This window comes from Protomyctophum parallelum (genome assembly GCF_964188405.1).
Source record: "Protomyctophum parallelum genome assembly, chromosome: 19".
NCBI classification, from domain to species: Eukaryota; Metazoa; Chordata; class Actinopteri; order Myctophiformes; family Myctophidae; genus Protomyctophum; species Protomyctophum parallelum.
This window is the reverse complement of record NC_139717.1, coordinates 16,961,293-17,105,471: the sequence shown is the minus strand read 5'-3', so window position 1 is coordinate 17,105,471 and position 144,179 is coordinate 16,961,293. Positions and strand designations below refer to the sequence as shown.

Here is a 144,179-nt window from a genome sequence, read left to right as displayed (position 1 = left end):
GTGGGCAGGGGTGAGGTGGGTTCGGGGGGTGAGGCCAAGTAGGAGCCTGACCAGTTTGTTTTGGGAGGTCTGGAGCCTTGTTTTGAGGGCGTTTGAGGTGCTGTGGTACCAAGAGGTGGATGCATAGTCAAAGAAACCTTGTACGAGGGCTCCTGTTAAGGTCTTCAAGGTGTTTTTGCTGACCAGTGAGGAGATCCTGTAAAGGAATCTTGTTCTTTGATTGACTTTTTTGATTACGTTGGTGGCCATTTTATCACCGGAAAGATTGGCCTCCAGGATGGAACCTAGGTAGGTAATTTGATCTTTTCGTGTGATAATATTGTCACCCACTCTAACCAAGAAGCCATCTGCCTTGTTGAGTTTACTATTTGATCCGAAGAGGATGGATTCAGTTTTTCCCAGGTGTAAGGATAGTTTGTTATCAGCGAGCCAGGTGCAGATTCTACCGAGTTCAGAGCTGAGGGTCTTTTCAACCTGCAGTTTGTTCCTGTCCGAGACCAGCAATGCTGAGTCATCTGCGAACAGTCACAAGCTGAAGTCATGTCGTTAACATAAATTAGGAACAGTAAAGGCCCTAGTATGCTTCCTTGTGGGACGCCACAGCTCACTGGGAGGGGAGGGGACAGTGTTCCGTTCACCTCCACCATCTGTTCTCTCCCCTCCAGGTAGGATTGCATCCAGCTCACTGATGTGCTATCAAAACCAATAGCTTTAAGCTTGTTAACCAGTATGGAGTGGTTCACGGTGTCAAAAGCCTTTTGGAGGTCCAGCATGACCATGCCGCAGTATTTTCCGGCATCCACCTTGTGTTTGATGTGATCGCTCAAATAGAGGAGGCATGTGTCAGTGGAGTGGGATGTTCTGAAACCAGATTGGAACTCGTACAGCAATTTATTAGTGGCAAGATACTTTTCAACCTGTTCATAGACTATTTTTTCCATCACTTTCGAGATGGAGCTTAGAATAGAAATAGGGCGGTAGTTGCCGGGTTCTAATTTACTCCCTTTTTTGTACAAGGGGGTTACTTTGGCCAGTTTAAAATCTTGGGGGACCTGTCCCTGTTTGATGGAGAGGTTAACTATGTGGGTGATGACTGGAGCTATGGAAAAGGCTGAGTCTCTGAGAAAGTTGGAGGGAATATTGTCATGGCCAGTGGCCTTGTGGGGTTGGAGGGCACTCAGTTTTTTAAGTACCTCCTCGGTTGTTACCATTGCCATTTTAAAATCATCTTTACAAACACCAAGGTTTTTGTAGAAGGCTTTGATGTGCTCTACACCAAAACGCCCAATTTGTACGACACAGGGACCCAAGGAATAAAGGTTATATATATTATCATCTATTCTGATCATCTATCGATACAGTTGACAGACAGACATGATTTCCAAAGTGCCTATATAGGGACTCTGCAAGGCAGGGGCGTCCTACTCCCTGAGCCAGGCTTGCAATTGACCGCATATACCTAAGGATGGAAGACTTGAGCACTGTGATGTGGAGACAGCTGGACAGACACTTCACAGGGGTTGTCAAGTGGGGTCCTACTTTCACCCCTTTTGGTGTTAGCATTATGTTATGCTTTAGCTATTGAAAAATAGCAGATCTATAAGCTCACTCGGTGGCGCGCTACGAGCTTGTAGATCTGCTATTTTTGAAAAATCAAAGAACGACTGACATAGAAACATAGCTTTTTCCGAAAACTGTCGGAATGTAGAAGACATTTTTAGAATCTGATCCCAGGTCAAAATGGGTTAACCAATTCTTCGCTGATTCAACCCCACGACGTCTCCAGTAGGCTCAGCAGTGCATTCTGGTGTCCCAGAAGCACATCGGCAAGTGCCAAAAATGGTCCCCGAAAGCATAATCGGAGCAAATATCGTTTAGTGTGTACGAGCCATAAGGTAGGTAGTAGCCTGGTACTACCCCTGGAAAATATGAAACTAAATGTGTAAGAGCCACATGATGTCATTGTAATTGATGACGTCACAATGTAGGGCATGTTCAAGGCCAATTAAGTTGCCATGGTATTTGATGGGTCCCTAATCAACTGCAGGTGTTGCTGATAGGCAGAGGCACACTGTTTTCACCGTTTTCTACTGTGCAGCCATTTATTTAAGTATTTATTGTATATGCTGAGGTGACCGATCGGCTATGATAATAAATATAGTTTATTTTATGAACTCAAGTAACAGTTTGGACTTCAGTTTTTCAAGCACACGTCAGAAGTTCTGAACACCTCCTTGCCTTTAGTATAGGACTTTGGGCACTACAAAATGTTGTCAGGTGAAAAGAAGCGGCTTGGACTCCTTGTGCTTTGAAGGAAGCCTGAGATATCCGTTTGGAGCTCCCAGGCTGGCAGAGGGAGACCTTACAAGAATTGTGTGATGAAAACATTATAGTTCAAAACAAAATGCACGTCTATGCAGTATGCACTAATATTTCACTGCATTCAGGATGCACACACACACACACACACACACACACACACACACACACACACACACACACACACACACACACACACACACACACACACACACACACACACACACACACACACACACAGTTAATGAGTGTATTAACACCTCTCAGCTTTATGCTCACACATTGACCACAGTTTGTTTCCTTAATTCTAGATAACAAACTAACAAACTTACCCCCCCCCCCCCCACCACCAAGGCACCAACTAGTTTAACCCCACCTACACTAATAAGTGTTGACCTGGCAGATATATTCGTGCATGATAAAAGGCACCGTTAGCAGAGAGACAGATCACTCGACTTGGCAGGTATATCTAAACTGACAGACGTCAACCATATCCATAATCATAGAGTATGCTGAAGACAATGAGGATGAAGAACGTAGCGGTTATAGTGGCCTGCATGCTGCTCATCTTCTCATCTCTGGATGTTCTGGTCCAAGCGAGTAAGTGTCTTATTTCCCTGTCTTATTATTGTCTCCACCAGGCCGAAGGCATGGGGGGAGAGTATGTTTTACACTCCGTCCGTCCGTCCGTGTGTCCGTCCGTCCGTGTGTGTGTCCGTGAGCAGCTAATCTCCGGCACCGTTAACCCGGTCGATGCCAAAATTTCCAGAACGGCCTGTTATAGCGCCACCAGGAGGCCGCTTTGTGCAAAACAAGTTTTTGCACAGTACACCTACAGATTTTGTCCAAACATCGCGCAAATTGGTACACAGTCTCTCTAGAGCCATTCAACGAAACGGGTCTTTCAGATTTCTCAGATTCCATCCTGATTGGTTAAGATTGGCTTCCAAAGTTCACAGGAGTGCTCAGTTTCAAACAAAATGCTGCAAATCATGAACACATCGCGTGATTTCCGTGAAATTGTGCACGCACATTCCCACTAGTTTACTTTTGTTGCCCTTTTATCCAACCACCAGATGAAGGCAAGCTGCAATGTCCTACATTCCTATCCTGGTGGAGACCTGTGCCCAGAAGGGCACTTTTTCTAGTTGTTGAAATGTGTTTTTCTTTATTCCACAAATTGGCATGGCTGTCACGATTACACATTTTTCTTGACTATTCATTTTTACACAAATAATTGCGATCAACGATTAAATTGTGTTTTTGGCAACATATGAATACATTTTTTAAATTTCCGTTTGGCTTTTAGGCTTCGTAAACAAATGGTGCATGACACATAACTGTGATAATTGGATGACTTTAGACTTCATATATGAATGGTGGAAACAGACGATCTACAAGCTCACGCTTGTAGCTTCCACAGTTTTCGAAAGTCCAACATGGAAAGGATTATGACGATTGTGCAAAAACAATTGCGATTATCTCAAATAATTGCCAATAGACAATGATTTAATAATTGTGACAGGCCTATAGGCTACTAATTGAGTGACTGTGTCTCTTTTTCACTCTGCCTCGCTCCCCCAGACAATGCTGACAGCGTTGGTCCAGCACAGTGCTGCTTCACCTACCGCGACGCACGGCTGCCTAAGAACAAAGTGAAGGCATTCCAGCGCACACACCTTCACTGTGCTAGGGACGGCGTTGTGTGAGTATTACGTTACACTTATACTGTATTGTACTAATTCATAACATAAACACTGAACACATTCTAGCGTGAGCTTGTAGATCAGCATTTTTTTTAAATAGGAAAAAAAATAGAAAAAAACGTTTAGGGATAATAAGGGAAGAGGCAGCGCACAAGAGAGGGCCCATATACTCAAATTCAGAATAGTACTGTCTTCACACAAGCAAGGGTCAAGATACCAAGTTTTCAAGATATAAATAGAATAAAAAACGAAAAATAAAAACTAAAGTCAAACGATTAGTCACACACGTTACCGCAGTGAAATGTGTTCTCTGCATTTGACCCATCTCTTGGAGCGGTGAGCCCCAGTGTGTGCCGCGCTCGGGAATCATTAGTTGACCTCCCAGTTTCAGTGCGGACACTCTAACCACCAAGGCCACTGTCTGGTAGACTATGCTATGTGGAAGGCTAAATATACTGACAATTTCAACATACACAGATTCTCTGCATTAATAGTTACAGTATATGTGACAAGTATAAAGCAATTAGATTATGAATTGAGTCACCTGTATTTATGACTTAAAGTCGGGGTGATGTGACAGCTTATCGATACTGTGCATAAGAATGCTACACACACCAAAGTCCTTACAGTGGTGCTAGCCCCGTACGACAAAATAATCTAAATAGTAGGTCTTTCAAGAGACAAGAAGGTGGCCGCGCAAAGTGCAGATATTGAATTTTAGGGGAGATACTAACATCTATTAATCATGATACATAATAGTGCAGTGTCTTGTGATCCAGTGAGGAAGGATGAAACAATGTAAAATACTTGAACAGGGTATAACCACAATGTGTGTTATCCTTTTTAGCCTTAATGACCGACTGTACCATGGGCTGTTTACATTTTTGACTAATTCAATCAATAAATCATTCGATCAAAACAAACTTAAATATTAAAATATTCTCTCTATGTCTGTCTGTTCTAGGTTTACAATGCAGAGTGGTACCAAGATCTGCGTTGACCCAGCTCAGGCATGGGTCCAAGCTATCGTCAAACTTTTGGAGTAAAACATTGAACACCTGCATGGTACAAGAAAGTTCCAGACAACCAGTTGGTTTTATGGCAATGTTTTGAGATGAATTTCAGGCTTTATTGCTTCATGGCAAATACAACAGGTCACCCAGTTAGTGGTAACTATATACTTAATATGCCAGGCTTATTTAGTTTTGTTTGTTTTCTGCTTTTTTTTTAACGATTTGTATTAATCAAATGTAGTGCTTTAAACATGCATTTTAATGATCAGTTGTTGATATTAACCGTTGTTTTCTTCAACAATAAAACAAGAAATGTCGGTAGCAGACAAAAAAACATGTTTGGTTCCATAATTAATACACACATTGGTTTGGTGTTTGCATGGTAGCCTATAAGTCAAGTCAAATTAATTTATGAAGCAAAACAAATATTCACCGAAGTTCTGTATACAGACCATATAGCAGTTAATTATACAAATGACATAAACATAAAGAAAAACACACTTAGGCACAAATAAAGCTTACACGGACATAAAGGCACAAGATGAAAATCTGTCATGTCAGAGTATTCAGACAAACACTAGTGAATAAAAGTGAGTTTTGAGCCTGGACTTAAACCATTCTGGGCGGGAACCCCTTTTGGTGTTTTAAGCATTATGTTATACTTTAGCTATTGAAAAATAGCAGACCTACAAGCTCATAGAGCTATGAGCTTGTAGGTGTGCTATTTTTGAAATATCGTGAAAATGTGGCGCAAATCTTTGAATATAATATTCTTTCAGAGCGAACATGTTTAACTCAAATCTTTGCACCTGGAAGGTCCCTGGAACAACATATTTTCAGTTAGGGGTCGGCAGCCAATTGCATATGATATCGGGGGTCCTTGAAATGAAATAGTTTGAGCACCACTAACATAGAAACGTAGGATTTTCAGAAAAAACTGTCTGCTGTTTTTGTACATTTGTAGAATTGAACTGAGGTCTAACTGAGTGAAAAGAGCTGGCAGATCTGATCAGGAGGGTGATGCTGTCATTTAGATGTTGGTTGTCGTCATGATAATCAGTATTAAGTATAGCTCTAAATGACCACAGCAATCATTGTTATACAGAGTGATTGCTCCGTAACCAGGGGCTCTCCCCATCAATTCAGCTATTTGGTTAAAAAAAGAAAAAAAAAGAAAAAGAAGTTCGCTCTGAAAGGAAAAAGAAAAGCAGACCTACAAGCTCGTAGGTCTGCTATTTTTCAATAGCTAAAGTATAACATAATGCTTAGTTAAAACCGGGAAAGCAGCTGTGTGAATTGAGATTTTTAGACATGTCATGGTTATTCAAAAATAGCAGATACTTTATACAATCTGTGGCCAAATTAGTATACATATCATTTTGGGGGTCCTTCTTGACATGAAAACGTTTGAGAACCACTGATATAGCAACTTTAAAAAAAGAACAATTTCATCCAATCAGGAGAGAGAACTCATACAGGATAAACAAATTAAATCGGAATGAATAAATTATTATTATGATTACACCTGTTATATCATAAAGTCAATATTTTCATTATTATGTAATATAAAGACATGTCTGTTGCTAATTGACAACATTTTACGGTTCAATATTGTACGTTAAATTCCTCATAGACATGTTTTGCCTATACTTATTTCTATCTTTCTTTCACATACATTACTATGACTAAGTATTTGGAATGCATACACAGGAAATGTGGAGATGTCAGAGATACCACTAGAAAGAGAGGATATAGAGGAAAATATGTAATGACAAATATAATGATGGTAAAAAATAAGAACTAAGCCCAGCCTGCAGTGCAAAGCCATGCAAGAGCATATCTACAGTATGCATCAGTGCATTCAGGGTGCACACACAGTGTGCCTGATAAGAGTACACAGATTACTGATAAGTGTATTAACACCTCTCAGTTTTCAGTTCTCAAAAGAAACACTGGCCACAGTTTCCATCCTACCTGCACTAATATGTGGCAGTATTAAGACTCACACGCCACAGCACAGCATATTATACAGTGGTGACCTAATCTTTTCTGCAACAGGACACTCTCTGTAACCAATAGTCAAACATGACACACACTTTCTGTAATTGGTACATGTCTGTAAATATCCAGTATATTTCACGTTGCATATATGCTACCATAAAGAAATTAAGAAAAATAAACTTTGGCTAAACTTTAAAAGAAGAATACTATTGATTTGATTAAGTTGACATATTGTGGTCGAACATAGGTTGTGGTACACCAAAGAGAGATATGACAGTACAGTAAAATATGAAATGTGCTGACAGAATGTGAGAAGAAGGGGGTTATAGTGAAACTGAGTATGTTATGTAAATTGGTATCTTAATGTTGTCACTGTCAGCGTTGTTTTACTGGAAAGCATATGGTTGGAGTTTTACCACACGCTCACAAAGCGAAAGCGTTGCATGGTGATATGCTCTGAAGTAGCCTACTATGTCCACTGTGCTGTACTCTACCACTCTGTGCTATATTGTTAATCATTAATCATTCCAGCGCACACACCTTTACTGTCATAAGGATGGTATTGTGCGAGTATTACGTTACATTTATACTGTATTGTAGACAGTATACATGAACATCGAATACATGGTGCAGTAGCAGTTAGTTAGTTAACTAACTAACTAACTTAGTTAACTAAGTTAAAAGAAAACCCTGTTCATTTTATTCAAGTATTTATTTAAAGACGTTTACGCCACGGACAAAGCCAACTCTTGTCGTGACAAATCATGACAATAAACACAATGTTTTGGGCCAAACAAAGAATTAGAAGAATAAGTAGAAAAAAACGGCAGGTTTACACTTTCTTTGTTGTTTTTCTTCTTTATTATTATTTATTATTATTTCCTGGGCCTGGCGTCGTCATGAAGGGGGGCGGGACTGCGACGCTAGACTCACATAATAGTGTTTTCACACAAGGGTGCATCCCGGACAGGGCTGAGGTTCTAGCCTGCCCCATTGGGGCAGAAATTATAAATATTTTTTATATTGGCTAAAAATAGAATGATGCATGCACGCACGCACACACACACACACGCCAGGGGCGCTGTTGCGCAGTTGCAATAAAGGAAAAATCCAAGATGGATGACAGATTCCGAGACAGAGTGGATTAAAACACGTTTTTTTTAATTGAGAACTACGGACCTACGGGTTTAAACGCTGGACGGAAGCCAGGAGGACAAGTGGGGCAGCAGGGTAAGCACCGGGTGCCGTGTTCAAAACCATGGGGCGAGTTCCCTCGAAAATGTCAGAATCGATGAATACGTCTACGAGAGTCTAAATCTTAGGCTAATCTATTCATCCATAATATTAAGCAAAACCAGCGTAGAAAGGTAAACGTCCAATTTCTTACCCTTGTCGTCTTCATCTTTGACCTTGTAACTTCCGTCGCCAAGATTTGCAGTGTGACACATGGATGGCTTGTACTGTAGGTCTGAAGTTTTGGCACCTGCCCGCTCGAGATGACCCTCACATCATTTGAGAATTCCCTCTACAGCCGGCTAGAATCTGATTGGACAATAAAGCATAGCCTATCATGAGGTCTCAGATTAGTCTTTCAAACTTGCCTCTTTGCTATTCTTATTCATATGTTGTGCATTTATGTCATGTGATGTGATAGTGTCACGATAGCAGAGTGACTTGAGGTGAGTTTGAAATATGGTGATAGAGTCCATGTTTCTGATGTCAGGTGGGAGGGAGTTCCAGAGGTGAGGGGCAGAGCGGCTGAAGGCTCTTGAGCCCATGGTGGAGAGACGGGCTGGGAGGACTTTCAGGGTGAGGGAGGAGGCAGACCTGAGAGACCGGGTGGGGATGTTGACATGGACAAGGTCAGACAGGTAATGGGGGGCGAGGTTATGAATGGCCTTGAATATATGTATATGTATATGTATATATATATATATATATATATATGTGTGTGTCTGTGAAGTCAAATCCAAAATGGCAGGTCTAATTTTCAAACCACTGTAGAAGAAACACATTTGAGGTGTTGTCTCCAACTAAATTGCAGGGCTGTCCGTTCCTTTGGCGATACTACTACTGAAATCACCAGAATTCATGTAAATGCTTAGCAGCATGCATGTGTATAGTATTGTAGCCTATGCTATATGTATGTGCAATTTATCGTGAATGTTTTTCTGTCTCAAGCTGTAACATAAATACCAGACCATCTTGAGGTCAATATGTCATTATTTATGCATCTTCATATCCTTTCTTTCATCATCATCATCATCATAATTTTTTATCTGACCTTGTACAGCACTTTGGTTGACCACTGGTCTTAAATAAATGTGCTCTAGAAATAAAGTTTGATTTGATTTGATCATCATCATCTGGGGGTGTGTTCTCTCTGTGTCTTCATGCAGCACTCATACCCAGATGGGGTCATTGGTGAAAGGGCCTTCTGTGTGGAGTTTGCATGTTCTCCCCCGTGTCCCCTAATTGGCTCCTACACATTGTAGGAGTTGTCGGCGAGTCATCAGATCGTTATGTATTTCACACTACAGGAGTCTTTTTTAAATTCTATTCTACTGTTATTATGGCTTTAGTGGCTTTCACACTAAACTATTGATCGTCGACTATAAGCATCACACACTGAAAGAGTTCACCAAGATGCGATCCAGACCTGATACATAGGCCTATAGGCTACATCACTTTTTATTGTCTCCACCAGGCCGAAGGCATGTGGGGAGAGTATGTTTTGCACTCTGTCCGTCCGTGTGTCCGTCCGTCCGTCCGTCCGTCCGTGTGTGTGTCCGTCCGTCCGTGTGTCCGTGAGCAGCTAATCTCGGCCACCGTTAACCCGCTCGATGCCAAATTTTGCACACACACTCCCTGGATGCCAACGATTAACCTCTGCCCCAAACTTTCCAGAACGGCCTGTTATAGCGCCACCAGGAGGCCGCTTTGTGCAAAACAAGTTTTTGCACAGTACACCTACAGATTTTGTCCAAACATCACGCAGATTGGTACACAGTCTCTCTAGAGCCATTCAACGAAAGCGGTCTTTCAGATTTCTCACACTCCATCCTGATTGGTTAAGATTGGCTTCCAAAGTTCACAGGAGTGCTCAGTTTCAAACAAAATGCTGCAAATCATGAACACATCGCGTGATTTCCGTGAAATTGTGCACCCACATTCCCACTAGGCCGAGGACAAAATGCCACATCAACAATTTCAACTCAGCCTCAAGGTGGCGCTATAACTGGCCGAAAAGTGTTTTTACCTCTAACTGCACGGATCTGTGGATAACTTTGTATGCCAACTCCCTAGAGGCCAAGGAAAAACCTTTGCCTGGAATTTTTCACATCTGCTCTTTATAGCGCCACCAGGAGGCCGACATATGTAAAACACATTTTCTATTATTACTCCTTCAGATTTTATCCAAATTTCACGCAAATCGGTACACATGATCTCCATAGTCATGTGATCAAGGCAGGTTTGTTTGATTTCTCATATTCCATCCTGATTGGCCACGATTGGCTCCTACAGTTTTCAGGAGTAGCCCGCTTTGTACAAATCGCAAAAACTCCTCAACGCAGCGTCCGATTGCGATGAAACTGTGCACGCATATTCCCACTAGGCTGAGGAAGAAATCCTGGTGGAGACCTGTGCCCAGAAGGGCACTTTTTCTAGTTCCAATTCATTTTGACATCTCACACACGCGTGCAGGATCCCTTGATACAAGTGCGGGACAGACACAGGACACGGATGCCTAGCTCTCTCTCCTGCGACACAGCCTGGAATAGCGAGGCTACACAGGGCAAAATGTTTGTGATACCGTGTAGCCTACGCGCACTACATTAAATAGCACATTAAAGAACTCTCTGTCTCTCTCCGTATGTGTGCGCACGCACACATGCGCGCACACACACACACACACACACACACACACACACACACACAAGCAGGCAGCGCACGAGGTCCAAAAGTTTGCTCTGCACTGTTGATTCCGATGCAGATGTATCAACATTATTCAAGTGAAATGCGTTGGTTTTATAGACAGCAACATTGGACTATAATACCAATTTGTACGACACAGGGACCCAAGGAATAAAGGTTATATATTTATTATCATCTATTCTGATCATCTATCGATACAGTTGACAGACAGACATGATTTCCAAAGTGCCTATATAGGGACTCTGCAAGGCAGGGGCGTCCTACTCCCTGAGCCAGGCTTGCAATTGACCGCATATACCTAAGGATGGAAGACTTGAGCACTGTGATGTGGAGACAGCTGGACAGACACTTCACAGGGGTTGTCAAGTGGGGTCCTACTTTCACCCCTTTTGGGCGGGAACCCCTTTTGGTGTTAGCATTATGTTATGCTTCATTTCTACTGTGCAGCCATTTATTTAAGTATTTATTGTATATGCTGAGGTGACCGATCGGCTATGATAATAAATATTGTTTATTTTATGAACTCAAGTAACAGTTTGGACTTCAGTTTTTCAAGCACACGTCTGAAGTTCTGAACACCTCCTTGCCTTTAGTATAGGACTTTGGGCACTACAAAATGTTGTCAGGTGAAAAGAAGCGGCTTGGACTCCTTGTGCTTTGAAGGAAGCCTGAGATATCCGTTTGGAGCTCCCAGGCTGGCAGAGGGAGTCAAAATGCACGTCTATGCAGTATGCACTAATATGTCACTGCATTCAGGACGCACACTCACACCCACACCCACACCCACACCCACACCCCCACACACACACACACCCACACACACACACACACACACACACACACACACACACACACACACACACACACACACACACACACACACACACACACACACACAGTTAATGAGTGTATTAGCACCTCTCAGCTTTATGCTCACACATTGACCACAGTTTGTTTCCTTAATTCTAGATAACAAACTAACAAACTTACCCCCCCCCCCCCCCCCCCCCCACACACACCACCAAGGCACCAACTAGTTTAACCCCACCTACACTAATAAGTGTTGACCTGGCAGATATATATTCGTGCATGATAAAAGGCACCGTTAGCAGAGAGACAGATCACTTGACTTGGCAGGTATATCTAAACTGACAGACGTCAACCATATCCATCCATAATCATAGAGTATGCTGATGACAATGAGGATGAAGAACGTAGCGGTTATAGTGGCCTGCATGCTGCTCATCTTCTCATCTCTGGATGTTCTGGTCCAAGCGAGTAAGTGTCATTTCTTGTCTGTCCTTAATAGTTAAAATAAGGATGATTAAGTTTTTATTGTTTAAAATAAGGAGGACTAAGTTTTTGTTGTTCAAATTAGTTTTTCTTTATTCCACTAATTGGGTCTCTGTGCCTCTTTTTCACTCTGCCTCACTCCCCCAGACAATGCTGACAGCATTGGCCCAGTGGAGTGCTGCTTCACCTACCGCGCCGCACAGCTGCCTAAGGCAGGCGTGAAGACGTTCCAGCACACACACTTTAACTGTGCTACGGACGGCGTTGTGTGAGTATTACGTTACACTTGTACAGTATTGTACAAATGACATAACATAAACACTGAACACATTCTACACTACTAGAAAAATGATCTGAATAAATATTACACTACTACTGTTTTGACCGCGACGGAGGCGTGGCTTTCACCCCATTATCTCAGTCGCTGCAAATGTGCTCCCCACGACATTATATACTGTACGTTCCTGTGCCTATCGGGTTGCAACTCGGGCGGCGCTGAGTCGGCTCAATCAAAGTTCGCAACGTTCACCACGACAACTCGCTCGCTTTAGCGCGCTCGGTGGTGGCTCAGGGTTCGCTCGAGACGCCGCCCTTCCATCACGGTCTAATTTTTTTTTTTTCTATGTAGAGCTGTACAAATGTTATAGACACAATAGCCTTTTGTTATTTTTATTGCTAGAGAAGAACTATATGATCGACTTCACAATCAACGAAATGTATTGAATGTATTGAATATTGAAATGTTCTCTCTATGTCTGTCTGTTCTAGGTTTACAATGCGGAATGATGCCAAGATCTGCGCCGACCCAGCTCAGAAATGGGTCCAGGGAATCATCACCCATGTGGAGTCCAACAGGGTTCGCTCGAGACGCCGCCCTTCCCTCACGGTCTAAAACATTCTTTTTTTCTATGTAGAGCTGTACAAATGTTATAGACACAATAGCCTTTTGTTATTTTTATTGCTAGAGAAGAACTATATGATCAACTTCACAATAAACAAAATGTATTGAATGTATTGAATATTGAAATGTTCTCTCTATGTCTGTCTGTTCTAGTTTTACAATGCGGAATGATGCCAAGATCTGCGCAGACCCAGCTCAGAAATGGGTCCAGATACTCATCACCCATGTGGAGGCCAACAGACCTTAACACCTTGTACAAGAAAGTTCCAGACAACCAGTCGGTTTTAGGACAAAATGCTTTGAGATGAATTCCAAGCTTTGCTTCAGTCAGTGGTTACTATAATCTACCAGACTTTTCTAGTTTTGTTTGTGTTCTATATCCTGCTTTAAACATCAATTTAGAAAGCAAAAAAATGCATTTTCCTTTAGTTATTTTTTTATTTTACAATTTGTATGTATCAAATGTAGTGCTTTAATTGTGCATCTTAATGATCAGTTGTTGATATTAACCGTTGTTTTCTTCAACAATAAAACAAGCAATTCCGGTAACAAACAAAAAAAAAACATTTTTGGCTCCTAATTAATACACACATTGCATGGTTGTGTTTGCATGGTAGACTATAAGTCAAGTTAAGTCAAATGAATCAAACAAATTCACCAAAGTGATGCACAGACCATATAGCAGCTAATTATACAACTGACATAAACATCAAGACAGGCACAAGTAAAGCTTACACGGACATAGAGGCATGTCTGTTCTGTTTGTTTTCATGGACTGTTGAAGGACTATATAATAATAATAATAATAATAATAATAATAATAATAATAATACATTTTATTTATACAGCGCCTTTCAGGGCACTCAAGGTCGCCGTACAGGATAAAAACAGTACAACACAGTTAAAAGCAGAAAAATAAACTAAGGCATGCACAGCTTGCAGCAGAGGACACAGGTCACACAAAGTCAAACAGGTGGGTTTTGAGGTGAGTTTGAAATATGGTGATAGAGTCCATGTTTCTGATGTCAGGGGGAAGGGCGTTCCAGAGGTGAGGGGCAGAGCGGCTGAAGGCTCTTGAGCCCATGGTGTAGAGACGGGCTGGGAGGACTTTCAGGGTGAGGGAGGAGGCAGACCTGAGAGACCGGGTGGGGATGTTGACATGGACAAGGTCACACAGGTAATGGGGGGCGAGGTTATGAATGGCCTTGAATATATGTATATGTATATATATATATATGTGTGTGTGTCTGTGAAGTCAAATCCAAAATGGCAGGTATAATTTTCAAACCACTGTAGAAGAAACACATTTGAGGTGTTGTCTCCAACTAAATTGCAGGGCTGTCCGTTCCTTTGGCGATACTACTGAAATCACCAGAATTCATGTAAATTATAGATTCAAGATTATATTGGGCAAGAATATTGATTACCATACAAAATAATTAATCTAAATAAGGGAAATTATGATTATGCTCTGAGATTACTACATTGATCAAAATGGTTACTAAATAGCACACACTAAGATTCAGTATAGACACAGAGTAAAGCAGATTTTAACAAGTTCTCTTCAAGAATAATTTCTACAAGAATGCTGGTCCTGAATGGCCGTTGAGTGTATAAATGAGGGTCCATTTGGATCCATTTGTATACTATATATACACTAGTATACACATTCGTACAGGGGTGTTTCCAGTGAGCCAGCATGCACAATAGCAGCACCCTGACTCTGTTTGACCAGAATGGAACAGAGCCTTCATTAGTATCAGCGGTAACACCACAGGAAGTAAGTAGGGAAGGGGCCCAGAAGCAGATACGGCACCGTCTCCACTTACAATGTACGTTTATGAAACACATCGATGATGGAAAATCTTCTCTCTATCTCTGTCTGTTCTATAGGTTCACAATGAAGAATGGTAGGCGGTTATGTGTTGAACCAACTCAGAAATGGGTTCAGGACATCATCCCCACTCTGTCCAGACAGGTCTAACAACACGCCAAAGTAGAGGGTTCTGCAGAGAGACTCTGGGCGGTCTTGCTACAAAGCAGTTCCAGACAATTTTGTGACAATGCTTTGAGATGAACAGCAAGCTTTGCTTCATGACAAATGTAAACGGATGTAAAATATGGTCTTGTTAATTGCGTTTGTTTTTTTCTCAATCTTGTCAATATTGTACTTTAAACAACAAGAGTTGTTGTCCTTTAGGTATGATGAATTGGATCGAGTGATTTAAACATGTACATTATGGTCAATTGCTGATATTGCTTTCACATACAATAAAATAAAGCATTGTATGTCCTCCTAAGTAATGGATTTTGGTTGCGTTTGCACAGTAGCCTTTTTTCAAGTCATGTCAAATCTCAAATTATAAATATTTATTATATAAATTATATTTAACAAACACATTAGCCAAAGTAGTAGAAATATATTGTGAGCTACTGTAGAAGGGGGAAGTAGGCTACATTTCTGGTCTGGTCTTAAAATCAATTCTCAAGCATTCTAGCAGTCAGTGAAGAGGCCAATAAACTGTAGGGGTAATATAGTATTGTCTTGCCCATGGAAAAAAGGAAGTGTACATATCCACACGGATATATTTAAGCTCCATGCGTGCGATATCACACATCTGTGACAGCTAAAAATATGTTATCATGTTGAAGTCTAGTCATGGGCAGTGCACCCCAGCGGCCAGCAGAGGACAGTGTCTCTAGAATACTAGAGATGGGACAAAAGAATACAATACTATTATTATTATTATAATATTGGTTAAATTAAGAATGTCTAAAGTATATGACATTAAAGTATTACACTAAGTATAGATATTTGATACAGTAAAGACAGCAAGACAGAATGTGTGTGTGTGTGTGTGTGTGTGTGTGTGTGTGTGTGTGTGTGTGTGTGTGTGTGTGTGTGTGTGTGTGTGTGTGTGTGTGTGTGTGTGTGTGTGTGTGTGTGTGTGTGTGTGTGTGTGTTGTGTGTGTGTGTGTGTGTGTGTGTGTGTGTGTGTGTGTGTGTGTGTGTGTGTGTGTGTGTGTGTGTGTGTGCGTATGCATGATTAAGAGGAAGCAAGTGGAACAGTGGGGTTAGACATAAAGAAGGTGGAGGTCTGGAGGACTTTAAGTATACCCCATAGGCCCTTTCTGAAACCAGTCCCTTGACTTGAAGTGCTCTCGGGAGGTTCCCTCGTCAGGAAGTGCCCCTCCAGCTGAATCAAGTTCCCTTGATTAGGGTGCTGGGTATAAAAAACTGTTTGGTAATACACTCACCCTCCTTGTGAAGAAACAGGAAACAGACACCATTCGTTGCCATGGTTACCATCATGCAATTGTGTTACCTGTTATTTTGTTTGTACAGTTATATTGCATTGCATCGTGTATGTTTGTGTGACATGTGGATTTCATTAATATGGAAAAAGGAAATACAGCATGACTGTCAAAAATGACATGTCATATACATCCATGGTGTTCATAAATCATTGTGTTAAAAGTTGTTTTGTTTGTGTGGTTTCATTTATAGTTTTTCACGGTGGGGTAAATAAAGAGCCCTTGTGAACATCAGTTGGAGCGTTGTCTATTCTGCATCAGATGAAGATTGTTTAGGAGGAGTTTATTTATAATTTATTTGTGGTGGTACTTCCATTTGTAGTGGCGAGGAGCTGGTTTCAGAAAGGGGGTTTCTAGAGCAATGGAGACTAGAGTGTGGAAAAGAGTGAATAATGAAAGGGAAGATGCACAAGACGGTGCTGAGACCAGCTATGTTTTATGGTTTAGAGACCAGCTGTGTTTTATGGTTTAGAGACCAGCTGTGTTTTATGGTTTAGAGACACACTGAGGAAAACACAGGAAGCAGAGCTCGAGTTAGCAGAGACTAAAATGCTGAGGTTCTCTCTGGGAGTAACATGGATGGATAGGATCAGGAACGAGTAGGCTACATCAGAGGGACAGCGCATGTCAGATGTTTTGGCGATAAAGCCAGAGAGGCCAGACTGAGATGGTTTGGACATGTACAGAGGAGGGATAGTGAGTATATCGGTAGAAGGATACTCGAGGTTAGGACTGCCAGCTAGGCAGGAGGCCTAGAAGAAGACCAAAGAGAAGATTTATGGCATGTAGTGAACGAGGAAATGATGTTAGTTGGTGTGAAAGAAGAGGAGGGAGAGGACAGGGTGAGATGGAGGCCGATGATTCCCTAGGCTGTGGCGACCCCTGAAGGGAAAAGAAGATTTCATACAGTAATGCCTATGAATCTCACCCCTGACAAAAACTCCATATTCTAATTTAAAAAAGGAAACTCACTTAACACACTTAACTATAACTAGAAATGTTTGCTCCTCGGCCCTGCACCTTATTTAACCTCCCGGCGGCCATCGTGGAAATGATGCCTTTCCAGAACTTAGATTTTCCTAAAGGTTTAGTATATTTAACATACCCAATTATTTGGGGCTTCAACCTGACTTATCTAATATTGGATTAATTGCAAGCAGACCACTAGGGGGCAAGCCCAACTCGATGGTTTTTGAAAACCTTACATATGTGCATACCCAACACCAATGATGACCATGCCAAAAGTAAAAAACGTGTCACCAAAGTGCACAATCTTGATAATTTTGGCACAATTGCCTCTCACCATCCATTCACACTATCCAAAGATCTAGTTTATAACGCCATCATAGATAATACTATAATGTTTGGGGTTTTCGGTTTTGGTTTAGTTTTTATACAATAGGACACAATCATTAATTGCCCCTATCCTTGTCTCTCTCCAGCTGCCAGTACGGTTCAGAGTTGATTCTTTGTTTTGGTTAAGACCTACATGGTGGTTTTCCCCCTCCTATATTAACATAGACCTTCATACACGGTCATAATCAAGGGTGGGTTACTGCACAGGCCTACCGGGCCAAGGCCCTAGGGGCCAAAGAGCTTAGGAGGGCCCTAAGACATGACAAGAGCAGTGGAACCTCTGAAATCCTGTTGGGATGTATGGTGTGTCTGTGTTTTGTGCATCTATGAATGTGGACTGCAGTAGTTCTCAAACATTTTAATGTCAAGGACCCCCCATTTGAAAAGATATACCAGGGACCCCCATAAGAGAGGATTTGTACGGCTTTAGCAGTGATTCTCAACCATTTTAAATCAAGGACCCCCATAATAGCATAATAGTTCAATGTATATTGTAAAATCAATGTTCATTTAACAATTCCACATTTTGTTCATAACTGTTATAATCTGATCGCCCATGGCTGTGTACTTGTACGTGAGACACAGTGTATTTGATATTTATTGTGTCACAGTGTACTTGTTATATATTGTGTACTGCCTGAACTGTAATAGTTAGGCTACGAGAGACATCTCGGTGACAGCAAGGTCAGCCTTGCTGCAGTAGGCACGGTCTGATGTCTTGTGGTCACGTCATTATGATCCAGCTCTATATATGTTCCTGTATGCGTAATAAACTTTGTGAACCTTTAGCGTGATACTGTCTCGTGTCGCGTTATTGTTCTACCGGGCCCGCCACCGCTCTCGCCGTACCAAAGGTATACTTCAACCGGATTGTCACACACCACCCAGCCGGCACACAATAACTGTCTGTCAAACCAGACGAGGGTCCAGTACTTAGAGTTTACAACAATAACTATCCATCATTTAGCTGGGGACAAGCTTCACTTCAACTGCTCACTCTTAACGTGTTGCTCAAGCCACTAAACCTCCACTCAGGAAACACCAACCACCTCCTCCTCCGGAGTCCCCCCACCAAGCTCCGCACCATGCACAGGCCTTCTATTCAGCTGCCCATACCAGTACTCACTAGTGCACTTTTGCAAGCAGGTTTGACCGTCCGATAGGAGTTTTCATATAGCTCAGGTGTGGCTTATTGTCGGCATCAGCTGGTAACACCCGGGAGTCTGTCCCATTACAATGCACTGACTGGACCTCTGGGAGATGGATTGCTGAGGTGGAGCACCACAACTACCATCAGCTCCCAGCACATATCGCATGACTCGCTGCACCCATTCCGAGCTATACTCATACGCCGAGTTGGCGGTGACCGGGATCGAACCCATGGACTTGTGGTCCAAAGGCGAGAGCTCTACCCGACTGAGCTGTGCATGTGTTCAACAACACAGCCATGCAAAATAACATTGACAGGTGTCGAGAGATTGCCATCCGATAGCAACGGTTTCTAAACTATTTGGATTGACTCCTGTTATGAAGCCAGAAATGTACTTCTCCCTCCTACAGTAGATCACAATACATTTCTAACTACTTTGGCTAATGTGGGTTGTTGTAAAATATGTACATAATTTATATAATAGATATTTAAAATATAAATTATGACTTGTATAGTCAAACACAAACGCAACCAAAATAAATCGATTAATTAGGAGGACATACAATGCTTTAGTTAGGAGTAATTACAGGGCACAAGTGTGCCAAAAAACACATTAGAGCCCAATGTGCTTTTACGGAATAAATCTTTGTCCCACATGCACATGCTTGCAAGTAATAATGTGTTACAGGTCTTGTATGTGCGTGTGCATGGCATGATATGCCTAAATAAATGAAATACAACAATACACATAAGAATGGCTATGTAGCATTGAAACGCCACAGCGTGCACAATAAGCATATTGTGCAGTATAGACAAATTGATAGTGCACGTCTATGTGCATCAGCTCGGCACATCCTGGAAGCTCGCACATTGTTAAGATGTGGTATACTAACTAACTTTAAACCTCTGAGCCTTCCGTTCTGGATATGTGAACATTGACCACAGCTTGTTTCCACACACACACACACACACACACACACACACACACACACACACACACACTAGCAGGCAGCGCACAAGGTCCAAAAGTTTTCTCTGCACTGTTGATTCCGATGCAGATGTATAAACATTATTCAAGTGAAATGCGTTGGTTTTATAGACAGCAACATTGGACTATAATACCACACAGGGACCCAAGGAATAAAGGTTATATATATTATCATCTATTCTGATCATCTATCGATACAGTTGACAGACAGACATGATTTCCAAAGTGCCTATATAGGGACTCTGCAAGGCAGGGGCGTCCTACTCCCTGAGCCAGGCTTGCAATTGACCGCATATACCTAAGGATGGAAGACTTGAGCACTGTGATGTGGAGACAGCTGGACAGACACTTCACAGGGGTTGTCAAGTGGGGTCCTACTTTCACCCCTTTTGGGCGGGAACCCCTTTTGGTGTTAGCATTATGTTATGCTTCATTTCTACTGTGCAGCCATTTATTTAAGTATTCATTGTATATGCTGAGGTGACCGATCGGCTATGATAATAAATATCGTTTATTTTATGAACTCAAGTAACAGTTTGGACTTCAGTTTTTCAAGCACACGTCTGAAGTTCTGAACACCTCCTTGCCTTTAGTATAGGACTTTGGGCACTACAAAATGTTGTCAGGTGAAAAGAAGCGGCTTGGACTCCTTAATTGTGCTTTGAAGGAAGCCTGAGATATCCGTTTGGAGCTCCCAGGCTGGCAGAGGGAGACAAAATGCACATCTATGCAGTATGCACTAATATGTCACTGCATTCAGGACGCACACTCACACCCACACCCACACCCACACCCACACCCCCACACACACACACACCCACACACACACACACACACACACACACACACACACACACACACACACACACACACACACACACACACACACACACACACACACACACACACACTCACTGTTAATGAGTGTATTAACACCTCTCAGCTTTATGCTCACACATTGACCACAGTTTGTTTCCTTAATTCTAGATAACAAACTAACAAACTTACCCCCCCCCCCCCCCCACACACACCACCAAGGCACCAACTAGTTTAACCCCACCTACACTAATACGTGTTGACCTGGCAGATATATTCGTGCATGATAAAAGGCACCGTTAGCAGAGAGACAGATCACTTGACTTGGCAGGTATATCTAAACTGTAGGACGTCAACCATATCCATCCATAATCATAGAGTATGCTGATGACAATGAGGATGAAGAACGTAGCGGTTATAGTGGCCTGCATGCTGCTCATCTTCTCATCTCTGGATGTTCTGGTCCAAGCGAGTAAGTGTCATTTCTTGTCTGTCCTTAATAGTTAAAATAAGAATGATTACGTTTTTATTGTTTAAAATAAGGATGACTAAGTTTTTGTTGTTCAAATTATTTTTTCTTTATTCCACTAATTGGGTCCCTGTGCCTCTTTTTCACTCTGCCTCGCTCCCCCAGACAATGCTGACAGCGTTGGCCCAGTGGAGTGCTGCTTCACCTACCGCGCCGCACAGCTGCCTAAGGCAGGCGTGAAGACGTTCCAGCACACACACTTTAACTGTGCTAGGGACGGCGTTGTGTGAGTATTACGTTACACTTGTACAGTATTGTACAAATGACATAACATAAACACTGAACACATTCTACACTACTAGAAAAATGATCTGAATAAATATTACACTACTACTGTTTTGACCGCGACGGAGGCGTGGCTTTCACCCCATTATCTCAGTCGCTGCAAATGTGCTCCCCACGACCAGGGACAAATTAGCCATTGGGCCAGTGGGGCCGTGGCCCAGGGGCCCTTGGCTCTCAGGGGCCCTTCAGGGAAATTGGACCGTAAGGTACTAGGTTTGACGCCCTGAAAAGGGCTCCTGAGGCCCTTCATTGGCCATTGATTTTGTTAAATTTAGGTCAAAAAGATGATAAAAACACGGAAAAACACAAAAAATGTGCGCGCACGCGCGCTATGGGGGCCCTGCAAAAATTACCGGCCCAGGGGCCCTCGGGGGGTTAATCCGTCCCTGCCCACGACATTATATACTGTACGTTCCTGTGCCTATCGGGTTGCAACTCGGGCGGCGCTGAGTCGGCTCAATCGAAGTTCGCAACGTTCGCCACGACAACTCGCTCGCTTTAGCACGCTCGGTGGTGGCTCAGGGTTCGCTCGAGACGCCGCCCTTCCATCACAGTCTAAAACATTTTTTTTTCCATGTAGAGCTGTACAAATGTTATAGACACAATAGCCTTTTGTTATTTTTATTGCTAGAGAAGAACTATATGATCGACTTCACAATCAACGAAATGTATTGAATGTATTGAATATTGAAATGTTCTCTCTATGTCTGTCTGTTCTAGGTTTACAATGCGGAATGATGCCAAGATCTGCGCCGACCCAGCTCAGAAATGGGTCCAGGGAATCATCACCCATTTGGAGTCCAACAGGGTTCGCTCGAGACGCCGCCCTTCCCTCACGGTCTAAATTTTTTTTTTTTCTATGTAGAGCTGTACAAATGTTATAGACACAATAGCCTTTTGTTATTTTTATTGCTAGAGAAGAACTATATGATCGACTTCACAATCAACGAAATGTATTGAATGTATTGAATATTGAAATGTTCTCTCTATGTCTGTCTGTTCTAGTTTTACAATGCGGAATGATGCCAAGATCTGCGCAGACCCAGCTCAGAAATGGGTCCAGATACCTTAACACCTCGTACAAGAAAGTTCCAGACAACCAGTCGGTTTTAGGACAAAATGCTTTGAGATGAATTCCAAGCTTTGCTTCAGTCAGTGGTTACTATAATCTACCAGACTTTTCTAGTTTTGTTTGTGTTCTATATCCTGCTTTAAACATCAATTTAGAAAGCAAAAAAAATGCATTTTCCTTTAGTTAATTTTTTATTTTTATTTTTTAACAATTTGTATGTATCAAATGTAGTGCTTTAATTGTGCATCTTAATGATCAGTTGTTGATATTAACCGTTGTTTTCTTCAACAATAAAGCAAGAAATTCCGGTAACAAACAAAAAAATAAATTTTTGGCTCCTAATTAATACACACATTGCATGGTTGTGTTTGCATGGTAGCCTATAAGTCAAGTTAAGTCAAATAAATCAAACAAATTCACCAAAGTGATGCACAGACCATATAGCAGCTAATTATACAATTGACATAAACATCAAGACAGGCACAAGTAAAGCTTACATGGACATAGAGGCATGTCTGTTCTGTTTGTTTTCATGGACTGTTGATGGACTATATAATAATAATAATTATTATAAAAATACATTTTATTTATAAGGCGCCTTTCAGGGCACTCAAGGTCGCCGTACAGGATAAAAACAGTACAACAGTTAAAAGCATAAAAAAGAACTAAGGCACAGCTTGCAGCAGAGGACACAGGTCACACAGAGTCATAGGCCTGCCTAAACAGGTGGGTTTTGAGGCGAGTTTGAGTCCATGTTTCTGATGTCAGGGGGGAGGGAGTTCCAGAGGTGAGGGGCAGAGCGGCTGAAGACTCTTGAGCGGCTTGAGCCCATGATGATGGTGGAGAGACGGGCTGGGAGGACTTTCAGGGTGAGGGAGGAGGCAGACCTGAGAGACCGGGTGGGGATGTTTAGGTGTTAGGTGTTTGTAAAAATGATTTTAAAATGTCAATGGTAACAACTGAGGAGGTACTTAAAAAACTGAGTGCCCTCCAACCCCACAAGGCCACTGGCCATGACAATATTCCCTCCAAATTTCTCAGAGACTCAGCCATTTCCATTGCTCCCGTCATCACCCACATAGTAAACCTCTCCATCAAACAGGGACAGGTCCCCCAAGATTTTAAACTGGCCAAAGTAACCCCCCTGTACAAAAAAGGGAGTAAATTAGAACCCGGCAACTACCGCCCTATTTCTATTATAAGCTCCATCTCGAAAGTGATGGAAAAATAGCCTATGAACAGGTTGAAAAGTATCTTGCCACTAATAAATTGCCGTACGAGTTCCAATCTGGGTTCAGAACATCCCACTCCACTGACACATGCCTCCTCTATTTGAGCGACCACATCAAACACGAGGTGGACGATGGAAAATACTGCGGCATGGTCATGCTGGACCTCCAAAAGGCTTTTGACACCGTGAACCACTCCATACTGGTTAACAAGCTTAAAGCTATTGGTTTTGATAGCACATCAGTGAGCTGGATGCAATCCTACCTGGAGGGGAGAGAACAGATGGTGGAGGTGAACGGAACACTGTCCCCTCCCCTCCCAGTGAGCTGTGGCGTCCCACAAGGAAGCATACTAGGGCCTTTACTGTTCCTAATATATGTTAACGACATGACTTCAGCTTGTGACTGCAACTTGTTCCTGTTCGCAGATGACTCAGCACTGCTGGTCTCGGACAGGAACAAACTGCAGGTTGAAAAGACCCTCAGCTCTGAACTCGGTAGAATCTGCACCTGGCTCGCTGATAACAAACTATCCTTACACCTGGGAAAAACTGAATCCATCCTCTTCGGATCAAATAGTAATCTCAGCAAGGCAGATGGCTTCTTGCCATTCTTGGTTAGAGTGGGTGACAATATTATCACACGAAAAGATCAAATTACCTACCTAGGTTCCATCCTGGAGGCCAAACTTTCCGGTGATAAAATGACCACCAACGTAATCAAAAAAGGTCAATCAAAGAACAAGATTCCTTTACAGGATCTCCTCACTGGTCAGCAAAAACACCTTGAATACCTTAACAGGAGCCCTCGTACAAGGTTTCTTTGACTACGCATCCACCTCTTGGTACCACAGCACCTCAAAGGCCCTTAAAACAAGGCTCCAGACCTCCCAAAACAAACTGGTCAGGCTCCTACTTGCCTGCCTCACCCCCCGAAACCACCTCACCCCTGCCCACTTTGACAGGCTGGGATGGCTTAGGGTCGACGACAGAGTACAGCATCTTGCAATGGGTCTGGTCCACAAGATTCGATACACCACCAAGATACCCATGTACCTGTCTAAATACTTCCTTAATGTAAACGAAGTCCACACCCACAACACCAGAGGGAGTGCAACAAACCATGTACAACCCAGATTCGGCACAAACAAGGGACTAAATTATTTTCGCTCCTATGCCACAAAAATGTGGAACGCCCTACCAACAGTCATTAAGACATGTGAATCCCTTGACTCCTTCAAAACCGCTCTCAAAGGGCACCTACGGATGGCTGCAATTCGAAACTGGCCTCTGTCTTTGTATTGAGTTTGTGCTTAAAATGTACTGTAAATTCTACAAACTGTTAATAAATATTTCAATCAATCAATCAATGTTGACATGGACAAGGTCAGACAGGTATGGGGGGGCGAGGTTATGAATGGCCTTGAATATATGTATATGTATATATATATATATATATATATATATATATATGTGTGTGTGTGTGTCTGTGAAGTCAAATCCAAAATGGCAGGTCTAATTTTCAAACCACTGTAGAAGAAACACATTTGAGGTGTTGTCTCCAACTAAATTGCAGGGCTGTCCGTTCCTTTGGCGATACTACTGAAATCACCAGAATTCATGTAAATTATATATTCAAGATTATATTGGGCAAGAATATTGATTACCATACAAAATAATTAATCTAAATAAGGGAAATTATGATTATGCTCTGAGATTACTACATTGATCAAAATGGTTACTAAATAGCACACACTAAGATTCAGTATAGACACAGAGTAAAGCAGATTTTAACAAGTTCTCTTCAAGAATAATTTCTACAAGAATGCAGGTCCTGAATGGCCGTTGAGTGTATAAATGAGGGTCCATTTGGATCCATTTGTATACTATATATACACTAGTATACACACTCGTACAGGGGTGTTTCCAGTGAGCCAGCATGCACAATAGCAGCACCCTGACTCTGTTTGACCAGAATGGAACAGAGCCTTCATTAGTATCAGCGGTAACACCACAGGAAGTAAGTAGGGAAGGGGCCCAGAAGCAGATACGGCACCGTCTCCACTTACAATGTACGTTTATGAAACACATCGATGATGGAAAATCTTCTCTCTATCTCTGTCTGTTCTATAGGTTCACAATGAAGAATGGTAGGCGGTTATGTGTTGAACCAACTCAGAAATGGGTTCAGGACATCATCCCCACTCTGTCCAGACAGGTCTAACAACACGCCAAAGTAGAGGGTTCTGCAGAGAGACTCTGGGCGGTCTTGCTACAAAGCAGTTCCAGACAATTTTGTGACAATGCTTTGAGATGAACAGCAAGCTTTGCTTCATGACAAATGTAAACGGATATAAAATATGGTCTTGTTAATTGCGTTTGTTTTTTTCTCAATCTTGTCAATATTGTACTTTAAACAACAAGAGTTGTTGTCCTTTAGGTATGATGAATTGGATCGAGTGATTTAAACATGTACATTAATTGCTGATATTGCTTTCACATACAATAAAATAAAGCATTGTATGTCCTCCTAAGTAATGGATTTTGGTTGCGTTTGCACAGTAGCCTTTTTTCAAGTCATGTCAAATCTCAAATTATAAATATTTATTATATAAATTATATTTAACAAACACATTAGCCAAAGTAGTAGAAATATATTGTGAGCTACTGTAGAAGGGGGAAGTAGGCTACATTTCTGGTCTGGTCTTAAAATCAATTCTCAAGCATTCTAGCAGTCAGTGAAGAGGCCAATAAACTGTAGGGGTAATATAGTATTGTCTTGCCCATGGAAAAAAGGAAGCGTACATATCCACACGGATATATTTAAGCTCCATGCGTGCGATATCACACATCTGTGACAGCTAAAAATATTATGTTATCATGTTGAAGTCTAGTCATGGGCAGTGCACCCCAGCGGCCAGCAGAGGACAGTGTCTCTAGAATACTAGAGATGGGACAAAATAATACAATACTATTATTATTATTATAATATTGGTTAAATTAAGAATGTCTAAAGTATATGACATTAAAGTATTACACTAAGCATGTATAGATATTTGATACAGTAAAGACAGCAAGACAGAATGTGTGTGTGTGTGTGTGTGTGTGTGTGTGTGTGTGTGTGTGTGTGTGTGTGTGTGTGTGTGTGTGTGTGTGTGTGTGTGTGTGTGTGTGTGTGTGTGTGTGTGTGTGTGTGTGTGTGTGTGTGTATGCATGATTAAGAGGAAGCAAGTGGAACAGTGGGGTTAGACATAAAGAAGGTGGAGGTCTGGAGGACTTTAAGTATACCCCATAGGCCCTTTCTGAAACCAGTCCCTTGACTTGAAGTGCTCTCGGGAGGTTCCCTCGTCAGAAAGTGCCCCTCCAGCTGAATCAAGTTCCCTTGATTAGGGTGCTGGGTATAAAAAACTGTTTGGTAATACACTCACCCTCCTTGTGAAGAAACAGGAAACCGACACCATTCGTTGCCATGGTTACCATCATGCAATTGTGTTACGAGTGAACGAGGAAATGATGTTAGTTGGTGTGAAGAAGAGGAGGGAGAGGACAGGGTGAGATGGAGGCCGATGATTCCCTAGGCTGTGGCGACCCCTGAAGGGAAAAGAAGATTTCATACAGTAATGCCTATGAATCTCACCCCTGACAAAAACTCCATATTCTAATTTAAAAAAGGAAACTCACTTAACACACTTAACTATAACTAGAAATGTTTGCTCCTCGGCCCTGCACCTTATTTAACCTCCCGGCGGCCATCGTGGAAATGATGCCTTTCCAGAACTTAGATTTTCCTAAAGGTTTAGTATATTTAACATACCCAATTATTTGGGGCTTCAACCTGACTTATCTAATATTGGATTCATTGCAAGCAGACCACTAGGGGGCAAGCCCAACTCGATGGTTTTTGAAAACCTTACATATGTGCATACCCAACACCAATGATGACCATGCCAAAAGTAAAAAACGTGTCACCAAAGTGCACAATCTTGATAATTTTGGCCCAATTGCCTCTCACTATCCATTCACACTATCCAAAGATCTGGTTTATAACGCTGTCATAGATAATACTATAATGTTTGGGGTTTTCGGTTTTGGTTTAGTTTTTATACAATAGGACACAATCATTAATTGCCCCTATCCTTGTCTCTCTCCAGCTGCCAGTACGGTTCAGAGTTGATTCTTTGTTTTGGTTAAGACCTACATGGTGGTTTTCCCCCTCCTATATTAACATAGACCTTCATACACGGTCATAATCAAGGGTGGGTTACTGCACAGGCCTACCGGGCCAAGGCCCTAGGGGCCAAAGAGCTTAGGAGGGCCCTAAGACATGACAAAAGCAGTGGAACCTCTGAAATCCTGTTGGGATGTATGGTGTGTCTGTGTTTTGTGCATCTATGAATGTGGACTGCAGTAGTTCTCAAACATTTTAATGTCAAGGACCCCCAAATTGACACATATTAGCCTGCGGACCCCCCATTTGAAAAGATATACCAGGGACCCCCATAAGAGAGGATTTGTACGGCTCTAGCAGTGATTCTCAACCATTTTAAATCAAGGACCCCCATAATAGCATAATAGTTCAATGTATATTGTAAAATCAATGTTCATTTAACAATTCCACATTTTGTTCATAACTGTTATAATCTGATCGCCCATGGCTGTGTACTTGTACGTGAGACACAGTGTATTTGATATGTATTGTGTCACAGTGTACTTGTTATATATTGTGTACTGCCTGAACTGTAGCATACTTTAATAGTTAGGCTACGAGAGACATCTCGGTGACAGCAAGGTCAGCCTTGCTGCAGTAGGCACGGTCTGATGTCTTGTGGTCACGTCATTATGATCCAGCTCTATATGTTCCTGTATGCGTAATAAACTTTGTGAACCTTTAGCGTGATACTGTCTCGTGTCGCGTTATTGTTCTACCGGGCCCGCCACCGCTCTCGCCGTACCAAAGGTATACTTCAACCGGATTGTCACACACCACCCAGCCGGCACACACTACCTGTCTGTCAAACCAGACGAGGGTCCAGTACTTAGAGTTTACAACAATAACTATCCATCATTTAGCTGGGGACAAGCTTCACTTCAACTGCTCACTCTTAACGTGTTGCTCAAGCCACTAAACCTCCACTCAGGAAACACCAACCACCTCCTCCTCCGGAGTCCCCCCACCAAGCTCCGCACCATGCACAGGCCTTCTATTCAGCTGCCCATACCAGTACTCACTAGTGCACTTTTGCAAGCAGGTTTGACCGTCCGATAGGAGTTTTCATATAGCTCAGGAGTGGCTTATTGTCGGCATCAGCTGGTAACACCTGGGAGTCTGTCCCATTACAATGCACTGACTGGACCTCTGGGAGATGGATTGCTGAGGTGGAGCACCACAACTACCATCAGCTCCCAGCACATATCGCATGACTCGCTGCACCCATTCCGAGCTATACTCATACGCCGAGTTGGCGGTGACCGGGATCGAACCCATGGACTTGTGGTCCAAAGGCGAGAGCTCTACCCGACTGAGCTGTGCATGTGTTCAACAACACAGCCATGCAAAATAACATTGACAGGTGTCGAGAGATTGCCATCCGATAGCAACGGTTTCTAAACTATTTGGATTGACTCCTGTTATGAAGCCAGAAATGTACTTCCCCCTCCTACAGTAGATCACAATACATTTCTAACTACTTTGGCTAGTGTGGGTTGTTGTAAAATATGTACATAATTTATATAATAGATATTTAAAATATAAATTATGACTTGATTTGACATGACTTGAAAAAAGTCAAACACAAACGCAACCAAAATCGATTAATTAGGAGGACATACAATGCTTTAGTTTAGTTAGGAGTAATTATAGGGCACAAGTGTGCCAAAAAACACATTAGAGCCCAATGTGCTTTTACGGAATAAATCTTTGTCTTTGTTGTATGTGCGTGTGCATGGCATGATATGCCTAAATAAATGAAATACAACAATACACATAAGAATGGCTATGTAGCATTGAAACGCCACAGCGTGCACAATAAGCATATTGTGCAGTATAGACAAATTGATAGTGCACGTCTATGTGCATCAGCTCGGCACATCCTGGAAGCTCGCACATTGTTAAGATGTGGTATACTAACTAACTTTAAACCTCTGAGCCTTCCGTTCTGGATATGTGAACATTGACCACAGCTTGTTTCCACACACACACACACACACACACACACACACCACACACACACACACGCAAATAAAAGGGCTGATAGAACAGAGAGAGCATCATAGATGTAGTGAAGCAGATAACGCTACAAGTTCAGACTACAACCATATTCAATAATAATCATAGTAATAATGATGACCATGGGGATGAAGAAGATGCCAGTTATTCTAGTGGTCTGCGTGCTGCTGTTCTCATCTCTGGATGTCCAGGCAGCAGAGAGTAAGTCTATTTGGCTCATCTGGTTTTAATGATGATATAGAATGACGTAATTTTTTTTCTTGTTATTCCATAAACCTGCCTGTGTATTTCTGTCTCTTTCTAACTCTGTCTGTCTGTCTCTTCCAGACAGCTTTGGTCCAGCCGAGTGCTGCTTCAAGTATCGCGCCGCACGCCTGGATAAGGTCAAAGTGGTGACGTTTGAACGCACAAATATTCACTGTGCTAGCTATGCTGTTGTGTGAGTATTAAGCTATTCTTACACACACACACACACACACACACACACACACACACACACACACACACACACACACACACGCTGCACACGCACGCACACACACACAGACAAATAAATATAAGCAGTAACTCACGACAGTACCATACTATTGTGAATGTATCATACCAATGGGGTTGTTTGCATAGTTTGCAGATTGAACCATTTTATCTAGAAATAAAGTCATGTACACTGGTTAAAAAGGTGCTGCTGTGTGTATATTGAAATTGGCTAATGGGTGGGTCACTTTGACTCAGACATAACCATATTGTTCACAATATGACTCAGACAACCATATAGCCTACACTAGAGTTCCCACTTCAGACCCGCATATGGTGTGAGTCATCATACGGACTGTCATGACAGGTTCAGGTTTATTTGTCATAATAATAATAATAATAATTTCCATTGTATTTATACTCTGTATCTATTATTATGTATAGATACAGAGTATAAATACAATGGAAATTATTTTGCTCAGAACACTCTCATTCTTATATACACAGGACATAAACAAACATCTATAGTGCAAAGAAAAAGACAAAAACACAAAACAAAGTGCAAGTGAAGTGACAATACAGTGCAATACAGTTATGACAGCATAACGTCAGGTCCGAATCGGATTGGCGGTTGAGGTGTGAGGGCTGAGGAGGGCAGTGTGTAGTGGCCTGAACCTCTAATCAGGAAAAGTTCCTGGCGGAGACAGATTGATCGAAACAACCAACAAAGTCTGCTCTCAAAGGAACACACTATTATAGCTGACCAAATGAAACACCTTTCTGATGAAAATGTTCTCTCCGTCTCGGTCTGTTCTATAGGTTCACAATGAAGAATGGAGCCAAGATCTGTGCTGACCCGACTCAAGAGTGGGTCCAGAAACTCGTCACCCATCTGGAGTCCACCGCACCATTTGAGGGTTCTGTGTGACAACGTGGGCCACCCGATACAAAAAGGCTCCCGCCAACCAGGTGTTTTTGTGACGATGCTTTGACATGCCACGCCGAGCTTTGCTTTATGAGAAAAGGAACAGACGGGTCACCCATACCAGTTGACTATAGTGGCAACTGCAATTTCCCAGGTTTCTCAATGGTTTTAATGTCCTTTACACACCGGGAGTGAGACGAATAAACAAATGGTTCATGCATATTTCACATCAAACTGTTAAAAAAAAAACACTTATCTTCTGTCTATCGACAAATTTCTTCTATTGTATTCTATGCCTTTTTGATCCATGATCCACGTTTTTTTTTTTTTGTATTTTTCTGTTAAGCACTATATGTGACTTGTTCTTAAAAGGTGCTATATAAATAAAGCTTTATTATTATTATAATTTGTCGTCGTTTTATTTGCAGATGCTTTTATTCACGGTGAAAAACTGACCGTGTAAAGGAGAATTATTAGATCACTTTATCGCCACGTAATATTTGCGTTCTGTGTGTGTATATATATAGCCTATACTTACCGGTATAACATACTATAAACAACAGTTAACAATTAAAGTAATCGCATGAGATAAATGATCCAGTGTGTAAAGACCTTTATTTGCTACAGTACCTAATATCTACTGTATTAAGTTAGGATTACTGTACAGTGTACACTTTTGCATTCACGGTGTACTCAGTATAGGCCTATACATACAAACATACTCATCTGTAACTACATGCTCTGAACAATGTGTTTTCAGTTTTCTTGCTGTTGTGTCATGTCTGATCATGCTCTGCAGTGTTTATATATTGACTGGCTGTGTGTCTAAAATCTGAAAGTGTTGTTACTTGTTTCATCTTGACTTAACCCATTAAGAGCTGAGGCCATTCTACAAAATGCCTTCTAAACCAGTCAGAGACGTGCAGAGGTAATTTGATGTGCAGGGACTGGAATTCAGGTCCATTTTAGGTCTTGTAACAGGGACACACCCATACTGCACACAACACCTCAAACATGGACACTAGAAATGTGGTCCTCCAAAAGGTTTATGTCTAGGACCCCCAGATTGATGTATATGGCCACAGACCCGTAGCTGTAAAGATGTACCAGGGGCAGGGACCCCCACGATTGAAGGAAGTTATGTGACACATTGTGAGTCGATTGTCCATTTTTTGTAGCCGATATAAGAGCTACGACCTCATAGCACGTCACTTAACGCACTATGAGCTTGTATATCTGCTGTAATATTTTAAGTCCAATATATCCCCCCCACTTTGAGAACCACTGCTCCAGAAAGTAACTGGACCCGACAGAACATATGCCACATCAACTCAAACTCAAGGAAAGACATAAAGCAGTCACACAAGACAACCCAGTATTTATAGTGTCTTGAGCTCGTTAGCAAACCTAGTTCATCTGGTCCTCACAGGTGATGACACTCAGGCTCATCAAGGCTTCAGGGAGACGAGCATGGAGATAAGAGAGGCAGTGGGTAGCAGAGAATTAGGTGACAACTGTTAGGGATTTTGTACAGGGGTTTGTACATCAATATGTCCCTATACACCTGCCATTTATCCGTGGCAAGACTTGGACTTGTCTGTGGCAAATTAAAGTTTTTGTTTTGATCATAATTAAGTCCCAATTAGGCTACTGCATGAATGTTAGTCTGCAGGTTTTCTTCAGCACATGTAGGCTATGCCACTGATATACTATGACACTTTATAATAACTAGAAAATACTGTTCCTGAAGAAACAATGAGGGCTTGAGAAGCTCCCTACTCAATGATGACCCACATGACGTCCCTCTGTTTTCCTATTCTTATTGATTGAGATTGATAGTGAGCTCGCTACCCGAGCCCACAATTAGCCGTTATTAACACACATCCTATCAAATAAAACCGTGGAGTGCCTGGGACGTGTGGACACATCTTAAGGTCTTTTTTTATTGATATAAAAATGGGATGTGCTACTTTTGAATATCCTATATCCAAGCAAAAATCTACCACACGGATGCTTTCCCGGTTTGCAGAGTTGCAGCAGTACTGCAGCTTTCTGGGAGCTTATTGTTGCAGATATGTGGTGCATATAAAAACCGAACACTGTCTCTCAAACATTTTCGCTTTGATTCTAGATACAGAAAGCAGAACCTTCCCTACAGATATCCAGAGAAGAAGTCAGACAGTAGTCTTTTCCAATTGATTCTAGTGCCATAGGCCAGTGATTATTTATTGTATTTTTTACAATTATATTCCACCATTTTGCAGAGACACAACACAAACGATAACCAGCAATGTCATATTACAGGTCAGTGCTTTCTTGTGGGTAATTCCAGTTATTTTAGACATCCCCTCCAACCTTTCCCCTGCTCCCCAGTACGACCCTTTCCACTCACAGGAACCAAATAGCCTATAAAATACAGAAGAAAATAAGTATGTAGCCAGCCAGTTATTCTCTGTCAACACTGTCACCGTATTGCTATGGATCTATTCTAGGTTGTCCTCAACCTCAACACAGCATCTTATGCGTGACCTCATGTATGTGGTTTATAGAACTTTGTTAAAATATAGTTGTATCTAAAGACAAACATTGGCTTATTTTATTTTATTTTTATTTATATATTTTTTGTCAATTATGCCATTGCCTACACGGTTTACCGCTAATCATTCTTTTGTCTCCAAATCACAACAGAAGCAGCCATGGGGAATGGGGATATGGATGTTTCTTCACAAGTCTCACAAAAACATGTTTTCAAAATTATCTCATAGGCCTATGCCATGAAGCCGTGGAGCCATTCAAACAGTTAACCCCTCTGTCACATCATGGAACTATATGGTTTTAGCTGTTGCAGCGAGTATACCGGACATAAAAATAGTTCCATGATAATGTGACAGGGGTCAAAGTTGAACGAAGAAGTTACTATTGCTATGGTTAAAATAGGTTAACGACGCTAGTTGCAGTGGATTAATTTATTTCCAATTCACAGACAACAGGAGTCAGGACCAGAACTCCCACCACGGGACTCAGGCAATCAGTAAATACCTTTGCAACTACTACCGGTATAATTAATGGCAAGTATTTCATACAGCTTTAAATCCAAATATCTGAACTAACCCTTCAAGGGATTAATGATGACAGCTTTGTTGTTCTTCAAAGGTAATAAGAATACAAATACCATTATGCTAGCCAAAGTTATCTTGTCAATGCCATTTCCCTTTGAATGTGGATGAAGATGGCTCTTGCCTCTTAACACGCCCTTTATCCCAAAGTTATCCAGATGTTTGATAATCACAAGGACGATAGATCAGTTCAAGTTTTCTTTACTTGGGTTTAATGAAGGAATCGAACAGAAGACATCCTGACATGTATGGTGGTGTGAATTGTGCAACTAGTAGTGCAGAAGTGTGCAGGCTCAAGAATCAAATGTAGGCTGCACTGCACTGCCATCTATTGGCAAGAATGGCCACTGATATGGTGCACCCACTTTAGCTAGTCAGTTCAGTTGGATTGGATTCACATCAGTTAGTTACTGATGTGAATCTAGTTCCAGTGAGACCTTCTTCCATCACTGTGTAATGTACTGATGATCAGTGATGGACGAAGTACTCACATTGTTTACTTAAGGACTACTTCAACACTTTTCAACCAATCTTCATATAATTGGTCCTCACATAATGTTCATGATAAAATGCCACTATTCTTTTCTACACAATCTGTCTCATGGGAGGGCTGTGTACAGTGAAAAGCCAGTGCAGTTTAAGGCCGGCAGTGTCGGTAGGCCAATCAGAGGCAGGCGGGGCGTTACCATGTCTATGCTCGGACGTAGAATAGAATCAGGCGTCAAGCCTTATCTTGATTATAGATAACAGAACAGTTTAACTCTGTCCAAGCAGACATTGACATTCTAGGTTTTTTTAATTTTTTTTATTTTTTGGTACATTAACAGTAATTTAGCCAGGAAACCCCCTGTAACAGTTTGAGAAACATCAAGTGGTCCCCATGCGTGTGTGCACGCACGCACTCAGTAATAGATAGGACCCTTTTCCACCAAAATAATTAACTTTAGTTCTAGAACTGGTTCCGTTCTGAGGGGCGCAAGCTTGATAAAACATGCACAGAGACATGATCATCATCATCCCCTCTATCCCAGTGGTTCTCAAACTTCAAAACGAGCTTGGTCCAACGTCTGGTTTACGATGTATAGTATACAATGTTTGTTTAACCCATTTTGCGCGGGAACCCATTTTGGTGTTAGCATCATGTTATGCTTTAGCTATTGAAAAATAGCAGATCTACAAGCTCATAGCGCGCCACCGAGTGGCCCGCTACGAGCTTGTAGGTCTGCTGTTTTTGAAAAATCGAAGAACGACTGACTTTTTTTTTAGAATCTGATCTCAGGTCAGAATGGGTTCATCAGACCAGTGTGTGTCCAGTGGAAACCTCGCATGAATCTGATCTCAGGTCAGAATGGGTTAAAGGACTGAGGCACCCCTCACTTCACATGAGTGTGATTTTCTTTAATACAGTTTATATCACATCTGCATCTTCAAACCTGTGACACGCCCACTTTGGTTCCCACTTCAGGGGCAAGAAGTATGTTTCGAGGGACGCTAGCCCCTCCTATATACAGCTATAGAGATTGGTCCGACTCCTAACACAAACATTAAAAGCCATCGACAATGAATGGAGCAACACCGCCGGGTAATCTGAGATTACAGATTATCAGTGTGGAGATTACTAATCTCCACACTGATTTGAGACTTGACAAACAGAGCCATCTCAGCCAAAATATCCCAAAACAATGTCCGGGGAACAGAACTATTCATTTTCCTCAGACTACTTTTACTTTAATTAAAGGGTAAGATGCAGTGGCTGTAATAGGCCCACCCACCCACTGCCGTTATAAGAACCTTCCTATTCCTGCAATATTATAATATATCAATATCAAGGCAGGCAGAAACATGTGTAACAAAATATACAAAAGTCAAGCAATAGAAATAGATTTATCCAATAAGGTTAAAAGTGCTGGTGACTTAAGTGCATATAGCTACAGGGATATCATCCAAATATAGGCCGGTACTGTGGGGAGAAGGGGAGCAGGACAGGCCCAAGCACCGGTCCTGTAATGAGATTAATCTATTAGATCAGCACTTCAGTGAAAGGTAGTTAAAAGGACAGTATTCGCTCTCTTTAAATCAGCCGGTTATTGGCCTACCGTTGTAACCAAACTACAATGATATAGAATGCAATACATATCGGTATATATTATATGGTATATAAATATATATAAGCCAAATTTAATGAGGGAATACAATGATATAACAGAATCAAATTAATGAACCCCAATACTAGAGGTTTACAATAAACCAGGGCTCTCAGGCAACAGGCAACCCAAAACCAAGGACAAGTCGTGGCCGACTGGCCGTGTGGGTGCTCTTTCAAACATGGCGGTAGTACATGGAGTGTGTGGAAGGGTAAACTCCAGCAAAGCAGCAGGTGTGGTGCTGGCCCTAAAAGCACAAACGGACGTATTAACATAGTAGGCCTACTTAGCTACTACAATTCGCTGAGGCACGAACAGAGAGACGCACTTACCGGCTTTAATGAGGCCAACGCAGGGAGGCATACTATGGTCCAACGGAGCATTGGTTCGAGGGAGCATTGGTCCTAACCAATGACTAGTCTAAACCAAAAACTGTCTAAACTAAGTAGCCTACTGCACCTGGTAAACAACTGTAAACAACAAGAGCCCATGTTTATATTCCCATGGCATCAAAGACACCAAATGAATATGCTGCGGAGGACCACCACCAACCACATTATACCTGGGTGGCGTGGAGTCGTGTCACCCTCACCACACGCCAAACAGGACTCCGGAAGGAGCGAGTCAGGTGTAGCCCCGAGGCTAAAACACAACAAGCGATCACGGTCAAGTTCAAACTATTAAGTGCAGGCGATCGTATAAACAGCAATGGGGACAGACGTACCTGCACCGATGTGCAAACCAAGTGCTGTATTCTGTGGACACACCAACTGACCAAGCATGGTGTGGCAGCCACACGAGCAGAAGAGACAACCAGCTGACGAGCAACAGGGAAACACACTGCTTTTATACTGCCATCAATCAGCCACAGATGAGTGTGTGGAGGATGGGCTGTGACAGCGTGGGAACTAACGCCACACTTGCATGGTGGAAAGGGGCCTTAGACGAGTGGTTCTCTACCTTTCCAGGCCCCAACCCTACGAAATAATCATATTTGAACTGGGACCCCATCTGAAAAGGTTGTGTCAGGGACCCATCCCCCAGAAAAGACAATTTATGTTATTAAAAAATCACAACCGTGTGAAGTGAGGGGTGCTCTCCTCCTCCTCTCCTATAGCTGCTATTTTTTTTAAATAGCCACAGACCACTGTAACAAATTTAGCTGGGGACCCCCTGGAACCCCTCCAAGGACCCCTGGGGATCCCCAGAACCCCACATCGTGAACCGCTGCTCCATCCTATCACCATGGTTGTACTTTTTTGTCTGAGACAAATTTCCCATGAGGCTGTGTGGCCCCGGGGGGCAGTAGCACTAGGTAGACCGGAGTTACAGCTCCCTCGTCCGGCGACTTCGGAGCTTTAGGACCGGCCATGTCCGTTCGCACCCAGCCTGGACAGCAGGCGTTCAAGAGTATCCGATCATCCGGTCTCTCCTTGGACAGCCGACGGGCCAGGACCATGGACAAAGCCGTCAGCCCGGCCTTAGACACTCTGTACGCCGTTTTGGGCCAGCCTCCGGCCTTGTGTTCACCCTTCTTGGTCAGGCAACCGAGCCCAGGAGGCTGGAGACGTTCACCACGCGACCCCCGGGCTTGACGAGAGGAATGAAGCGAGCCAACATGTCTCGGGTGCCAAAGAAGTTGGTCTTCAGGGTCACCTCAGCCTGGACGTCGAACGGAGTGGTGTCCGCGACTTTGAACGCTATCCCGGCGTTATTGACGAATGACGAGTACGTCCACGCCTCCGTATTTTTCCGTGAAGTAATCCGCCGCGGCGGTAACGCTGTTTGGGTCGTCGATGTCCAGCTGGTGAAACATGGGCTCGAGTCCCTCTGAGGCCAGAGTCTCAACTGCCACGCGGCCACGTCCACTGTCTCTGGCAGTGACATATACATGTCCTTGGAACTGCTGACAGAGGGCTCTGACTATGGCCAGACCTATGCCCTTGGGCAGCGTCTAGTGAGCTAATCTAGTGAGCTAATTTAAGACTTCCGGTGGACGATCTCTTCAAAATAAGAGTACCCTCTAGAGTATTGAAAAAAAGTTTAATTTGCACATTAAAACTACAAATTAAGCATTTAAATGATGCTATATGATGCTATAAGACACACATTATGTTTCTGTGTAAGAATAAGTAATTAAATCCTTATAATAATAATAATAAAGTTATCTAAATGGATAAATGCTATTCACTGGAGTGCATGGACTTTATAAAGTGGACACTGGACAAAAGACGGCTCCGCAAGGCAACTATCTGGACATACCCACGCGTTCGGGGAGATGTCCTATACCACACCCCACTCTCCGCTAAGCGGGAGAGGTGTAAAATTCACAGCAGCAGACCTTCTACTGGGGTCAAGGCTGACAAAAAGTACCGTTTCCGGACCCAGAATGGACACTGGACAAAAGACGGCTCCGCGAGGCAACTATCTGGACATACCCACGCGTTCGGGGAGATGTCCTGTACCACACCCCACTCTCCGCTAAGCGGGAGAGGTGTAAAATTCACAGCAGCAGACCTTCTACTGTGGTCAACGCTGAAAAAAGTACCGTTTCCGGACCCAGAATGGACACTGGACAAAGAGGCCTCCGCGAGGCAACTATCTGGACATACCCACACGTTCGGGGAGATGTCCTCTACCACACCACACTCTCCGCTAAGCGGGAGAGGTGTAAAATTCACAGCAGCAGACCTTCTACTGGGGTCAATGCTGACAAAAAGTACCGTTTCCGGACCCAGAATGGACACTGGACAAAGAGGCCTCCGTGAGGCAACTATCTGGACATACCCACACGTTCGGGGAGATGTCCTCTACCACACCACACTCTCCGCTAAGCGGGAGAGGTGTAAAATTCACAGCAGCAGACCTTCTACTGGGGTCAAGGCTGACAAAAAGTACCGTTTCCGGACCCAGAATGGACACTGGACAAAAGACGGCTCCGCGAGGCAACTATCTGGACATACCCACGCGTTCGGGGAGATGTCCTGTACCACAACCCACTCTCCGCTAAGCGGGAGAGGTGTAAAATGCACAGCAGCAGACCTTCTACTGGGGTCAATGCTGACAAAAAGTACCGTTTCCGGACCCAGAATGGACACTGGACAAAGAGGCCTCCGCGAGGCAACTATCTGGACATACCCACACGTTCGGGGAGATGTCCTCTACCACACCACACTCTCCGCTAAGCGGGAGAGGTGTAAAATTCACAGCAGCAGACCTTCTACTGGGGTCAAGGCTGACAAAAAGTACCGTTTCCGGACCCAGAATGGACACTGGACAAAAGACGGCTCCGCGAGGCAACTATCTGGACATACCCACGCGTTCGGGGAGATGTCCTGTACCACACCCCACTCTCCGCTAAGCGGGAGAGGTGTAAAATTCACAGCAGCAGACCTTCTACTGTGGTCAACGCTGAAAAAAGTACAGTTTCCGGACCCAGAATGGACACTGGACAAAGAGGCCTCCGCGAGGCAACTATCTGGACATACCCACACGTTCGGGGAGATGTCCTCTACCACACCACACTCTCCGCTAAGCGGGAGAGGTGTAAAATTCACAGCAGCAGACCTTCTACTGGGGTCAATGCTGACAAAAAGTACCGTTTCCGGACCCAGAATGGACACTGGACAAAGAGGCCTCCGCGAGGCAACTATCTGGACATACCCACACGTTCGGGGAGATGTCCTCTACCACACCACACTCTCCGCTAAGCGGGAGAGGTGTAAAATTCACAGCAGCAGACCTTCTACTGGGGTCAAGGCTGACAAAAAGTACCGTTTCCGGACCCAGAATGGACACTGGACAAAAGACGGCTCCGCGAGGCAACTATCTGGACATACCCACGCGTTCGGGGAGATGTCCTGTACCACACCCCACTCTCCGCTAAGCGGAAGAGGTGTAAAATTCACAGCAGCAGACCTTCTACTGTGGTCAACGCTGAAAAAAGTACCGTTTCCGGACCCAGAATGGACACTGGACAAAGAGGCCTCCGCGAGGCAACTATCTGGACATACCCACGCGTTCGGGGAGATGTCCTCTACCACACCACACTCTCCGCTAAGCGGGAGAGGTGTAAAATTCACAGCAGCAGACCTTCTACTGGGGTCAATGCTGACAAAAAGTACCGTTTCCGGACCCAGAATGGACACTGGACAAAGAGGCCTCCGCGAGGCAACTATCTGGACATACCCACGTGTTCGGGGAGATGTCCTCTACCACACCCCACTCTCCGCTAAGCGAGAGAGGTGTAAAATTCACAGCAGCAGACCTTCTACTGGGATCAACGCTCAAAAAAGTGCTGTGCCTTGGGGCATTGACATGAAATCACTTTCTCTACGCAAGCTAAGTCAGGTCAAGGAGTTACCTCTAGCTTTGGAATGGGTGTCACTTGTGTGCGTTGATTGCATCTGTCTGTGCATTTATGCATTTGTTTGTCCTGACGAAACTTGATTATTTCTCGACTGTTTATTTTCTCGTATGACACGACATAGAAACTACTTGTGACTACTGTCTTTGTGTGCTGTCGAGCGGATGTTCTTTGCATCAGCTCAAAGGTATAGCCTGCTGTGTCATTCGATTCATTTGTCCAGATATGCCATTTATGATCTTTAAGGATGTACAATGACGCATATGGTGGCCTGTCGAAAAATACACACATACTGGTCAAAGCATACTCATTTTGGTGGTACAGACAGGATAAATTGAACGTTTTTGGAATTTTTGTGCCAGCTCTTAACAGGAGAAGTAAGGTCTGTGGGCTGTTAATTACTTCATATGTTGATAAGCTCTTTTCCTGCTGACATGTTTCACATTGTTCAGATTGAGCAGGTAATATTTGTGCAATAGTGTCTAAGATGCCTTTTTGTGACACGTCAAGTGGCTGCACTATGAATTGTGACATGTTCTTTGTAGATGGTAAGGCCTTGTCACCACATTGAGTACAACTATACAGACTAAGACTTTTCAGGCAAAGCAGGTCATCTCCAAGGAAAGGAGACCGAAGTGTGTATTCTACAAAGCTGTTTAATATGGTGCATACTTCTGTCCTAGAACATTTCTGAGACACTAATGACACTGATGTGTTGGCTAGATTGAATTTCTCAAGTTTCCGTCTAAATGTTGAGTCCTGCGCTGCTGCTTCTTCAAGCCGTGTGTGACATTTTTTGATAGCAGATGTCTGTTGTAGAAATGTTAGAATTGGTAATGGTATAGCTTCACACATATTGTCATTTAGACTTTCATTGCATAAAACCACATCATCATCATCTTCTTCCAAATTGTCCTCCGTTATTGTTCTGTTAATTGCTTTCAACTGTCCAGGCACAGAATGTACAGATGTCTGTATGTTTTGCTTGAACAACTGTGTGGACACCACACATACTCAACCAAACTACTAGTTTGTGTATAAAATCTAATGGGTCATTGTGCATTCCTAAGGCCAAGTAAGATGCTATTCACTAGTTGTTGAGTGACACCACAGATTGTTTTGCAATCAAATGTGTGACCTGGATTTTGAAAAAACACTTGAATGAGAGCTGCTAAATTCCCCGGCATAGATGACAACTGAACCATCGAAGTAGGTGTCAATGGTTTCAATTTATCTTGTACTACTTGTAGATGCAGTATACCCACGCGTTCGGGGAGATGTCCTGTACCACACCCCACTCTCCGCTAAGTGGGAGAGGTGTAAAATTCACGGCAGCAGACCTTCTACTGAGGTCAACGCTCAAAAAAGTGCTGTGCCTTGGGGCATTGACAATTATTTAATTAACGAATTAAATAACCTTATTTTATTCTGAAGGCAACCGGATGTCTTAAATTAGCTAGCTCTCAGACAGGAAGTTCTAAATTAGCTCATAAGACGGAGCCAAATATCTGTCTGAGAGTGGAGCCTGCCTGGCAAATGACATGGGGGGTCCTTTTTGTGGGCTTGGCCGAAAGTGGGCGTTACCAAAAGGTGGGCGTGGCCATGGCCGCCAGAAGTCTGTCAGATTTTGACATTTTTTGACAGCTTCAAATTAGTGTTAAACATAATATAACCCAATTGACTCCAGTCCTCTCTGTTTAATATATCTATAATGAAACTATATAAACTATGCATATACCATGAAGTGCTATGACTACTAGCTCTGGTCCATAGCTCTAATGCGTTTCATTTAGAGCTATGTTACTCTAAACTTCCCCGCTCGCATGAATGCAGACCAGCCTCTACTCTTTGGCGTAAATAAAAAGAACGTTTTTGCTACACATAAAAACAAAGGCGAGTTGTGTCATTAGAAAGCCTACTTTGGTAATTGGTTCTAGTTCTAGTGAACAGAAATAATAAATAAATAGACTTGGTAACCTAACTGTAGGGAGTGCAAACACATTAAAGAACCTGGGGGTTATCATCTATGAAAAGGCAACACAATGAGCAGAAAATAAAAATGAACCATGTAAATACAACAAATTGAGCAGAGCACTGCAGGGAGTTGAACCCCATTCCGGTAAACCAGAAGTACCACAACCAGTGCCTTGGTTTTTGTTTTGTTTTACGAGGTCCATTCGTTGAAATGTAAATTTTGCATTGCAACGGTAAAGTAATTTCACAATTGACATTGTAGGCAATAATTAATAACGGTATGGCACCAGGCCAAAGCCATGGGGATAGAGTATGTTTTGCACTCTGAGTGAGTGTGTGTGTGTGTGTGTGTCCGTCAGTTTGTTAACAGCTAATCTCCAGCACCATTAACCCGGTCGATGCCAAATTTTGCACACACACTCCCTGGATGCCAACGATGAACCTCTGTCCCAAATTTTCCAGAACGGCCTGTATAGCACCACACATTTTTGTATGCCCTCCGAGACTATGGACTATGCTTTTCCGCGATTTAACCTTTTTTCAAATCGTGAACAATGATGAAGAATCACGCACTATAGCATGCCACTTAATGACCTTGGGGTCATCAAGGTCATTGATATTGATCAATAACCTTGAGCAGTATAAATGACCTTCAATAAGACTAGTAAATGACCTTGACCAGTATAAATGACCTTGACAAGTACAAATGACCTTGACCAGTATAAATGACCGTGACCAGTATATGACTGACCAGTATAAATTACCTTCATGAGACTAGTAAATGACCTTGACCAGTATAAATGACCTTCATAAGACTAGTAAATGATCTTCACCAGTATGAATTACCTTGACCAGTATGCGGTCCGTGACCATGGACTATAGCCTTTCGCTTTTCCTTGATTTTCACCTTTTTTTTTAATCCTCAACAATGATGAAGAATCGCACACAATAGCGCGCCGCTCAATGACCTGAGACCATGGACCAATGAACCATGTAAATATAACACATTGAGCAGGGCACTGCAGGGAGTTGAACCCCGTTCCGGTAAACCAGAAGTCCGACACCAGTGCCTTAGTTTTTGTGTTGTTGTTCATTTACAGGTCCAGGTGTGCATACGCATGTGCGCCTGTGCGTGTGTAGGTGCATTTGTGCATGTCTGTGCACGCTTCAATGACCACTGTTGGACCCCATGGGGATCAAGGACCTCAGGGAGCCACCCATAATTCACAACGGTCACAGCGAACTCTGTTGCATCACAACTGGTGGCCAACAGTCGTAACCAACACCGCCACCGACCCACAGGAGAATACCATCGCACAGTGGTATCAGACCAACCACAATCAGCCAGCCCTCAAACCAAACCCTTCGACCTAGAAGAACTCGAAACTGCAATGGGAAAGTTGAAACCCGGAAAAGCAGCAGGGATTGATGACATACTGGCAGAAATTATACAGCACCTGGAACCTAACGCAAAGACCTGGCTCGTAGGGATGCTGAATACATGCATGGCACAGAAAACCATCCCTTCTGTCTGGAGAACGGCCAAAGTGGTTGCAATCCCTAAACCTGGCAAAGACCCATCATCCCCAAAGAGCTACCGACCCATTTCCCTCCTCTGCATCACCTACAAGAGAGGCTGCTACTCCAACGCCTCATGCCACTCATAGACACCAAGCTGACTAAAGACCAAGCTGGTTTCCGTCCTGTCCGCTCCTGTGCTGGACAGAGCTCAACCTCACCCAACACATTGAGGATGGGTTTGAGGGAAAACAAATAACTGGAGCAGCAACTGGAGGGCGAAGCAAGCACGCAGGCAGCTTGTGCCTGCCTGCGTGCCTGCCTGCCTTCCTCATGTGGAAGCTGCATAGTTGAGTTTGTGTGTGTGTTTCTTTTTCTGTCTTTCTTTCTTAGGACGAAGATCAAGGTAGACGCCGTTGGAAGGCTCAACACAAGCCGATGCCCCTAGAGATCCATCCCAAAGCTTCCCTCAGGGAGTCCAGCAAGCCAGCTAGCCAGCAAGCCCGCCCAGTCAGCCAACGCAGCCAGCCAGCTCCGCCAGTCAGCCAGTGTAGAAAGTCAGGCTGCCAAGCCAGCGCACATCAGCCCTTGCAGTCAACCATTGTAGCCATACCAGCCTTGCTCAGTCAGCTCAGCCAGGCCTCTCTCGAGGCCTGGCTCTCTGTCTGCCTGGCCTGGTCTGCCCCGCCCTGCCTTGCAGCAACAGAACCAGCCTTGCTGGCAAGCCAGCCAGCTCAGAATACGAGCTCAGCAAGCCAGCGCAGCTGGCAAGCACGCAGTTAGTCTAAACCAGTTTCAGACTGGCAGGCCAAGGCAGACAGACAGGAAGACCGAGGCGCCTAGGCAGGCAGACAGGCCAGGAAGGCAACAAAGTGCAGGCAGGGGGACTATCCGGCCTACGGCTGCGCTGCAAGGGTTGGAGCCTGGCCAGCTCCTGCTGGTCTAGACTGAGTGGCTGTGGCTGCACAGTAAGGCTGCGGTAACCTAGTCTGGGCTTGCTGCTGCACTGGCTTGCTCAGCTCGCATTCTGAGCTGGCTGGCTTTCCAGAAAGGCTGGTTCTGTTGCTGCAAGGCAGGGCAGGGCAGACCGGGCCAGGCAGACAGAGAGCCAGGCCTCAAGAGAGGCCTGGCTGAGCTTACTGAGCAAGGCTGGTATGGCTGCAATGGCTGACTGCAAGGGCTGATATGCTCTGGCTTGGCAGCCTGACTTTCTACACTGGCTGACTGGCGGAGCTGACTGGCTGCGTTGGCTGACTGGGCAGGCTTGCTGGCTAGCTGGCTTGCTGTGCTCCCTGAGGGAAGCTTTGGGATGGATCTCTAGGGGCATCGGCTAGTGTTGAGCCTTCCTATGGCGTCTACCTTGATCTCCGTCCTAAGAAAGAAAGACAGAAAAAGAAAGACACACACAAACCCAACTATGCAGCTTCCACCTGAGGAACCGAGACGCGAGAAAAGAACTGAGCGTCACTTGGGATGGTCACAAACTCTCCAACCATACCCACCCCATGTATCTTGGAGTTACACTGGACAGGACACTCTTCTTCAAAAAAACACCTGGAGAACACAAAAGCCACGGTCAACACCCACAATAACATCCTGTGAAAACTAGTGAACTCCCAAGTGGGGCGCAGACCCACAAACAATCCGTGCAACTGCCATGGCCCTGTCTTTCTCTACAGCAGAGTATTCCTGCTCAAGCTGGAGCCGATCACGTCACACCAAATTGGTCGACACAGCCCTAAATGACACCTGTCGCATCATCACGGGATGGGTCAAGAAAACACCTGTCCCGTCCGTGCCTTTATGCGCTAGCCGGCACCTCCCCCCGCACATCAGACGACTGTGTAACGCTCAAGATGAATGGAAAACACAGGAGATAGACAGTGAAGTCTGGAATGAAATGATAGAGAACACCTCACACACACAGTTTCCTTTCGTGGCTGTTTACATTCGAGGGTCGCCGGTCCTCTCAAACGGAACAGTTTAACGTCATGCCCAGGACGAAAAGATATAGAGAACACCATAATGACAAATGACAAATAACAGCAGGAAGGCATGGGCCACAATCCACCGTCTTGGCAAAGACCACACCACCCATAATTCACAACGGTCACAGCAAATTCTGTTGCATCACAACTAGTGTAGGTATTGGATGGAGCCCGCACACCACAGGTATAAGAAAGACGTGATGCAGAGGAGGGAAATGGGTCGGTAGCTCTTCGGGGATAATGGGTCTTTGCCAGGTTTAGGGAATGCAACCACTTTGGCCTTTTTCCAGACAGAAGGGGTGGTTTTCTGTGCTGTGCATGTGTTCAGCATCCCCACAAGCCAGGGCCTTGAGTTAGGTCCCAGGTGCTGTATCATTTCTGCCAGTAGGTCATCAATCCCTGCTGCTTTTCCGGGTTTCAACTTTCCCATTGCAGTTTCAAGTTCTTCTAGGTCGAAGGGTTTGGTTTGAGTGATGGCTGATTATGGTTGGTCTGATACCACTGTGCGATGGTATTCTATGTGGGTCGGTGGCGGTGTTGGTTACAACTGTTGGCCACCAGTTGTGACCAAGACCGCCACCAACCCACAGGAGAATACCATCGCACAGTGGTATCAGACCAACCACAATCAGCCAGCCTTCAAACCAAACCCTTCGACCTAGAAGAACGTGAAACTGCAATGGGAAAGTTGAAACCCGGAAAAGCAGCAGGGATTGATGACCTACTAGCAGAAATGATACAGCACCTGGGACCTAACGGAAAGACCTGGCTTGTGGGGATGCTGAACACATGCATAGCACAGAAAACCATCCCTTCTGTCTGGAAAAAGGCCAAAGTGGTTGCAATCCCTAAACCTGGCAAAGACCCATTATCCCCAAAGAGCTACCGACCCATTTCCCTCCTCTGCATCACCTACAAGCCTATCCCGTCACACCAAATTGGTCGACACAGCCCTAAATGACACCTGTGGCATCATCATAGGATGCATCAAGACAACACCTGACCCTGTCCCAACACCTGTTTACATTCGAGGGTCGCCGGTCCTCTCGAACGGAACAGTTTAACGTCATGCCCAGGACGAAAAGATATAGAGAACACCAACATGACAAATAACAGCAGGAAGGCATGGGCCACAATCCACCGTCTTGGCAAAGACCACACCACCCATAATTCACAACGGTCACAGCAAACTCTATTGCATCACAACTGGTGTAGTTATTGGATGGAGCCCGCACACCACCAAAAAAAAGAAAAACAACATACTATAGTATGCCCTCCGTGACCATGGACTTTAGCCTTTCGCTTTTCTGCAATTTAACCTTTTTTCAAATCCTCAACAATGATGAAGAATCGCGCACTATAGTGTGCCACTTAATGACCTTGACCAATATCAATGACCTTGAGCAGTATAAATTACCTTCAATAAGACTAGTAAATGACCTTGACCAGTATAAATGACCTTGACAAGTACAAATGACCTTGACCAGTATAAATGACCTTCACCAGTAGAAATGACCGTGACCAGTATATGACTGTGACCAGTATAAATTACCTTCATGAGACTAGTAATTGACCTTGACCAGTATAAATGACCTTTAGAAGACTAGTAAATGATCTTCACCAGTATAAATGACCTTTAGAAGACTAGTAAATGATCTTCACCAGTATAAATGACCTTGACCAGTATGCGGTCCGTGACCATGGACTATAGCCTTTTGCTTTTCCTTGATTTTCACCTTTAAAAAATCCTCAACAATGATGAAGAATCGCACACTATAGCGCGCCGCTCAATGACCTGAGACCATGGACCAATGAATGAAATACAACACATTGAGCAGGGCACTGCAGGGAGTTGAACCCCGTTCCGGTAAACCAGAAGTCCGACACCAGTGCCTTAGTTTTTGTGTTGTTGTTCATTTAAAGGTCCAGGTGTGCATACGCATGTGCCCCTGTGTGTGTAGGTGCATGTGTGCATGTGTGTGCACGCTTCAATGACCACTGTTGGACCCAATGGCGATCAAGGACCTCAGGGAGCCACCCATAATTCACAACGGTCACAGCGAACTCTGTTGCATCACAACTGGTGGCCAACAGTCGTAACCAACACCGCCACGACCCACAGGAGAATACCATCGCACAGTGGTATCAGACCAACCACAATCAGCCAGCCCTCAAACCAAACCCTTCGACCTAGAAGAACTCAAAACTGCAATGGGAAAGTTGAAACCCGGAAAAGCAGCAGGGATTGATGACATACTGGCAGAAATTATACAGCACCTGGAACCTAACGCAAAGACCTGGCTCGTGGGGATGCTGAACACATGCATGGCACAGAAAACCATCCCTTCTGTCTGGAGAAAAGCCAAAGTGGTTGCAATCCCCAAACCTGGCAAAGACCCATCATCCTCAAAGAGCTACCGACCCATTTCCCTCCTCTGCATCACCTACAAGAGAGGCTGCTACTCCAACGCCTCATACCACTCATAGACACCAAGCTGACTAAAGACCAAGCTGGTTTCCGTCCCGTCCTGTGCTGGACAGAGCTCAACCTCACCCAACACATTGAGGATGGGTTTGAGGGAAAAGAAATAACTGGAGCAGCAACTGGAGGGCGAAGCAAGCACGCAGGCAGCTTGTGCCTGCCTGCGTGCCTGCCTGCCTTCCTCATGTGGAAGCTGCATAGTTGAGTTTGTGTGTGTGTTTCTTTTTCTGTCTTTCTTTCTTAGGACGAAGATCAAGGTAGACACCGTTGGAAGGCTCAACACAAGCCGATGCCCCTAGAGATCCATCCCAAAGCTTCCCTCAGGGAGTCCAGCAAGCCAGCTAGCCAGCAAGCCCGCCCAGTCAGCCAACGCAGCCAGCCAGCTCCGCCAGTCAGCCAGTGTAGAAAGTCAGGCTGCCAAGCCAGCGCACATCAGCCCTTGCAGTCAACCATTGTAGCCATACCAGCCTTGCTCAGTCAGCTCAGCCAGGCCTCTCTCGAGGCCTGGCTCTCTGTCTGCCTGGCCCGGTCTGCCCCGCCCTGCCTTGCAGCAACAGAACCAGCCTTGCTGGCAAGCCAGCCAGCTCAGAATACGAGCTCAGCAAGCCAGCGCAGCTGGCAAGCACGCAGTTAGTCTAAACCAGTTTCAGACTGGCAGGCCAAGGCAGACAGACAGGAAGACCGAGGCGCCTAGGCAGGCAGACAGGCCAGGAAGGCAACAAAGTGCAGGCAGGGGGACTGTCCGGCCTAAGGCTGCGCTGCAAGGGTTGGAGCCTGGCCAGCTCCTGCTGGTCTAGACTGAGTGGCTGTGGCTGCACAGTAAGGCTGCGGTAACCTAGTCTGGGCTTGCTGCTGCACTGGCTTGCTCAGCTCGCATTCTGAGCTGGCTGGCTTTCCAGAAAGGCTGGTTCTGTTGCTGCAAGGCAGGGCAGGGCAGACCGGGCCAGGCAGACAGAGAGCCAGGCCTCAAGAGAGGCCTGGCTGAGCTGACTGAGCAAGGCTGGTATGGCTGCAATGGCTGACTGCAAGGGCTGATATGCTCTGGCTTGGCAGCCTGACTTTCTACACTGGCTGACTGGCGGAGCTGACTGGCTGCGTTGGCTGACTGGGCAGGCTTGCTGGCTAGCTGGCTTGCTGTGCTCCCTGAGGGAAGCTTTGGGATGGATCTCTAGGGGCATCGGCTAGTGTTGAGCCTTCCTATGGCGTCTACCTTGATCTCCGTCCTAAGAAAGAAAGACAGAAAAAGAAAGACACACAAACCCAACTATGCAGCTTCCACCTGAGGAACCGAGACGCGAGAAAAGAACTGAGCGTCACTTGGGATGGTCACAAACTCTCCAACCATAACCACCCCATGTATCTTGGAGTTACACTGGACAGGACACTCTTCTTCAAAAAAACACCCGGAGAACACAAAAGCCACGGTCAACACCCACAATAACATCCTGTGAAAACTAGTGAACTCCCAAGTGGGGCGCAGACCCACAAACAATCCGTGCAACTGCCATGGCCCTGTCTTTCTCTACAGCAGAGTATGCCTGCTCAAGCTGGAGCCGATCACGTCACACCAAATTGGTCGACACAGCCCTAAATGACACCTGTCGCATCATCACGGGATGGGTCAAGACAACACCTGTCCCGTCCGTGCCTTTATGCGCTAGCCGGCACCTCCCCCCGCACATCAGACGACTGTGTAACGCTCAAGATGAATGGAAAACACAGGAGATAGACAGTGAAGTCTGGAATGAAATGATAGAGAACACCTCACACACACAGTTTCCTTTCGTGGCCGTTTACATTCGAGGGTCGCCGGTCCTCTCGAACGGAACAGTTTAACGTCATGCCCAGGACGAAAAGATATAGAGAACACCATAATGACAAATAACAGCAGGAAGGCATGGGCCACAATCCACCGTCTTGGCAAAGACCACACCACCCATAATTCACAACGGTCACAGCAAACTCTGTTGCATCACAACTGGTGTAGGTATTGGATGGAGCCCGCACACCACAGGTATAAGAAAGACGTGATGCAGAGGAGGGAAATGGGTCTGTAGCTCTTCGGGGATAATGGGTCTTTGCCAGGTTTAGGGATTGCAACTACTCCAGCCTTTTTCCAAACAGAAGGGATGGTTTTCTGTGCTATGCATGTGTTCAGCATCCCCACAAGCCAGGTCCTTGCGATAGGTCCCAGGTGCTGTATCATTTCTGCCAGTAGGTCATCAATCCCTGCTGCTTTTCCGGGTTTCAACTTTCCCATTGCAGTTTCAAGTTCTTCTAGGTCGAAGGGTTTGGTTTGAGTGATGGCTGATTATGGTTGGTCTGATACCACTGTGCGATGGTATTCTATGTGGGTCGGTGGCGGTGTTGGTTACAACTGTTGGCCACCAGTTGTGACCAAGACCGCCACCAACCCACAGGAGAATACCATCGCACAGTGGTATCAGACCAACCACAATCAGCCAGCCTTCAAACCAAACCCTTCGACCTAGAAGAACGTGAAACTGCAATGGGAAAGTTGAAACCCGGAAAAGCAGCAGGGATTGATGACCTACTAGCAGAAATGATACAGCACCTGGGACCTAACGGAAAGACCTGGCTTGTGGGGATGCTGAACACATGCATAGCACAGAAAACCATCCCTTCTGTCTGGAAAAAGGCCAAAGTGGTTGCAATCCCTAAACCTGGCAAAGACCCATTATCCCCAAAGAGCTACCGACCCATTTCCCTCCTCTGCATCACCTACAAGCCTATCCCGTCACACCAAATTGGTCGACACAGCCCTAAATGACACCTGTGGCATCATCATAGGATGCATCAAGACAACACCTGACCCTGTCCCAACACCTGTTTACATTCGAGGGTCGCCGGTCCTCTCGAACGGAACAGTTTAACGTCATGCCCAGGACGAAAAGATATAGAGAACACCAACATGACAAATAACAGCAGGAAGGCATGGGCCACAATCCACCGTCTTGGCAAAGACCACACCACCCATAATTCACAACGGTCACAGCAAACTCTATTGCATCACAACTGGTGTAGTTATTGGATGGAGCCCGCACACCACCAAAAAAAAGAAAAACAACATACTATAGTATGCCCTCCGTGACCATGGACTTTAGCCTTTCGCTTTTCTGCAATTTAACCTTTTTTCAAATCCTCAACAATGATGAAGAATCGCGCACTATAGCGTGCCACTTAATGACCTTGACCAATATCAATGACCTTGAGCAGTATAAATTACCTTCAATAAGACTAGTAAATGACCTTGACCAGTATAAATGACCTTGACAAGTACAAATGACCTTGACCAGTATAAATGACCTTCACCAGTAGAAATGACCGTGACCAGTATATGACTGTGACCAGTATAAATTACCTTCATGAGACTAGTAATTGACCTTGACCAGTATAAATGACCTTTAGAAGACTAGTAAATGATCTTCACCAGTATAAATGACCTTTAGAAGACTAGTAAATGATCTTCACCAGTATAAATTACCTTGACCAGTATGCGGTCCGTGACCATGGACTATAGCCTTTTGCTTTTCCTTGATTTTCACCTTTAAAAAATCCTCAACAATGATGAAGAATCGCACACTATAGCGCGCCGCTCAATGACCTGAGACCATGGACCAATGAATGAAATACAACACATTGAGCAGGGCACTGCAGGGAGTTGAACCCCGTTCCGGTAAACCAGAAGTCCGACACCAGTGCCTTAGTTTTTGTGTTGTTGTTCATTTAAAGGTCCAGGTGTGCATACGCATGTGCCCCTGTGTGTGTAGGTGCATGTGTGCATGTGTGTGCACGCTTCAATGACCACTGTTGGACCCAATGGCGATCAAGGACCTCAGGGAGCCACCCATAATTCACAACGGTCACAGCGAACTCTGTTGCATCACAACTGGTGGCCAACAGTCGTAACCAACACCGCCACGACCCACAGGAGAATACCATCGCACAGTGGTATCAGACCAACCACAATCAGCCAGCCCTCAAACCAAACCCTTCGACCTAGAAGAACTCAAAACTGCAATGGGAAAGTTGAAACCCGGAAAAGCAGCAGGGATTGATGACATACTGGCAGAAATTATACAGCACCTGGAACCTAACGCAAAGACCTGGCTCGTGGGGATGCTGAACACATGCATGGCACAGAAAACCATCCCTTCTGTCTGGAGAAAAGCCAAAGTGGTTGCAATCCCCAAACCTGGCAAAGACCCATCATCCTCAAAGAGCTACCGACCCATTTCCCTCCTCTGCATCACCTACAAGAGAGGCTGCTACTCCAACGCCTCATACCACTCATAGACACCAAGCTGACTAAAGACCAAGCTGGTTTCCGTCCCGTCCTGTGCTGGACAGAGCTCAACCTCACCCAACACATTGAGGATGTGTTTGAGGGAAAAGAAATAACTGGAGCAGCAACTGGAGGGCGAAGCAAGCACGCAGGCAGCTTGTGCCTGCCTGCGTGCCTGCCTGCCTTCCTCATGTGGAAGCTGCATAGTTGAGTTTGTGTGTGTGTTTCTTTTTCTGTCTTTCTTTCTTAGGACGAAGATCAAGGTAGACACCGTTGGAAGGCTCAACACAAGCCGATGCCCCTAGAGATCCATCCCAAAGCTTCCCTCAGGGAGTCCAGCAAGCCAGCTAGCCAGCAAGCCCGCCCAGTCAGCCAACGCAGCCAGCCAGCTCCGCCAGTCAGCCAGTGTAGAAAGTCAGGCTGCCAAGCCAGCGCACATCAGCCCTTGCAGTCAACCATTGTAGCCATACCAGCCTTGCTCAGTCAGCTCAGCCAGGCCTCTCTCGAGGCCTGGCTCTCTGTCTGCCTGGCCCGGTCTGCCCCGCCCTGCCTTGCAGCAACAGAACCAGCCTTGCTGGCAAGCCAGCCAGCTCAGAATACGAGCTCAGCAAGCCAGCGCAGCTGGCAAGCACGCAGTTAGTCTAAACCAGTTTCAGACTGGCAGGCCAAGGCAGACAGACAGGAAGACCGAGGCGCCTAGGCAGGCAGACAGGCCAGGAAGGCAACAAAGTGCAGGCAGGGGGACTGTCCGGCCTAAGGCTGCGCTGCAAGGGTTGGAGCCTGGCCAGCTCCTGCTGGTCTAGACTGAGTGGCTGTGGCTGCACAGTAAGGCTGCGGTAACCTAGTCTGGGCTTGCTGCTGCACTGGCTTGCTCAGCTCGCATTCTGAGCTGGCTGGCTTTCCAGAAAGGCTGGTTCTGTTGCTGCAAGGCAGGGCAGGGCAGACCGGGCCAGGCAGACAGAGAGCCAGGCCTCAAGAGAGGCCTGGCTGAGCTGACTGAGCAAGGCTGGTATGGCTGCAATGGCTGACTGCAAGGGCTGATATGCTCTGGCTTGGCAGCCTGACTTTCTACACTGGCTGACTGGCGGAGCTGACTGGCTGCGTTGGCTGACTGGGCAGGCTTGCTGGCTAGCTGGCTTGCTGTGCTCCCTGAGGGAAGCTTTGGGATGGATCTCTAGGGGCATCGGCTAGTGTTGAGCCTTCCTATGGCGTCTACCTTGATCTCCGTCCTAAGAAAGAAAGACAGAAAAAGAAAGACACACAAACCCAACTATGCAGCTTCCACCTGAGGAACCGAGACGCGAGAAAAGAACTGAGCGTCACTTGGGATGGTCACAAACTCTCCAACCATAACCACCCCATGTATCTTGGAGTTACACTGGACAGGACACTCTTCTTCAAAAAAACACCTGGAGAACACAAAAGCCACGGTCAACACCCACAATAACATCCTGTGAAAACTAGTGAACTCCCAAGTGGGGCGCAGACCCACAAACAATCCGTGCAACTGCCATGGCCCTGTCTTTCTCTACAGCAGAGTATGCCTGCTCAAGCTGGAGCCGATCACGTCACACCAAATTGGTCGACACAGCCCTAAATGACACCTGTCGCATCATCACGGGATGGGTCAAGACAACACCTGTCCCGTCCATGCCTTTATGCGCTAGCCGGCACCTCCCCCCGCACATCACACGACTGTGTAACGCTCAAGATGAATGGAAAACACAGGAGATAGACAGTGAAGTCTGGAATGAAATGATAGAGAACACCTCACACACACAGTTTCCTTTCGTGGCCGTTTACATTCGAGGGTCGCCGGTCCTCTCGAACGGAACAGTTTAACGTCATGCCCAGGACGAAAAGATATAGAGAACACCAACATGTCAAATAACAGCAGGAAGGCATGGGCCACAATCCACCGTCTTGGCAAAAACCACACCACCCATAATTCACAACGGTCACAGCAAACTCTGTTGCATCACAACTGGTGTAGGTATTGGATGGAGCCCGCACACCACAGGTATAAGAAAGACGTTCTTTGTTGAAATACTGACAGCGTTTCGATCCATTTGATCTTCATCAGGTCATGTGTACACAAAACATACACTTTTATACTAAGGGAGTGCCCCCATTAATCAAAATACCACATTTTGGTGCCCCTCCCATCACTGCAGGTGTGACACGTCAACCCTGAGTGAGTAGGTGGGGACCCAGACATATTGATGTAAATATAGTCTGTTCAGAAATTGTAGTGCCTCTCATAGAGCTTGTAGGTGATGCAGAGGAGGGAAATGGGTCGGTAGCTCTTCGGGGATAATGGGTCTTTGCCAGGTTTAGGGATTGCAACTACTCCAGCCTTTTTCCAAACAGAAGGGATGGTTTTCTGTGCTATGCATGTGTTCAGCATCCCCACAAGCCAGGTCCTTGCGGTAGGTCCCAGGTGCTGTATCATTTCTGCCAGTATGCCATCAATCCCTGCTGCTTTTCCGGGTTTCAACTTTCCCATTGCAGTTTCACGTTCTTCTAAGTCGAAGGGTTTGGTTTGAGGGCTGGCTGATTGTGGTTGGTCTGATACCACTGTGCGATGGTATTCTATGTGGGTCGGTGGCGGTGTTGGTTACAACTGTTGGCCACCAGTTGTGACCAAGACCGCCACCGACCCACAGGAGAATACCATCGCACAGTGGTATCAGACCAACCACAATCAGCCAGCCCTCAAACCAAACCCTTCGACCTAGATGAACTTGAAACTGCAATGGGAAAGTTGAAACCCGGAAAAGCAGCAGGGATTGATGACCTACTGGCAGAAATGTTACAGCACCTGGGACCCAACGCAAAGACCTGGCTTGTGGGGATGCTGAACACATGCATAGCACAGAAAACCATCCCTTCTGTCTGGGAAAAGGCCAAAGTGGTTGCAATCCCTAAACCTGGCAAAGACCCATTATCCACAAAGAGCTACCGACCCATTTCCCTCTGCATCACCTACAAGGCTATATGAGAAGCTGCTACTCCAACGCCTTGTTGCCACTCATAGATACCAAGCTGACTAAAGACCAAGCTGGTTTCCGTCCCAGCCGCTCCTGTGCTGGACAGAGCTCAACCTCACCCAACACATTGAGGATGGGTTTGAGGGGAAACAAATAACTGGAGCAGCATTCAGAGATCTCTCTGCTGCCTACGACACTGTCCAACACCGCACAATGGTCAGGAAAAGCCTCCTCAACAACAGGCGCTTTTATGTCCAGTTAAATGACCAGAGGAGTAAATGGAAAGCCCAAAAGAACGGCCTCCAACAAGGTAGCGTGCTCGCCCCCCTCCTTTTCAATATCTACACAAACGACCAGCCACTACCCAATGCCTAATGCCAGCGTTTCATCTACGCCGACAACCTCTGCATTACGACCCAACAAGCAGACTTCCAGAAGATTGAGTCTGTCCTTGAAAGTGCCCTCCAAGAAATGTCAAGCTACTACAATACAACCACCTGAAACCCAACCTATAGAGAACACCTCACACACACATAATTTCCTTTCGTGGCCGTTTACATTCGAGGGTCGCTGGTCCTCTCGAACGGAACAGTTTAACGTCATGCCCAGGACGAAAAGATATAGAGAACACCAACATGTCAAATAACAGCAGGAAGGCATGGGCCACAATCCACCGTCTTGGCAAAACCACACCACCCATAATTCACAACGGTCACAGCAAACTCTGTTGCATCACAACTGGTGTAGGTATTGGATGGAGCCCGCACACCACAGGTATAAGAAAGACGTTCTTTGTTGAAATACTGACAGCGTTTCGATCCATTTGATCTTCATCAGGTCATGTGTACACAAAACATACACTTTTATACTAAGGGAGTGCCCCCATTAAACAATCAAAATACCACATTTTGGTGCCCCTCCCATCACTGCAGGTGTGACACGTCAACCCTGAGTGAGTAGGTGGGGACCCAGACATATTGATGTAAATATAGTCTGTTCAGAAATTGTAGTGCCTCTCATAGAGCTTGTAGGTGATGCAGAGGAGGGAAATGGGTCGGTAGCTCTTCGGGGATAATGGGTCTTTGCCAGGTTTAGGGATTGCAACTACTCCAGCCTTTTTCCAAACAGAAGGGATGGTTTTCTGTGCTATGCATGTGTTCAGCATCCCCACAAGCCAGGTCTTTGCGTTGGGTCCCAGGTGCTGTAACATTTCTGCCAGTAGGTCATCAATCCCTGCTGCTTTTCCGGGTTTCAACTTTCCCATTGCAGTTTCACGTTCTTCTAAGTCGAAGGGTTTGGTTTGAGGGCTGGCTGATTGTGGTTGGTCTGATACCACTGTGCGATGGTATTCTATGTGGGTCGGTGGCGGTGTTGGTTACAACTGTTGGCCACCAGTTGTGACCAAGACCGCCACCGACCCACAGGAGAATACCATCGCACAGTGGTATCAGACCAACCACAATCAGCCAGCCCTCAAACCAAACCCTTCGACCTAGAAGAACTTGAAACTGCAATGGGAAAGTTGAAACCCGGAAAAGCAGCAGGGATTGATGACCTACTGGCAGAAATGTTACAGCACCTGGGACCCAACGCAAAGACCTGGCTTGTGGGGATGCTGAACACATGCATAGCACAGAAAACCATCCCTTCTGTCTGGGAAAAGGCCAAAGTGGTTGCAATCCCTAAACCTGGCAAAGACCCATTATCCACAAAGAGCTACCGACCCATTTCCCTCTGCATCACCTACAAGGCTATATGAGAAGCTGCTACTCCAACGCCTTGTTGCTAGGGATGCACCGATCCGATACTCGTATCGGAGATCGGCGCCGATCCAGGCTAAAATTCTAGATCGGGTATCGGATCGGTGGCCGATCCATTATCCGATCCGATAATTATGTGTAATTACAGTATGAAAACAACTCTACCTCCTCTGTGACACAGCAGTGTAGTATTGACAGTATAACATGTGGAATGCAGCCAGGCTAGCCTGCTCACACATTAACCTGGTCCAATTGTTGCACAGTTATTTAATAAATAATTCAGTGCATTTATATCTGTGTTTGTTACATTTTGTTTTACAAAGTTGGGAAAGTAATGTTTAACTCAAGCCTTGATGTTGCCTTACACAAAATAATGATTCCAGACTCCACACAGTGAGGCATACAGCTTAATAGGTTATTACGTTTCTTTGTGGGGGGTATCGGATCGGTACTCTGTATCGGCAGATACTGGACCCCCATGTATCGAAATCGGTATCGAATGCCAAAAAGCCGGATCGGTGCATCCCTACTTGTTGCCACTCATAGATACCAAGCTGACTAAAGACCAAGCTGGTTTCCGTCCCAGCCGCTCCTGTGCTGGACAGAGCTCAACCTCACCCAACACATTGAGGATGGGTTTGAGGGGAAACAAATAACTGGAGCAGCATTCAGAGATCTCTCTGCTGCCTACGACACTGTCCAACACCGCACAATGGTCAGGAAAAGCCTCCTCAACAACAGGCGCTTCTATGTCCAGTTAAATGACCAGAGGAGTAAATGGAAAGCCCAAAAGAACGGCCTCCAACAAGGTAGCGTGCTCGCCCCCCTCCTTTTCAATATCTACACAAACGACCAGCCACTACCCAATGCCTAATGCCAGCGTTTCATCTACGCCGACAACCTCTGCATTACGACCCAACAAGCAGACTTCCAGAAGATTGAGTCTGTCCTTGAAAGTGCCCTCCAAGAAATGTCAAGCTACTACAATACAACCACCTGAAACCCAACCTATAGAGAACACCTCACACACACATAATTTCCTTTCGTGGCCGTTTACATTCGAGGGTCGCTGGTCCTCTCGAACGGAACAGTTTAACGTCATGCCCAGGACGAAAAGATATAGAGAACACCAACATGTCAAATAACAGCAGGAAGGCATGGGCCACAATCCACCGTCTTGGCAAAAACCACACCACCCATAATTCACAACGGTCACAGCAAACTCTGTTGCATCACAACTGGTGTAGGTATTGGATGGAGCCCGCACACCACAGGTATAAGAAAGACGTTCTTTGTTGAAATACTGACAGCGTTTCGATCCATTTGATCTTCATCAGGTCATGTGTACACAAAACATACACTTTTATACTAAGGGAGTGCCCCCATTAAACAATCAAAATACCACATTTTGGTGCCCCTCCCATCACTGCAGGTGTGACACGTCAACCCTGAGTGAGTAGGTGGGGACCCAGACATATTGATGTAAATATAGTCTGTTCAGAAATTGTAGTGCCTCTCATAGAGCTTGTAGGTGATGCAGAGGAGGGAAATGGGTCGGTAGCTCTTCGGGGATAATGGGTCTTTGCCAGGTTTAGGGATTGCAACTACTCCAGCCTTTTTCCAAACAGAAGGGATGGTTTTCTGTGCTATGCATGTGTTCAGCATCCCCACAAGCCAGGTCCTTGCGATAGGTCCCAGGTGCTGTATCATTTCTGCCAGTATGCCATCAATCCCTGCTGCTTTTCCGGGTTTCAACTTTCCCATTGCAGTTTCACGTTCTTCTAAGTCGAAGGGTTTGGTTTGAGGGCTGGCTGATTGTGGTTGGTCTGATACCACTGTGCGATGGTATTCTATGTGGGTCGGTGGCGGTGTTGGTTACAACTGTTGGCCACCAGTTGTGACCAAGACCGCCACCGACCCACAGGAGAATACCATCGCACAGTGGTATCAGACCAACCACAATCAGCCAGCCCTCAAACCAAACCCTTCGACCTAGAAGAACTTGAAACTGCAATGGGAAAGTTGAAACCCGGAAAAGCAGCAGGGATTGATGACCTACTGGCAGAAATGTTACAGCACCTGGGACCCAACGCAAAGACCTGGCTTGTGGGGATGCTGAACACATGCATAGCACAGAAAACCATCCCTTCTGTCTGGGAAAAGGCCAACGTTGTTGCAATCCCTAAACCTGGCATAGACCCATTATCCACAAAGAGCTACCGACCCATTTCCCTCTGCATCACCTACAAGGCTATATGAGAAGCTGCTACTCCAACGCCTTGTTGCCACTCATAGATACCAAGCTGACTAAAGACCAAGCTGGTTTCCGTCCCAGCCGCTCCTGTGCTGGACAGAGCTCAACCTCACCCAACACATTGAGGATGGGTTTGAGGGGAAACAAATAACTGGAGCAGCATTCAGAGATCTCTCTGCTGCCTACGACACTGTCCAACACCGCACAATGGTCAGGAAAAGCCTCCTCAACAACAGGCGCTTCTATGTTCAGTTAAATGACCAGAGGAGTAAATGGAAAGCCGAAAAGAACGGCCTCCCACAAGGTAGCGCGCTCGCCCCCCTCCTTTTCAATATCTAAACAAACGACCAGCCACTTGAAACCCAACCCATCAAAAACCCAACTATGCAGCTTCCACCTGAGGAACCGAGACGCAAAAAAAGAACTGAGCATCACAAACTCTCAAACCATACCCACCCCATGTAACTTGGAGTTACACTGGACAGTTTAACGTCATGCCCAGGACGAAAAGTTATAGAGAACACCAACATGACAAACCCTACACTTAAACCCTCTATATTTAATAAAAAACAATTCTGGACAGGAATCCTGTATTGCAGGGGTGCCCAAAAGGTACATCGTGATCTACCAGTAATCACAAAGGCTGTGCAGGTAGACCATATGGCATGCCCCTGTATATAATCTATCACTTGAATTAAGGTGACTTGACACCAGCTCAAATGTTGCACACAAACATCAGTAGCAAAAGTACAAAGTTATTGTGACAGTAATAATTGCTATAGTGTGTGTTCAGTAACAGGAATATTCCTGTCTCTCCAGCTCTTTAATAAATAGAAAAGGGTTTAATCAGGAGTTGTAGTAGCCACAGGATAATCAAAGCGGTGGATATTGCTCTTGTCTTCATGTCTTTATGTATGTAAATTGTCTTGTTGTTTGTGTTATGTCAAATGCGTGTATACGTGTTCTGCATATACTTGGCTGCTGTGTTGCAAGATAATGGGAGTTACTGATACTATGGGACTGAATGGGAGTGAAAGGGAGGTACTGTTACTATGGGACTGATACTATGGGAGTGCATGGGAGTGGATGGGAGTGAATGGGAGGTATTGTTACTATGGGACTGATACTATGGGAGTGAATGGGACTGAATGGGATGTACTGTTACTATGTGACTGAATGGGAGTGAATAAAAGTGAATGGGAGTGAATGGGACTGAGTGGGAGTGAATGGGAGGTACTGTGACTATGGGACTGTGTTTAACAAAAAGCTGGAGAGACCGGGAGACCTCTGTTACTGAACAAACACTATAGCAATGATTACTGTCACAATATAGAGCTATTTAACACTGTTACTGAACACACACTATAGCAATGATTACTGTCACAATATCTATTTAACACTGTTACTGAACACACACTATAGCAATGATTTCTGTCACACTATAGAGCTATTTAACACTGTTACTGAACACACACTCTATAGCAATGATTACTGTCACAATACAGAGCAATTTAATTTAGGTAACCAAATTGACCCTAGCCTCGATACCCAGGCTTTCATTTCGTCTGCGCGAAAGATGAAAGCCTGGAAAAAGCCGTGGGCTGAACCAGTCTAAAAGTGGGAGTCAACCCTTCCGCGTAGGCGTCGCTCTAAATGATGTGACGTAGCGCTGCACTAGGGGGGAGAGGAGGGGCCGGGGGTGACGGACAGATCGATGAGATCCAATCAGGGTGCGCGCTTTTCTGAGACGCGACCCTCCCATCTAGGCCAGAAATGTCTCTGCTTAGGTCAGGCTAAATTGACCCCAATAGTAGATCTTTACACTCTCAATAGTTCAATTGTTGTTAAGCATCTGCTTAATTTCCAAAAAACTACACAATTAGAGAATGTAGAAGATTGCTACTTTTGATCCTTTAATTATATAATGCTGATTGTAGCATCGTGGTTAGTGACTGAGCTTTGTTAACATGAGTGCCCGGGATCGTTTCCCACCAATTTCAAAGAATGTTTGTTGCTTCGCGCCAATTTTCACAGAATGTGTGTCCTTTACCTACCAAACAATACTCTTCTCACCTCTAGTCGATTATTTATTCAGCGTTTGAACCACGGACCAACATTTGACGCCATCTAGTCTCTCAGACCCATTTGAGCCACTGACCACCATTGTGAGAGTCTATTAATGTGAAATGGTGGTCCGTGGCTCAAACATGTTATCACTTTTTAAGTTACTTGTTGTGTTTAGAATCTGTGACCAGTGCCAGCAGAATATGCCTCAACTCGATTTTTACAGATTACAGTAAATTATTAAAGTACAGAATGTAAGCTTTCATATGATGTATCATTCAATGAAATTGGACAATAATTGAAGGAGATATGACCATCTAAAACTTGTTGAAACAGAAACCCCAAAGCAGAGAATAAGCCATGCAAAGAATCCTGAAATTTTAGCACCACTTGAATGGGTGTGACAATAGATACTTGTCCACAACCCTAATTTCTTGCATAATCACTCCCCCACCCACTAACCACTCCCCCACTAGGTTAAAGTAAAAGTAAGTTAAAGTAAAGAAATATAGGACTGAAGTTGTTTAGTGTATATTTTGTAATAATACAATCTAAAAAGTAACTAGTAGGCTAACAGAGTTTTCAATGGATATAGGCTATGTAGTTTTAGACCAATGCTTTAACATGTGTGCAATGAAACAAAGGGCAGAAGAATGATATCTAACACCTTAGGTGCCCCAATAAACCCTTTTGAAAGTACAACAATTCAATTTAACTTATACACTACCTGGTTGTAAATAGCTGCAGTACTGAATTTTATGCAGGTCTACTTTAAGCAATCAAAGTCAGACAATTGACCCAGTATTTTGCTATTAAAAAAAAAAACAGATACAGCAAACAGCAAGTCATAATGATCATTAGTCAATTGATACCGTTTCATAGAGACGGCCTACACAAACGTTCTATATACCAAATGAAAGCCTGCATTTCATAGTTTACATAGTATATAACCTTTTTTTAAATGAGCAAGAAATGAGCGACACAGACGGCTAGCTAACTAGGCTAGCTAGCTTCTAGCCTGTTGTTTGTTGGTGAAAGACTCCAAGTTGGGAAGTGTATTTCAGCGAGTAACTATACGTGGTTTTGTTTATTTACTCCAAGCTGGGAAGTGTATTTCAGCGAGTAGCAGCGAGGGTTATACTTTACAGAAAATAAACAAAACCACGTATAGCTACTCGCTGAAATACACTTCCCAGCTTGGAGTCTTTCACCAACAAACAACAGGCTAGAAGCTAGCTAGCCGTCTGTGTCGTGTGTTAAAGAGCAAAGAGCCAAGATCATAGGTCTTATACGTTCTTTTAATCATAACTCGCTCATTTCTAATGTGAGTCTATAAATGTAACATGGTGGTCCGTGGCTCAAATACTTAATGAATAATGGACCTCGACTAGATGGAAAAACAATTGTGTTTGTTTTGGTAAGAAGGAAAAACACTCGACGGGCCCGTTGTTTATAAACCTTCAACAGTAACCATTGGCTACTGAAACACTGTTTTACGGTTTCGTACAAACATCATATATAAACATCATAACAAGTAACTTCAAGTGATAGACGTTTGAACACAAAAACAACAACAGCGTTAAGTATTAAATAACATTTAATCACTTACTTGCTCCGAAGACGGACCCGGAAGATGGTGACGTGGCACTTCCAAACAAACACTGACCAAGCCGACCTCCACGCGTCTCTTCCGTATTTGAGGACGGCGGCACTTCCTTCCGGTGTGAGGCCACGCCCGCGAGATTTAACAGTGAATTTATTGTAGTCATGTAGTCCTTCTACGTTACATCCGGGTCCCTTGGTCCCACCCGCTTCTCATAAAAATGTAAATGCAAAATAGCTACATATGAACGCGTGAATCTTTTACAATAACGTTATTTGTCAGAAAGGAAGCCATTGGGGGTTAAAATGGGTCTTAATGCTTCCAACTCATATAACTGTCAGTCTGTCACAAACAACACTTTTAATGATATTACATGAAGCAGACAGCCCTGTGATGAAACCTTTAGCATTACACTGTGGTTAATACGTTTTTATTCACAATGGAATGTTATTGTACTCTTAATATATCATGGTGTAGCACAGCACAGTAGATTCATATTTCAATCGATCTGGGATGTTAAAATTGTGCAAAACTCTGTTAAATGAATGGCCTCTTCTGCTACATTAAAAATTACTAAACATTAAACGTTACTTATACCTGTTATTGAGACTCCTATAGAGCATGTTGACATGGATAGCTTGGTTAGTAGTATCTCTGTTAGTTAATGCAGTTTGATTGATTAAATTAATAGCCTATTTTATTAGACAAAAATGTAGAACAGTAGTGTCATAGAGTGGAAAATGCCATTTGGTTTAATGTCACAGAATGCAGTGCCACGTAGAGCAGCTTGATAAATGGTTAACTTTATAGTGTGTTCAAAAATGGCAGATCTGCAAGTTCAGTGTATTGAAGTCTATGATTGAATGAGATGTGCTGTGAGTTTGCATATCTGCTATTGTCCAGCATAGGACCGTTGCACAGTGAAGTATAAACAAGGCTTTAGGATTTATAAGTAGTTTTTAGAATATAATAGAATATTCACTCCAGTGAATAGCATTTATCCATTTAGATAACTTTTTGATGTTATTTAATTTACTTATTTTTACAAAGAAACATAATGTGTGTCTTTACAATAACTGTAATGTAATAATAATACTAATAATGTAATGTAATAATTATTAATTAAATAACCTTATTTTATTCTGAAGGCAACCGGATGTCTTAAATTAGCTAGCTCTCAGACAGGAAGTTCTAAATTAGCTCAAAAGACGGAGCCATGCCCTTGTTACTGCCTGTTACCACAGCCACCCTGACACTGCTAGACATGGTTTAGAATGGTCTCCTTGTGCTCAACGTGTGTGTGGTGTATGTCTGAGTGAGTTCAACGGGCAGGTGGCGCCATCTTGAGGGGTTTTCGCCATTACTCTTTCTGCATAGGGGATGCCAAAACATAATTTTGACGTATAGTGACAGTCTCTGTCAATGTTGTCAATAGCGGTGCAACAGTTAACTGAAGTAATCAACTGAATCAATGATCCTATTTATACTACAATAGCCACGCGGGTAGTGGTGAGATATAATGTGATGTCCATAACGGGTGTAATAATGTCACATCCCTGACATGTCTTCTCTCCATCTGCAGGTTTCCGTTGGCTGCGTGCCCATATGAGCACATACTTGACACTGGACACTTTCTGAATATCTGGTGAAAAACATTGCTTTTAATTTAATAAAATAAAATAAAAATGTTATTACCATATATATTATAATATAATGTTGTTCCCTCTTCACAATTAGGTGTTCAAATTATTGCGTGAATGAATGGTGACATTGTTAATGAGGATTTTGGTTTACAACCTTCCTCTGTCAAAAATTGGCAAAAATCCATCCATCCAATCCACACGAGTACAGCAGCAAGGAGCTGAAGCAAAAGCAACATTGTGTAAGATATGAACTAAATTGCAATTTGTTGGATGTTGAAATGACACAGTCCATTAATAACAAATGTAACTCTGTCCTGTCACTGTCACATAGGTCAACCTTGGTGTGTTGTCATCCAACCATGAGTGGAGTAATAGAAATGATGAGTTTCCTCTATGTCTGTTCCCGTAGTGGACGGTTCACCATTTGCCCATACTGTGTTGTGGGGATAGGCTGAGTGTGGAACGTATGATCTACTGCAAGAGAAGCAGGAATGGTGGTGGTGGTGAGACACCTATAGTGATCGAATGGACGGAATGATCCCTACACCACAAAAGAGTTTCACAAATAAAAGCTTTTTCTGCAGGTTAGTTCATTTTCTTAGAAGCTTTAAATGTGAAATCTACCATAAGTCTCAAAGTTTTAATTGCTATACTCTACACTATACTATTTGCTTATACTGCACTCTACACAATGTCAGTGTCCCATCCCAAATATTAATTTATTGCATCAGTCAATTTGTTTAAATCACTGGGAATAAATAAAGTTTACCGTGCTAATTGTGTTGTTTTGATTGTCACCACTCTCCAACCATGCAGGGGCCTATTTCACGAAACTTGGATTAGAGATTAAACCGGGGTTTAACAGATATCCTGGTTTAATATATCCTGGATCAGCGATTAACTGGTTTCATGAAAGCTGGTTAATCTTGCCAGATTAATTTAGCCAGTTAACCTGGATATGGCTTGATTCGGTTTCATGAAAGCAATGCCACACTAGTTACCATGGAAACTAATGCTGTGGATTTAGCCTGCTCCGGACCAGGCTAACACAACAGCCAGGTTTAACCTAATCCTGATGTCTTTACTGTTCATTAAGCAGTCAATCTGATCACAAACCAATGATCTTTTCCACACTTATTCAATTATTTATGAGTTTATGTTGCCTTGTTATCGGTCTGCATTAAAACATTATAGGTACACGTTACCATTAAAGGACTAATTTAAGCCCTATATACACAATCAAAGAACCAAAATATATAGGCTGCACAACCTCATCATGACAGCTTGTGAGATTGTAGATCAGCTACTTTTGGTGAATGTTCCCCCAGAATAGGTTTGCTGTGGACTGGTGCAAGTTGTTAAGAATCATCAAATAGATGCCATTATTTTATGTATTTTATTTTTTAAGTTAAAACAGTACTGAATATTACGATAACTCATTGTTATACACCATTGTGTATTGGGGCGGCGGTGGCTCAGGGGTAGAGTGCCTGGATGGTAACCGTAAGGTTGCCAGTTCGAACCCGGGCTCCCCCAGAGTTACTGTTGAAGTGTCCTTGAGCAAGACACTGAACCCCTAATTGCTCCCGATGTGCTAGTTGGTGCCTTGCATGGTTTCCGCTGCCATCGGTGTATGAATGGGTGAATGTAATGCACATTCTCTGTAAAGCGCCTTGGATAAAGGCGCTATATAAATGCACCATTTACCATTTACCATTGTAATATTTCACACACCAACTGCCAAGAAGTGCATCACCCCAAGGATTGAACCCATGACCCACAGTTCAAGGTTCACCAGTCTGGGCACAACCCCCTTCCCCAAATGTAGCTCCCTCAGAGGAGGGAGTTATGGCCAAATATCACAATATTATGCTACAATATCATTATGCTTACAATATTCAGGCCTACAGAAGGGGCAGTAATGCAACTATTAAGGATTTTACATTGTGCATATTATTTAACTTTTTACTTAACGTAAATCTTTATAGTTTGTCTCATTTAAAGCTATTGAAGAGTCAAGACAGAAAGTTTCATTTTGTAGTTTGTTTAATTTTAAAATCACTTGCAGTGACCTAGCTGTGTCGGTGTTGTTCGTTTCGTTTTTGCGGGTGCAATCATTGCTTTTTGCTGGTGTATACCACCACCTACTGTCCTGGGGTTAGTTGTATGAATCCCTGACTCCCTGTATTATTATAGGCTATTGATTGATTGATTGATTGATTGATTGATTGATTGATTGATTGATTGATTGATTGATTGATTGATTGATTGATTTATTAACAGTTTTCAGAATTACAGTACATTTCAAGTACAACTCAATACAAACACTGTTAACTGTGAGTGGACGACACCATAAAGCATTACACTTGTTTACAATAGGGCCCACCATTTTCAATTCATCAAAACATTTAGAGACTTACGAATATACACAACTAGTCAAAACAGGAAATCATCATCATCATCAAGGGGTGGGTGGGGGATTCTGTTTTTTTCAGGGGCCAGTCGAATTGCAGACGTCCGTAGGTGCCCTTAGGAGAGCGGTTTTGAAGTAGTCAAGGGATCTGCATGTCTTAATGACTGTTGGTAGGGCGTTCCACATTTTGGTGCCATAAATACACTAACAGTAGTAGTAACATGATGAGGATAATGATGATTCTGATGAATTGAAAATGGTGGACCCTGTTGTAAACAAGTGTAATGCTTTATCAGTGTTCCGTCCACAGTAACAGTCTTTTATTGAGTTGTGCTTTCATGTGAAATGTACACAATCTGCAAACTGTTAATAAATACTTGAAGTTCAATCAATCAATCAATCAATCAATCGATCAGTGGATCAGTCAGTCAATCAATCAATCAATCAATCAATCAATCAATCAATCATGATGATGATCATGATGATGATGGAGATGATTAGGCCTACAGCAGTTGAAGAGGGAGGAAAGATAAATCACAACATTCTGTAATAATAATAATAATATAATCCTTACTACACTACTGATTTAGTGGAATATCCCTAATCTTTTAAATGAAAATAATCTCATACATATATTTCCTACGGTGTAATTTGACATTAAGAGCATTCATCTGCTTTCCCCTAATATTTTATTTAACCATGATACGTGGTTGAACCTTCATCTGGTTACAACTCCCTCCACCCTTCAGTTGAGGGAGGGAGTTTACATATAGTTGTATATGTTTGCTAATATAGTCTCGGGTAGCCAGGAGGCAACAGACTGGCCATGTGAGACTAGTAATACCTATAACATTGTTATCCCTGTGTCCAATCTCGAGCCCTGTTCCAGAGTGATTGCTAACTCGCTAACGCTCTGGAGGGAATAATATTTTTCTTCAGCTAATTCTCAACTTCCCTTATAGTTTAACCAAAAGGTAATTCTTACCCTGAAACATCATAATCATGACTCATGGCAGCACCTAGGATATCAACTCTGTTCTCAAAATAAACATTGACCAGGTTTTCTTACTTTAATAATTATAGCTACTTTCCTCTTCTACCCCGATTTGAACCCAGTTTAGTCCTGACATTTTTACCATTGAGCTTATAGAGGGTCTCCGCTTGCTCAAGGGATAAATTAAATCTAGACCATCAGGTCAAAATTGTGTCTGATCCTGTGTCTATAGGTGAGACATGACCTCTTTGGCTCTTTCACACAATCTTGTCTCAATAGCAGAGCAGGAAGACAAAATACAACCGCCCCAATTGTATAAGTTATATTGTTTAAATAGAATCATACTCTTTACATTTCTGTAATGGAACGGCTTCATTATAGCCTACCCTCAGAAACAGCTATATTAACGCACTGAAATGAATGATCACCTTTTTCATTAATTCTGATTGTGTCTATGACCCGGCAGCTGTGTGTCTCAATTCCCACTTTTTTCCAACTTGTCAATATTCAATGTTTACATGTTTGAGAGAGAAACTTGTCCTCAAATTATCCTTTGAATATTTTTGGCTGGGTTGAATCACATATTTGACCCACTCACACCAAAAGTGTTTGATTATATATAGGTTTCTAACACAATGCAAGGGTTATACAAGGAATCAGTTGTTGAACTAAAACAGCCAATAAGCAATTGGAATCAAGAATCTTTAATGGTCACAGTCATATACACGGTACAAGCTGTGAAACTGTTACAATACGATATCAGATAATAATATAAAATGAATAATAACAGGCATAAGGAAATAAAGGCAGAGGCAGGCAGAACAGCAGTATAATAAGTAGAACACATTTCTTTAGCAGCAGACAGTGTCACAAATGTTCAATATATCTGGTGTGTACATAATTTGCAGCTAATTAAGCAAGAGGCACACAGATATACTGTAAATGTCAGGAAAACACATCACCATTGTGTGTCAACTTTAGATATTACGTACTTGGGATGCAACTTAAGTGTTAATTTAATTAATGATATACCGTTTCATTTTCTGGAGTCAAAACTATATACAATATACATTTGTCTTGGTATTAAAACATGCTTTGTACTCTAGTCAAGTACTTAAAACCTCATACTTAATACTTGAAAATTACATACTCCATATTTAAAACTTCATATATACAAAAAATATATATATATCTAAGAAAATAGTGTATCTACAAGCTTGTGACACATTGTGAGCTTGTAGATCGCCTATTTTCACTAGTTTGGTTCCTGGCGAGACATCACGTTCTCTTGTGGGTCTCGAGCTAAAATGTTTGTAGATCTGCTATTGTTTTAAATCATGAAAACGTGTGCAAATCTTCTAATATATATTCTTTCACAGTAAACGTTTTAACTCAAATCATTGCTTCTGGGGGGTTCCCTGGAACAACATTTCAGATGGGGTCCCAGCAGCCAAATACATAATATGGTTGGGGTCAAGACCAGCTTTGAGAAAATAATACAAAAACTACATTACATAATCAGATCCATCAGTGTTCATTTAATTAACTATTGACTGAGAGTGTACAAATTGAACCAACCAGTTGGATTTGGTTGCATTTGTACTCTCAGAGTTAAATTAGCACTCAGGAGCTTTGTCTACTAATGTCTATAGCTGTGCATGTGTGGCCTATCTCTTGCTGACAGACACGCAGTTGAAACAACTGCGACAGGTGTCCATCTCCCCAAGGATTGTCCACGTTTCTGTCTGTTCGTCGAAAGACTCGATGCACCGGAGATCACTAAATGAAGAGAGAACAATAAACCTTTTTATAGGCTTACTTTATATACTTGAATAATAAATAAAAGCCACGTACAGGCTACGAGCGAACGAGTCAGGCTTTTTTTTTATTGGGAAGGCATTATTCTTCCGGTTTGAGAAAGGAAGTTCCAGATTGAGTGTTCCGGCCTACTGACTACAAAACAATGACTACAACATGACGTAACGATATCATCCGCTCCCGACCGGACCACGGCAATTTAGTAACACAGACCAAGCTTTCCTCCGAGGTGGGAAACCTGGTGACGCAAGGTTACGTCACGCAAGGTTACTTCTTACCTGATAGTGTCATCCATCCCTCCCAGAACGTAGATCTTCCCGTCCACCACAGCCACGCCAGGATGGTAGCGTGGCTTCTTCATGGAGGAGCACGTGCTCCACTGGTTGGTCTCTGGACTGAAGCACTCCACCTTGTCTGTGTACTCATAGTGCTGACCGCCTGTAACAGGAATGAACAGGATGCTGACTGTTAGTGCCATATGTTGTACCGACCGAAACTACAGTGGTGTTGAAGTGATCTACGACGGTGGTTCTCAACCTGTGGGTCAGGACCCCCACATGCATTTTGGAGGGGTCCCCAGATGGCAATGACGTGACAAACAAATAGTCTAACATTGGCCCAATTGTGAAATAATATAGCCTAAGAAAAAGAAAGAGGCAAAGAAATGAAAATAACAGATCTCACAATATCCATGTGTGGAACGGAGTCAAACAAAATTGAAGGGGATATCCAGTTTGAATATGAATATGTGTGTGTGTGTGTGTGTGTGTGTGTGTGTGTGTGTGTGTGTGTGTGTGTGTGTGTGTGTGTGTGTGTGTGTGTGTGTGTGTGTGTGTGTGTGTGTGTGTGTGTGTGTGTGTGTGTGTGTGGGGGGGGGGGGGTTACCTATAATGTAGATCTTTCCTTTGTACGCACAGACAGCTGAACCACTACGAGGAACCTGGATTGTAGCAGCTACTGTCCATACAGATGTTCGGGGGTTGTACTTGTACATCTGGTCCCAGCCTGTGATCAGACAGTGACACCAAGGGGACAGGAGGGCACATGACAAAAAACATTATTCATTGGCAATGGGGGAATATGTAATAACAAAGGCTTTGGACATTTTCAGTTCAGTATTTTACATACATCACATCATCACACCTCATGAAACCCTGCAGGTATACGGTAGGTGACATACCAGTAGCATAGATAAATCCATCGAGTGCGACCACAGCAGAGCCAGTGCAAAGGTCTGGCATCATGTTAGACTCCATGAGCTGCCAGCTGTCGGTTTTAGGGTCATAGCGATCCACCGACTGATCCCATAGGCGGTCCACTGCATACACATAGTCGTCTAGCATCACCAGAGCTATGAACCATGTGGGTTGTGCCAGGAAGAAAATAATCACAGTGGTGTGAATTAAACAGTGCCATACAATAGCACATCCCTGTATATTCGTTTATATAGGCTACTGAACAGTGTGGTATTAAAAATACTGCTAATTAAAGATTGAAAATTTGAAGTCCCCATGGAGTTTGTGTTGTGCCTGACTGACTGTACCTTGTGCTGTTTACATTTCTGACTAATACATTATTCAGTCAATCAATCAAATCTCTCTCTTTCTCACGTGCCTGTGTGTGTGTGTGTGTGTGTGTGTGTGTGTGTGTGTGTGTGTCTTCTGTGTGTGCTTAGACATGCAGTAGGTTTGACCTATGGGATGCAGTATGTTGCAACTGTTTATGATTATGCTCATAAAGACAGTCACTTCTAGGAGTTGCTTTGTGTGTGTGTGTACACTAGCAGAACTGGTGGCCATGTACCCTCTCCTTGAGTAATCAAGGCAACAGCTCATAGTTGTTTCAAAACAGTGTTCAAATTAATGCCGTCCTTTGGCTGTCTTACCAAAGTCACAGTGTGCCTCATTCATGTGAGCCAGCTTCTTCCATTTGTGATGGGAATAGTCATAGCTCCACATCTGCCTACTGACGATACCATCACGGTACCTTCCTCCAGCCATATACACTGTAGAGCCTATGGTGAGAGCAGAATTAAAACAATGAGCTTCAAGTATTTATTTATTTATAGTAGTATAGGCTGTAAGTAACATCCAGTACAGGTCCTAACATGATTGACTCCAATTCATCTGATGGTACTCCTTACCTGATGCAACCAGACCAGGACCAGTGAAGGGCAGAGATGCCAGAGTCTTCCATCGATTGGTCGGGGGATGAAAGGTCACCAGTTGGTGATCTGTCACCATCAGGATCACTTCACATGGCCCTGCACAGAAGAATGGAAGATAAGCACAGAACCAGGCGTGTATATGAGGACGCATGGTTGTCCGTAGAATAATGTGTGAGCATGTGAAATGTAATGAACTGGCAGTCACTAAATGAATCCAGGAGAAAAACTTCGGTAACATAGGGGAAAAACACATAATGAAGCAATAATGATGAAACTAAAATAGCAAGCTAAATTGTCTTGAGGAATTTGTGTCAGCACTGGAGAAGTATAGAAAACGTATTTTCCCAATATCCGTTAATTGCAAAATGCATGTGTGACTCAGGCAGGTACCTGTGGGCCAGCGTGGTGTGTGGTTCTTGTCCTCAGCAGTGAGCCTCTGGAAGGCCTCGGATTCAACCACATCCAGAGAGGCTTTCACACCGTCAAGGTAGGAGGGGTTGATCAGAGTCAGACGGATATGCTCCATCACCTTAAAGGAGGTGAAATTAGCAGACAGAACGCAGTGTCATTTGATAGCTTAAATGACACTATTTCCCCCCAAAAAAGTTTTTGAAATCGTAATTCAATCATTAGAATCAGAATAATCTTTATTGTCACATCACACACACATACACACACACACACACACACACACACACACACACACACACACACACACACACACACACACACACACACACACACACACACACACACACACACACACACACACACACACACACACACACACACACACACACACACACAGGGTTTATCTTAGCTAATTTAAAAATGGCAGTCGTAGGGTCTCTCTTATCTTATTTACAAGGGGTTTCCAGATATTTACAAGCTTGTTTCACAAACGGCACTACAGTTATCTTATTAGTCAGAAATTGGTATTTTCTTATTGTGTAAGAGAACCAACATCGATCAGGTGAAAACACTGAGAATGGACTGACCTTTTCAAAGCTCTGCTTGCGGTCAGGACTGTGGTTTAACCACAACATGGCAGCCTCAAATGCTGTCTCCTCCTTGGTTACGTTGAGATCATTGCTGGCAAGAATCTCTGCCAGTTTGTCCACAGAGAGAGAGAGGAACTCTTCCTAGTAGCATAGAAAAGACAGTAGATTAGCTGATATATTACAACTGAATTGTTCTCATACTTCCTCAGTTGTGTTGGTGACAGTAATAGTAATAGTAATAAAATACCCATAACATGTGATCAGCTTGTGTGGGCCTGTCTCATACTGAGTCACCACAGAATGATGTATAGCCAAAAGACAACAGACAAAAGACTTGGAACATGTACAGTATCCTTCAATGTCTGACCTGCTTGTAGACAACACTGAAGTGTTCCACAACAGAATCCATGCTGCGTTCCGCCAACATCTTAAATGAGTAGGTTTCAGCCAAGCAATGAATTCCTACACAGTTGTTTTCATCCATGTGACACTCCATGTATCGACAGCAAGCCTCTTGAATAGCTGTGATGTTTAACAAGTGTGCTGCTGCTAGCAGGGCCTAGACAATACACAAAATGCCCTCATTAAGCACCAATTCAGGTCATAAATGGAGCCAATTAATAAGGTTTGATGATAATGCATTACCTCCACATTTTCTCCGGAGATGACAACCTCTGAAGTGTAGGCATAGCTCACCAACAATTCCATCTCCCGAGCTTCCACAGTGATCATGTCAACCTTTTCCTGTCTGGACTCCATCATGCCAGTTGTAAACATCGCCTGTGCGGGTTGAGAAGGTGAATGGTTGGCTTGGAGTGATCATGTTTTAGGCCTTTCTCATTGACATTGTGTCACAAATAATTGATTGTATGGCACGACATTTGGTTCACGTGAAAGTCAAGAGACACAATTGAACGTTATTCACACAACAACTCCAGGCCAATACATGTTCACATGGAAAGTTGAGGGTGTACACATGTGTTTACCTCAAAGTAAGAGCTGAAGGAGGCCAGTACAATTCGATGACATGGGAACTCCTTTCCTCCACAGCACAGAATCACGTCACAGAATTCCTTTTTGAGCCAAAGCCTGTTCAGGCTCCCCAACATCATGTTGGGGTGTGTCTTCTCCGTGAACACAAAGTCAGCCATGTCTTCAGTCTATGCAACAGGAGGGGATAGAATAAATTAGAGATGTCCCGATACTGTATCGGTATCGGGAAAAGTATCGTATCGGCCCTTATTTGTCATATCGGGTCATATCGGTATCGGCAAATATGCCATCTAACCACAGATCGGACACAGGGGTAAGGGGTTGACACTATGGCAGGTAAATAACATGTTGTCCACATTTGAGTGAGGAGTCTGCTATAAACACAACACAAGATATATAGCTAGATAGCTATAAACACAGCACGATATATATAGCTAGATCTATAAACACAGCACGAGATATATAGCTAGATATTTATAAACACAACATGAGATCACGACACTGGTATCGGTATCGGGCTAACATGGAGGTATCGGGAGTCGGGACATCCCTAGAATAAATGGTCAGAAAGTAACGATTGTTTGCTCATTATGTTTAAAGAACACAATACACACAGAAATGGCAGTGTAACATCAGGCTTTACAACAGCATCACATGCATACAATCAAATTATGGGATAGTATCAGCAAGTCAAATTGAGCTGATAGAAAACAAGCTGAACATCATTATTTTATATGTATGTCTTTAAACTATAAATCTCGATTGTTTTCCCACACTGGCTAGACTGAACATTTAATTTATTCTTTCAGTAAAGTTTTTATGATTTTAAAGGAGTGATTATATTTGTATTAATGATATGTTTTATATATTTATACTGAATGTAATGTATACTTCTACTCCAGTACATCTCTAAGGCAAATACACTCATTTGAAAATGTGTAGATTTAGATTCTTATCATAAAATATACGTTAGAAATTTAAACCCTATGTTATACTCTATTTGTCTACTCTACATGAAGCTCACAACACATCACGATGTGATGCGCTGTGGGCTTCTGTTGATACTTGTACTTCAGAAGTATATTCTGATGCCAATACTTTTTGTACTTTGGTCACAAAAAAATCATTTGAAATGGTTATTACAAAAGTGCAATCACGTTAGGCTACTCACAATTAAATAATTTAAATGGTCTTCTTTTCTTACATATAACTTTATATGAAAATGGCAGCCAACTTCAGAGGATTATAAGGTTTATTATCATCCATATAATACAATTCAATCCAATATAATATAATCTTACCTGTAACTTTGGATATCTTACACACCAATGTTTTCTCAGGAGGTCACTTTGAAGAAGACTGCAGCCTGGAACCTGAACTGAAGTCTCTACTCTCTAGTCTGTATGTGGCTGTGTCTCTTCTGGGGTCCCACCGGTTTCTGGAGTGGATACGGTGGCAGTGTGTTGTGTTGACTGTTGATGTAGGAGTATAAGTAGTACCAACTCCCTTTTGTCTTGGAGTGGAGAAACACCTCCTCCCATCTCCTCCAGTTAACGGCATTTCAATGTGAACGGCTCATAACAAAAGATACCTTGATGATGATGATGGGCCATGGTCAACATTTACATACACAAGTTTCAATGTCTTGAGACACACACACACACACACACACACACACACACACACACACACACACACACACACACACACACACACATTTTAAATGTGGCTGGCTGGACCACTTGACAAAGCACAGATAATCTACATTCTACACAAACTTTAGGTGTGCCGCCAATATTGTCTATAACAAGTATTCTTAATTCTGGATCTAGACTTCTCAAACTCTCTAATTTCAAGGACCAAGTCCATTAGTCCATGTGACAAGAAATTTATCCCTGAAACCAAAATCTAAATGGTATTTTTGTTATTTAATTCAGTCCAATATTGTCTGTCTGTCCATAATATATTTACTGTCTGTAGACCTACTGTAGTTATTAGTTAGTCATTTATACACAGATAAATCTTTATGAAGTATAATCGGATGTAGAATTTGAACATGTTACATATTGAACAAGTAGCCTTGTATGTACTGCAAATCCATTCTCCGTACACAGCGAAAAACTGCAACAAATAATGCATGCAGGGCAGAATTAGGACGTTACCCACTCATAATCAAAATAAAAAAGAGAGCAATTAAGTTCTACAACCACCTAAAAGAAAGCGACCTAGCTGCACTCCATAAGGCACTCACACACAGCGAAACTCTAGAGAGATGCCCCCTCATGCAGCCAGCTGGCCCTGGAACTCCGGGCACAAACACAAACAGAGCCACGAGATAGAAAACCCATTGGACTAAAACAAATTATAAAACTACCTGACACATTGGAAAGAAGCAACACAAAAGCAGAGTAAACTAGAATGCTATCTGGCCCTAAACAGAGAATACGTAGTGGCAGAATACCTGAGCATGCACAGTCTTGCGATCAAGAAAGGCCGTATTCCGATAGAAGACAGACATGCACCCACTGTACACAAAATTAAGTGGAAACCGAGCTACACTTCCTAACCATCTGTCCATTGTACCAAGGCATCAGAGACACATACTTCCCACAGATTACAACCACACACATGAGACATTTACATAATGTACTAAATGTTTGCCGTGTCCACTAGATCATCACCACTGCTGTTTTGTTTAGCCTGAGTTTTGTTGTCCCCGTTACCCCCACCCCAAACACTGCTACGAGTGTTCCACACATTTGCAGAGCAGTAACCTGCAGTGGAGGAAAAGTACTTTACTTTACCTAAGTAAAGGTATCGTTACTGCAATGTCTGTTACAAGTAAAAGTACTTAAAAGTGTAAAAGTATTGGCAAAATTGGCAAAAGTACCAAAGGTAAAAGTAGGCTATAGCCTACTCATTGTGCAGATTTGCAGAATAGGCCTATATAGTATTACAATCTTTTGAAAATAGCACATCTACAAGCTCACAATGCAGATTGCAATACATTGTGAGCTTGTAGATCAGCTATTTTAACTATACAGTTTTCAAATAAATGTAGTGGAGTAAAATATATATATATATATTTTTTCATCTGAGATGTACAGTAGTGGAGTAGAAGTAAAATTGCAAATAGGGTTAGCGTTTATAGATCATGGATAGATTAAATACCAATTCCACCGAAGAACCTCTGGCCAGAATCAGAATCCTCAGCACAGGTTTACTTTAAAGGTGTGAAATGTGGTGTTTCTACTCTGGGTGTGCTTTCTTTGTCATTGAAAACTCTAAATGATGTAAATGTTTCTACAATGATTGATGGCCCATCATTATGCTTTGTTTTGTTTACAAGCCTTTTCACATTGAAACCGCAGTGAACTGGAGGAATGGGATGAGGTGTTTCTCCTAAAAGGTGGCGTTATCAGTACTGTATATCACTCCATCCAAAACTTTCCACTCTGCCCTCCTACTCTCACAGACTCCATGAAACACCACATTTCAACTCTCAGGACACGCTGGCCCCACAATATACAGGTAAGGAATCATACTGTAGCCTATGCCGTTTTAAGATTTAACTTAGCTATTTTCCATGTGATTCTTGCAGTGGTGGAAAGTAACTTAAGTAAGTAGCCTACATTTACGTACTTAGGACCACTTCATTTCAACCTATCTTCATATAATTGCTCCTCACTAATGACCATGATAATTGTAGCAAAAGAAAAAAGCCTACTCAGTTTGTGTCTCATATAGGAGAGATATCTCTGTACATAACAGAGAAAGTTCAAAATTGGGTATTTGTGGGGATAGAAGACATGTAGGGGGGGGGGGAGTTGAATTACATGTTGTAGTACCTGAAGTGAATGATATTCAATTCTGTCTTTCATGTGAGCCAATTAATTGATTGCTGAGATAATATGCAAAGTTGGTATAAACCATGAACATTCTAAGCCAACTATTCACCTCTTGAACCTGCACAGGCAATGTTAAAACTGTCATGGAGTCCAGACAGGCAAAGGTTGACATGATCGACATGGAACCTCAGGCGATGGAGATGTTGTTGAGCTATGCCTACACTTCAGAGGGAGTCATCAACACAGAAAACATTCAGGTAATAAAAACATTTAAAACATCTGTTTTGTCCTACATTGGTGCTTAGCAAGAATATTCAGTTTATTTGGTCTCTAGGCCCTGCTAGCAGCAGCACACTTGTTAAATATCCCGGTTGTTCAAGATGTCTGCTGTCGTACATGGAGAGTCACATGGATGAAAAGAACTGTATCGGGATTCAGCACGTGGCTGATACCTCCTCCTTTAAGACGTTGGAGAAACGCAGCATGCATGGATTATATTCTGGAACACTTCAGTGTCATCTATCAGCAGGTCAGACATTGAAGGATATGTCTGTTGTTTTTTTAGCGGTGCTCCAATACACAGCTTTGTGTATTCATGTGCAAACAATCAATCGCAGACATGTCCAGCTCAAACGGAATGTCCGTTTGAGCACGAATTGTGACGTGACGTCATGTTGTTGATCATCAGACGTCATCAGACATTGTGGTGAAAGGCACCGCTCACTTCACACAAGTGTGATTTATCATTTGTAAGGCCGCTAGTCCCTCCTATATTCAGCTTTAGTGTAGATTTTTTTTCAATCAATCAATCAAAACTTTATTTGTATAGCACATTTCATACAGCAAGTGCAACTCAATGTGCTTCACAGTTTACAAATATAAAAACATTAAAGGAGATTTTTGTCCTAACACAAACATTAACTTTCTATGTGGACAAACTGACACAGATTCTTGCCAGTGTGGAACTCAACGTGACCAAGGAGGAGACAGCGTTTGAGGCTGCCATGCTGTGGTTAAACCACAGTCCTGACCGCAAGCAGAGCTTTGAAAAGGTCAGTGAAAAGGTCAAGTCAAAGCAACGACAAGCTTTATTGTGAATTTCCCATAACTGTTGATGGTTCTCTTAGCAAAGTATAATGCACATTTCTTGCATTAATGTGTTAATTTGGTTCATCATAACCACTCAGGGTATCAACAGTGCAGTTTCTGCATATACATTCTGTACATGCACAACAGAGGGTATGCGAGTGACATCATCATACCTGGAAGTTATGCGTTATGTAACGTGGCAAAAAACAACTTGACAGCCCATACATCCAAACAGAATAGTCCTATCTGATTGCATTAAATTACATTAATCTCACTTTGTCACTCTAGTTGCCACTCAAATCAATGGTTCATGGTTTACTAAATGGTACCCAGATCTCACAACCATAGAGTCCACCAGTCCAGAGTGCAATATTTTAAGCCAGGTTTTAATTGGGATGTCTAGTATTTTGATGTCTCTTTTGATGGCATAAAAATTGTCCCAACCCACTGTTTGGGAAACAGAGGGTTAGAACACAAGGAGTATGCAAGCGGTGGAATTTTACCGTTGACCAATGAGCACAGCAGATAGGCACGGTTTGTGTGGTCTGAAAACATGTAGAATTAACATACTGCAAGCTCTACTGTACCTGGTTACTCCCCTTTTGAAATAACATCTCATTCTTTCTCGCAGAAAGAAATGCAATGTGATTTCAAGGGGTTAACCAGCTAGGCTACTACTGTACTATACAACATCACAAATGACATAAACAACAAAGGTAAAAGACAAACCAATTTGGTATCAACTACGATAAACAAAACTATCAGATCCGGCGGGAATATCATTAAGGCATAATACAGTGTCTACTTTACATCGGGGTGCACACGCAGATCCGACACACCAAAAGGTCCGAAGCGCGGGGACATGCGATGCGAAAATGCGATGGTCCGACATGTGCTGCTCCCGTGCTTGCGGTTATGGTTAGGTTAGGGATTGAGGTTTCGGATCGATAGTATGTCGGAACTAAAGCCTGCACCCCCTTACATCAAAGCAACAACAAGAAAGCCACTGCAAGTGTTCAGAATAAATGAATTAAATCATGCAACACATCGGGTGATTATGGAGCTAAATATAATAAACTCCCTTTTAGTTAGCAGACGACATTAAACATATGTTATGCATGCAGGAAAGTTGGATAGATATCACAAATACACCAACGCAGTCTCACCCAAACATGGTGAAATAACACGGATTGGCAATTCCGTACATACACTACTAGAAAACGCCCAAATTTGTACATATTGAAATCCTCCAGTGTCCCCATAGACTGACGCCGCCTGGGCACCATCTCAAGCGAACTTGAGCAACGAGTTACCACAGAGCACGCTAAAGCGAGCCGTGGCGAATGTTGCGAAGTTCGACCGTCTGGGCACCTAGGCTGCCCGGACGGCATGCTGTGGGTTCGACTCCCGAGCCCGACGGCCTTTGCCACGTGTCACTCCCCATGTCTCTCCCCCTTTTCTGTCTAATTACTGTACCCTATCAATAAAGACAAAAAACGCAAAAAAAAAAAAAAAAAACAGCAGTAGTGTAATATGTAGGGATTTGGGGGTTTTCTACAAGTGCATAATTGCCAATCTGTGCTATTTCACTGTGTTTGGGTGAGATGGGGCTGGGCTGAATACACACATGCAGGCATGGGTCGACGGAGGTAGATCAGGCACCTTTTGGCAGGGAAAAAAATGAAGGAAAAATTGCAGATCTACAAGCTTGCTATTTTCACCACACACTCTTTAGCTACTGAAGATTTCTACGTACCGGTATGCAATTTATTTTCTACACAGTCTACAAATTCTTTCGGCGCAAAATCATTTGTATAATGCTGCATTCAAGTTGAATGCTACCTTCGGGTATGGCATGGAAAGTAGGTCATTTGCATTCCTTTCACCATAGTAAATGCTGCATTCATGGTCTGGAGAGGGGAGTTTGTTTTCGGACAGTTAAAAGGGAAGGGGCTCAAGCCCCATTTGATGTCTGTATGTGTGTGACGTGCCTAGACCAAACTGGTGTGTGGGCCGGTGGAGCCGACTCTTTATTATGGGTTGTTTTCCTGCACCCACCGGATCCAGCCGACATAGTTCCGTACTTTAGTGTACACGCCTGGGTAGAAATTGTAGCCACAACTGATGCCCCACGAGACGATGCCCTCAAACTTGCCATCGCAGATAAGTGGACCACCTGAGTCGCCCTGCAGAAAACCAAGAGAAAAGGATACCCGATGAACAAAGAGGTCCTTCCTTTTGTGAGACATGCAAACACGCCCTGAAGCATGCACTGTTCTTGCTACTCTAGTGTCGAATGGCACGGCACATTTGAGTGTGAATTCCCTATTATTGTTCTCCGTGACACTGTTAGGATATTGTTTCGGAACTTTTTAACTAAACTCATTTACTACCAGAGCCAGGTTCTCCGGAACAGTCTGCCCACACTGCCAGTGATTTGGAACATTTCTACTACTCTTTCTAGACCCACAGAATATTTTGTTCTATAACTATGTATGTTCTGTTCGTGAATGCCACAGACGAAAAACAGTCTAAGTCCACACTATTTATCCATAATGTATACATGATAGATAAGGGGTCAGGATGAGGCCTTTTCGTGGAGGGGTCAGAATGAAATTTGGACTTAGACTGTTTTTCAATTATTGGCAGTTGAGTATAGCTTGTTTTCACAGAAAGCAGAGAATGTTTTATAAATCCTATAGCATTTGACCGGATTTTTTTAGATCACATTATTTCTTCGGATCACTCGCAGGTTGCGGAAGAGCGGCCTCCACGTAAACACTGAAAACACCATAGACATAGAAACGTAGACGCCTCATTCGCCGCTGCAATTCACTGGAGCGACCTGTCTCGCACTGAGGGCAGAAGTGCACCCATACAGTTACATGGACATGAGTGCCATGGTGGCGTCCAGTCACGTGACTCACGTCCCTTCCTTTTATTCATCATGGCACTCCATCTATAAGCAACTACCCTCTGTGGGACTTCCCGTTTCATACCTTGCAGGAGTCCTTGCCACCGTATCGAGATCCAGCGCACAGCATGTTTCCGGTGATCCTGCGCCAGTAGTAGTACGAACACCAGGGGATGATGTTCACGTCCACGGTGCGCAGCTCAGGGGAGAGGTAGTAACTGTAGACGTGCGTCACGCCCCAGCCGCTCACCTTGCACGTGGTTCTGTACCGTAGCGTTGGACCGTTGAATTCAGGCAGCTCCACTACCTGGGTGTTATTCTCTTCCACTGCGCTACCAAGCTGCAACACGAACCAAAACAAGAGGGCACGCCTGATAAGATGCTCATGCCCAAAAGAGAAATGTGATCTCTCCGACGTCTCCAGACTCAAATAATGTCCGTGGTACACACAGACACACAAAGCTGGGCATCATACAGTACATCATCACCTTCCGTGCTCAGGCAATCAAGTCATCACATTCCGTGGTACACATGCACAGACAAACACAGCTGGGCATGGGAGGGGCTAGCGCCCCTCAGAAACGTGACCCAGGTATAGTGTGCGTACATTACGACAGACTTCGGCGTACAGTCCAGTCATGCATACCTTGATGAGCATGATGTCACTATCGAAGGTTCTGTAGTTGTACCTCGGATGGACGAATATCCTGGAGACGTTGAGGACCTGCTCAGCGTCCTCGTCCAAGGTGAGGTCATGCTCACTCAACACCACCCTCAGCATGGAGGACCTGAGGACCAAAACAGATATACCGTCCAACAGTGGTGGAAAAAGTACTCAAATGTTTTACTTTAGCCCGTCGAGACCCGACAACAGATTCTACACATGTCTTCGAAATCATGACAATTGGTTCCAAACCCTAAAAGTTGGTTCGGAACAGGAAACCCCAAAAATGGTCGATGGTTCTGTGAGGCTTCGTACACACATATCAGACGAACATGCTCTGTGCTGTCCGTGTTCCATGGCCGCCTCAATGCTTTTCCAATGGAAGTCACGTGGTTTGACCAAACAGTTGTGTGTGATGGGGGAGGGGGGGCAATCAAACACAAGTGTTTGGTCAAACCACGTGACTTCCATTGGAAAAGCATTGGGGCGGCCATGAAACAGAGGCAGAGCACAGCACAGTTGTTCTTTATGTGTGTACGAAGCCTCAAAGCACCACGGTTCCAATAATGTCTGTCTGTCTGTCTGTCTGTCTGTCTGTCTCACGCACACACACACACACACACACACACACACACACACACACACACACACACACACGGGTGGAATACACAACATTGGAATACAAGTGCTCTGTGATCACAGGACAGGGCTAAAGTATTACTTTATAGTCTACTATACTGTACACACGCTGCATGGATGGCCCACGTTATAATTGTAGTCGGCCTACTCACGGCCTCCAACAGTGGGCAGCAGACACCACCCAGCTGCTGTTGATCAGGGTCCCTCCGCAGTAATGTCTCCACACGCCGTTCCTTAAATACTGCAGAGAAGCCTGATATCCAATGGAATATGGGACAGCCGCCTCTCCGCCGATGATCCTTGTTGTCTCTGTGGGCAATACGGGTCAGGATATATGGTCAGGCTGTGACAGTGTAGTCACTACCCAGGGCAAGGAAGGACACAACACATGGCATGCTTCCTAAGTTTGTCTTTATTCCTTCATGTGCAGGGAATTATACAAAATAATATCCTTGTACACAGGAGAGGCGATCTCCCCACTGTCCGGACAGAGGCTATCTCCTGAGTGTTTGTGGAGGCGACTGATTTAACCTGTTGTGCCTTGATCAAGTCCATGCACAACAGGTGCGCAGCCACACCCAGCTCTGAGTCCAGTTCTAGTTTGACAAAAGGCCTATTCATAGTCTGGATCTTCGGTGGTGAGGTGACCACCGCTCCGGTGGTGAGCTGACCACCGGAGCTGAAATAACGTTGAGCGGTGGTGAGTAAAAACAGAGAGAAGGGCTGGAGCGGTGGCGGTGGTTTGCTCTTCACCGCGGCTCGTGACGTCATGTTGTAGTTCGGTGGTCACCTAACCACCGAAAATCCAGACTATGTATGAGCCTTCAGGCCAGGTGTGACTGCTTAAATCAGTCACCCTCCATCTCACACAGGCATTTCAATACGCGTGTTTCACATGAGTTTGTCGATTTCAATTTCAGTGAATTTCCCAGCAAAACTTTGATATTTGGTGAGAACATCAAAACTAAGCGCTACATAAACCGTGTAATGATTTCTCACACTTTTCAGGTCCCAAAAGAAAAAAGCGTCCCAGTGAAAATAGTTGATCTACAAGCGTATAACGTGCCGTTTCACGCCAGCTTGTAGATCGGCTATTTTCACTGCTTCTTAATTATATATATATTTTTTTTTAACAAAATAAAATCTTTTGAAATATTAAAAGGCCGATATATTTCTTAAATGTAGGAAAAGAACATTTATTTTTTACTCGAGTCGTGACCCATAAAAACAGGAACCTGCAACAGTGGGTCGGGTCCAGATGAAATAAAAGTCTTAAGTCTCAATAATGTCATGAAATGAAACACTGTCCTTTTGACATGGTTTTTATTTACGTCTCACAGACAGAGGAAACAATGGACGTCGCGTTCAGGAGGGCGACCTCTTTGGTTGAAATGCGTCCACCGTCCATTGTTTCTGTCCATGAGAGGTATAGGCCTAAATAAAAAAACCATTCATCACTGTACGCGACCACAGTCACACTAAAGTCAACCATTGTGTAACTTTAATTTAGTGCTTTTGTGCCTATGTAGGTCACTGTTAAAATGTCCTTTGAAACATCTTTTTAACATGTTTACATATCATCTGACACGCAGACACAATAGAGCCACTCTATAGAAACCTGCCTGAGTCACTTTTTAAGTGATGATTCAAAGGGCAGGTCAGAGCTATAATTTCTCACACGCCCTATACAGTATATCCAGACCAGTACGTGTAGAATGTCGGTCCCTGCAGGTGATATCTGATTCATTGTAAATATTCTACCCATGTCTGTGTAATGTGTGTCAAATCTTAGCCAAACTGTTTAACCCATTAAGTCCATGAGGACACGATTCTATAGGAATGTCTTCTAAAAGTTTAGTTCTGAAAAACATACATATGTTTTATATCAGTTCTATGTCACACAAAAGTAGCAAAAATAGCAGATAAGCTCAAAACACGTCACAGCATGCAATATAAAAGGATCAGAATTTTTGATATACCCTGGTCCCTTTAACCCATTAAAACCAGGAAAGCATCATTTTAGAGTTTAGTATTGGCTATTACAAAATAGCACAAGTACACTACAAGCTCACAGCGTGGCACGAAGTGATGTCCACGAGCGGATGTGAACATGATCTTTGGAACATCTTTTTGAAAAAATCCTGAAAGTGTGTAGAACATGTCAAACTCATGGCCTGGGGGCCAAATCAGGCCTGTGAATGAATTATCTTTGGCCCGCGGGATGATATTTATGAACTGGCCCTCTGGTATATTGCACGGACCACCATAATACTACAAGTCCCACAATGCACTGCGAGTGCATTTTCACATATCAAGGGCCCGCAAGCGCAATCATGCGTCTTCTCTACTATTGATCAGCAGTGAAAGTATATCACTTGTGGTCATCTTTCAGCTACCCCTCTCCCCAAAAATGACCTGTGTGTTGAAACACAGTCCGGCCCTCGACTTGTACCAATTTCTTTATTTTGGCCCACTGTGTATTTGAGTTTGACATCCCTAGAACTATAAGAAAGCGTTTGCAGAATCAGCCTCAGGTCTTGCTAAATGGGCAAACCAATTATTTTGTTCTGCTAAATTATAGGCTAGTTAAATCCATATAACTTCTAAACACCAAGTAAGCATTTTGGAATGAATCATTATCAATGATTTATTTTAAAGGCTTTTTCGGATTCGGATTTAGGCCTAAATGGGTTAAGGGATACCGGTATTTCACTTCAAAAAAAAGTTTTGGGTCATTATTTTCATTAACTGTATTGATATTTTGGGTTTGTATAGGAAAGGGGCGTGTCTGTTAAAATTAATATGACATATCTAAATACTGAATCAAGCAACTTAAAAAAAAAACTGTCCGGGGTGCTCCCAAAAGCCAGACTAGACCCAAAATTGTTTCGAAAGTTTATATCCTTTAAAGTACAACCAAGAAGCTTACCTGTCACAGAGAGAGCCAAAAGTAGCAACAACAAATGTCTCACCGCCTGAGCCATTCTTCACTCCACCTGTAACAAACATATTTAAGCATAGAGCATAGGTACAGATTTACAACATGACGACATAATGCATTGCTTTGCATTCGATCATCACAACCTGACAGCCCGCAGCATCCCCAAATTAACCATCCTAGATTTGTCAGCGACACCGCAAAACAGTCTCATGAAACATTATCTCTATAAACCTACAAGTCTGATAAGAGGACATAGGCCTATATTCCTCTTCACATTTGCTAGCATTTTTTGTTCAATGCCACTAATCAAGTTGAGCAAAACGGAAAATGAGCAAATATTATATTACCTATAATCCAGCAACATTCATGCCAAGCAGCAGTCTTCAGGGTATCTCCAAATGAACCAGACCAAAACACACCGCGTGCCTTATATAGTGAAAATGCATCCTTGCCAACTTTTGTTGAACTATCTTTTTACTTTTACACAAAGGGCTGGGGGACATAGATATCCCACAAATGAACAATGGCGGTGACCTGATATATGACAAAGCCGTGGTAGTCAAGACAACATGGTGTCAAGACAACTGTTTTGTCTATTTCTATAATCTTGTTGGTTTGTTTTGGTTCTTGGGATATATTGTCTATTGGGTGGAAACCACGTCCAACTACAAATCTGTTACTTTTCAGGATTCAAAAACAGCAAAAGTGTTTCGACCTTGCGGATATGCTACTCTTGATGCGTTTGTGTGGCGCTCGCTGTAGTATGATCAATTAGGCTGTAAATCCACAGTCATCAAATAAGATAGGGGAAGAACATCACACCGTAGCTTTGTTGTTGTAATGGAATCAAACTGGTATGAGGTGAATTAGCCTACAAAATGAATGCTGTGATTGATAAACAAGAGTAGGAATCTCGCAGCCATTGGTGGGGTGTGGTTGTGTGTTGTGTGTGTGAGGTATGGTATGGTATGGTAGACGTAAGGGGAGAACAGGAGTGACACTCTGGAGCATAGACATAGAAAGGGAGACGCCGGCTTCGGCTCTGGGCCGTCTGAATCTCGAGAGGGTCGGGGCAAGCTTCTGTGATGCTCACGTGGAAGACAAAAAGACAATCAGTCAATCAATCACCATATAACCAATAAACTAACGAAAACAAACATCACATGACTGCAGTGGCTCCCAAACATTTTAAATCAAGACCCAAAAAAGGAATTAGACTTTGCCCGGAACAAATGTAGATGTATTTATTAAAGCAAGATGGCAGCTGACAAACAAGGACTAGCTTCAAGCTCAGGAAAACCAAAAATGCCAAAATACCAAAAATGCCAAAACTGTAGGCCTAAATAACTTTACAAACACGATGCAAAGCGCAGAAATACAAAGTCCAAAAGTCAAACCTCAGAGGAGTACAGGGGACATCGACAACACCAAACTATGAACTGACACTGAATGTTTGTAATGAGTCCAGTCTTATAGGGGGAAGGTTGATTGACGAATTGTTCACAGGTGGAATGACGAGGGAGTTGGAGACAGGTGAGTGAATGGGACTGCAGAGTGGAAGGGGAAGTGGGAGTGGACAGGCTGACATGGTCTGTGGAGAGACAGATCATGACACCAACTCTCTTAAAGATTATGAGCATTTACCGGGTGCGCAGTCGGGTCAGTAACTACAAAAAGAGAAAACGCCAGCACTCGCGGACTCTTCTTTTAATAATAAAATATAGTGCCTTAAAACAAGAGACCGCGAGTGCTGGTGTCTTAGCTCTTTTAGAGATTACTTCTTGTAGGCCTACCTTTATAGATGTCCACTGGACGCAGCTCGTAGGTCCAAGGGGAGAATATTCCACAGCCAGGGGTGAAACCCGATGACCTTTATGCTGCCTGCGTCCACAGTGGCAGAACAGAGACACGGGCTCCCATTATTCTTTTCAACGGAAGCTAGCACCAAGAAGATGCAAAGACACATCTGATGTTTCAAAGGACAATCGACAGTGACCTACATGGAATAAAAGCTGGACACAGCTCTTGTACTGTAGGTCCAAGGGGAGATGATTCTAATTTATATATAGCCTAGGGGCGAAACCCGATGACCTTTATGCTGCGTTCACATTTGCAGCTACAAAGATACATGGCTATACCGTTCTTTTGCCAGCGACATGAAGATGCAAAGATACATCCAAATTCCAAAATGTGTGTAGCTGCTACAAAAGCCACAAAGCTCTTTAGCTATAAAGACAGAGCTACAAATGCTGTGTATCTTTTTATATTTTGTTTCTGCCAGTGTGAATTAATGCAGCATTATTCTTTAATTTTATAGGACTACCAGCAGGCCCTGTGATTGAGATCTCATAGACATACTGGCATTGGTGTAAAATAACTACAGTAAGTGCAATTAAGTAGCCTACTCAAGTACTGCACTTAAGTACAATTTTGATGAAATAGAATAGACTAGAGTATAATTACTCTATTAAGACTGTCGTCTCCCATATTCCCTTTAAAAGCCAAGCATACTGATTGATGAGACAACGGCGAAACCAATGGTCTTCTGCTGAGGAGACAGCTAGTTGTGCATGAAGTGAAACAGTTTGACTGTTTACGTCGAGAGCAGCAGCAAGCGATGATTGTCTGAGCACATTTTAACAACACTGACAATGAGGTGACCTCCCCCAGGGTGAATGAAACGGTGTAGCATAGTCCCAATGGAATTCTGAACACTGAAGATATATATTATATTCCCTGTGTGCCTCACAATACGGTAAACCGCCAAAGCTCATCATTTTCCTTTGACCCAGATGAACTCCAGACGGCTCACAGCCAAATCTCTACATTAATCACAGTGGCAATACTGCACATCTTGCCAGTTAGTGCCACGTTTGCTGCTAAACTATGATGAACCTAAGACATTGACAATTTTGTCAACAAATAAAGACTAGACCAACATGTTTAGGAGGGACTAGTGGAGACGATATCCAGTAGAACAAAAAGACAAGTCCTTTTATGTTTGGTTACGCTCGGGTGTTGCACTCTGAAAATAGCCGATCTACAAGCAATCTACGACGCATCGCATTTTCGGCACGCAAAAGTGTAAATCAGGCATTACGGCACCACCAAAGCCTGTCTAAATACTTTTTGTCAACAAAATCAACGTAGATTTAAGTTGATTAATATCTTCCCAGGAAGCCAGTGACGTTCAGGACTATCTTTATGCCATCTTCGCCAGTTGAAATAATAGCCTATAGCTTATTCTGGGCCAGATCCGAGTAGCCTAGACTGAAGTTGATTGGCCTCGATCGGACACTCTCTGATTCATCCAGCTGTCTTAGTGGGCAGAACTTATGTTGGTTGAAATCAGGTGATATTCTGGGCCAGATCTGACTAGTCTTGGTTTGACTTGATCTGGCCCCAATCGAGACATCACTAATTGGTCCAGGTCCTGACCGTGCTTGCTGGGTTAACTAAAACTAGACAAACTACATTAAATGTGGCTGTCAAAATGAACACTGCTGCCATGTAACCCCAAAGGAAGATATGGCTATAGCTTGCATTGATTGGTTATTTGCCATGCAAGGGGTTATAGAGCACCGAAGTCTGACATCGATATCGGTAGAAGGTGCCAAGTCCACGGGTTCATGTACTTTGGTCTCCACCACTCCGTGCGTGTGTGATTCTGTCCGTGTGTGTGTAAGTGTCCGTCCGTCCGTCCGTCTGTTACCAGCTAGTCTCTCAAGACAGACTACGTCTTTCCCGCTGTTTTCCCGAATATTTGCAGATGGGATTCTCAGATTGGTTACCAGCATTACATTGGTTACATTGAAAATTACTCCTCCAGATTCTGTCCAAAAAATCTGCAAATTGATACACACTATCTCTATAGTCATGTGTTCAAGACGGATCTATACGATATTTCAGATTCCATCCTAATTGGCCAATATTGGCTTTCAAACTTTGCAGGATTGGCCCGTTTTGAACAAAAAGCCTCAAATGAACGCAGTATGCAATTTACGCGAAATATTTCACAGACTTTCCTACTAGGCTGAGGAATACATCCCACCCTTTTCACATTGTTTTCAAATGATTTACATCAGGAAGCAAGTGTTGAACCCCCTTCCATTGTAGCCTTCACTTGGTTTGCTCCAGCAGTTTGCAAACTCTGCATGCAACTACTGCAGAACTTTGACAGAGTAGCATACAGTACGTGGAGACTGTGATAAGAAAGGCTGCAGCACTTACTTCTACGGCCTGGGGGCGGGACCTTAGCCTCGCAGTGGCTAGACGCAAATCTACCGGTGGCAAAAAAAACCTTGCCTTCGGCCACACTACAGTGTGATAGTAGTCTGGCTGCTCTGGCACCTGTCAGCGGGGAGTGTTGGGTGGAAGGAGTAGAACGAAGGCCCTACGTCCTCCCGGTGGGGGCTCCTCACTGGCAGGTGAGTCAGTAGGATACATCAGCTGCAGTGACGGCACAAACTATGTGTATGTGGAGGAATGATTTGACATAACAATTACATCGGGGAGAAAAGGAGGGTAAAAAATAACTCTGGAAAGTTTGGGCGTTATAGTATCAGCAGATTGAGAAGTGTAAAACCATTAATATTTACATCAGGAGGAATGTATCTTTAATCTGCATGTAACCAAACACTCATTTCAACACATTTTAGTGACACATCAATGATTCTAGCTGGATGCATGTTTGTTTATTCTCTGATATACACATTAATGTTGACATACCCTGCAACCCCTTAGCCTGTTTGACATCCTAATATGAGAGATGTGTCTATTTCTTTTTTATTGCAGTATATTAGCAGGGTACCATAGCAGCTCAATAAACAAGCGTACGTGTATTCACAAAAAAGAAAAGAAAAGAAAAACAGGTACGGTTGTCCTCATTTACAAATACGTATTACTTTCACTCCCAATACCAAAAAGTCAAATATTGTACTTTATTGGACTCCAATAATCAATTTCTAGGAAAGGGACCCCCGGGACCCAAACGTACAAAAATACCATGCCTGGTGTAGGGCCAGGTCACCAATGTGTCCATGGCAAGACTTTTTAGATGTTTAGTTTTTACATGGCATTAAAATGTTCTTATAAGACCCAATTACTGAATGTCAATCTCCAGGTTTTCTTCGGAATATGTATGACACAATGACACATGCATGGCACATTAGGAGTCCACTGGGACAGTGGTTCTTAAACCTTTTATTTTATTTTCACAGACCCCCTTAAATCTGAGCGTACAAATGGAACCAAATGGACCTGTAGGCCAAGAGTTCATTTGGTTCCATTTGTCACTCTCTCAAGAGTTACAGACCTGTTATGGTCATTCAGGGCTGATATTTTGTGGCAAAAATGGAATTATGACAAAAATGTGTCCACCACAAGCTAACATGGCGATGACCCTTGGTCTGGTGGGGATCGTGTTTTAATTATCTCCGCTTCTGTTCAGACTCAATTCAATGCATGCATTTCATTTCGGGAAATGCAGACTGTCCGATATGTTTGATAATATCACAATTTAATTAAAATGTATGTTAAAAGTGATGTCAGTGATTTTCCTTTTTTGGTTAAAAAGTCAAAGCTCTATGTGCTGGCAGTAATCATTGCTATATATAGAGTGTTTGTTCAGTAACCGACACCCCCCCCCACCCCTCTCTTTCTCTCTTCAGCTTCTTTAGACAAATGCAAATGCCCTCCTCTCCTTTCCATGCCATGCCGGAAGGTAGCATTCAGGAGTTTTTGTTTCCCCCCCCAAAGTCTCCAGGACTTGAACGCAGCATTGAACTAATTTGTTTTGAAATCCATGTCGTACGTCTCCAGTAAAGAGTGCAGGGTAGCTGATCTACAAGCTCTTAATGATCTTGTAGATCTGCTATTTTCGCTATTTTGGGCCAAAAGTTGTCTCTTATGGGACTTCAGCCCCTGCCTCTCTAACACTCTCTGCACGTGCCTGAGAATGTCTTCTAACCAGGAGAGTGGCCTGCTCCAGAAAGATAAGTTATGAGCTTGTTCCAATCATTGGCTGTGTTTCATCACGTCCTGTATCCTGTACGAATTATCTCTCTCTCTGGGTATGGGCACATCTAAGATTCCATGCACGGCCAAAGGAAGCTGACTCCCGACGTCTTTTCCGGGTTTTTAGACAGCTGGTGGATGGAAAAGAAGCTCCACCCACGCGGCAGGTTGCCGCGTCGGCCAGATTCCCGGAAAAGCTTGCCCCAGCGGCATTCTGCCAAACACAGCTTCTTCTGTCCGTGCATGGAATCTAAAGTGTGCCCAGGCTGTCTCTCTCTTTCTCTCCTGATTGGATGAACTGGGTATCCCGACCGGAAAATGTATTTTCCGTTTACTGAAGAGGAAAAATATCCTCTATGAAGGTTTTCTCTTGGCAATATCGGTGGAGTAACTAAAAGTATTTTTGTTCCGTTGGAAAAAGTACCGTTTATGCGTGTGGTGGGGGGCTCGGAGTGCTCCCACTAAGGAAAGTAGGCTTTCTAATGACACAACCCGCCTTTGTATTGGTGAGTAGCAAAAACGTTCTTTTTATTTACGTTTATTTATTAGACGAGAGGCTGGTCTGCATTCATGCGAGCCCCGGAAGTCATCGGTAACATAGCTCTAAATGCAACGACATTAGAGCTATGGACCAGAGCTAGGGAGACCCCTGTTACTGAACATACACTCCATCTATAGCAATGATTACTGTATGAATATAGAGCCAAAAAATTAAAATAAAGAAATATCACTCACAGCATTTTTAAGATGTCAACCAGAATGTTCTTTGTTTGTTTGTTGTTTTGTAACAAACGTAACTGTGGTGACAAGAATATAACTGGTACAAGCCGGCAGAGGCATGCAGGAAGTTCCATCCTGGTGACAGGAAGTGACGTCATCAGTCTGTGATGAAGTGAACAAAGGTGACGGGAAACACTCCTCTCCTGGTGGGCTCTCCTTCAATATGGCCGATCTGACACACGCACAATCAACATGAAACACACGTTGTTAAGACACAGGCCTGCGACAATTATCACATCAGTAGTTCTCAAACCTTTTAATGTCAAGGACCCCCAAGTTGGTTATGCATTAGATTCCACGGACACCCATAACTCTGAAAGTGTGCAAATGGTTCTATTTGTTACACTCACAGCGCGCTCTACAAGCTCATAGCGCAGCACAAACTGACACGCTATTCGCTTGTATACATTATCTGACTATTTTTGAATAGCCAAAGTATGAAAGAATGTGATTTAACTCAAATCTAAAATGACACAGATGCTTTACCGGTTTTGAGGTGTTCATGATTACAGTGGTTGCCAAACTTCTTTGTTTTAGTTCCCACATTTTTTTAATTAAATCCATGGTGGCAGAAGAACCAGAGTGGTACCGGGGTGAATACTAACAGTCCAACAGCCATTAGTACGAATACAATCGCTCCCGACATGCGCGGCAGGTAAAAACTATCCCGTGGCTCCTGACATGCGCGGCAGGTAAAAACTAACCCATGGCTCCCAACATGCGCGGCAGGTAAAAACTAACACGTGGCTCCCAACTAGCGTGGCAGGTAAAAACTAACCCGTGGCTTCCTGTAAGGTTTGGTTTCAAAGTCAAAGTCGTATGATTTGTCACACACGTTAGTGTTACTGCAGTGAAATTTGTTCTCCACATTTGACCCATCTCTTGGAGAGCCAAGGAGCAGTGGAGCTGCAGCCGTGACACGCTCGGGAATCATTTTCATTAGTTGATTTGACCCCCCAATCGAACCCATTGATGCTGAGTGCCAAGCAGGGAGGCATTGGGTCCCATTTTTACAGTCTTTTGGTATGACTCGAACCCCGGCCTCCCAGTTTCAGGGCGGACTCTCTAACCACAAGGCCACTGTCTGCATTAGGGTTGGGTTTTGGGTATGGTGTCGGACTAATGCCTGTCGGGACTGTTGGAACCTGAACAATGGAACCTACCAACCACTAGATGGTAGTAGAACAGTGAACAATGGAACCTACCAACCACTCCGGGTCATCCTCTCCGTCCACCACGATCACCTCTCCCTCTGTGAACGTCAGCTCATCTGGGTTGTCAGCCGCACAGTTGTAGATGGCCTTCACCCTCTGGGGGCGCTGTTTCTGATGCTCAGTGCACGCAGGCGCACGCACACGCACACGCACACACACACACACACACACACACACACACACACACACACACACACACACACACACACACACACACAATGTATACTCGGAGGGGTCTTCTACAGGGGGGGGGGCGGCTATATCTTTGTGTGATAGTGTGTGGTCACTGTGGTGTGGTGCAACCACTCCTACAGACAGCTATTTGTCCGTCCGTCCGTCTGTCGGTTTTTGCCACTCAGTAGTAGGGCTGTCACGATTCGCCTAATCCACGATTCGATTCAACTTTCGATGTTAAGGTCACGATTCGATTCGATATTCGATACGATTCAATGGATATTTTTAAAAACCTCCTATTTTCAGCAGAGCGCTGTATGATCATTAATTTAGGCTAATGTTTTGATTTGTAAAGAAAACACTTATTGCAGAAAAATACTTTCTCTGCAATAAGTCACTTTTATTTGACTAATAACAAATGAGAATGAGAATAGCATCAACAATAATATGGGTTTTATGTCCTAACATCATTTTGAGATGTTTCTTTAATGATGAGATAGATGACAACATTATTGTTAAGCTCTACTCTAAGTAACTAAATACAATAAAGAATTAAAATAGGGCTGGGACTCGATTAAAAATGTTAATCTAATTAAATAGAGGCCTTATAATTAATTAATCTCAATTAATCACATTTTAATCGCATATCAATATTCAATATAACAGTGAGAAACATTTTTTTCAAAGGTATGCCAGTGAATCAATAAATAGTGACTACTAAAGATTAAGCAATAAAACATTGTTTTTGAGGGGCGGCTGGGCGCTAGCTAGCCACTAGCTTTTGTTTTTGCCTCTAGTTGTTTTTGAGGGGCGCTAGCTGGTAACTCCTATACTAGCCATGGTTCACATGGCTTGTTCACAGTCATGTATCAGGGCTACTCCTATACTTGGAGTCGGGACTCGGGACTAACATTACCCCCTCTAAAGGAGCTCACTCCGGCGCTCTAATGTAGCAGCTTCAGGGAGAGGTTCCATGGGCTGGACTGGTGTCGGCCTCCACGCTATGGCTGCCTCATGTCTCACACCGAACACAGCTTTGCGCTGCGGTCCTCGTCTCGATGCCATATACATGTCGAAGCAGCCATAGTGTGGAGGCCAGCGCCAGTCTAGACTCCAGGCAGCCCCATATGGAACCTTTCACTCCGCTATTGTACACAACCATACTATATAAACAGCGATATGAACGGCTTCTTCCTTTGGGTGAATTTGGGTGTGTTGTTTGTCGTCTGCTCTGATGATGGCACCGCAATGAGCTACAGGCTGGGTTGTGCACCGGCATATAAGGTCCGACAGGCTGAAACTCATCCTGTGAGAAACGTTCCGGGGTGAACAAACGGACGGCCGTGCGCATGCAGTGAAATATTGCGAGTCGGCTGGTGATTTTGATACGAAGGTCACTTTTTTAATACGATTTCGATACGAAACGAGAATCGTTGGCATTCCTGCATAACTTCCGGGTTTGATGATGATGTCACGCGTATACCCTCTATAGAAAATCGTCTGTAGCTAATGTGATCGTCGTCTATTTAATAGTCTTCAAAAGCATTAATATTTTAACTGCACGGTAACCGGGATTTAGTATTAAGCCACTAACATTGGCTCGTTGTTAAATAATAGCGATACGATTATTAATGAATACAAAGCTCAAAAACACGTTAAAGACGTTCCTGGTGCCACGGGATTTCATGAAAAACACGTTAATTAAGTCCTTGGCGTTCAATGAGGTAAAATGTGTGTGTGCGTGTGTGAGCTTACAGGGATGCTGGTTCTGGGTTTGGGTGTAGGAGGAGAGGTGGGACTGGAGTTCTGAGGGGATTTGGGATGAACCGGACCCGAAGCTGCAAGAGACAAAACAGATGATCTATATTACACTCGATTTTTATCAATCAATCAATCAATAAAACGCACACTGTATCCAATCACCCTGTCTGCATCTAGTTTGGGCTTTGGTTTTGGAATGTAGCAGTATGACTATTGATACTTTTACTCAAGTAAATGAATGCAGTACTTTCAGTGAAATTGACCAATCATTCAGAATTGAGTATTCAACAAAGCATTCATTTAAAATATCTACATAAAATGGCATTTATTTACATCACGTTTGAAACACATCAATAAATGGACATGCCATACATTTAGTTTAGTGCGTGTGTGTGTGTGTGTGTGTGTGTGTGTGTGTGTACCTGATTTGTCAAACGATCTCATCCTAACTGGAGGTCTTTTGGGGAATTTCTGCCCCAAGCTGAAAACACCAAAACACGCACACGCACACACAGTAGCCTGGTTAACCACTCCCCCTTGAAAACATTTAATTCCCTTATGTGATTCCAAGGGAGGGTGGTTATAACCAGGTTAATGCACATGTACAGGACAGGAGTCAGTGGTTAAAACAATTATCCATCAATGAATGCGTCTTCTTCAGTAGTATATGGCTTTGTGACCATGACATAAACGGGTCAAATCAGTGGATAACAGGCTACAGAGAGTATGAACCAAGACAAATTCCTGTCAACTTGTTGACATGGCAAATAAATCATTGAATTGAATCTTGAATCTACAGTACGTCCACCGCGTCTCAACGCCCACCGGCACCTACCCGACAGCAGGTGTTTTGGGACTCTTGGGTCCGGCGCCGCTGCGTCCGCTCTGGTGAGCGGGGACGGGCGGAGGGGGAGGAGGCTGTCTGAACGACGGCGATGTCGCCGCGCCGGCGGCGGACGGAGGAGGCGGCGGCGGTCCCATCGGCGGTGCTGCCGCGGGAACGGCGGCCGGGGGGAGCGGAGGGAGGGGGGTGTTCCTGGGGTCCAGCGTGCTGGTCCTCCTGCTCACCGGGGGGGGAGGGACCGCCGGGGGAAGAACTGACGCGCACACACACACACACACACACACACACACACACACACAGAGTATCGTATAGGTCAATAGCACACTGGAATCGTCTTCCAGGCGATATGCGTAGTTTGCGTACCATCAAAGCTTAAAACTTGTTTTAAAAGGAAAGCGTAAAAACATATTATACCAAATACACTCCAAACATACAATGCCATCTTAGCTTACATACCGGAGAGGGTACAAATGGAACCAAATGGACACTGAATGTAAAATTGTATGGTAAGAATTCAAAACCGTAGTAGTGCAACATCAATTCATGACTATTACTGTAAATGAAATACCATGTGATATATTGCGTGGTGTCAGAATGGCATAGACTGGCCTACTCGAGGCCTTCCGGTATATCGGCAGCTTTCCCGATGGTCGACACGCAGACAGACAGACCACGCAGACAGACAGGGCTTACCATACATGGACATGTTCCTCTCCGGGGTGTGAGGGTTGGGAGGGTCAGACGAAGACCTCTCTCTTCCTGCGGTCTCCATGGCAGCGGCTTTGTTATGTCCAGGACCTGTCACAGTGGTCTCGGGTTATTTACTATGTTTCTTTTGTATCTTTTACGCCTTTTTCTTTTGCCAAATCGATTCCTCCCCATGCAGTCCCACCCATATTGTGGTCACTGCCGTCGTATACCAGTGAGGAGCCCCCACCGGGAGGACGTAGGGACTTTGTCCTACTCTTCCCTGCTGACAGGTGCCCCCAGCCCATGGGATTATGTGCAGTGATACAGTGACATCACCCTCCCTGGCCCCGGGCTTCCCCTTCCGTGTTCGTAATACAACAGGGTTTCTCAAAGTGGATACCGGTCCCCAGGGGTGCCACAGAATACATTGATATACTATTCGGAAATTCATCAATGTCAGTCTAACCACTTTACTCTATACTTATTGCATTGTGTGTTCTTTTTCAAACAACACCGAAAACACAGGAAAAGAAAATATATAATTCTTGGTGAATGTTCCCCCCGGGATAGAGAACCACTGGCACAGACGCTCGACATAGTGAACCACTGACATAGAGAACCACTGACATAGAGAACTGACATAGACAACCACTGACATAGAGAACCACTGACATCATAGAGAACCACTGACACCGAAAACACAGAAAAATAATAATAATATATATATAATAATATATATATATATATATTCTTGGTGAATGTTCCCCCCGGGATAGGGATACTGGTGTTCCAATTGTGGTTTCACGTCAAGTAGAAGTTATTTTCCATCTGTCATAGAGGGGTACCATGGATGAAAACATTATTATGTGCCCTCGGCCAAAAACGTTGAGAGAACCACTGGCATAGACGCTCGACATAGAGAACCACTGACATAGACAACCACTGACATAGACAACCACTGACATAGAGAACCACTGACATAGACGCTCGACATAGAGAACCACTGACAGAGAACCACTGGCATTGACGCTCGACATAGACAACCACTGACATAGAGAACAACCGACATAGAGAACCACCGACATAGAGAACCACTGACATAGAGAACCACTGACATAGAGAACCACTGACATAGATAACCACTGGCATAGACGCTCGACATAGAGAACCACTGACATAGAGAACCACCGACATAGAGAACCACTGACAGAGAACCACTGACATAGAGAACCACTGACATAGAGAACCACTGACATAGAGAACCACTGACAGAGAACCACTGACATAGACTAGAGAACCACCGACATAGAGAACCACCGACATAGAGAACCACCAGCATAGAGAACCACTGACATAGAGAACCACCGACATAGAGAACCACCGACATAGAGAACCACCGACATAGAGAACCACCGACATAGAGAACCACCAGCATAGAGAACCACTGACATAGAGAACCACCGACATAGAGAACCACTGACATAGAGAACCACTGACATAGAGAACCACCGACATAGAGAACCACTGACATAGAGAACCACTGACATAGAGAACCACCGACATAGAGAACCACTGACATAGAGAACCACTGACATAGAACCACCGACATAGAGAACCACTGACATAGAGAACCACTGACATAGAGAACCACTGACATAGAGAACCACTGACATAGAGAACCACTGACATAGAGAACCACTGACATAGAGAACCACTGACATAGAGAACCACTGACATAGAGAACCACTGACATAGAGAACCACTGACATAGAGAACCACTGACAAAGAGAACCACCGACATAGAGAACCACCGACATAGAGAACCACCGACATAGAGAACCACCGACAAAGAGAACCACCGACATAGAGAACCACTGACATAGAGAACCACTGACATAGAGAACCACCGACAAAGAGAACCACTGACATAGAGAACCACTGACAGAGAACCACTGACATAGAGAACCACTGACATAGAGAACCACCGACAAAGAGAGCCACTGACATAGAGAACCACTGACAGAGAACCACTGACATAGAGAACCACTGACATAGGCGCTCGACATAGAGAACCACTGACATAGAGAACCACTGACATAGGCGCTCGACATAGAGAACCACTGACATAGAGAACCACTGACATAGAGAACCACTGGCATAGACGCTTGACATAGTGAACCACTGACATAGAGAACCACTGACATAGAGAACCACTGATATAGAGAACCACTGACATAGATAACAACTGACATAGAGAACCACTGACATAGATAACCACTGACATAGAGAACCACTGACATAGAGAACAACTGACATAGAGAACCACTGACAAAGAGACCCACTGACATAGAGAACCACTGACATAGAGAACCACTGACAAACCCGGATGCGCCACGGTGGATTCGAACACACAAGTGGCAGTGGCTTCCAATGTAATATCCGATTTCACTTCCTGACTTGCCCACGTAATTTGTGACGTTTGGAAACCCTGACTAGGGATAGTACAATAAATGTTATTGTCATTTATATAAAATCGTAAATGAACAATGCTCACAAATCGACCGTGAGCTTGTAGATCGGCTATTTGTTTGGCGAACGTTCCACCCAGAATAGGGATGCTGGGGGGTACAAGTGTTTAATAAAAGTGGCATTTTAAGTTTTAAGCATATTTAGATTATCGTCCCACATCCCATCCCATTCTGACATAAGAGGCACCAACCTTTAGCGGGAACTCTCGGCGGCAGCGGTGGATGGGCGGCCCCGGGGCCCACCGGGGGCGGGCTGAGTTCCAGCATGGTGCCGTAGGTCTCGTTGCTGAGCATCATGCTGGGACGGTGGTCGCGGTGGTCCGCGGGGGCGTTGGCTCGCTGCTTGTCCCGGGCCAGGCAGGCCGCGTCGCGCGCCAGAGCCGCCAGCGAGGGTTGCAGCGGCGTCCCCGTCGTCCCCCCGGGGACGAAACAACTCACTGGACGCTCCTCTCTCCTCTGGGGGATCGGCTGCACGGAGGAGGGAACAGCGGAAGCGGTGGTGGAGCGAGTACTCAGGGTTTAGTGCTTTACTTCCAGGACAGAGTACAGGACTTCACACATTTTCAACCTTTGTCTTTATGTGATTGTTCTTTATCTATTTTCACGAATGCTCATTTTCAGATGGCTCCATTTCTGTCTACTCATGCTGTGTCTCGTTGGTGCGCTGGATTAGAAACTTGCCTGCCGATGACAATAATGGGGAATCTACAGAAAGCTAATAGAAACTCCATGAACCTCGTCTGAGGCACTGATGCCCCTTTTGCCACCGGGGGTTGAACCGCTTCGGTTCCTTTTTTTCCGCCCGCCTAATATTGAACCTGATTTTCCACCGAAAATCAATTGTTTCAGAACCCTAGAAAAGGTGTTTGGGGAACAAACAAAAAACGTCCGGTGGTTCCACGAAAGCACCATGGTTCCAAGAATCTAAAACGGAACCAGTTCTAGAACCAAAGTTATTTTGGTGGAAAAGGGGCCAAAGTGAGCATCTTGAGCATTAGTGAGGACTAGGCATGTAACGATACACTCAACTCGCGATACGATTTTTCACGATATTTTCAACACAATTATTTTCCAGACAAATGACAAATGATTTATCTTCCCCCCCAAGCTTTTCTCACAATTTTGATTTAACTACATTGCAAAAGTACCATTACTTTTGTAAAATTACTTAATTTCTGTGCAACAACTGTAAACATGCTTTCATGTTTAAACCTAGCTCGAGTTAACATTTCTTCTTTTCTTTGATGGCATCTTAGGATAGATGTAGACCTATTTGACAGTGCAGAAACATAATTGCCTTCCTTGATGTCTTAATGAGTATCAATAACGACCATCACCTGTGTCACAGACACATACAGCTCCCCTCTGCAGGCCTCTACTACTGAAAGTGACTGCATGGAGTTTGTCTCATTTCTCTCCAAAAGCATGTGAATATGATGGAATATGATTACAGCTCACATTTAATATCACACACTAGCTAACTAAAATAATAAAATCTATATAAATTTTTAATAAATAGATACATATCGTCGGGATATAATATCGATATATATTAATATACTATATATCGTTACATGCCTAGTGAGTACCAATTATACGAATCTACGCGAAAGGAGAAAGGAGGAGAGGAGAGGATCTCACCTTGTCCTCCATCTCATCTTCACTCTCGTCCAGGTCTTCGTTCCTCAGCCTCCATTCATACTCTACGTGAACGTGAACGTTGAACTTCCCCGTCTGGGCCTGGATCAGCTGGAAGAAAGACGCAGAAACACACGGCATTATTTACAACCTCGTCTTTTAAAACCTTAAAAAAGCTGCTGCTGTCACTCTCGCAACAGAGAGGTCATCTAGAATATGTTTCGCGTCAAGGACTTCCCAAATGTAGTTGGCCACGAAACCCCCCTCCATCTGAAAATATTTAGTGACAGGTACCCCCCATACAAGTTTTGCATGAGGATTTCAACATGGGGGATTTGTACAAAATGTGTGGTATCTATGTATGGTAAGTCCTGTATGTATGTCTGTGTGTCCTAACAAGATTGGGTTGTTAAAGTGTGGGGAGAAGAAAATGTGAAAGTCCTTAAAGGCCATTAAAACTGGGAAAGCATCTGTGTCACTTTAGATTTTTGCTGGCTAGCAGATATACAGTACAAGCTCACAGTGCACCACTTCGTGCCGCACTGCGAGCTTATCTGCTATTTGTTAACAGTATTCAAGAAATATTGAACATTTGCAGACGGGGGTTGGCGACCAAGTACATATCATTTTGGAGGTACGAAAAGATTTGAGGAACACTGATTTAGAAGGCCTTTGTAGAATCAGTCATTCTAAGGATTAAATCATTGCGGTCAGGTGACTATACGTGTTGACCGCGACAGGCCCAGTGACAACGTTGGCATAGAGAATGTGAGTGTGGCTATAACCTCCACAACTCACCAGTTCCTCACACTGGGTGTGTGTGACACAGTATAACCACCACAACTCACCAGTTCCTCGCACTGGGTGTGACGCAATATAACCACTACAACTCACCAGTACCTCGCACTGGGTGTGACGCAGTATAACCACCACAACTCACCAGTTCCTCACACTGGGTGTGACACAGTATAACCACCACAACTCACCAGTTCCTCGCACTGGGTGTGACACAGTATAACCACCACAACTCACCAGTTCCTCACACTGGGTGTGACACAGTATAACCATGTGCCACCACAACTCACCAGTTCCTCGCACTGGGTGTGTGTGACACAGTATAACCACCACAACTCACCAGTTCCTCACACTGGGTGTCTGTGACACAGTATAACCACCACAACTCACCAGTTCCTCACACTGGGTGTCTGTGACACAGTATAACCACCACAACTCACCAGTTCCTCACACTGGGTGTGTGTGACACAGTATAACCACCACAACTCACCAGTTCCTCACACTGGGTGTGACACAGTATAACCACCACAACTCACCAGTTCCTCGCACTGGGTGTGACACAGTATAACCACCACAACTCACCAGTTCCTCACACTGGGTGTGACACAGTATAACCTCCACAACTCACCAGTTCCTCGCACTGGGTGTGACACAGTATAACCACCACAACTCACCAGTTCCTCACACTGGGTGTGACACAGTATAACCATGTGCCACCACAACTCACCAGTTCCTCGCACTGGGTGTGTGTGACACAGTATAACCACCACAACTCACCAGTTCCTCACACTGGGTGTGACACAGTATAACCACCACAACTCACCAGTTCCTCACACTGGGTGTGTGTGACACAGTATAACCACCACAACTCACCAGTTCCTCACACTGGGTGTGTGTGACACAGTATAACCACCACAACTCACCAGTTCCTCACACTGGGTGTGTGTGACACAGTATAACCACCACAACTCACCATTTCCTCATACTGGGTGTGTGTGACACAGTATAACCACCACAACTCACCAGTTCCTCGCACTGGGTGTGACGCAATATAACCACTACAACTCACCAGTACCTCGCACTGGGTGTGACGCAATATAACCACTACAACTCACCAGTACCTCGCACTGGGTGTGACGCAATATAACCACTACAACTCACCAGTTCCTCGCACTGGGTGTGACACAATATAACCACTACAACTCACCAGTTCCTCGCACTGGGTGTGACGCAATATAACCACTACAACTCACCAGTTCCTCGCACTGGGTGTGACGCAATATAACCACTACAACTCACCAGTTCCTCGCACTGGGTGTGACGCAGGCGTTTGGCGATGTCCAGTGGTGACTCGCCCGCTTCATTTGCTGAAATGAAAAACCATGTGATTAGGAGCTACGCTGGTGAAGTGTAGGTCAGTGGTTGGTTTCCAAGCGCTTCAAATTCCAAGGCCTGCCGCCAGTTTGGTATGCATTAGGCTGGGTTTATTTCGTCAGCGCGACATATGGTGAAGTATTGTAGTGCAGGTGATTGCAACAACCACCGGTGCTGTGACATTTTTAAACGGAGCCGCCAATAATCATATTATTTGAGCCACACGTCAGAGCTTTTGCGGGCTCAAACAAAGTCAAAATCACGTGACGTTGATCCCCTTCTCCTATTCGCTCATACTAAGGCATGATGTATTGTATATCTGCTATTTTCACAATATTTATCGGTGGTACCGAGTTAAACAAAATGTAATGCCTCAGCTCCTACAATTCCAAGTGCTTAGGGTGTGTGTGTGTGTGGGGGGGGGGGTCCCAGTTCAAACATGATTAGTTTGGGGCGTCATGGCCCTAAAAGGTTCAGAACCACTGTCTTAGAGTACTAGCTGGGTTGGTTAGGGTTAGGAATAATAGTTAGTAGTCTTAGCAATGATAGTCGTCTTAAATTCCCAAACGTTTTATCCCGTGACCCACAGCAGAAATGTTATGTTCTCGCCGGGACCCAAACAGCAGATCTGCTATTCGGCTATTTTCACAATTTTTTATTTTCTTAGATTTTTTAGATTTCTGGCATTTTTTAATTCATGAAAATGCTTTTTTGGAAATGTTTAATTTTTATTTAATTTTTCATTTTAAAGGGTTAGGCACACTAGTTAGTGGTCTTACCTATGCTAGTTGGCTTGGAGCGTTGGTAGGGTAGGTAAGGGTTATCCATACTAGTTAGTGGTCTTACCTATGCTAGTTGTCTTGGAGGATTGGTAGGTAAGGGTTAGGCATACTAGTTAGTGGTCTTACCTATGCTAGTTGTCTTGGAGGGTTGGTAGGGTAGGTAAGGGTTAGGCATACTAGTTAGTGGTCTTACCTATGCTGACAGAGGCCTTTCCTCTGAGCAGCAGCTTCAAGCATTCACTGTTGTTGGTCAGACTGCAGTAATGTAGAGCTGTGCTGCCTTTAGTGGTCTGTTTGTCCAGGTTAGCACTGGCACGCACACGCACACGCACACGCACACACACACACACACACACACACACACACACACACACACACACACACACACACACACAAGTTAACAGTTAGGTGGAATGAAACAAAGCCAGGATCGATCATTTACATAACTAGTCCTTACCCGTTCTGAATATATGAACAGCAACTGTTCAGTGTGGGTAATGCGATGTATTAGATCACATTACTGATAGGGGGGAAATTATTTGCAGAATAAATGCTGTAGTAAGTACAAAATGTGATTTGGTGGTAATATTCTGTTATATCATAGATATCATATATCATAGAGATGCATAATCTATTGAACTCGGAGGTTGGTGTTTTTAAAGCAGGGCACATTGAGTCTGGAGGACAGGGCTGTGCGGTGCTAGGTTCCTTGAGGCTATACGTGCGTCGTGGCGTTTTCAGAAGGCGCCCTAAGCGAGCAGCAGTCTTGCTCTGTGCTAAGGAAGTGTACAGACAGAATGACTGACTGACAGACAGACAGCGTTCGGTCAATTTAGTGATAAGCTACACACAGACATATTTTGTACAGCAGTGGCTATCAAAGCAGTGGCTATCAAAGTGGGGTCCAGGGACCCCCATGGGGTTCCAGGAGGTCTCCGGCTAAATGCGTTACCGTAGTTAAAAATAGCAGATGTACAAGCTTGAAGTACATCTGCTATGTTTTAACATTTTCTAAAGTATTTGAAAAAATCACACCCGTGCGAAGTGAGGGGCGCACTTATCATCGTACATCATCGGACACCTGTGACGTAAATTCTCCATTCATTGTCAATAGGAATTTGATCTTTGTGTAGGACGAAAATAGACGATTTGCTCGTCCACATATGACGTCAATTCTCCATTAATTTCTCAATGGGAATTTAATGTTTGTGTAAGAGGAAAATCTACACTAATAGCTGAATATAGGAAAATGTAATTATTTAAACGCATCTCTTCTGGAGGTCCCCCTGGCACAAAACGTTTTCAGAAGAGGGGATAACTACTGATGTACTGTATACTGATGTACTACTGATACAGTATACTGTGCTGTGTTGCTTACCTGTTCTGGGCCAGGAAGTCCACGATATGGAGTGAGTTCCTGTCCACCATCCTAACAGCCAGGTGGAGCACTGTCTCTCCTGGCTCCTGTGGAACGCACGGAAAACACCACGGAATTATAATGTGCAACACTAATACAAATATGTAGTGAGGGAGGGGTCCCCCTGCTTCACCTGTCTCTCAGCTAAGCCTGAAAGAACCACCATGCTTTTCTGGGCATAGAGGGCAGATCAAACTAGAGCTGGAAACCGACACCGACTTTTACCAACATATGTGCCGGCGGCCCCTCTGCTCCACCCCTCCTCCTTCCCTCCCGGTATAGGACACAGCGGAGAACTCTGACGTCACTACATTTTGGTTAGCAAAATACAAGGTTCACTCCCACTCCTATGCCACAGAAGCAGTGAGTGGTGTCCTAGGTGTTCATTGGTCTAGCTAGAAGCAGTGAGTGGTGTCCTAGGTGTTCATTGGTCTAGCTAGAAGCAGTGAGTTGTCTCCTAGGTGTTCATTGGTCTAGCTAAAAGCAGTGAGTGGTGTCCTAAATGTTCATTGGTCTAGCTAGAAGCAGTGAGTTGTCTCCTAGGTGTTCATTGGTCTAGCTAGAAGCAGTGAGTTGTTTCCTAGGTGTTCATTGGTCTAGCTAGTAGCAGTGAGTTGTCTCCTAGGTGTTTATTGGTCTAGCTAGAAGCAGTTAGTTGTCTCCTAGGTGTTCATTGGTCTAGCTGGAAGCAGTGAGTTGTCTCCTAGGTGTTCATTGGTCTAGCTAGAAGCAGTGAGTTGTCTCCTAGGTGTTCATTTGTCTAGCTAGTAGCAGTGAGTTGTCTCCTAGGTGTTTATTGGTCTAGCTAGAAGCAGTTAGTTGTCTCCTAGGTGTTCATTGGTCTAGCTGGAAGCAGTGAGTTGTCTCCTAGGTGTTCATTGGTCTAGCTAGAAGCAGTGAGTTGTCTCCTAAATGTTCATTGGTCTAGCTAGAAGCAGTGAGTTGTCTCCTAAATGTCCATTGGTCTAGCTAGAACTAGAAGCAGTGAGTTGTCTCCTAAATGTTCATTGGTCTAGCTAGAAGCAGTGAGTTGTCTCATATGTGTTCATTGGTCTAGCTAGAAGCAGTGAGTGGTGTCCTACGTGTTCATTGGTCTAGCTAGAAGCAGTGAGTTGTCTCCTATGTGTTCATTGGTCTAGCTAGAAGCAGTGAGTGGTGTCCTACGTGTTCATTGGTCTAGCTAGAAGCAGTGAGTTGTCTCCTAAATGTTCATTGGTCTAGCTAGAACTAGAAGCAGTGAGTTGTCTCCTAAATGTTCATTGGTCTAGCTAGAAGCAGTGAGTGGTGTCCTACATGTTCATTGGTCTAGCTAGAAGCAGTGAGTTGTCTCATATGTGTTCATTGGTCTAGCTAGAAGCAGTGAGTGGTGTCCTAGGTGTTCATTGGTCTAGCTAGAAGCAGTGAGTTGTCTCATAAATGTTCATTGGTCTAGCTAGAAGCAGTGAGTTGTCTCCTATGTGTTCATTGGTCTAGCTAGAAGCAGTGAGTTGTCTCCTAAATGTTCATTGGTCTAGCTAGAAGCAGTGAGTTGTCTCCTAAATGTTCATTGGTCTAGCTAGAAGCAGTGAGTGATGTCCTACGTGTTGATTGGTCTGGTGGATGGTCTCCATCAGGTCCACTCCCTCTGCGTAGACCTGGATGAGAGCCAGGATGTCTCGGTTGCGGACGGCCTCGGCCAGCACCTGCAGCCTGGACGCTGCGTCGGTGCAGTGTGGACGCGCAAAACACCTCTCTGTGTACTTACTGAGGATGTAGTCTTTCTTGATCTGCCTGCACCAGACACACACATGGAATTCACACTTTAGGGATTTAGTTCGTTTTAGCTCGAGTCCCAAAAAGAGAGATTCCTTTTTATTTATTAACCCTTTATTGCTTTTGACAATCCAGAGTGTGTCTCACGTGTGAGTCAAGGGGTAGGACCCAAATGCAGAACAAGAGCAAGTTCAATTAACAAAGTATTTATTTAACTCCAAGGCAGTCAGGGAACACAAACACAAAGGTAGCTGAAAGCTAGCTCAGGAAACTCAGGAGAAACATTCCAAACATTTCAAAAGTAGGAAGAAAACTAGGAATCCCAAAAAGGCAAAAACACTAGAGTTCAATGCAATTAAACATAGTCCAAAAATCTAACCTTTCAAGAATGACAACAACCATGAAACTCGGGGAAGGAAGACGAATGTTCTGACAGTATGTTAGTGGAAATTAGTCCAGTCTTATAGGGAGCAGGGTGATTGCAGAAGTGTTCTCAGGTGTGGAATGGGCATGACACTGTTGGGCTGAAGAGGGGGTGGAAACCAGGTGTGTGACAATGACTGACGGTAGGAATGGAGAGTGGGAGTGGCTGACAGGGAGATATGGTCTGCAGACCATGACAGAGTGAAGTACCAACAAGTACATTATAGCCCAATACAGTAGCCATATAGGATGTCAAAAGTACTCCCCCCCCCCCCCCCACACTTTGTGCCCTTACAACTACCCCCCCCCTCCCCCCACCCTTGGTCCAACATACAACGTGCAACATACGACAAAAAATACATACAACTACAAACAAAAACAAATTCCCCCCGGTGAACCAGAAGTAGTTATCGGCCATTACTACTGGCCAATTATTATCACTACTTACACTTTTTATCAGAAGCGTTAACATTGTAACCAGTAAATATTGTAACTCTATAATCAATTATGGCCAATAATCACATATCGTTAGCCTCATAGCATAATTGCCTAAGTCAAATAGACATTTCTCCTAACTCTACTACTCTCCTAACACTGCTGCTTCATTGTGCCTTGTTGCCTATGTCCTCAGCCTATCAGAATGCTTGTTACATTCCAACATGACTTAGGCAGAAAGAGCTTTTAACCCATTTAGACATGAGGCCAATTCTAAAAGTACTCACATGTCACTGCCGGGGCTGGGCTTGGTGACGCCCTGAGTGGACAGGTCTGCCTCCATGATGTCGTTGAAGCCGGCGTTGCCGACATTCTTTGCGAGCTACATAGGGCAGATGCAGCGCACGTACGCACACACACACACACACACACACACACACACACACACACACACACACACACACACACCCTTGTTATCTCATTCATCAAATGTACAGACATTGTAGGAGAGAGAGACAGTAGGAAATCTGATGGGTTGACAGTGTAGGACAGACAGACAGACAGACAGTAGGACAGCTGAGAGGGAGACAGTGTAGGAGACAGAGAGTAGGACATGTGAGAGCTATAGAAGACAGAAAGTTTGGAAAGCTGAGGAGACAGTGTTTCGGGGAGACCGACAGACAGTATTGGCTTGGGTCAGAGTGTTGGGTCAGAGTGTTGGGTCAGAGTTGTACTGGGTCAGAGTTGTACTGGGTCAGAGTGTTGGGTCAGAGTGTTGGGTCAGAGTTGTACTGGGTCAGAGTTGTACTGGGTCAGAGTGTTGGGTCAGAGTTGTATTGGGTCAGAGTTGTATTGGGTCAGAGTTGTATTGGGTCAGAGTTGTATTGGGTCAGAGTGTTGGGTCAGAGTTGTACTGGGTCAGAGTTGTATTGGGTCAGAGTGTTGGGTCAGAGTTGTACTGGGTCAGAGTTGTATTGGGTCAGAGTGTTGGGTCAGAGTTGTACTGGGTCAGAGTGTTGGGTCAGAGTTGTACTGGGTCAGAGTTGTATTGGGTCAGAGTGTTGGGTCAGAGTGTTGGGTCAGAGTGTTGGGTCAGAGTTGTACTGGGTCAGAGTTGTATTGGGTCAGAGTTGTACTGGGTCAGAGTTGTATTGGGTCAGAGTTGTACTGGGTCAGAGTTGTACTGGGTCAGAGTTGTATTGGGTCAGAGTTGTACTGGGTCAGAGTGTTGGGTCAGAGTTGTACTGGGTCAGAGTTGTATTGGGTTAGAGTGTTGGGTCAGAGTTGTACTGGGTCAGAGTTGTATTGGGTCAGAGTGTTGGGTCAGAGTTGTATTGGGTCAGAGTTGTATTGGGTCAGAGTTGTATTGGGTCAGAGTTGTACTGGGTCAGAGTTGTACTGGGTCAGAGTTGTACTGGGTCAGAGTTGTATTGGTTCAGAGTTGTATTGTGTCAGAGTTGTACTGGGTCAGAGTTGTATTGGGTCAGAGTTGTATTGGGTCAGAGTTGTACTGGGTCAGAGTTGTATTGGGTCAGAGTTGTACTGGGTCAGAGTTGTACTGGGTCAGAGTTGTATTGGGTCAGAGTTGTATTGGGTAAGAGTTGTATTGGGTCAGAGTTGTACTGGGTCAGAGTTGTATTGGGTCAGAGTTGTACTGGGTCAGAGTTGTATTGGGTCAGAGTTGTATTGGGTCAGAGTTGTACTGGGTCAGAGTTGTACTGGGGTCAGAGTTGTACTGGGTCAGAGTTGTACTGGGTCAGAGTTGTATTGGGTCAGAGTTGTATTGGGTCAGAGTTGCACTGGGTCAGAGTTGTACTGGGTCAGAGTTGTACTGGGTCAGAGTTGTACTGGGTCAGAGTTGTACTGGGTCAGAGTTGTATTGGGTCAGAGTTGTATTGGGTCAGAGTTGTACTGGGGTCAGAGTTGTATTGGGTCAGAGTTGTATTGGGTCAGAGTTGTATTGGGTCAGAGTTGTACTGGGTCAGAGTTGTATTGGGTCAGAGTTGTACTGGGTCAGAGTTGTATTGGGTCAGAGTTGTATTGGGTCAGAGTTGTATTGGGTCAGAGTTGTACTGGGTCAGAGTTGTACTGGGTCAGAGTTGTATTGGGTCAGAGTTGTACTGGGTCAGAGTTGTACTGGGTCAGAGTTGTACTGGGTCAGAGTTGTATTGGGTCAGAGTTGTATTGGGTCAGAGTTGTATTGGGTCAGAGTTGTACTGGGTCAGAGTTGTATTGGGTCAGAGTTGTATTGGGTCAGAGTTGTATTGGGTCAGAGTTGTATTGGGTCAGAGTTGTACTGGGTCAGAGTTGTACTGGGTCAGAGTTGTATTGGGTCAGAGTTGTACTGGGTCAGAGTTGTACTGGGTCAGAGTTGTACTGGGTCAGAGTTGTATTGGGTCAGAGTTGTATTGGGTCAGAGTTGTATTGGGTCAGAGTTGTACTGGGTCAGAGTTGTATTGGGTCAGAGTTGTATTGGGTCAGAGTTGTATTGGGTCAGAGTTGCACTGGGTCAGAGTTGTATTGGGTCAGAGTTGTATTGGGTCAGAGTTGTACTGGGTCAGAGTTGTACTGGGTCAGAGTTGTATTGGGTCAGAGTTGTACTGGGTCAGAGTTGTACTGGGTCAGAGTTGTACTGGGTCAGAGTTGTACTGGGTCAGAGTTGTACTGGGTCAGAGTTGTACTGGGTCAGAGTTGTATTGGGTCAGAGTTGTACTGGGTCAGAGTTGTACTGGGTCAGAGTTGTACTGGGTCAGAGTTGTACTGGGTCAGAGTTGTATTGGGTCAGAGTTGTACTGGGTCAGAGTTGTATTGGGTCAGAGTTGTATTGGGTCAGAGTTGTATTGGGTCAGAGTTGCACTGGGTCAGAGTTGTATTGGGTCAGAGTTGTACTGGGTCAGAGTTGTACTGGGTCAGAGTTGTACTGGGTCAGAGTTGCACTGGGTCAGAGTTGTATTGGGTCAGAGTTGTATTGGGTCAGAGTTGCACTGGGTCAGAGTTGTATTGGGTCAGAGTTGTATTGGGTCAGAGTTGTATTGGGTCAGAGTTGTACTGGGTCAGAGTTGCATTGGGTCAGAGTTGTATTGGGTCAGAGTTGTATTGGGTCAGAGTTGTACTGGGACAGAGTTGTATTGGGTCAGAGTTGTACTGGGTCAGAGTTGTATTGGGTCAGAGTTGTATTGGGTCAGAGTTGTATTGGGTCAGAGTTGTACTGGGTCAGAGTTGTATTGGGTCAGAGTTGTACTGGGTCAGAGTTGTACTGGGGTCAGAGTTGTATTGGGTCAGAGTTGTATTGGGTCAGAGTTGTATTGGGTCAGAGTTGTACTGGGTCAGAGTTGTATTGGGTCAGAGTTGCACTGGGTCAGAGTTGCACTGGGTCAGAGTTGTATTGGGTCAGAGTTGTATTGGGTCAGAGTTGTATTGGGTCAGAGTTGTACTGGGTCAGAGTTGTATTGGGTCAGAGTTGTATTGGGTCAGAGTTGTATTGGGTCAGAGTTGTATTGGGTCAGAGTTGTACTGGGTCAGAGTTGTATTGGGTCAGAGTTGTATTGGGTCAGAGTTGTATTGGGTCAGAGTTGCACTGTACTCACCAGCAGCTCAGAGTTTCCCAGCACATCCAGGTCCAGAGACTGTATCCTGGAGTAGTGGACGCCCATCTCCCTGTGGATGCCTGAGCACTCTATGCAGATCACAACGCCCAGGTTGGTAGACAGCCATGTCGGGTCTGAAACACAGAGCACACTTTAAAAAAAGAAAGTTTTAGATATTCACTTGTTTATTTTTAATATTTTGTTCGAAGCCAAACGCAGTTTGTGTTCAGTTGGTGAGTATGCTGAAGCCTTTTAGTCGTGCGCCGGTAATCGCACACCGATGATAGCAGATCTACAAGCTCGCAGAACACGTCGCGATACGACACGCTTTCAATTTTCATCACACAATACCGGCACACAACTTGAATACAACTCGTGGCTTAACTGGCCGAGCCGGCAGACAGCCCTAGAGCACTTCCTTTTTGTTTGGGATCGATTGATCTTTATCAAACAATCGGGGGCGCCAGTGGCTCAGTGGGGTAGAGTGGCTGGTAGAGCAGCCGGATGAGAGCCGCTAGGTTCCCGGTTCGATCCCATGCAGGCTCCCCCAGAGTTAGTGTCAAAGTGTCCTTGAGAAAGACGCTGAACCCCGATTGCTCCCGATGTGCTGATCGGTGCCTTGCATGGCTTCCTCCTCCATCGGTGTGTGAACGGGTGAATGTAATGCACAATCTCTGTGAAGCGCTTTTAAGCGCTATATAAATGCACCGCATTTACCATTTCTTTATACAGGTGAAGCCCCATTGAGATACAAGGGAGCGCCTGTTTAAGGCAGCAGCAACTGCCACTTACATAGTTGCAACTTACATACTAAACATTGACAAACAGTTACATAGAACAATAATAAAAATAATAGATAGACCAGGGGTCCCACCCGGACAAGCACTTGGAATTGTAGGCATTACATTTAGTTTGACTCTGGTGCACAGATACATTATTGTGAAGATATCTCAACTACAAGCTCACGACGCCTTGCACTGCGGTGCAGTGTGAGCTTGTATTCAAATGGCTGAAATGTATATAGGGGCTGGTTAACGTATGTTTTGCGAAAAGTTTCCAAATGTGGAGTAAAAAATGTACCACTGAGATGTGGTGGAGTAAAGTACTGACATTTCCTTAAATACTCCTGTAAAGCAAAATGCCAGTGTGCATGAGTGAAAAGTGACCTTCCAGCAGTGCGGCGCTCCACTCACCGGGCGCTGCGCAGTCGCAGCAGATGTGGTTGCCGCTCATCTTCTTCACCTCGTCCACGATGGCGCGGGTCAGCTCCTGCAGCATGTTGTTCTCACCCCCCTCCTCCTGGTCGCCCCCCTTGAAGGCCTTGTTGAGAGCCTCCTCCTTACAGTTCTGAAGGACCCAGATCCAGCTGGAACACGCACGGACGCACGCACGCACAGACAGACAGACAAGGCAGGAAGACATTAATGGACAGATAGATAATTAAATACTACTTAACCTAATTCAAAAAAATGTCTTCTACATCCTGGCAGTTTTCTGAAAAAGCCATGTTTCTATGTCAGTCGTTTTTTTTCAAAAATAGCAGACCTACAAGCTCATAGCGTGCCACTCGGTGGCGCGCTATGAGCTTGTAGATCTGCTATTTTTCAATAGCTAAAGCACGACATGATGCTAACACCAAAATGGGTTCCCGCCCAAAATGGGTTTTAAGACGGCCCCTATGGGGCTTTTCGTGTTAGCGCTTTAACGATCATTGTAACATCGTAACCAATGTACCTTTTACAAACCGTTAATACAGTAATGCAGTATTCAATCACTACATCTGTGGTACTTGAAGACAAATAAGAGCATCATTAGCTGGATATTAAGGAAAGAAATGCGATAACATACAATCGTAATGATCGAATAATATGTCTATGACAGACAGACAGGCATGCAGGCAGGCAGACAGACAGACAGACAGACAGACAGACAGACAGACAGACAGACAGACAGACAGACAGACAGACAGACAGACAGACAGACAGACAGACAGACAGAGGGCGTGTCCTTACATTTGACAGTCGGCCTCATCCTCTGCTTGGAAGTGATATGTTCGGTCATCTGTAGGAAGGAACAACATGTAAGACAGACAGCATGATGCTTATAGCTGCCCGATTGAGCACTTAAAGCCTCAATGTTCAACATTTATAGGACATGTATCACACCACTGTGTTCTCAAACAGTGGGTCGGGACGCAGATCACGGAGCGATTCTTTATGAAAGGTTTGGGAACCACTGTGTTCTCAATGTCGGGTCTCTAACATAAACGTTGTCGTTTATTCAATAAAGTAATTCTTTACCTCCCTTCCGGGTCTATAACATAACCAACAAGACCTGAGGACCCGATCCTACAAATGTCTTCTAAATCATAGCAGTATTCTGAAAAACCCATGTTGCTTATCAGTTGGTACTTACTGTGCTCTGTACTGTACTTTGATTATATTTGGAAAAAAATATATATATATATATTTTTTTTAATACACAAAGGCTCATGGGTTTTCCAAAATAGCAGATCTACAAGCTCATGGTGTGACACTTGTAGATCTGCTATTTTTGAAAAATCAAAACATTGTGTGGATCCTATTTATACAGTTGGAAATACATTCCTGGTTCATACAGATCGCAACTAACTTTCGCCTCCACGTCACTAAACTGGGATTTTTACTCAATTTACAATTTACAATTTTAGGCATTTAGCAGACACTCTTAATCCAGAGCGATTTACATTAAGCAATAACAAAAGCATGGCATACATCACATATATACAAAGTAGTTATCATGAATCATGTATAAACTAAGAACGTAACAGTGGAGTATCTTATTACTCGAAACGTGACCCATAGAAATTGGCCCGTGACCCACAAATGGGTCCTGATCATAGAGTTATATATCTATAGAGAAGACACCCGAGTTCTCCTCCCATCCACTTGCATTAAGTTGCTCAAAAGCGCATGAGGCGGATTCACTCCTCCTTCCTGGTAGGAACAGAGTGCATTCTGGGACGGATTGCAATGGTGAGTGGCCCCAAACACATGAACGCGCTGCCGTTGAACGCGCACGAGCGTCGTCCGTCGTGAACATGTACAATGTTAGTCAACGGACAGCGCGTTCATGTGTTTGGGGCCAGGCTGCAATACCTTCATTCGGCCACTATGTCCATTTCGCCTCAAGATTTCCTCTGGGTGCCTTCTCTATTCATATATATACTCTAAGGTCCTGATCCACCGTTTGGGAAGCAGAGCTCCATGGCTACCTGCACTCAGACTCACGTGAGAACAGGTCGAAGCTCTTCTTCTCGTCCGGGTTTCTCTTCACTTGGCAGGTTAGAAGGTTGAGTTTAGCAGGAGGTCTGTTGGCCTGCAAGGACAAACACACATGTTCAAAGACTCCACCACCGTTTGGCTTATAATAGAAATGTGAACAACACAAATTTAGAATTTAGGCATTTAGCAGACACTCAGAATCCAGAGAGATTTACAGTAAGCAAGAACAATCCAAGGTAATACATCAAGGCATATAGAAATAGTCACCTATAGCAGTGGTTCCCAAAGTGGGGTCCGGGGACCCTCAGGGGGTCCTTGAGGGAGTTCCAGGGGGTCCCCAGCTAAATGATAGTTTGGAACCAAATGGACCCTTATGGGTCTGTAACTCTTAGAGTGTACAAATGGAACAATGGTTCCATTTCTACACTCATGAGATTAAATTAACATTGATTTTACAATATAAATTGGGGGTCATTAAATGGGGGGTCCGTAGCCTGATGCATGTCAAACTGGGGGTCCTTGAAATGAAACGGTTGAAAATCACTGCAAGAGCCGTAAAAATCTTCTCTTAAGGGGGGGGTCCCTGGCATATCTTTTCAAATGGGGGTCCGTGGGCTAATTAGTGTCAATTTGGGGGTCCTTGACATGAAAAGGTTTGGGAACCACTGACCTATAGGATCATACGTAGAGTAAGCCCCTATCATCAGTCTAACAGTACAATATCCGTACATTGAAACTATAAACACTACGGGTTGCCAGGTCAATAATGACCTGGTCTACATAACTTGCCATCTAAATGACATGTTTAGCCTTTTGGATAAGACTGCAAGGTTGTCAAGGCTAGGGCCAGCGCTACGGGCTAAAGGTGGAGTCTGAAGATGTGAGTCTGAAGATGTGAGTCTGAAGACGTGAGTCTGAAGACTGCAGCGGAAAAACATTATGTTGTCATGGATATGTCCATGACATCACAAAGAATCTGTCTGTACGCAGGACACACAAGACACACAAGTCTGCATGAAACAGATCTTTGGACGATTTTAGAGAATAAAACCACCATTTCATGCTTTCATTAACCACATATGATCCCTGCATGGCCACCCTATTTTGGGCACGCAAAGGGGTGCCCACCCTTTTCTCTGCCATCCTTTTCCTTATGCTCTTCCTCCTCCTGCTCTTCCTCCTCCTCCTCCTCTTCTGTATGACGATGCTCTGTCCTGATTGGCTGTCTGGCTCTTCGTCAAAAAACTTTCAAAAAAATAAAGTACAAAGAAAAAAAAAGAAAAAAAAAAGAGTAAAATAAATAAATAAAATTATCTAAACCCAGAGCTCATGGTTTCAATTTATTGGTTTGGGGGAGATAATAATAAAAAAATGCAACTGGGCTGAGGGGCGGAGCATGCGGGAGGGTGGGTGCTAAAGTCTGACGTAATTCACGCATCCTGCCTGGGGTCACGTTTGCTTTTTCTCCCCATTCTGAATTCCCACAGACGTGTTTCATATCACCTCATATAAGATCTGTGATCTGCAAAAATAATCAAATCAGCACAGCGGTTTGACCTATGAAGCATCAACGGACGGCGAGAAGTCTCTAAGAATGAATCATTTTGGGTCCTGTCGTAAAATGATACAGAACCGCCTCCCCGACAACATCGCAGAGACATGTTTGTTCATTTTATTGTTTTGGACCACGATTCTTATACAAGACGATTCTCAGATGACCCACTGTTATTCTCCATAGAAATTAATTCCGTGACCCAAGGGGATGAGCGAGTGACGTCAGGAGAAGAGAATGGGGGGGGGGGGGGTGCCTTACCGTTCCGTGACAGATGGTGAGGACACCGTTCTTGACGGAGCATTTCCTCTTCTGCCAAACCTTCCTGAGCCTGATGAGACACAAGACACACCGTCACACATCAAACCATCCTGAGCCTGATGAGACACAAGACACACCGTCACACATCAAACCATCCTGAGCCTGATGAGACACAAGACACACCGTCACACATCAAACCATCCTGAGCCTGATGAGACACAAGACACACCGTCACACATCAAACCATCCTGAGCCTGATGAGACACAAGACACACCGTCACACATCAAACCATCCTGAGCCTGATGAGACACAAGACACACCGTCACACATCAAACCATCCTGAGCCTGATGAGACACAAGACACACCGTCACACATCAAACCATCCTGAGCCTGATGAGACACAAGACACACCGTCACACATCAAACCATCCTGAGCCTGATGAGACACAAGACACACCGTCACACATCAAACCATCCTGAGCCTGATGAGACACAAGACACACCGTCACACATCAAACCATCCTGAGCCTGATGAGACACAAGACACACCGTCACACATCAAACCATCCTGAGGGACAAAACCAGGAATGGGTATCGTATAGGAGTCCGATACCCATTCCGGGTTATGCTTATCGATTCCGGTTCTTAGCGGTTCCCAATTATTTCGATTCCAAAATGGTATAAAATAACTTAAATAAGAGTTACAATGTGTATTTAACAAAAGACTTTACTTTATTCTTTTAAGCTTTAGTCAATTTGTCCCCTCCTGTGCACAGCTTAGAAGTGCTTAAAGTCCTGGGCCGTGGCTCCACGCTCCAGGCACCTTGGCCGGTAGTCCGAGTCTGGCAGTGTGCCGCGGGTTCGACTTGTTCGATCCCGACGGCCTTTACTGCATGTCACTCACCCATCTCTCTTCCCCATTTCCTGTCAGCCTACTGTCTGTCTCTCTATAAAAAATATAAAAATAAAGGCGAAAGCCGCAAAGAAAGTGCTTAAAGTCCAGTGCTTAATAAAAATCACACCTGTGAAGGGCGCTCTTGTCATTGTACAAATCTACGTCATATTTGGCAGACATTTGACCTAATTTCTCAAGTACAGTACATCAGTGCATGTACTGTACGTGTCTTATGGCAGATTCACACTGAGTCCATTTGATTCAAACTGTTCCCGAATACGATTGGCTGGTCCCCGCTGGCCATGAGTCACATTGGCCTTGATTCTTCCACACCCGAGTACACTTCATTCAACTGTATTCAATGCTTTCACATTGCAGCGATCCGTATCAGAGTACACTTCAAGTGGTCCCGAGACTATACCTCCATGCAGTCCCGGGGAATGGTTGGGTGATCCGCTCCGGGGCACGTATGGTACGCAGCATTCACACTACCACAACATCTGCCAAGTGGTCACGAGTGAGTGTGCACCTTGGGACCATAGTGTGAATCAAAGCCATCTAATAGAAGAGTTACGATATTGAGGGGGCAGAAACCGAGCGCTCGAGCGCTCTTCATGCAGCCTGAACTGAGACAAGCTGGAGTTGGAAATACGTGTACATTGTTTTCAAGGAGGGCGGCGCAAATAAGAGCTATTTTAAGCATGTGTGCAACATGACAACTGTTTTCAAGTATTGTACAGTAACAACTAAAGTCTCTTTAATGTTTATGTTGTACTATTACTACAAAACAATCTAAAATAAAGGGATTTAAGATAAAGCTGGGCTGTTGCCCGAGTCCAATGCATTTCTGCCTACTTCCGGTCCAGGACTTGGCCCACTTGGTTATCCCCAGTCTCAATGGAAGTCTACGTAGGAGAGCCTGGCCCCATGAAGTGAACGCAGTTTGCGTAACTCTGTCTATATCTAAGGCTCTGGCGTGAATGTGCCCTGAGTTATATTCCACCACTGTTGGTGATTGCAGGAGACACTCACCCTTCGCTCCTCTTGTACAGGGTTAAGTCCTATTCCATATTCATGCTCCAGTTTCAGGTGATACGGTGATCAGTAAAAACGGACACCTTTTAGTAAAACAAAAATGGGGCGCCCTCTTATCACCATACATCAGCATTCCGTGCTCAGCCAATCAAATCGTCGGGTGATGAGACACTCAGTACTCACCCTTGGCTCCTCTTGTACAGGGTGATGAGACACTCAGTACTCACCCTTCGCTCCTCTTGTACAGGGTGATGAGATACTCACCCTCCACTCATCTTGTACAGGGTGATGAGACACTCAGTACTCACCCTTCGCTCCTCTTGTACAGGGTTCCAGATTTCTCCGTGCCGTGGGCCTTGTTCCCTTGCAGCTGGTGCAGACTGTAGCCCGGGTTGGTTTTGGTCTGCCCGTCCTGCAACCCAACGGTATTTAAGTCATTAGTGGGCGCAGCCATAGCTGAATGCTGAGGGCTTAGGGCCTGGGCGGCCGCAGGTTCGAGTCCCGAGCCCGTCAGCATTTGCCGCGTGTCTCCCCCCCCCCACCCCCCCCATCTCTCTCCCCCTTTCCTGTCACATTACTGTAACTGTACCCTATCAAATAAAGGCAAAAAAGCCACAAAGACTGTCTTAAAGAAATAATTATGGGCTGAGGAATGACAAAAACAAAACAAATATCCGTGATTTCAAGTCTCCAAGGGGTGAGTACCATAACAAAAAAGAAAGTTATTTTTTGGACGACGGATCACCTGCTGACACGTAGCTCCTCCCACTCACTCACCTCTCTCTGGTCGGACTGCAGCGAGGCTTTCAGCGTGTCCCGCAGCTGAGTCAGCTGTTTCCTCTCGCCGTCCTGCGTCTGTTTGATCTGTGACATCACACAACGCCCAGGGGGTCAGAGGTCACGCATGTTACAGTATGAGGTTCTCAAAAGTTGGGGTCCAATTACTTGAGCTGATCAAAAATTGTTTCGTGTAATTGTCATAATCGCTTACATATTGAAATGTTTTCAAATATATATATTTTTAAATTAAATACATAGCGGGAATAGCAGATCTACAAGCTCACAACGTGTCGCATCACAATGGCAGCTTGTGGATACAGCCACTTATACGTGGAATGAAAGGAACGAAAGGTAGGGCAGTGTGTTCTTACTCCAGTCAGCTCTGTCGCCAGTTTCTCTATTGAAGGTTTCATCGCCTCCACAGTGTTCAAACCATCCTGGAAGAAACTGAGAGCGAGAGGGGAGGACAACTCAATACATAGGATGTTGAGTTGACTAGTAACAGCAGGCGATCTATGTCAGTAGCAGAGAATAGTAGAGAAAAGACGTGTACCTACTTGCACTGAGCGTGGAAATACTTGATGAGGTTCTGAAGAAAGTCCACTCCTTTCTTCCCTTTGATTTCATTCACCTTCAGAAGGTACTGCACACGCACATGCACGCACACGCACACGCACACACACACACACACACACACACACACACACACACACACACACCATAAAACACTGAGCAGAGTGCACACCACACACCTCCATCCATCATTAAACACTGACCATGGATGTTTAACGGTATGACATTTCACAGTAGTTTACACTAGTATACCAAATCTATCTATTGAGCATCTACCACAGCATACTGCTAAATTTCTCTTCTCCATTTGAATTAAATGCACTATGTAATATGTTCATTTAGGTGAAATGTTTCATATTCTACTTTCTGTTAATTTCGATAGATTGTCGGCACCTCCCAATTAGTCGCCCGCCTCTCACTGGAAAGGAATTACTAGGCGCGTCAATCGCTCCTTGCCTGAAAAGCCTCTGAGAGGTGAATCGTAATCGATTCGAAATAGGCTCTATGCCTAACAAATGTGGCCTCTTCTTACTTCCTTTGTAGATTTTACCAAAGATACTAATGACGGCTCTGGTTCATTCTGGTCAAACCAAGTCTGAGTGCTAATATTGTGCGGGGACCCTCATGTGAGTGTACACATGGAGAGATATGGGGGTATTTGAAATCACAGGGGACACTAAATGGAACATAGCATAATAATTGGCAACACCTGTAAAGGAAGTGGCCCAATATCTTTCCAAGATGGCTGCCATGCATGCAGAGGTCGTCATGAGGCCATAGCGCCGGGTGCACACTTCCGGTTCGTAATGAACCCAGAGCGACATGGAGGAGAAACAAACCCACCTCGCACATCTGCAGCTGAAACATCCTCCTCTCCTTCTCCATTTCCTCGGCGATCTCCCCGCCGCTGAACTCTGTGCGGATCATCCCGTGCTGCTTGGCGTGCTCCTTCTTCTCCTTCTCGATCTTCGCCCTGCTCCGCCCAGGTCACAGAGGACAGAAAACGACAAGAGTTAATAAATAAAATGTCATCGGGGTGGAAAGAACTGTTTTCCCAAACAGTGGGCCGGGGCCCTCATTTGTGGGACACGGACCACTTTGTATGGGTCAAAATCCCATTTTCTTTTCCTACATTAAAAAATATATATATATCACACCTGTGTGAAGTGAGGGGCGCTCTTATCATCGTACATCATCATCAGAATTTGCGTCCTCACCGGTGTCTTCAATGTTTTTTGTTACGCAATGTTTGTGTTCACACAACCACATCTACACACGTCCTATCATAGGACGTGTGTAGACGTCCTAGCGCATAGGACGCGTACATAGGACTCCTACGGACGGAATGTGTTAAAGGGAAGGCTCTTGTCCATTATGAATCCGCTGGTGTGCCTTCAGGTTGTCCAAGCGGCTGAATCTCCTGTCACAGTGGTGACAATAGAAGGGTTTTTCTCCAGTGTGGATACGTTGGTGTGTCTTCATGTGATGCAAATGATTGAAAGTCTTGTGACACTGTGTACAATTGAAAGGTCTTTCTCCGGTGTGGAGGCGTTGGTGCGCCTTCAGATTACCCAACTCATTGAAAGTCTTGTAACAGCGTATGCAGACGAAAGGCTTCTCGCCGGTGTGGATGCGCTGGTGCGTCGTCAGCAGGTGCAGCACGCGGAAACTCTTGTCGCACTGTGTACAACTGAAAGGTCTTTCTCCGGTGTGGATGCGTTGGTGTGTCTTGAGGGTAGCCGGCCAACTGAAGCTCCTGTTACATTGTTCACACTGGTATGGTTTCTCTCCGGTGTGGACATGCTGATGTCTCTTCAGGCTATCTGCCCAACTGAAACTCTTGTCACACTGTTTACAACGGAAGGGTTTTTCTCCCGTGTGAACACGCTGGTGATTCTTCAGGTTGCCCAAGCGACTGAAACTCTTGTCACACTGTGTGCAGCGGTATGGTCTTTCTCCAGTGTGGAGATGCTTGTGTGCCTTCAGGTTGCCTAACTGACTGAAGCTCTTGTCGCACTGATCACAGCGGAAATGTTTTTCTCCGTTGTTTCTACGCCGGCGTTTCTTCTTCTTCTTACTTAACATACAAAAATTCTTGTCACACTCTTGTTTACAGGTGTCCTTTCCTGTCGGTTGACGTGTGTTTACTTCCCCTGGTGGTGTTACTAAGGCTGTAAACGGTTGATGACTGGAATATGTTGGTTCATCTGTGTGTCCTTGTTTCTGGCTGGGTATTTGATGGCAAGCTACTGAGGGCATGTGTCCCTTTCTCAGCATTTGGACATAGAAGCCATTGTGGCTCCTCTCCATGTGTTTGTGGAGAAAGACCTTCGACATGAAGGAACATGGACACTCAGAAGATCTCACTCTATATCTATCTATCACTGTCTCTTCGTCGCTCTATATCGCAGCGGGCTTCAGGGTTAAAGTGGATGTTTAAAGACATCTTCACACTGTATATCGGCAGGTTGAGAGTTCTGGTCTTGCGTCACACACAACACAAACTTCTGCCTTGCGTGCCTAGCAATGGCAATTTGTGCAGGCGTTGAAGCAGTTATTCCATAAGTTGTTAGCACGCAGGTACTGCAATCGGCTGAGAGCAGAGAGCTCTAGGACTCAGAGCAGCAGTCGTACCCAGACAGCAGAGAGCTCTAGGACTCAGAGCAGCAGTCGTACGCACAAGTAGGCCATACATGGCCGGCTTGTGTGCAAGGCGCGCAAGTTGGCATCTCGAAGACAGTGCATTTCTAGTTTCCCTTGTAATGATAATAATAATGGAAATCGTATGCTGGAGATCATGGAGGGATACCAAATTCTGAAGATGTGTACCTGGATGTCACTCACCACACAACACGGTACACCAGATGGACAGCATAGTATGCAGTAAATTGAGGATTATTATTATTATTATTATTATTATATTGTCTGTCCACAAACTTTGTCCTACACAAACATTAAATTCCCATTGACAATAAATGTAGAATGTTGTCATAGTGTCTGAGAAAATAGTGTCTATTTTACGTCATGATGATAAGAGTGCCCCTCACTTCACACGGGTGTGATTTTATATCATATATGTCCCTCAAAAGTTTTTTTCTAAAGGTTTGATTCTAAATAACAACTCAGATATGCACATAGCTTTATAATGCAGAGAGAAATGACTTGGACTGGCCAAGTCATTTCTCTCTGCCTTATAAAGCTATGTGCTATGGTAGGTACATTAAATAACAGGTGTTGAAACATTAACTTGTATTACTTGGAATGGCATGGGAAGTCAAGTTAACCCATTTTGGAGTTAGCATTATGTTATGCTTTAGCTATTGAAAAATAACAGATCTACAAGCTCATAGCGCCGAGTGGCGTGCTACGAGCTTGTAGGTCTGCTATTTTTGAAAAATTTAAGAACCACTGACATAGAAACATAGCTTTTTCAGAAAACTGTCAGGATGTAGAAGACATTTTTAGAATCTGATCTCAGGTCAAAATGGGTTAAGAGAGGGACGATTTTTTTTTCACATTTAAAATCATTATCTGTCGACATTATATCAGAATATAGCACTTCAATGTTTTAACTAAAGAACAAAACAAAAACATTTTGTTGTAACCCTCAAAAAAATACCATTAAAGCACCTTTAAAATGCACACATACAGTACGAGTTGAAAGATTTGAACCGACAGTCTTACAGTTTAGTCTCGTAGTCCTTCCAGGATTTATCGAAGGCCTTCTTCAGATCCTGTCAGACAGAAAACACATGTTGAGTTATAACCAATACATGATCGATGGATTGATTGAATACTTTATTGACAGTTTGCGTGGACAAGCACAGTACAGTATAATACAATCAATGTCTGCTAAAAGGATGAATACAAAAAACGCGTATTGACTTGTTTCCATTGGTGTCAATACACCAATGGAACTATGTAAAGACATCATGGTTACTGTAACGCCGTTATTTTCTGGCAGTAACTCGTACTGTAACTCACTTTTTTAATTCATTACCGTTACTACATGGTGCGTTACTCCATTATTCCGTTCTTTTTCATGTAGTCTCGGCTAGAGAGACGAGAAGAACTGCAGTTCTGGGAGAGAGGAAGGAGGAGCGGAGGGAGACTGTGTGTGTGTGTGTGTGTGTGTGTGTGTGTGTGTGTGTGTGTGTGTGTGTGTGGTGGCAAACACGTGCTGTGGGTGTGTTTGTGTTCACTGTCATGGCGGCACCCACATCGTGTTTCTGGAATTATTCTCACCACTTCTTCACCTTTGCCAAGCACATAGAAAAATAACGTTTCAATGTAAGTTGTGCGCCAACGGCAGTCCTCCTCCTTCCTCCTCTGGCACGGCAAATATGGAAAGATGGAAAAGATGGAAAACTGTTGCGTGCGTGCGAGTGTTTGTTTGTGTCGGCCCCGTGTGTGCGTGAGACTCAGAGAGAGAGATAGAGAGAGTAGACGGACAGACACAGGGAGAGGCTGCGCGCGTGTGTGTGTGTGCGTGTGCGTGCGTGTGTGTGTAGCAATCAAATCTATGAATTCATTGTCTGGTTTTGGTCTTACTTTGTTTATAAATCCAGACTCAAATTAGTATTGCCATAATCAGTAAGAGCAGCTATCTGCACATAACGTTCACTGGAGCAGTGGAACCGCCATGTTGTTGTTTGTAGCCTACTTGTGTTATTGTTTGCTATAACACTGTATTGATAGCATCATCAAAATCACCACCAGTCCCCCCTGGTATTATTATTAATAACAGTACTGAAATAAAGGCTATAGGGGCATTCTTGGCCTGGGAGTGGGAGCTTTCTTTTCTTTTTATTTTATTTTCTTTATAAAGTAACTACCGGTAAAAGGTTACTTTTGCCTACAACTGATACAATATATATAACAATACTAGATACACATTGATTTTGCATAATTACCATGTCCTATACATCTTATTACAAGCACTATTCTTTATTATTCTGTAGAAGAGCGAAGGCAAAGCCTTATGAACCAACAAAAGGCATCATTTTATACTTTGGCTATTCAAAAATATCTGCGTTTTGTCAGCTTGTAAAATCTACTATTTTTCGGCTTTAGGCTTGCAAAGTAAAACTGGCATTCATGAAATCACTGTCGTACAATGTTGATGTCCTCACGTATAGTATAGAGTGGTGTGGTGTGGTGTGTGTGTGTGTGTGTGTGTGTGTGTGTGTGTGTGTGTGTGAGGGTGTGTGTGTGTGTGTGTGTGTGTGTGTGTGTGTGTGTGTGAACACAAACCCCTTTGACTCCCTTCAGGTCTCCCTTCAGCAGGCTGTCCAGAGGAAACGTAATGATGTTGTTCATGTTCTGGAGCTGGTCAACACACACAACACACATTACCACACACATCCACCAGGGGGTGCCATTGCACCACATGGACCCTATAGCTCCAGTGGTTATTGAAGGGATATTTCAGTAAAATTTCACTTTCAAAAAACTCTTTTGGTCATTTCATCATCTACTCAGGCTTATACTGAACACCCCAGGCAGCATTTAAGTTGCTTGATTCAGCAATTTGATATTCATTTTTAGCAGCCTTCCTATAGATATCCATTATAAATTCAAACTCCATTTTAATCATGATAGATTCATCGAAAACATCCGTCCTTTTTTCTGGTGACTGATATTGTCCTTCTAATACGTGAGGGGGGGGGCGTGTCTTTTCATTTACTGTTCAATTCATTTTGATTCAGAGAAAACACGGCAACTCACGTATTACAATATCAGTCACCAGAAAAAAGGATGGGTGTTTTCGATGAATCTATCATGGTTAAAATGGAGTTTGAAGTTACAATGGGTTTGTATAGGGAGGGGGTCAGCTAAAATTAATATTAAATATCTAAATACTGAATTGAGCAACTTAAAAACTGCCTGGGGTGTTCACATAAGCCTGAGTAGACGATAAAATGGCCAAAAGTTTCTTTGAAAGTGAAATATCCCTAAACAATGTTCATGTCAAGGGAGACCCAAATTGATATCTAGCTGGTCGTGGACCCCTACATGAAAAGATGATATGCCAGGGATGTTAGTTAGATTGTGTTATTAAGAACTTCAAAATCTGCACAAGTCCAAATGAACCTGTGAGGGTCCATTTGGTACCATTCTGTACACTGTCCCGAGTTCTAGGGGTCTGTGGGCCGAATGCATACCAAACCGGGGGGGGGGGGGGGGGGGGGGGGGGGTGTCCTTGACATAAAACGTTTTGCATTGGGGACGGGCCACTTCCTCACCAGGTTTTTGAAGAGCGCTGCGAGTTCTTTGGTGAAGACGGCAAACTTCAGGAAGGCCATGCCGACCTCGGGGGCGTCCTTGCAGACCTCTCCGAACTTCTCCGTTGCCTGGACGAACTGGTCCTCGTGGTCCACGTGAGCTGTAGACGCGCACGACGATCACACTCAACATTAATGTCAAATCACACGTGTAAAAAAAGAAGAGGGTGAATTATTATTATTTGGGTTTTTTTGGGGGGGGGGTGCAAGCGCCATCATTCATAGTTTTCAGAAAAGACAAAAAGTACAGTACAAGTAAGTAAGTAAAGTTTATTTGTAGAGCACCTTTCATAGACAATCACAGTCACAAAGTGCTTAACAACTATAAAAGGAGAATATGTCAATAATAAAATAAAACAATCAGCATTTAAAGGTATATTCAGTGATTTCACTCAAAAAACCTTGGGTTTCGTTTTTGGCTGGGACCTAAGCCTTTCATCCAATCAGGATAGAGAGCCAAAAACGAAACCTAAGTGTTTTTTTTACCCCCAGGGGTTAACTGGGGTCAGCACACTCTATAGTAGAGAGGATTATCACAACAAAACAAAAAAATAAGTGATATTTGAATTAAGTGAAATCACTGAATATACCTTTAACCAAGATGGTGAAACTGAACAGAGTACAGGATTATGTTACAACACACAATCTGTAATCAAATAGGGCTTTCTATGAAAAGGCCTGTCTGAATAGGTGCGTTTTTAAGAGTACAGTAATTAAAAAATGTCCACGAGGTTTTTAGGTAGGGGGCAACACAGCTTTTATAGGTGGAAGGGGAGCTCATTCCATAGGGGGCAACACTTGCAAAGGCTCGGTCACCATTCGTTTTCAATCTTGTTGGAGAAACAACAAGAGGGTGTGGGGGGCAGAGAGAGGAAGGGCAAGGGAAAAAAACTGTAAAAGAAACCGGACAAAAGAAGCAAAATTCAAGGATATCTATGATGCCTACAGGAGGTACGTTACACATAAAGTGTCTGTCGTTTTTTTCTCCATCATTTCACAGACAGTACAAAAGCTATTAAAGCGAGACACAGAGAGCACTGGTTCCCAAACCTTTTTAGCCGCCCGCGACCCAAACATTTTTTGTCATAGCTTTTGTCGACAAAATTAACGCTATATTTCTTTCCGACACGGCTGCTGTGTTTGCATAGAGCCTGAATGGGTGAAACGGCCCTTTAACTCTAGGCTTAACCAGGCCAGTGGGCGTGACAGCACAGGACAATGTGTGCGTGTGTGTGTGTGTGTGTGTGCGCGCGCGCCTGTGTGCGTGTCAGACTCACTTCTCCCTCAGTGCTGTGTCCTCCTCTATCATGTGACATTTAAAATGACACATGATGCTGACGGCAGCAACAATACATGTGCTGCTGTCACTGAAGTTATTCAAGTAAAAAGAAGAAAAACCTTACAATAATTTGCCTCTGAGATTTGGTCGGTGGTGGATGGAAGAAGTACTATACCCATTACATATTTATATTTTAGCTATACATCTCTGCTGTCGGGCAGAAACCAGCTAATTCCAAAATGTACATTTTTCAGGAAATGGAAAACACTAACTAACAAATAAACTGTTTGAAGGGGAGAGGGCTAAAGCAGCCAACTCCACTCCCCCTCTGGTGGAGTTTGAGATTCCAGTGGAGTTAGCTGGTTTTGTCAGAAGCACTTTTTAATACTTTTCATTGGTTCGATATTTTTTTAAACCAACACACAGACCAAATACATATCATTTTGACATTAAAACGTTTGAGATATAACAACATAGGTTTTTTCAATCGGCCTCAGGTCTTAATGGTAAAGGTTTTGATTCCACAGTGTAGAAATACTCTCAGAATTACCGTTACAAGTGAATGTCCAGTATTCAAATTTGACTTGAGGAAAAGTACAAAACGCGGCGGAAATAGTTCAGACAACGTGTCACGGTGACATGGTGTGAGCTTGTAGTACAGAATAGGGGTTTTGCTTTAATAAAAACAAATCTGCAAAGTAACTAGTAGTGACTAACATTTGCAATTAACTGTAGTGGAGTACAAAACGACATTTGCCTCTGAGAGACTGAGACAGAGTGGAGTAGAAAAGAAAGATTTGAAATACTTGGGTAAAATGAAAGTAGGCTACCTCAAAATTGTACTCAAGTACTAAGTTACTACACCACTGCAGTGCAGAGTACTGACTCACAGGCAGCATAACATCAGTGTCTCTGTAGTGCCCCAAGGCATGCTGGGACATGCCTATGAATGAGAGGAATGATGTGTGTGTGTGTGTGTGTGTGTGTGTGTGTGTGTGTGTGTGTGTGTGTGTGTGTGTGTGTGTGTGTGTGTGCGTGCGTGCGTGCGTGCTTGCGTGTGTGCGTGCGTGCGTGCGCACAGACCTCTCACTCATCCAGCTGCACATTGACACATTAATCACATTATTATGATTATGATAATTATAAATAGTACATTTTTAATGTAGCTTTTAGCGTAGGTTCAATAAGGAAGATCTTAACCAACGCATTCATTCGGCCTTTCAGCACTATCGTGGCTCATCATTATCTGTTCTCAAATCCTAGCAATTTGCAGCAGCCAATCGGGTGATTCGACTCCGCCTTTAAATATCTCTGCCTCTGACACCTCTCCATTCTCCTTTCAGTCTGCAACAAGCAACCCACCTCCATCCCCAACTCCACCTTTCCATCTAGTGTTGAGAAGGAAGCTCAGCTCAGCTCAGCTGCCACCACCAGCGTCTAGACTCCAATGCTCCAATGGGGGGTTCTCCCTATTAAAAGCTAATCTTATTCAATAAATGCAATTGGAGTCTAATCCCCAAAATAATGCTCTGCCATAATTTTGCCTTTGCCATTTTGCTAAACTGCTGCCAAAATCTTTCCAATAAACATTTGCTTATTCCATATTGGTGTGTTCTCTCCTTTATTGAAATGTGTCATGTCCAGGGGGTGCACTTGGTGGCTACATCAAGCCGCCTCACGCCAAGGAAACAGGAGACTTCCTCACATGACTCGACAAAGGCTCACTTATTGTAACAGATGAACGAATGAATGAATGAATGAATATGAATAGCTGATAAGCTACTGTAACTGTCATTAGTTGTAGCCTAACTATCTTGCATACTCTCTCTCTCTCATGCTTCTATCTTTGCTATGGACATACAAAATGCGTTGACAAACACAGAGAAGTGAATGACCAGTACAGGTCTGTAACTATTGTACGAATGGTACCAAATGGACCCTACAGGTCCACTCTCAGAGTGGTTTGTACACTGTCAGAGTTATGGGGGTTGAAATTATACCTGTACCGGCGGACTCCTAACGTGCCATACACACTGCAGTGTCGTCGTAAATCAGTGTCATAACATATGAAGAACACCTGGAGACTGGCATTCAGTAACTGGGTCTCATGAACAAAATAAGAACAGTATAAATGGTGTGTAAAACTAATTAAAACTTTGCCACGGACCGAGGACGTGTTTGGTTGCCATCGTTTACAGATGGCTATTGAGTTATAGTCAGTTGGTTATGGAGAACGGCTGGTTGTGAATGTGAACGGCCCTTGGGTTTGGAAATTATTGTGCGGGATATACTGGTTGACTGATATACTGGTTGACTGGAATATACTGGTTGACTGATATACTGGTTGACTGATATACTGGTTGACTGCTGCAACTCACCCAGTCCTGATGTGTGGATGGATTTGACAGACTTCTTAATCTTGTGCAGAACCCCTCTCTCCTGATCCAGACCCTGGGAGGAGGAGGAGGAGAAGAAAGAGATAGAGAGAGAGAGAGAGAGAGAGAGAGAGAGATAATCATATTGTATTCATTTAGGTTTACTCACATCAGCAGCCATACAACTGGAGTGGACAGGTTTGTAACCTGGTGTGATGAACATCACTTACAAGTTAATGTAAGGAAAACTGAGGAGACTGTAGTGGATCTCAGGTCTATAGGTGACCACACCATGAGCACCATCAGGTGCACCGGCTGGCCAAGTGGCCAGGGGGAGGCAGTATAGAGACCAGGATTACTGCATGCTTTTTTGTGAGGCTACCTACCTACCCTAGGGGACACAGGGACTGGGGAGAACATGAAAACTCCACACGGACAGGTCCATTCGCCAACCCTACCCAGGGTATGAGCGCTGATGACGCGGAGGAGAGAACACCCCCCCCCCCCAGCGCCAACGGCCGGAATCGAACCCGGGACCTTCAGGCTGTGAGGAGCTACAGACTGCACCAACATGCCTCCAGGCATAAACCCAACTCACTAATCGTTAAACATAAAAACTACTATTTCTCTTGTGAGGAGCAGGAATATCCTCACACTGCCCGTTTCTCAAATTATACTACCGGTATACTATTATACTTTTGAGGACATTTGGCCCTCACGAGTACTGTATACTAGTGACACACACACACAGTGGTGGTGGGGCCTCAGGTCTCAGGGTGAATTCCAGGGGATTACATTGGTGTATGGGAGAGGGCGGAGCTCACACACACACACACACACACACACACACACACACACACACACACACACACACACACACACACACACACACACACACACACACACACACACACACACACACACACACACACACACACACACACACACACACACACACACACAGGATTATTGTGAAGCAGGGTTGAGGGATGGAGGAAAGTGCTTGGTAGATATACTGTACATGCCGCAATGTTACTGTACAGCTAGCTGTATGTTTAATATCTCACTTATGTGGATTAAACAACAGCTATTGAGATCATTAATCTTATCAGATTATTGTTGGACGAGAAAGTGTGTGTGTGTGTGTATGTGTGTGCGTGTGTATGCATGCGAAACAGGCACAGAGAAAAACGCGTGCACTGCACACACACAGTCACACAGTCTCAAACGGCAGAGAGACAGAGAGAGAAGAGGCGAAGAGAGAGAGAGAGAGAGAGAGAGAGAGAGAGAGAGAGAGAGAGAGAGAGAGAGAGAGAGAGAGAGAGAGAGAGATAGATGAGTGAAAGAGAGAACAGTGAAAGAGAGACAGCCATTAAGACGCAACTTAGAGACAGAGAGCATGCTGGGACATGAACCGACAGGTTCAGCCCAGCCTTGGCCTCAGGGATGCTCCCATGATGCACTGGGGCAGCAGCACAGCCATCTAACAGAGACTTTGTTGTAGAGGTCTTCAAAAGCATGGACCCGTCATCGAATGGACCGCTATTATGGCTCTGTTTCCGAGAGGTGCCGAAACAGGCCCGCCTAGTATAGGCTACGAGACATGGCCCGAAAGCATTCCCGGGGGTTCCCCGGGCCAAAAACGTTGAGAACCCCCCCTGACCTAAACGTAGTCCGCTGTTGGTGTGCTGCAGCGCCGCTGCATGGCCATTACCGTGTGAATGTGTAATCCCAGGGTAGTAGACCAGTCAATCATTGCATAAAAGAAATCACACATGTGTGAAGTGAGGGGCACTCTCTTATCTATAATCATCATCAGACATCATCTCATGAACAACTGAATTGATGTGATTGGTTGGCCGATTTGCTCGTCTACATATGACTTCGTTGTCAATGGCATTTAATGTTTGTGTTGCCACAAATTTACGTCATATTTGAGGCACATATGACCTAATTTCTCCTTCCATTGTCAATGGCAAATGTGAGATGTCTGGGGACAAAAGAGGTGCTAGCGCCCCTCAAAAGATAAATCCATGTTTTCTTTAGATGTGTAGGGTGTATGCATCGTAAATTTATGTTGCAGCAGTTGTTTATAATCATATTCGGCTTGGAGTTTCCATTGTGCTTTGCAGAACATAAAGTTCGACGACACGCTATATGACAACTCGATTGTTTCACCAAATTTGAATTTGAACCAACCGGGTATTTTCGAATCTCTGGCTTACCCGCAGACCTCTACTTTGTTGTAAAAACTGAATCAGGTCCCTAGAATTACACAGATCCCCTGCTTCAGCCCAGTGATTCTCAAACTGTGGTCCAAAAAGTGTTTGTTTAAATGCCATTGTCAATGGCATTTCATGTTTGTGTTAAGACAGACTCTACACTATAGCTGTTTATAGGAGGGGCTAGCCTAGCACCCCTCAAAAGAGGCAAACATTGTGAAAATAGCCACTCTACAAGCTCACAATGCTTCACACTGAGCGTTGTGAGCTTGTAGTTCGGCTATTTTCACAATATAATATGTATATGTGGACCTGAGTCAAACTAAATGTAATGCCTACAATTCCAAGTGCTTGTCAGGGTGGGGAGGGTCACCAGTTAAATAGGATTATTTTGGGGGGTAATAAAAGGTTGTAGAAATACTGCTTTAGGCCATGTAATACATATTTGAGTGGGTGTCTCACAAGCAAAATAGCCGAGCTACAAGCTCACAACACATCCTGCTGCGATGCTTGATTGGCTATTTTCAGTGTGCAACGCGGTGCACAGAAAATGTATAAATCAGGATTTTCCCGTACAAATATATATACAACTCACTTTACAATACAGGACAGCTGAGAGGGAGACAGTGTATGAGAGACAGACAGTAGGACAGGTGAGAGGCTGACAGTGTAGCAGACAGACAGTAGGACAGCTGAGAGGAAGACAGTGTAGGAGAGACAGACAGTATGACAGCTAAGAGGCAGACAGTGTATGAGAGACAGACAGTAGGACAGCTGAGAGGAGGACAGTGTATGAGAGACAGACAGTATGACAGCTGAGAGGCAGACAGTGTATGAGAGACAGACAGTAGGACAGCTGAGAGGAGGACAGTGTATGAGAGACAGAAAGTATGACAGCTGAGAGGCAGACAGTGTAGGCGACAGACAGTAGGACAGGTGAGATGGAGACAGTGTAGGAGAGACAGACAGTAGGACAGCTGAGAGGGAGACCGTGTAGGAGAGACAGACAGTAGCAAAGATGAGACAGACTTAAATATTCCAATAGAAAACAATATTGGATTTAAATGTGAATTTAGGCAATGCTTGTTGTCTTAACTGATAATTATTTTTGTTCGATTGCACTATATGTAGCACTCTGAGATTCAAATGCAAACTTTGAACAGGCAGAGCTCATGAACCGTTTGACCATCAGCAATAAAACCTCAATGCGCAAACCCTTTTTGTTTTGTCTTGACCTCTGACCTTTAGAAAAATAATCTATCTCCTCCTGTGAACTTTGGACCTACCGTGTAGACAAAAAAAATCATGATCAAATTTGTAAGTGAAGAAATTAAGCTTTTATGAGCCAATGAATATTGCAGTTTTATGAAAATTATTCTTCTGCCCCTAAAACATACATACATACATGCAGAGTGCCAGAGTCACATGTTGATGTAGCCCTGTAAACATGACTCTCGTATTCATACGAGAGTCATGACGCAACTTCACCCTGGTTTTTGCAGACGCTACATTTACAAATAATTAAAATATATAAACATTCGCATTTCAAATATAAAGTACTCACAAAGTGTCCCACGGGTGTTAGTTAGTAGCAGCGCCAGCGATTAGAATTTCTGCATCCCGCGTTGTTTAACAGTTTCCGTGCTTTGAATGGATTACTCCAGGTTAATGTCGCTGCCATATCGGACATACGCGACTTTTGTTTTGTGTTTAATCCGCCGCAATGTAAAAAATAAATAGAAAATCCTTCTTCGCCGCGGAGAAAGAGAGTAGATGCATCTGTTTGGATGATGAAACCGGAAATCGTCACATGCTGTGGGCTGCTAGGGCTTCTGGGAAATTGAGGCCAATGCAAACGAATGGGGTTCAACGCCTCATGGAGGAGGCTCCTGTGCTGCGTCTTCCGGGTGTACCAAGATGGCGGGTGGTCCGGCCGTTCATAACAAACGGGGGAAGCTTTTTTCGCTCGATTTTCGCGGATTAAAAGCCCAAATAATTCAGCGTATGCTCTAAAGGTAATACAACAATCTCGGCAGTGAAGGGGGGTTGATTAAAAGTCTGGTAAATCGTTTTCCGCAGTCAAACTGTTAATAAAAAGCATTTTTATCCGAGGTGTTATTTTGCCATTGGCTTTCAACTACGCGCCCCTATCGGTCGGGAGGAGGGTGGCACTCGGTGTGTTCGATATAGGTACGCTGACCGCCCTGCCAATACAGACTAATAGGCGAGTGCGCTCCCGGTGTGCAACTGTGGATTTCCCAAACGAACCCCGTTTGTAGCCGGAGAGCTCGGACAAAAATGCTTTTTATTAAAGAACGCGGGACGCAGCAATTCTAATCGCTCGCGCTGCTACTAACTAACATCCGTGGGACACTTTGTGAGTACTTTATATTTGAAATCTGAATGTTTATATATACGGAAATCTTGTAAATGCAGCGACTGCAAAAAACAGGGCAAAGTTACTGCATGACTGTCATGATAATTATCATGGCAGTCATGTTCCAGGGCTAATGTTGATGAAACTTTACAGTATGATAGAGGATCATGCCAAATAGCACTCTTACTCCAATTGGCCAAAGAGGGGTGCTATAGCATTTTGTTTGAAAATTACAGCGGCTAACTATATGGGGGATTTCCCATGTATGGGGATTTTGAGTGATACACTGACAAGAATTCCGGAAGATAGGTTGAAAAGTGGTGAAGTGGTCCTTTAAGTTCAAAGAACAACGCTGAGCTGCACCGTCGTACGGCCGACGTGTAGCTGGGGGTTAAATGGGTGAGGCTGGCTTGTAGTGATTTCACCATGCATGAGGAAGTCACCTCGGCTCTTCCCCTTTTTTTTTTTACACCAACGTCAAAACGTGTCAGTTTAGAGTTTACCCCGCGTTGGTCTGTGTCAAAAAGATGAGGAGGGATGTCTAATATGGCCGGGGCTGTCTTGGTCTGGCGGGATGTAGTGCCTTGGGAACAAAATTGAAGAGATTTCTTTAATCGATTCTGCCATTTCGTTCATGCATCTCTCGGGTCTTTGGAAAGTGACTCCCAAATATCCACTGTGTTTAATGCCCGAAGACCTCCGTAGCGTCCTTACGTGTACAAATTAAAACATACAAGGTGCTTAAACTAAGGACGCTGATGTTACCGGACCCCACGAGACGCTTGTTCTCCGAAACATTCCGTATGATTCGATTCATACGCGTTTTAATCCCCTCTGTTCCTGGATTTCAGCGCTATACCTCAACGAGTGCAGTGGCGCTGTTGCGACAGGCGAAAGCCAGTATTGCACTCAATGGCAAGGAGGAAATACAATGACATTAGGGGCACAGGCGGAATTAAAACACCTTTGTTGTGAGACACATGGAATAATATGGAGAACAAAGGGTCCGTGCGGTCGGGTAACACCCGTCACTTTACGTTAAGTACTTTATATTTTTTAATTCGTACATTCTTGGAGGAGCAATGTAATTAAACACTGGATCCCAGTGGATTTCGCGGGTTGGCATCCAAGACTGGCAGCGACCCTTGCAGATCCGTACCAACTCCTCAAAGAGCATGTACACATTTGTACGGTCTCAGAGCCATGGGGTCCTTGAAATTAAAATGTTTGGGGTGGGGGTCTTACCTCCTCCAGGGCGGCAACAGTGCTCCTACAGTGGGACATCCTGGTAGTGAAGTTGGACGTGGTGGGCGCTTTATAATCCTCGCTGGTTTCAGCCACAAACTCCACCACTCCGATCAATTCCGCCGGCATTGTGAATGCTTGTTTATTATTCTCAGGGGAGAAAAGAAAAGTAGGCCTACTGTGATTGTGATTCCCTTAATTGGCCACTTTTTTGGTGAGGCCAACAAATATATAGGCTACCTTAATACTTCTTCTAATTCTATTTAGAAATGAATAATTATAGAAAAGGTAATAATCCCATTTCCAGTAGTGTGTTGCTCCTCTTCATAGTGTTGCTGGGGGGGATATTTACAATACTAGGCGACCATTGCGTTGCCGGATGGTTAAATGATGACTATAAATACGTCACAAAGTTCTTTCCATCTTCAATCGAATACCCGACCGTCAAAATTCTGGTCCAAATGGGTCGGGGGAAAAAAGTTCCCAACAGCGACTGTCCAAAATCCAACTACCTGCACTTCTGCTGCTGTGAGCGGTGTTCGGATGTTGCCAGATTGTGAGAGAAATAGGCAACCAGGTCTACATGAAAACAATCGCAAAATAAGTGAATAACAATAACCATTCCTTCAGAATCATTATATGTGAAGTATGATTGCATGCACTGCCCAGGGGTCCGTTGAAGGTTCCTGTGTTCTGGTGAATGTTGGGACCCAGGAGAAATCCAGGGAAAATGTGACGTCAATGCAGGAGCTGGAGACACCAGCAGGATCCAAGAGTGTTGGCAGGCCTGCTTTAGACCAATCTGCAGATATTTTAAAAATAATCACACTCGTGAAGTGAGGGGAGCTAATATATTAAAATCTAACTCATGTTGATTAGGTGATGTAATGGTGATGTAAAACAAACGGTGCCAACAAACATAAAATTCTCTTTATTGTTAATGGCATTTAATGTTGTGTTGTTTACTTGTTTCCCTTCATTACTTGCGCAAGCAGAGCGCGCAAGTACTAGTTTCGCCCGGGACTCGTATGCACCGTCCCAGCCGTCCCGCCAATTTTGATGCGTATGCACCGTCCCAGCAGATTGCAGGGCTTAAAGCCAAAAGGAATCCCAAGACTGAAAATTATTTTTTGCAAATCTACACTGATGCCATTAAATGACCCCTATGAAATCCTCAGGACTGAAATCAGTCCCCAGGACTGAGAACTTTAAGCCCTGAGATTGTGCCTGATATGGCAGTGGTGCCAGATTACATACATGTATACATAGGAGCATTACCTTTAATCCTCCCAACACTAAAACATATCGTCATTATGTCACCATCAAAACCAATTACACTCTGGCATTGGGTCCTTTAATCCACATCTTTATTACGTCATCATTGAGAACTAGTTATACAGATGCATGTAATCTGGCACCACTTCCGTATCAGGCACAATTTGCTGGGACGGTGCATACGCATCGAAATTGGCGGGACGGTGCGTACGGCACAAAGTAAACACAGTATACAGCTAATCAACTTGGTGACGATGGTGACGTAATGACGATATGTTTTAGTGTTGGGAGGATTAAAGGTAATGCTCCTATGTATACATGTATGTAATCTGGCACCACTGCCGTATCAGGCACAATTTGCTGGGACAGTGCATACCCATCAAAATTGGCGGGACAGCTGGGACGGTGTGTACGGCGCAAAGTAACCACAGTATACCGCTAATCAACTTACAAATTACATATAAGTATATGTATAACTAGCTCTCAATGATGACGTAAAAAAAGATGTGGATTAAAGGACCTAATGCCAGAGTGTAATTGGTTTTCGATGGTGACGTAATGACGATATGTTTTAGTGTTGGGAGGATTAAAGGTAATGCTCCTATGTATACATGTATGTAATCTGGCACCACTGCCGTATCAGGCACAAGTAGTCATTACTGAGATTTGACAGTTTGTAGCGGTCGGAAGTACTTGCGCGCTCTGCTTGCTCACTAGTAGGCCATTTATGGCCTACTAGTGTGCAACAAGCAAGTATGCACTCGACAGAGTGCAGTTCTAGTTGTCAACTGTGTTTTTAAAACAAACATTTAACTAAAAAGAAACATTAAACCTGTATAATAAAATAACTCATGAAATAAAATGTTAAATATTTGGATGATCTTTTTTTTTTACAACACAAATCTATGAATTAAATACACAGGACAGTAATTGAATATATTAGCAGCATTATATAATCGTATGCTAGCCCAAGATTTAGATTCTCGTAGATGTATTTATCGATTCTGACCGTCATCACGTCAGAGTCTAAATCTTAGGCTATAATCGTACCATATTTGAAAACTGTTATTCAATCAATCAATAATACAGGGCTCAAAATATTTTCAGATGGGGGTTAGGGAGGGCCTCCATAATGCCATGAAAATGTTTGACGCAAGGTTAGAGAACCACTGTTTTAAACAATATTAAGAAACAAGCCCAAATAAGCAGTTACCGTACACATTAGAAATAAGCCCCATAAAACAGCAACTGCCAATATTTACAGAAAAACAAGCCCACGGTCGCTTATAATAAACAGACATGGCAACACGGTGCACAGCTGCTGAGAGTGAGAGCGACAACCTGAGAGGGTGGGGCCCCGCATGTCTTTTACTGACAGTTTGTTTGACCAATTGGAAGCAGTGGTGTGGCGGGACAAGTAGAATGTAGCAATGCCGCAATGTAGAAACAATCTGCACTAAAAGTATGTATTAAGTACTTAGTAAGTTATTATTTTAGCCTCCCTGGAAGCCTACAGTGTATCACAGAACAAAACTAATTTGAATTACCAGTGGATTTATGTAGTTATTTATTTAGAACAGCATGTCTCAATTGTCTTCAAATACCAAACCGTGATCATATTTATTTTTAAATATACATAACACAATAAAATGGTAAAAAAAAAATCGTTGCTGTCGGACGGAAACCATGGATTTCCATAGTTAAAACCCTTTTATATTTCTTTTGCAATTTAACGGCCAACTTTGTCCTAGAAGAGGGTCGAGCAAAAGTAGTGAAAATGACTACATGCTCACTTGTGAGCGTGTAGATCGGCTACTTTCACTACTACTCATATTTCAAAGTGAAAGTGGTTAAGTGCCTGTGTTTTTTTTCCCCCACCCCAATTTCCTTAACAGTTGAGCCTGATTTACACGCTGGTCTTGCAAATATCAGATCTACATGCTCACATGCTCACAAGTGATGCTCACATGTAGATCTGATATTTACAGTACTACGAAGCACGACACAGACACACACCTTGGTATGAATCAGACGTAGCAGTCTTTTGGACAAACACAGTTTGCAAACTGACAGCGGCGACAATATGACTGCTCCTCAAGTCAAATGACATAAGAAAAGACAACAGACAATAAAACAATACAGTAGAGTAGAGACAGACCGAGTGTGTGTTGACTGCACTCAACATCCATAGAAAAATAAAGCTTTCGTTCCTGTCGATGGGTGAAGCCATTTTACAATCAAGTCATACATTCTAGGGCTGGGCAATTAACCCGAAAATATATCGACAACAATATTTAGAAACCATAATATACTTAAAGGACTGTAGTTCACCAGTAATGAATCAGCAATATCGTTTTCATAATCGCTAAATCAATTCGTCTGATTAACACCCTTAAGCACTAACCACACCAAAGGGTCACCATGCAACTCCTTGGGTCCAAACGGTTGCAAGGAGTTAACACTAAAACCGTCTCGGCCCTTTGGTGTGGTTTGGGACTTTGGGCCATTGCATTCCAGCGTTAAATCACTAGGGACGACGCGTGTCAGCCATCAACGTGCAACAGGAAATATCACACCGCAGGGACAACGCTAAAACCATCAAGACCCTTTGGTGTTGTTAGGGCTTTAACGCCCGGGGGTTATTTGGAACCATTAAATCAGGGCGCACAGCGATTTGCAGCTTCAGAGCCGATTTTAAGGTTGCTCCGTGCCATCTTGGAAGGAGCTAGAAGTAGAAGTAACCAAACCACCCAGAGGGGATCGACAACAACGGGAGGAATGATTACCATACTTCTAATGACAAGCGACAGGTCCGTGATGGGCCGTCAAAAACATAATATTTGGTTAGAATTGGAAGCATTGATTTAGATCAAGAGTTATTCATCTTTTAAGATTTTTCATCCCATCCATTGAAATGGAGGGGGACCACTTTGGATGACATCCCAACCGGACATGACATCGAATGTTGCCCAGTCGACACTCCCAGCCTGTAGACTGGTGCGCTCGGTTATGAAATGATTAACACATTCCATCCGTAGGACGTCTGGAAACGTCATAGGGAATCCAATCGACGGATGCATTGGACATGTGTACACGTCCTAGCGCATCCTCAATGATACCAGGCGAGAGAAGAATATTCTGAATCTTTTCCTTTTTTTTTTCCAGTCGGACTTTCGGCCACTTCACTCTACTAACATATTAGCTTCCCGTTCTCTTAGCCGTTAGCGCGGCAGATGGGAGTTTCAGGGTAAAAGCGGCCATGTCTTTCTTGCTCCTACTTTGAAGGAATCCCGGTGATTAATCTCCGTCCGGGGCGTGGAGCGTAACTATTTGATAGGATGGAGACCTCCGTTTTGGCAGGTAAGAGTGTTAACCACTTAAGTCGAATGAAAACATCTACAAGATATACGAGCTCGATCACGTTTTGAGCTGGTAGAGCTATTTTCACTAAGAAAATTATTGTTTAAAAGTTTTAATAATGGTGATATGATTTGAAGCCATATCGCCCAGCCCCGATACATTCGCTCTGCTGTTGCGACAACCACACCAAAATTACTCTTTTTTCTAAACAATGAGTCCACCTGCGAGACCTTCACTGGGGTAGTAACTACTTGCGATTATTCAGTTGATTACCTTTGTGATGCATCAAGAAGCATCCAAGCGATCAAACCGATAATAGCCACACTACAAGCTCTTGCGACCTTCTGTTTGTATTTTCTTAGGTTTTGGGTGAAGGAATGAGAGACAAACAATAATTCTACATGACTTCAAGGCTTCTCGGGGTGGGTAAATTATAGTTAAAGCATCCTTTTGGTGGTCATTTCACTTTACTTGAACCATGGTGACCTTCTTTTGGGCACATGTTCAAAACAGTAGCTTCCAGGCATCTAAAGACGCACAGAGACAACTCTGGAGTTGGCACGCACCCAGCTGTGGTCAAGAAACCTTCCGCAGGCACAGCTGCAAATTCCCTGGATTACAGCGAAGCAGTCTGGGAACGGCTGCCTCCGATACAGACAAGGAAAATGCTAATTAAACCTTTCTTTCGTAATGCGTGTCCGTGTGGCCATTTGGAATGGATGGCGTTGTGCGTTTGGAGGAATGGAGATGAATCCTGTGAATCCACTGCCGCTATGCACTCTGAACCACCTTCTGTTGAGTTTCTGAAATGAAGACAGAAGAATGTTTTTATTTTTGTATTATTTTACTGATACTTTTACTTGTATCTGGTGTCTACTGTCTGCCTCTTCCGTGTCCGTCTTGTAACAGTTTGGCCGAAAGCAAAAATGGTCCTGTGCCAGCCAGGCGTTTTACCTGACAAAATGTTCAATTACTCAAATAGCAGACAGAATAACTTAATAAGTTGCAGTTTAGTATATATATATATTCAACGTTCAAGGCATGTAGATACATTCACAACCATTCAGTTCAGCTCCAATACAGTTCCCAGTTAGATACTTCCCCTCAGCAGTTCCCAAAGTAAACCCACACGCTACCGGTTTGTAACCAAACCCCTCAGCTCTGCCTCTGGTTTGTCTGCACGTTAGATACAGATGGACAGAACCGTTTGGTGGTTAAATCCCCGCTGCTCCGAGGGTTTCCTCCTGACGATCACAATGATCCATAGAGAAATGCGTCCTCTCAGTGTGATTCTACAATACAATCCAGTCCTCCACTCCAAACGATACCGATCCAGGCGGCAAACGAAAACATAAACTTCACGACGCTACAAACAAAAAGCAGCCAGTCCTTCTGGAGCTCCCGACAAGACGCCGACACTACTCAGGCAGGTAGCGTGACGTCATGACATTGATAAAAGTGTGTGGCTGGGCAACGCTATCATCATGTGACTGAACGTGTGCAGTGGGCGAGGGTGGCGACACTCAACTCATCGCCAGTTTAGTCCGCCTGTCTGTCCGAGTGTCCGCACAACCCATGTCTATGTTTTATTACTTTGTCTACTTACCATTTGTATATTATCTTTGGTGAGAACCACATATAAGCCCTCCATGGGTTTCTTTTCTCACCTGCACATATTTCTCTTTTATTGATGTTACCTTTTTTGTACTGTTTTTTTATTGTGAATAAAACTAAAACCAAACTAAACATCCACCCAGTACCTGTGTGAACTTAACACTTTTCCTGCCACTAAGGTCCTCGCTCTTGTTCTAAAGCACATTTTCATTTCCCCAAAAGCAGAAGAAGCTAACACCAAGCCCGGCTAACGCCATCTATCTTTCTACTGAAACCCTAATATTGCAATCGTGATGCAGCGAAAATAGCGCCCTAGCTTCAGAGGAGAAAAAAAAGTATTTAAAGATGGCCGTTAA

The 144,179-nt window shown here is 44.0% G+C and overlaps 7 protein-coding genes across 10 annotated transcripts in view; 4 read left to right on the top strand and 3 right to left on the bottom strand.

The window, feature by feature from the left end:
• The first annotated feature begins 2,741 nt into the window (after window positions 1–2,741).
• Window positions 2,742–13,955, top strand: LOC310876673 (C-C motif chemokine 13-like). Its single transcript, XM_083790266.1, has 3 exons — window positions 2,742–2,919; window positions 3,904–4,024; window positions 13,323–13,955. Exons 1-3 carry the CDS (start codon window positions 2,829–2,831, stop codon window positions 13,414–13,416), a joined length of 306 nt encoding a protein of 101 aa, XP_083646392.1. The 5' UTR covers window positions 2,742–2,828; the 3' UTR covers window positions 13,417–13,955.
• Window positions 12,106–13,160, top strand: LOC310876351 (C-C motif chemokine 5-like; the record flags this gene model as incomplete). Its single annotated transcript, XM_083789875.1, has 3 exons — window positions 12,106–12,253; window positions 12,416–12,536; window positions 13,037–13,160. The coding sequence occupies exons 1-3, from the start codon at window positions 12,163–12,165 to the stop codon at window positions 13,158–13,160; spliced, it is 336 nt and encodes a 111-aa protein (XP_083646001.1). The 5' UTR covers window positions 12,106–12,162.
• Window positions 13,956–21,158: 7,203 nt separating the features above from the next.
• LOC310876801 (C-C motif chemokine 5-like) lies at window positions 21,159–22,452 on the top strand (the record flags this gene model as incomplete). Its single annotated transcript, XM_083790455.1, has 3 exons — window positions 21,159–21,266; window positions 21,429–21,549; window positions 22,329–22,452. The coding sequence occupies exons 1-3, from the start codon at window positions 21,176–21,178 to the stop codon at window positions 22,450–22,452; spliced, it is 336 nt and encodes a 111-aa protein (XP_083646581.1). The 5' UTR covers window positions 21,159–21,175.
• A 7,695-nt stretch (window positions 22,453–30,147) lies between these two features.
• LOC310876672 (C-C motif chemokine 4-like) lies at window positions 30,148–31,773 on the top strand. Of its 2 annotated transcripts, none has more exons than XM_083790265.1 (3): window positions 30,148–30,335; window positions 30,462–30,573; window positions 31,428–31,773. In XM_083790265.1, the coding sequence occupies exons 1-3, from the start codon at window positions 30,248–30,250 to the stop codon at window positions 31,534–31,536; spliced, it is 309 nt and encodes a 102-aa protein (XP_083646391.1). In that variant the 5' UTR covers window positions 30,148–30,247; the 3' UTR covers window positions 31,537–31,773. The 2 variants fall into 2 exon arrangements, 1 of the variants encoding a protein (XP_083646391.1); XR_014570743.1 differs by having other exon boundaries at window positions 30,151–30,339; window positions 30,466–30,573.
• Window positions 31,774–81,648: 49,875 nt separating this feature from the next.
• Window positions 81,649–87,265, bottom strand: LOC310876800 (trypsin-like; the record flags this gene model as incomplete). Its single annotated transcript, XM_083790454.1, has 5 exons — window positions 81,649–82,250; window positions 83,064–83,318; window positions 83,625–83,766; window positions 84,434–84,590; window positions 87,211–87,265. 5 exons carry the CDS (start codon window positions 87,263–87,265, stop codon window positions 82,098–82,100), a joined length of 762 nt encoding a protein of 253 aa, XP_083646580.1. The 3' UTR covers window positions 81,649–82,097.
• A 4,566-nt stretch (window positions 87,266–91,831) lies between these two features.
• On the bottom strand, window positions 91,832–138,097 carry asap2b (ArfGAP with SH3 domain, ankyrin repeat and PH domain 2b). 3 transcript variants are annotated; one of them, XR_014570763.1, is made up of 29 exons: window positions 137,575–138,097; window positions 131,734–131,806; window positions 128,038–128,177; window positions 127,046–127,120; window positions 125,477–125,526; window positions 122,636–122,765; window positions 121,777–121,862; window positions 121,591–121,666; window positions 121,217–121,303; window positions 120,748–120,851; window positions 118,508–118,577; window positions 116,701–116,788; window positions 115,444–115,492; window positions 114,625–114,797; window positions 113,432–113,565; window positions 110,132–110,226; window positions 108,815–109,004; window positions 107,196–107,281; window positions 106,011–106,126; window positions 104,961–105,028; window positions 102,870–102,977; window positions 101,420–101,696; window positions 98,704–98,808; window positions 98,002–98,263; window positions 97,589–97,647; window positions 97,161–97,243; window positions 95,223–95,342; window positions 92,402–94,189; window positions 91,832–92,338 (listed from the first exon to the last, which is right to left on the bottom strand). XR_014570763.1 is itself a non-coding variant. In XM_083790356.1 (28 exons), exons 1-28 carry the CDS (start codon window positions 137,701–137,703, stop codon window positions 94,115–94,117), a joined length of 3,108 nt encoding a protein of 1,035 aa, XP_083646482.1. In that variant the 5' UTR covers window positions 137,704–138,097; the 3' UTR covers window positions 92,352–94,114. The 3 variants fall into 3 exon arrangements, 1 of the variants encoding a protein (XP_083646482.1); XR_014570764.1 differs by having other exon boundaries at window positions 95,223–95,336; XM_083790356.1 differs by lacking the exon at window positions 91,832–92,338 and having other exon boundaries at window positions 92,352–94,189.
• Window positions 138,098–140,509: 2,412 nt separating this feature from the next.
• e2f6 (E2F transcription factor 6) overlaps window positions 140,510–144,179 on the bottom strand; it is a 16,744-nt gene continuing 13,074 nt past the window's right edge. Inside the window, exon 10 of the mRNA XM_083790207.1 lies at window positions 140,510–143,012. Within this exon, the coding sequence (XP_083646333.1) occupies window positions 142,981–143,012 (32 nt within the window). The 3' untranslated portion in view covers window positions 140,510–142,980. The remainder of the gene's footprint in view (window positions 143,013–144,179) is intronic.

Coding starts and splice junctions, on each gene's coding strand:
- asap2b (XM_083790356.1), bottom strand. CDS start 137,703: ATGCCGGCGGAATTGATCGGAGTGGTGGAGTTTGTGGCTGAAACCAGC. Junction 105,029..106,010: donor AAAGGCCTCTGTCAGCATAG/GTAAGACCACTA, acceptor TTTTCATTTCAG/CAAATGAAGCGGGCGAGTCA. Junction 95,343..97,160: donor AACCCAGAACCAGCATCCCT/GTAAGCTCACAC, acceptor ACTGAGCATCAG/AAACAGCGCCCCCAGAGGGT.
- LOC310876672 (XM_083790265.1), top strand. CDS start 30,248: ATGATGACCATGGGGATGAAGAAGATGCCAGTTATTCTAGTGGTCTGC. Junction 30,336..30,461: donor GGATGTCCAGGCAGCAGAGA/GTAAGTCTATTT, acceptor TGTCTCTTCCAG/ACAGCTTTGGTCCAGCCGAG. Junction 30,574..31,427: donor TGTGCTAGCTATGCTGTTGT/GTGAGTATTAAG, acceptor TCTGTTCTATAG/GTTCACAATGAAGAATGGAG.
- LOC310876673 (XM_083790266.1), top strand. CDS start 2,829: ATGCTGAAGACAATGAGGATGAAGAACGTAGCGGTTATAGTGGCCTGC. Junction 2,920..3,903: donor GGATGTTCTGGTCCAAGCGA/GTAAGTGTCTTA, acceptor TCGCTCCCCCAG/ACAATGCTGACAGCGTTGGT. Junction 4,025..13,322: donor TGTGCTAGGGACGGCGTTGT/GTGAGTATTACG, acceptor TGTCTGTTCTAG/TTTTACAATGCGGAATGATG.